Source organism: Coregonus lavaretus, assembly GCF_964263955.1.
Source record: "Coregonus lavaretus genome assembly, chromosome: 32".
Classification (NCBI taxonomy): Eukaryota; Metazoa; Chordata; class Actinopteri; order Salmoniformes; family Salmonidae; genus Coregonus; species Coregonus lavaretus.
Window position 1 is genome coordinate 13,870,525 of NC_140019.1, and position 144,179 is coordinate 14,014,703.

General features: G+C 44.1%; 1 protein-coding gene and 1 pseudogene across 2 annotated transcripts in view; both read right to left on the reverse strand.

The window, feature by feature from the left end:
* LOC311107402 (proto-oncogene DBL-like) overlaps nt 1-8,617 on the reverse strand; it is a 19,004-nt pseudogene extending 10,387 nt beyond the window's left edge. The window contains exons 1-13 of the transcript XR_014615878.1: nt 8,079-8,617; nt 5,559-5,627; nt 5,225-5,339; nt 4,654-4,744; nt 2,639-2,758; nt 2,402-2,518; nt 2,039-2,188; nt 1,670-1,785; nt 1,466-1,580; nt 1,188-1,307; nt 766-957; nt 407-598; nt 1-114 (exon numbers count right to left, since the gene is read on the reverse strand). The exon at nt 1-114 is cut by the window's left edge and continues 58 nt beyond it. The product of XR_014615878.1 is annotated as a proto-oncogene DBL-like (transcript). The remainder of the gene's footprint in view (nt 115-406; nt 599-765; nt 958-1,187; nt 1,308-1,465; nt 1,581-1,669; nt 1,786-2,038; nt 2,189-2,401; nt 2,519-2,638; nt 2,759-4,653; nt 4,745-5,224; nt 5,340-5,558; nt 5,628-8,078) is intronic.
* A 14,659-nt stretch (nt 8,618-23,276) lies between these two features.
* LOC311107743 (phospholipid-transporting ATPase IG-like) lies at nt 23,277-89,518 on the reverse strand. Its single transcript, XM_084150262.1, has 29 exons — nt 88,974-89,518; nt 71,421-71,540; nt 69,617-69,706; nt 56,140-56,220; nt 53,990-54,097; nt 53,489-53,617; nt 51,985-52,073; nt 51,073-51,123; nt 50,544-50,608; nt 50,358-50,439; nt 41,345-41,495; nt 40,798-40,995; nt 39,330-39,500; nt 38,645-38,844; nt 38,434-38,505; nt 38,245-38,318; nt 38,036-38,139; nt 37,580-37,761; nt 36,960-37,226; nt 36,554-36,725; nt 36,217-36,319; nt 35,936-36,081; nt 34,460-34,519; nt 30,563-30,690; nt 30,207-30,408; nt 30,020-30,123; nt 29,709-29,865; nt 23,761-23,792; nt 23,277-23,404 (listed from the first exon to the last, which is right to left on the reverse strand). The coding sequence occupies exons 1-29, from the start codon at nt 88,998-89,000 to the stop codon at nt 23,368-23,370; spliced, it is 3,402 nt and encodes a 1,133-aa protein (XP_084006388.1). The 5' UTR covers nt 89,001-89,518; the 3' UTR covers nt 23,277-23,367.
* Nucleotides 89,519-144,179: the final 54,661 nt, after the last annotated feature.

Sequence of the window (144,179 nt, forward strand, 5' to 3'; positions counted from 1 at the left end):
TACTAGTTGGACGGGACGGACGTGTTTATCAGCCAGCTTTCTCAGACAGACCTGCCTGTTGTGGATCATCTCCTGCACTGCTGTGTGCTTGTCAAATGTCTTCCCTATCTGGACCTGTGGAGGATGAGAGAAGGGGGGAGCTTAGGACATTTACATGGAGCCAAAACCTACATGGTGTTAGTGAAACAGGCGTTTATAGCCTTTATGCAGTCTTGAAGGTTGTCTGAAGGTGCCATGATCTGAAATAAATGCTTGTATAAGTCCTGTAATATTAAATATATTATGGGGTGATGGAAAGCACTGAGGATGGATTATACACAGATGGGTCATGAGAAGCATTACAGAGGGTGTTTCTCTTTAAATCATAAGGCTGTTTGTGAATGAGAGACACTGGTTGATGTTGGACCTGCATCTCCGGGGTAAGGACAGACTCAAACTCCATGGCCAGGAGGTCATGTCCTGAGCTGAGGAGAGACGGAGCCCCCTCCAGGAATCTGTCTATGTCCTTCAGAGCAGCCTGGGCCCCCTCCTTAGACTGGAACTTACCCACAAGCTGCTGGGCCAACAGGTAGGCCCCGTCATCACACCAACTCTGGGCCTATGGAGGGGACAAGACAACGACGTCACACTGACCAATCATATTCAGATAAATGGTAGCACTTGACAGAGTATCAGTGTGGTTGTTTGTGTATGATGTTAGTTTGTGTACTCATCTGTGTACATTAGTGTAAACCGTGTGTGTGTGTGTGTGTGTGTGTCCTCTACCTGGCCGAGGCGTAGTAGCAGCCGGTGGGCCTGGGAGAGGTGTGTGTGTTTCACCCTCAGAGCATTACTGAGCGTGTCACAGCGGTGGCGTAGCTCGTTGCAACGCTGCACAATCAGGGCCATGGCATAGTGGTGACTGGCTGCCAGCTGGTGTCCATGGAGGATGATGATCTGGGCACGGCCCATCTCCTCCTAGCAACACAGCCAGGACACCACAGTCAGTTACATACAACAAGACATGGCATACAGGAGGTCTACATACATACAGCATCACAATGGCAAATACATTTCAATCCTAGCTACACAACCAATGCTATTACCAAAAGCACGAGTCCCAGAGAAGACAGCCAACCACAGTATACAGTATGTGTAACCCTGGTCTGTTGATCTGATGAGGTTAGTGTGTCCTAGTAAACACTGACCTGTGCGTGAGCCTCCAGGTTGTCCAGGTCTCTGAGTGTCTGTTCTGTCTGAGTCAGCGTCTCCCCTGACAACGACACCTTTCTCTCCTGGGACGCCAGGCGCTCCAGAGACAACTCCATCTGACCACAACAGGAGAGCGAGCCATTAGTTTCAGACATATACACCTCCCAACTTCAAAACGTCCCATCCGATGTCAAATTGAACTGTACACCCCGTGTCCTCACTGTTCTAAGAGTTGCCTCTTGACAATTAATCAACAAATCGATCAATTACGCACCTCCTGGAAGCTGTGTTCATATCTGAGCAGCTGTAAGTACTGTTTCAGTTTTAGATGATGCTTCTCAAAGAAGCCGTCAAAGGCTGACTCCATGCTCCTCAGCTGGGCTAGTAACCTGAAGACAAGAGAGAGGTTATAATACATGGCCACTCTATAACATTTAGGCAGACTGTAGTATGATTATCCCTCTGAGGTTATATACACCTCTGCACAGTCTCCCAGTCCAGCCTGACATCCCAAAGTGAATCCTCCTCTCTCCCCGAGGCCTCCAGGCTAGCCAGCAGGTGACGACCCTCCTTTGATACTGACCATATCGCATCCTGTACAAGACAGACAATGATCAAGACAGACAAAATGGTTATAACATATCAGGGGGAACATGTAGACTAGCTGTCAGTTAGTCTGCCACTGATATAGAATTGTAACACTTTATGATAGAGTCTAGTGTAAAACATAGAGATAGATAGAGGACTCATCATGGATATAACCCGTTTTAACATGGACATTGCCATTGAGGGCTTCCACCATTGAGTCATCTATCTATCTCTACGGTGTAAAAGGGTTGCAGTATACCTTGAGTTTCCTGTACTTGTCAGTGTGGGTTGAGAGGAGGCGCACAATGGCGGTGCCCTCATCTGGCAGCTCTGTCTCAGCCAGCTCTGTGCCAAACGCCTGCAGCATCTGAGCTATGTCCTTAACTGTCATCGCAAAGCTCTCTATGGCCTGGAGGGGAGCCAGAGAGTACACACACACACACACAACACAGGGAAGTCATCACAGTGTTTCTAAATGTATACTCTGATGTCATCACTCAGAACTAATATAAACCTACAGGCCAAGTTTGAATATGTCTCTCCACATCAGATATGTTGTAATATAAGTGTTGGGGTTCTGAGTGGCTGCATGGTTGGTGGTATGTAAGTTTAAAGTATGTACTGTTCTTAGGACGATCCAGTCACTGTGGCAGTAGTCCAGGGTTCCACCAAACTCTGAGGTCAGTTGGTTCTCATCAATGTATCTCAGTAGGTCTGTCACAGAGTTCAGCATCACCACCTAATAGAGGAGAGCTAGAATAAGCTGCACATAATCGACTGTGTGTAGTACTATGCATGCTTCTTCAAAGATGAGATGCCGTGTGGTGAAGTGTTGGATTTGGCCTCTGATCTGCCTTACTGGCATCTGGAGCATGAAGTCCTCCTGGCTGAAGCGGAAGCACAGGTCTGTGACGGTGCGCTGGAAGAAGCTGGTGGGTCTCAGCACCAGCACCAGGTGGAGATTTCCAGGGAAGGAGGCCTGGAGACGGGGAGGGACACAATCACACCCCCGGGGTTGGACAGTGAGCTCATTTTAACACACATTTTACATTTTAGCAGACGCTCTTATCCAGAGCGACTTACAGTTAGTGAGTGCATACATTATTTTTTTTCACACTGGCCCCCCGTGGGAATCGAACCCACAACCCTGCCGTTGCAAACGCCATGCACTACCAACTAAGCTACACGAAGCTAAAGCTTTGACAATTCCTGGAACATGTCTTTACCCAACATCAGGCCAGAGTATGTTCACTATAAAGGGTATGGACTTCTGGATGCATAGAGTGATAGGCAGTAGCCAGCATCTGTCACTGACAGGACATATTGACAGCACTAACAAGCAATCAGCTGCAGACAGACAAAGCCTCAGGGGCACCCACTGTCAATCAGATAAGGAAAGCTAGACCTATCCTGCTAGTGCCTATCACAGGTGTATTGAAGTTGCAGTCAATATAAAATGGCTTCACTAAACAAGAACAGATAGCAAGTAGGCTGTATTCCATTTAGAGGTGAGGTGATTTTCAGAGTGATTTCCAGCATCAGATCACAAGTAAATCACAATCTGATTAGCTAAATTGGAAAAAATTATGCTCACAACCATTTTTATCACATGACTGTGGTGGTGCAGGTCTAGCCTATTGACTAATAATTGATATGGGTTTGGTTGAATTGAAGTTGCCAGCTGTTAAAACGTGAACATGTGCAGCACAGAACATCGACATAAAACCGTGGGAAATTGATTATTCCAAAAAGACCGATGCATTCGCATATAGAGCTCTTTGACATTCATTTGACCTCGTTATCAAAATCTAGCTTCAGGCTATTGCAAACATAAACTTTGCCCTTCAAGCTCAACATGCTAAATAAATATCGCTGCCCGGTTTGTATTCATATAAGCAAGTGATCTTTCTCGGTCTCACTGCATCAATTGTATGACTAAGCTCAAATCAGGCTCTGCACTGCAGTGCTACGCTTAGCAAGCTGCAGTCAGTGAGCGATGCCGCATTCACCCTGCCCACCCAAACTTGAGCACAACTCTTTTAGCACGTAATCAAACTATTTAAAAATCGCGTTACCGGGCTCTTCCGTATCCTGGGCAATCCCCGGCGCTTGTAACTCTCAGCCATCGTGTTTACAGCCATTTATGCGATAACGTTAAACCTCGCCCGTCCCGTCGCTAACTAATCGGTGCCAAGTTACTTGGTCCCTCTACTCCGCTGCATCAACGCTGCTGCCACGAGGAGGGTGGCAGCGCTGTCTGCAAGCTCTCCCTTCCTCTAGCCTTCTTGACTTCCCGCTCTCCCCTCATCGTCCGCCGAAATATAGCGTCATCAGGGAAATATCCATGTAGCTGAGTGCTGGCTCATGCATTTTGATTACCTCACAACGGGACTTTAGTTTCATACAGTGAATACAGAACAATTTATTTGAAAATTAAGTATGAGCAATAACAAACGGCGACAAAACAACTGCGGTACTTGACAGATATTGGCACAATCTAGTATTTTAATTAACAAAACAGCACAAGAGAAGAGACCATCCCAAAACAGCAGGAACTGAGTAGGGGTAATTCAGCACCATGGACAACACCCCACTGACGTCCACTCTGATAGTACTGATATTCTGTACAGTTTTTTGTTGTGTTTTATTATTATTATTATTATTATTATTATTATTATTATTATTATTATTATTATATTGTTTGACATGTTACTGCATTATTAAGAGCTAGTAACATAAGAATTTCGCTGCACCCTACTATAACATCTGCTAAACTGTGTACGCGACCAATAACGTTTGATTTGATTTCCACATGCACGAAAGTGCACGTATGCACGCACACACGCGAAAGAATGACAAAACTAACTTGCTCACCGCAATTCTGGCAAGTGCTGTTTTGATAGAGGTCCATGTATCCAGTCTTCTGTCTAAAATGATGATGAATTTTACACCTGGCTGTCTTGCTCTGAAAACACAAGCACCAAAAGTATTTGAACAAATGTATACTTTTACTGGTAAAATGTATAGGTATAGTACCGAAAAACTCTGATAATATGCTAAGTGAATTTGACAGTTAAACACAGCCAACAACAAATTATATTTTTTGGGTGCAGAAAGAAAGACTGCAGAGTAAATACAATAGATCTGTTTACAGGGACGTTCATCGACTCTTGTGACCTGTACTCAAACTTCCCTTTTGGCCCACATCCAATGATATGATCCCTCCTCACTAGGTATACCTGCTCTGAGCTGGCACAGAGGACATCCCTAGGGCATCGAAATAGATGAGGGATAGGGAGCATCTAGTGCCATCTGTGCTAAGAATTCTAACTCTGGACTGAAGCAGGCACACACTGCACTGCAGAGAAAGAGAGAGTTGTGAGAAGAGAGAGGGAGGGCTACAGAGATTAATACTTGGCATAGTGTAGTATGGTGGTTCACCCACCGAGGTATGAGGGTGAGGTATTTTAAGACTTTGGCTAAAGATTCCTCTGGAATGTCGCTGAAAGCAGAGTATTCTGGGAGGGTGATGATCACGCTGGAGTCCTCACCACGCCCCCCTGAGAAGAAAAATATTTTAATATGAATAATCACACTCAATAATGTATTAAACAAATGATATGTTCTTTGCTGACGCCTTATTTAAATAATCTATTTCAACATGTCACTACTATTTTTACAGCTCGAAGACACCTCCTGAATCTATACAACCAATGTAAACACAGGTCAGAGGTTATGAACCCTTAGTAGTAGGACAAGACTAAGTAAAGAGCCCCCACCTGACAGGTAGGCCACCTGCTTCTCAATGTAGCCGTCCACCTCCTTCATACTCATAGGGACTGACACCTCTGTGGGAGGAGAGAGTGAGAGAGTGAGAGCGAGAGAGCGAGATTAAGATAATAGGTCCCAAATGAGGCCTCTTTCAACGTCAAACCTTGGTTATCATTCATAACTTGTCCCTTAAGAATGATGAATTAGCAGACAGAAATACTGCCTCCCAGTGGTCATATGTAAAACACCATCAACATTACAGTGGTAAGAAAGGTATCAAACTCTCAGCTGTCTGGTTCAAGTCAGTCAATATTTTTGAGGTGGACCCCTTCTATCCACTGTGACATCCAGGCTAGCAGGAGGCAGTCATTATACCTCTCCACACCCTTCTCCTGTCACCAGGGGAGAGGCAGCATGGGGTCATATACTATGTATACCACAGGAGGTTGGTGGCACCTTCATTGGGGAAGACACGCTCGTGGTAATGGCTGGAGTGGAATAGTATCAAACAGATGGTTTCCATGGTTTCCATGTGTTTGATACCGTTCCATTCACTCTGTTTCGGCCATTAGTATGAGCTGTCCTCCCCTCAGCAGCCTCCTGTGGTGTACGTAAGTCGCTCTGGATAAGAGCGTCTGCTAAATGACTAAAATGTAATGTAAATGTGTACGCCAAGCTGTGGTGGCAGGCAGCACTGTGACTCCCTCCTCTCATAACACTCCTCATTCCATATTCTACAACGTTGACAGGACTCTATACTGCATGTATCATAACTATACAACGTTGACAGGACTCTATACTGCATGTATCATAAATATACAACGTTGACAGGACTCTATACTGCATGTATCATAAATATACAACGTTGACAGGACTCTATACTGCATGTATCATAAATATACAACGTTGACAGGACTCTATACTGCATGTATCATAAATATACAACGATATAGTGGGGTGAGCGAAGTCACACTGAAAACTCAGTTTACCTCCAGTAGCAAGCATTATATAACCCTAAAGTAAAAGTCGTACATAGTCATATATAATGCTCGGCTGTCAACTAGTTTATGCAACCGATCAACAGTCCACTTGATTCACATACACTTAGTCTCCTTGTGAATAATATACAGTACTATTAAATATGAATAGGATTTCATACACGCAGAGAGAGACGCAGTATAGGGAGAGAGAGAGAGATGTCGTGTAGAGAGAGAGGGGAAACAGTGTCGAGAGAGGGAGAGAGAGAGGACGTGAGTGATGGTGTCGTTTTCCACATCGATGTCGTCGGGGATAACAGTGTCTGGCGGGGAGTCAGTGAGTGGAGGGGTAATGAGCTCCGCAGACCTCTGGTCAATATTTCATGAGTGTGACTGACACACACAGACAGATATGGGTTGGGCCGAGCCAGGCTGGGCTGTACTGGGCTTGGCAATTCACACACTGCCATGGAGTATAGGATTACTGTGAGGTACTGGTTAGTGTCAGGTTGAAGATGAATATCCTTGACTGGTTGTGTAATAGTTCATGTTTCCATGGCTTGAGTGTATCAGAGAGCTTGGATAGGCCACATGTAGTATGCATAGGCAGTTCATAAATAGTTAATAGGGGGTAGATAGTGAATGTACTATTGCATACATTGTAAATGTATATCCTGTACAGCCGATATCAACAAATACTACTATGCAGCTTCACAACCAATTATTTTGTCATCTCTTAACGCGGCACAGCATATGACACAAGATACAATTTGTGACTATAATGAAGAGGCAATCTAATGTGAAAAGGTGCAATATCCTTGTCAGGCTACCCATCCATATCGCTCCGGAAAAACGATGAGTCTGGATTTACCCCCCTCCCCAACGTATTTTGGAATGCAAACACATTCTGAACGTTCTAATTGGTCCCAGAAAGCGATAGGTTAGGCCAGAGCCAGCCTACATGATGACGTTATCAACTTTGATACTCTGATTGGTTAGATTGGTTAGAGACGATCCAATCGCTGATTAATTTGTTTTGTACAACGCTCCTAATTTTGACGTCACACAAATTACTTCTAGGATGGCAGATTCAGACAATGTATGTAGCAATCGATAGAGCAGCGGAATTAAATTCAGGATGAGTCGTCAAATCAAATCAAATGTTATTTGTCACATACACGTGTTTAGCAGATGTTATAGCGGGTGTAGCGAAATGCTTGTGCTTCTAGCTCCGACAGTGCAGTAATATCTAACAAGTAATATCTAACAATTTCACAACATATGAAAATATATAGATGGACAAGCAATGACAGAGCGCCATGGACTAAGATACAGTAGAATATTATAGAATGAAGTATATACATATGAGATGAGTAGTGCAAGATAAGTAAACATTATTAAAGTGAGTGTAAACATTAATAAAGTGACTAGTGATTTCAATAGGCAGCAGCAGCCTCTAATGTGCTAGTGATGGCTATTTAACAGTCTGATGGCCTTGAGATAAGCTTTTTTTCATTCTCTCGGTCCCAGCTTTGATGCACCTGTACTGACCTCGCCTTCTGGATGATAGCGGCGTGAACAGGCAGTGGCTCGGGTGGTTAATGTCCTTGATGATCTTTTTGGCCTTCATGTGACATCGGATGCTGTATGTGTCTTGGAGGACGGGTAGTTTGCCCCCGATAATGCGTTCGGCAGACCGCACCACCCTCTGGATAGCCCTGCGGTTGCGGGCGGTGCAGTTGCCGTACCAGGCGGTGATACAGCCCGACAGGATGCTCTCAATTGTGCATCTGTAAAAGTTTGTGAGGGTTTTAGGTGCCAAGCCGAATTTCTTCAGCCTCCTGAGGTTGAAGAGGCTCTGTTGCGCCTTCTTCAACACAGTGTCTGCGTGGGTGGACCATTTCAGTTTGTCGGTGATGTGTATGCCAAGGAACTTGAAGCTTTCCACCTTCTCCACTGCGGTCCCGTCAATGTGGATAGGGGGGTGCACCCTCTGCTGTTTCCTGAAGTCCACGATCATCTCCTTTGTTTTGTTGACGTTGAGTGAGAGGTTATTGTCCTGGCACCACACTCCCAGAGCCCTCACCTCCTCCCTGTAGGCGGTCTCGTCATTGTTGGTAATCAAGCCTACTACTGTTGTGTCGTCTGCAAACTTGATGATTGAGTTGGAGGCGTGCTTGGCCACACAGTCATTGGTGAACAGGGAGTACGGATGTTGAGGATCAGCGAAGTGGAGATGTTGTTTCCTACCTTCACCACCTCGAGGGCGGCCCGTCAGGAAGTCCATGACCCAGTTGCACAGGGCGGGGTTCAGACCCAGGGCCTCAAGCTTAATGATGAGCTTGGAGGGTACTATGGTGTTGAATGCTGAGCTATAGTCAATGAACAGCATTCTTACATAGGTATTCCTCTTGTCCAGATGGGATAGGGCAGTGTGCAGTGTGATGGCGATTGCATCGTCTGTGGATCTATTGGGGCGGTAAGCAAATTGAAGTGGGTCTAGGGTGACAGGTAAGGTAGCGGTGATATGATCCTTGACTAGTCTCTCAAAGCACTTCATGATGACAGAGGTGAGTGCTTCAGGGCGATAGTCATTTAGTTCAGTTACCTTTGCTTTCTTGGGTACAGGAACAATGGTGGCCATCTTGAAGCATATGGGAACAGCAGACTGGGAGAGGGAGAGATTGAATATGTCCATAAACACACCAGCCAGCTGGTCTGCGCATGCTCTGAGGACGCGGCTAGGGATGCCGTCTGGGCCAGCAGCCTTGCGGGGGTTAACATGCTTAAATGTCTTAATCACGTCGGCCATGGAGAAGGAGAGGCCACAGTCCTTGGTAGTGGGCCTCGTCGGTGGCACTGTGTTATCCTCAAAGTGGGCGAAGAAGGTGTTTAGCTTGTCTGGAAGCGAGACGTCGGTGTTAGGCAAGTAATATCCGGCAACTAGATATGATAACAGGCAATCAAAACAATATTGATAGACTGTTAACAGCACACACACTGCAGCCACCTGGCCTACTCCTTACTGCAGACATTATACTATATGGTAGATCAGAGGGAGAATGCTTGTGCTGCAGGCAGGCAGGCTGCAGTGTTTTTAATATGCGTGCTAGTCTGTGATCCCAGGAAGAGACTCCACCACGGCCCCTCTCCAATCAGCACTGCAGCACTCATCACATGGTGTGAACCACTCGGCCTCTGCCTGGCATGCTAAACAAGATGTCTGCACAACACACCCGGCTTCCAAATCATGCCTTCTATTTTGCAGCCACACAGCTAGTAAATCATTATTCCCGCTGACTTGATTAATCAAAGCATCCAAGCACCAAAGCCTAGTCAGGTGACCTCAATGAGTAGTGTTTGCTGCTTAGAAATGCAAATAACCTGTGTTTGTTCTGACCTGGCCCAGAGAATGATATTTCCCACTAAGCATAACTGGGTCCTGAGACAGACTCCCAGACAGCTAGACAGATGAAAGGCCCAGAGTCAAGCAGGGCTGGCCAGGCTAAGGCCAGGCATCCTGTCCCTCCTGACATAGTGGTTAATCTGTGATAGTCCTGTGTCGTTTGCTCAACATTAGCCGACCTGCGGAAGTTGGCTCAACTGCTTGTAGTAGTCCAACAAGATTCTGGTTCTTTTACTACCTCTATTCTTGTGCTCATTTACTCAAGAAAACCCCCCAAATAGATAACCATCAACAGAAGTTAAATAGTTGTTCTCCGCAAAGGGATTGAGTCATTTAGATGTGAACGGGACACATTTTACTAGGTAAGACCCTGACAAGAAGGGTGCCACACAGTCACTACATTTCAGTGACATCACACATGAGTGGCACTGCCCATGCCATGATGCCAGGTTGCGGGCATACTGGGTGGGCTGAGGAGGGCAGAGACTTCTTCCTTCAGCTAACAGTCACTGATGTCTCATAGAGGCTACATTGTGTGAAGAGAGACAGTAATATACTGCACACACTGTCCACATCTCTTGAGACATAGGGAGACAGGCACACACATGCAGTCCCTCAGGTTTACACACACCACACACAACCACATATTACAAGGGCCATGGTTCAGACTGTTTTGAGGTCAGTAGATATGTTTTACCAAACAGGGCTTTCAGCGCTAAGTGGATTATAGTGGTGGACTATGGAGGGAAAGTGTTGGAGGAAATTCCTCAGTTACACAATAAAACTATATTTTATTAGTTTCACTGACGGAACGGTCTGTTTGGCATTTCTCCAAACACACCCAGATGTGGAGTGTACTTACAAATATCTCCTCTACATATGATCAATATGGATAAAAAACTGTCCCCCCAGGGTTTAGGAATAGCACATTAATCCCTGCATGGCTACGTCGTGACCCACTGCTGGAGTGTATCAGTAACCATCCAATCAATAGCAAACAATATAGACCTTAAACTGTCATTATGCGTTTAAATAGGTTCTATTATGATGCTGTTATATCTCCATATACCATACTTAACTTTGCATGATATATCCCTATATACCCCATATATGTATGCCAGTGAGAGGGGGTGATGTAAGGGCAGTACAGGAGAGGTTCTCACGCTGCAGTGTGTTCTCCAGCTGAGTGCCAGCCTGCAGAAGGCTGTGGTAGGACTCCATTTCTCCCTCTGGCTCCTGCTCCTGTTCAGTCTCCTGCAGTGAAACCGGGCCCATTCCCTTCCCCTCCACAGGGCTGGACAGGACACTAGCAAACCTGGTAGTGGATAATGGCTGCTGTCAAGGCCTCACATCCTCCTGACTATCCTACGGTCCTCTCCGCAGTCAAACTCCACTTCCAGGGGGGTAGAGAGGAAGCTTCAGCCCACTTGTCCCTGGAGATCTAGGGATCCAGTCCGGATGCTCCCTGGGGCTGGCTCCAGGTCCTGAGTCGCCTTGAGCTGCATAGAGTGCATCCACAGAACCGCACAGAGGAGGAAGAAGTGGGGCAGTCCACACAGAAAAATCAATGGTATGTTTTCCGGCTGCTGTGTACAAGGCAGAGTCCTGCTGCAACAATGCACTTCTCCCTCACATACACACACACAGAGAAATGCACACTCACTTACATCCAGAGTCCAGTGGGGGAGTGTCTTGTTCTAAACTGCAGCCACTAACCCTTAATGAACTCCAGTCTTCCACTTGAAAACAAACACTGCCCCCTCCATATGGCCACTGGAGTCTCTCCCCCCCCTCTTTCTCTCTGTGCCCTCCCCTTATCCCTCTCCGTCTGGGCTTTAGTGCGTCAGCTCTGGCGCTGCTGAGGCACAGCGGCTCCAGTCCTGACACTGCCAACTCCCTCCCAACTTTCTCGCTCACTTAAGACTCCTCCTTTCTGTTTTCCTCGCATTAGTGGCCATTAGATTCCTGTAGGAGATAGTGGGCTGATGCCGTACAATACTGCCTGGCTGACCTGATTCATACAGTAGGATGCTGGGCTATCGGACACTAGGGTCATTTCACAAGTCATGACACCCACCATCTCATATTGTTCTGAAATTGTTTCTATAGTTAGTAACAGATACCATTAGCATACCTGCAACATTATTTTGTTGAAATATAATTTGATGAAATTAAGCTAACTGATTGCACCCAAATTGGCCATTTAAAATATATAGGATTCATATAATATTTAATAAATATAGTACCTTAGAAAAAAGTTAGGTTTAAATCAGATCTAACGATGAATAAGACATGAATCCAAAACAAATGGTCAAACACCACCCACGGACCCCCCACACCAAACCCAACAACGAGTATACAGTATCAGTTCTCTATGTCTGACAAGTAGTATGTATTGTATGAGTATTGTTTCTTCATCCTATGAAATGTATTCTCAGTGAATTTGGTGATATTAATTTATTTCCCTGTTCAGAGAAATGTGTAATTGAAGTTAAGTTTAAGTCCCATTCTGCATCCTGATCATACCAGGTTCTGACAACTAGGTGGTGATGTTCCTGCTATTAGCTGATGCATTTTAAGAATCCCCCCTCAATTTTAAAGAGATAGGTGACCCAAATTACTAAATGACATACAGTGAGGGAAAAAAGTATTTGATCCCCTGCTGATTTTGTACGTTTGCCCACTGACAAAGACATGATCAGTCTATAATTTTAATGGTAGGTTTATTTGAACAGTGTGAGACAGAATAACAACAAAAAATTGTCAGAAAAACACATGTCAAAAATGTCATAAATTGATTTGCATTTTAATGAGGGAAATAAGTATTTGACCCCTCTGCAAAACATGACTTAGTACTTGGTGGCAAAACCCTTGTTGGCAATCACAGAGGTCAGACATTTCTTGTAGTTGGCCACCAGGTTTGCACACATCTCAGGAGGGATTTTGTCCCACTCCTCTTTGCAGATCTTCTCCAAGTCATTAAGGTTTCGTGCCTGATGTTTGGCAACTCGAACCTTCAGCTCCCTCCACATATTTTCTATGGGATTAAGGTCTGGAGACTGGCTAGGCCACTCCAGGACCTTAATGTGCTTCTTCTTGAGCCACTCCTTTGTTGCCTTGGCCGTGTGTTTTGGGTCATTGTCATGCTGGAATACCCATCCACGACCCATTTTCAATGCCCTGGCTGAGGGAAGGAGGTTCTCACCCAAGATTTGACGGTACATGGCCCCGTCTATCGTCCCTTTGATGCGGTGAAGTTGTCCTGTCCCCTTAGCAGAAAAACACCCCCAAAGCATAATGTTTCCACCTCCATTTTTGATGGTGGGGATGGTGTTCTTGGGGTCATATGCAGCATTCCTCCTCCTCCAAACCCGGCAAGTTGAGTTGATGCCAAAGAGCTTGATTTTGGTCTCATCTGACCACAACACTTTCACCCAGTTCTCCTCTGAATCATTCAGATGTTCATTGGCAAACTTCAGACGGCCCTGTATATGTGCTTTCTTGAGCAGGGGGACCTTGCGGGCGCTGCAGGATTTCAGTCCTTCACGGCGTAGTGTGTTACCAATAGTTTTCTTGGTGACTATGGTCCCAGCTGCCTTGAGATCATTGACAAGATCCTCCCGTGTAGTTCTGGGCTGATTCCTCACTGTTCTCATGATAATTGCAGCTCCACGAGGTGAGCTCTTGCATGGAGCCCCAGGTCGAGGGAGATTGACAGTTCCTTTGTGTTTCTTCCATTTGCGAATAATCGCACCAACTGTTGTCACCTTCTCACCAAGCAGCTTGGCGATGGTCTTGTAGCCCATTCCAGCCTTGTGTAGGTCTACAATCTTGTCCCTGACATCCTTGGAGAGCTCTTTGGTCTTGGCCATGGTGGAGAGTTTGGAATCTGATTGATTGATTGCTTCTGTGGACAGGTGTCTTTTATACAGGTAACAAACTGAGATTAGGAGCACTCCCTTTAAGAGTGTGCTCCTAATCTCAGCTTGTTACCTGTATAAAAAACACCTGGTAGCCAGAAATCTTTCTGTTTGAGAGGGGGTCAAATACTTATTTACCTCATTAAATTGCAAATTAATTTATAACATTTTTGACATGCGTTTTTCTGGATTATTTTGTTGTTATTCTGTCTCTCACTGTTGAAATAAACCTACCATTAAAATTATAGACTGATCATTTCTTTGTCAGTGGGCAAACGTACAAAATCAGCAGGGGATCAAATACTTTTTTCCCTCACTGTAGTAAAATTGACTAGCGACAGGTGTCCCTCATTCAGGGCTAGCGCTTGCTCGCTGTCCTTGTCATGGTCCGAATCATATATAGGACTATTGCCAAATTATGAACTTCTTCCTAATCATTAGTGTTTACCTATTACATTTAAATGTCACCCAGATGTTTCTAGGCTCTCTAGTGAGGGTGATCAGGCCTCCCCAGAAAGTCAGAACAGAGGTCAGAGGTCATTCAAATCCTTCAAATAAGTGTTTCATTCTATAGTAGACTATTCACCAAAAATATTCAACCATTTCATACATTTCGTATCCCAGGTGTACAGTAAGTCCTCAGTACAGTTCTTTTCAAAAGAAATCACGTGTTTAATTAGAACTCACTCATAAAATAAAACGTCAAAAAATTCCTTTGTGTGTGCCTTTAAGATTTAACCCACAGACTCGGGAATCTTTCCACAGAGAGAGATAATTAAACCACCATTCTCCTGGAACAGAAAGTTGACATGTTGTTAACATTCAGTTATAATCAGCAATCCAAAAGAAAGTAATTACACACAAAACATGATGCAGATAATTCCACTGTACTACCTCACATCAATAATTGTTTGTTTCAATCTAATTCCTCATGACTACTCCCGAATAAGATTACCTAAAATCTCTCACGAGAGAGATTCTCTGAGTTTGCAAAGAGCATCCCTAATTGATTACCCTTTAGACTTAATTTTCTTCAATTCTCACAAAGATTATTCAACCCCAAAATCGGCTCCATTTGCTCCCATGTCAAATTATTGTGGTATCGTTACTGTTTCAACGACATAGGAAATAACTGTTTCGCCTTAGATTGTTCCTGTCACCCCTCTAAATGTCATATTTTATTCAATCGCCAATATAATCAATTACTCCTCGTAAGGAATCAGTGATATTTGATCCCAGGCGCCTATTAAAAATGGTTTGATACGTTGTCTCCTACAGCTCCCTTAACATACATACTTTAGTCCTGGAAGAGAGAATCCCACTCAAGCCACGTCAGATAATACCGTGTTCCATTAAGTGGAATATACACCTTCTAAACTAACAAACCCATAACCCCTTTCCGGTAATCTAATCATCACCACCTGTTGCACTGATTTAGTAAAACTATAAACCTGTTGATTAACGAATCTAGAACCTTCAAAAAGTTGGTGCTGCCCTACCAGCGTAATAGTCAAAACTACCTGCACTCCACTGTTCCACGTAACGGAAACAGCTTATCATCTTTAGAATTCCGTAACTGCTTGCATAAATCACTGGTGTTACTCCACTATAGAATTGAGTAATAATAATTTGAAATTATCAAAAAATGTTCCCGATTCAACTATTCAGATCTCTGCTTCAAATTTCTCACTATGTGCTTTATATCTCGATATAGCCCAGCGAGCACGACTCTTTTACACCCGCGGAGTAAAACATGGCATTAGTAAAGCCTATCCACCAATAACTAATACCATATTTGCATTCACCTTGTTAGTAAACATTATTGTCATTCCAGTCTACCCAAACAATTCAATTCTACATTCGCATTTCCCAATTACATTAGCTCCGTAATGATAATTAGTTTGATGGAAACCCTAAATTGGCTTTGTACTATATTATAAGTTACATCTTTAATTTCCAAACCTTAGGGGCAGTTTTTTCATACATGTTGTACCCGGACGGAGAAAATCCCTTAAGCCTTAATAGTTACATCATTAGGTTAAGTCAATTCCCCATGTTTTCCAAAAAGTGGACATATGCCAATTCGTTTCTAAGACTATTACCCCTAGTTTGCTTAACCTTATCTTTATCAAATTATCCATAAACGGCACCAACCCTCACATACGTTTGGGTGCGCAAGTTATCGTATATTAATATTATTCCAATTATTACTTTTTCAAATCTCTAGTAATTGATTACACACACAAAATTCATCATATTTTCATATATTCACATAATCCATATAGAAGGTTAGAAATTCTGAGGTACTCACATCAAACAATCCCTTCGTGTTTTTTTAACGATTCTCAATCGACACAAATCAGCTTCTTCAAACATACTCCCAGCGGAATCAAAAACAGACTTTAGTTTCCTGGACACTGCCCTGTCTGTCATGGGATCCTCCCAGAAAATACAGACTTTCCACTACTTTGTAAAATAACATTCCGCTCTAAATACCACTCCTTGATATTCTATGACCTAATTCTGTTATATATCTAAGCTTATTATCCAAGCTTACATCAAATTATTATACACATTTCTATAATTTATTATGCACACTTCAGATTAAAATTAATTTCTGCTCTTTGTTCTTAAAATGCCCTATGTTGTTCCATTCAATTACTTAACTTCTTAACTGACTTTTTCTCCTTACTAATTATATTTCCAGGCCATTGTGCTCTCATTAAATCCCATGCTTTATCCGCCTCTTTCATGTAATCTAAATCCCATTTCGGGTTGCTTACGGCGATATTGTCAATGATATATTTTCCGCTATCTGTAACTTATCCCTTTTAAAAATACCTTCTTGAGGATACTCATTATCTGTCCATGCTGATAAATCACTGAGATATGATTCCACATAGAAAAAACCCAATTTACTTAACATCCATTCGCACTGTGTCTGATTTTCGATACTTTTGAAAGAGACCTGTTTTAAATGCGGATTTGTCTGTAATAATTTCTCTCTCTTCAAGTCAAATGAATATTCTTAATTGTGATTGTCTTGCCAGATACCGGTCTACTGAGTTGGCTCCCCATTGTTTTTATATTAGTTCATGCAATGTTAGTAATTCAATATTTGATTCAAATCCCCACCTTGATCTTTCTTAAAATGTTGTTTGTCTATTTAGTCATCGTTGCCATGATCCAATATGATTGTTTTGAGTAATTCACAAAGGACTAATTCTGTACCTAACAACTTTATGATGATTCAACACACCAAAGGACTCAAACCTAACACTTTATGATGATTCAACACACCAAAGGACTCAAACCTACATTCTTTTTAATGCCTTACACATTAAGGGATCCTGCGCCCAATCTTTTTACAATGCCTTGAAACATTAAGGGACTAAAACCCACTCTCTTTATAATGCCCTACACATTAAGGGATGCCTGCGCCGACTCTTTGTCCTCTGTTGTTTTTACTCATTAATTTGAACGCATCCTATTTTGAATCATAGCACCATGTCATTGTCTAATTCAATATTCCTCTTACATATTTTTTACATACTTGACTACCACTCATCTTCCCCCCTCTAAAAATATTGAATTTTAAACGTTATTTACAGCTCAGCTTTACCACAGATAAGCAGATTTCAACACAATCCGAAATAAATTAAAATCTGCTTACATGTTGCTTCGGACGTAAACTGTATCCTGTTTATAGACGCCAAATTGTTATGAGTTTCTTGGGTATCAAGTAATTCAGGATGCAAGAATATATTTAAACAATTAATGGAGAGTTGATACAAAGTATTTAATAGATACGGTACCGGATTCGTATAACAACGGCATGTGCGTTGCCTCTTGTCATCTGAACTACTAGACAAATGAAATCTCTCAGTTTACATAGCCTCTTTACACGTCTTCAACTACACCTTGTAAACATCAGTTGGCACTCCCCACCCTGATGTTATCCCCTTGTACCCCAGGCAGGATATTCCATCTATCAATAATTCTAAGATAAACACCAGTAAGCTCCCTCGACATACTGGAATCCTTGGGACCAACAGTTATCTATCTAATGGATTAAACCTCATTCCTACAACCCTGTGAAAACACGTCATATCAATATCAAAATATTCTATAAGGAATATCATTGAGTTACACAGTCAATGTTTAGATACTTTAGGGTGATTTAAACATTAAGCGTGAAATGCTTATATAGGTACCATTGACTTGCATTGGAATTGTGCCACAAATGCATTTGAAAGCATTTGAAACTGTGACCAACAAAACTAAAGCATGGGTTGCTGTCATATCTTGTCAAACTGCTTACAGGATAAAGAAACCAATGTAATTTTGTAATTTGGGTGAACTATCCCTTTAACATGGGGGGGAATCTTCTAACTTGTTTCACCCAATAGCAGGAACAGCACCATCTAGTGGTCAGAATCTCGTAATATCAGGAAGTAGGATGGGACATAACTTAAGTTCAAGTTCTAATTTATCTGAACAGAAAAAATAAAAATCACCTGGAATACATTACGTAGGATTTAGAAAAAATACTGAGCCGCACCTCCATACTACTTGTCAGGCACAGAGAACTGATACTATATACTTGTTGTTGGGGTGGGATGTTGGGGGTTCGTGGGTGGCTTTTGACCATTCCTTTGAATTCCTCATGCCTAACTCATTGTTAGTAAAAAGTTTGGTCCATATCTGATGTTAGGTAGTATATTTATTGAATATTAAACGAATCCTACAAATTAAAATGGCCAATTTGGATGCAATCAATTAGCTTACTTTTCATATATGAAATTCTACTGTATTTCAACAAAATAATGTTGCAGGAATGCTAATCTTATCTGTTTCCAACAATCGACTTCAGAACAATCCGAGATGGCGGATGTCGTATCCTCTCATGCTTTTTGAGGTTGAACGACCTACTAGTGTTAATGTGCCCTCCTACTTTACCGTCAAAGACAAACGCGCGCGCTACACGTTAATGTGTCAATAGAGGCATTGTAAATAGCACATTATTCTCCCTTGCTCTGAGCCAACAAATTGTTCTGCCCATGCAAGTGCACACACACACATTAACACACAATGGACACATTCAAATTCAAACAAAGGAACATGAACAGGTGTATTCAGACCGCTTGACTTTTCCCACATTTTGTTACGTTACAGTCTTATTCTAAAATTGATTACATTGTTTTTCTCTTCAGTCTACACACAATACCCCATAATGACAAAGCAAAAACAGGTTTTTAGAAATGTTTGCCAATGTATTAAAAATAAAAAACTGAAATATCACATTTACATACAGTACCAGTCAAAAGTTTGGACAAACCTACTCATTACAGGGTTTTTCTTTATTTTTACTATTTTCTACATTTTAAACTGTGAAATAACACATATGGAATCATGTAGTGTTTAACAAATGAAAATATATTTTATATTTGAGATTCTTCAAAGTAGCAAACCTTTGCCTTGATGACAGCTTTGCCTTGATGACAGGTCTCTCCAGAGATGTCCGATCGTGTTCAAGTCCGGCCTCTGGCTGGGCCACTCAAGGACATTCAGAGACTTGTCCCGAAGCCACTCCTGTGTTGTCTTGGCTGTGTGCTTAAGGTCGTTGTCCTGTTGGAAGGTGAACCTTCGTCGCAGTCTAAGGTCCTGAGCACTCTGGAGCAGGTTTTCATTAAGGATCTCTGTACTTTGCTCCGTTCATCTTTCCCTCGATCCTGACTAGTCTCCCAGTCCCTGCCACTTAAAAACATTCCCACAGCATGATGCTGCAATCACCTTGCTTCACCGTAGGGATGGTGCCAGGTTTCCTCCAGACGTGGCATTTGGCATTCAGGCCAAAGAGTTCAATCTTGGTTTCATCAGATCAGAGAATCTGTTCTGAGAGTCCTTTAGGTGCTTTTTGGCAAACTCCAAGCAGGCTGTCATGTGCATTTTACTGAGGAGTGGCTTCCATCTGGCCACTCTACCATAAAAGGCCTGATTGGTGGAGTGCTGCAGAGATGGGAGAACATTCCAGAAGGACAACCATCTCCACAGAGGAACTCTGGAGCTCTGTCAGAGTGACCATCAGGTTCTTGGTCACCTCCCTGACCAAGGCCCTTCTCCCCCGATTGCTCAGTTTGGTCGGGCGGCCAGCTCTAGGAAGTGGTGGCTTCAAACTTCTTCCATTTAAGAATGATAGAGGCCACGTGTTCTTGGGGACCTTCAAGGCTGCAGAAATGTTTTGGTACCCTTCCCCAGATCTGTGCCTCGTCACAATCCTGTCTCGAAGCTCTACGGACAATTCCTTCGACCTCATGGCTTGGTTTTTGCTCTGACATGCAGTGTCAACTGTTGGACCTTACATAGACAGGTGTGTGCCTTTCCAAATCATGTCCAATCAATTGAATTTACCACAGGTGGACTCCAATCAAGTTGTAGAAACATCTCAAGGATGATCAATGTTAACAGGATGCACCTGAGCTCAATTTCAAGTCTCATTGCAAAGGTTCTGAATACTTATGTAAATAAGGTATTTCTTTTATATTTGTTATAAATGTGTAAAAAAAAACGATAACCTGTTTTCACTTTGTGCTTAGTATGCTTTCTTGCTGATACACAAGCTCACTCCATCATACCACAAATTCATTAATAAAAACAGAACAAGTTATTTTCTTCAAAACATTGTTTTACTACAGAAAAACTGTGTTGAACATACTGGTCTTAAAGTGGTACATTCAGATCGGAGGTTCAGAGTGCCGAGGCTGGAGACTGAGGGGCCAGATGTGGGGTGGTCCTGGCGCCGGGGTGAGGTGCCCACTTTGTACCCATCAGATCCTACGGCACCCCACCACAGCAGTCACCCATGGACAGGGTCATTCTCCACATTCACCCAGCCTCTCATGCTTTTTTTGGACGTTTAGATTATTCTTACAAAAGTGGCTGGAAAAAGGTTGCATTTAAAATACAATCAATTATTTTTGTTTTTTTGTCAGGCAAAACAAGAGTTTTCAATACTTTAAAGCTTTTCAAAATAGCATCTCTGATGTAATGTTAAAGGTTTTTTTTTTTTAAACGATGCAGGCAGCCCCCCCTTCCTATACAGAAAGTCCTCCTCCTACCCCATGACCTAGGTCACAGAGCCCAGGCAGGTGAAAGTCCAGCGGTGTCTTCACGCTCGTCTAAAAAGTCCATACTCCTCATCCTCATAGCTTTAGTGTTTCAAAAGGAAACATTCCAAAAGAGTTCCCTGTATTACAGCCATCTGGTGAACACAACCCTCTGGAAACTCTAGACCCTTGAAGTCAAGGAAAATATGATTTTCTTCTCCACAAGATGGTACAGTACGTGATATGTGGTTGATGGAAGTATGGTAAATCACATTTGGCATGGGAGCCGTGTCCTGAATTCTGCCAAGTGTGACAGAGGGGAGGGGCACCAGGCTGCACATGCTCAGTATATCACAGGTCATGTACAGCCATTACGTAGCTACTACAGTCTCTCCAACCACTAAGGAGCTGGAATGGAGCACATCTGGACTAAGGATCCTCAACTTATGAACTACAACCATCAGTGATGGTAATCATCATATTTGATAGTTATGGCATTTTTACCTGCAGGTGTGTGTGAGATACAGATGATATGGGTTGGCACTGGGCACACATCTGGTCTGAAGTAACACAGGCATACTGAAGATGCACAAAGCTGATCATTCTGTACAATTAAAAAAGATTCATGTAATAAAAATATAAAATGTGTGAGTCAAATTACACAGAACAATAAATATGTCAAATAGATTTTTACATGTTCCAAAAAATCTTCCCATATAGCGTCTAAAAGTGATTAAAATCATGGCATGTAGAAATGGAATGTATGAAGCACTAACGCTAGAAGTCAGAACAGTCTTTCAGTAAGAAACCCATTTCAGATATCGTAAATGGAGATAGATGTTCAGGTTTGGTAGCAGGTGGGTAGAAAGCCTCACAGTGGCATTACCTATGGTGACAAGAAAGAGGAAGTCTGGAGTTGGGATCTTTACCCACCAACGTCAGCCCACCTTTGACAAACAACACTAACTGGTAATTTTAGGCTTTTAGTGCATGTGTGCATTTGTGGATGCATAGGTGTGTGTGCATTTGTGTGTGTGTGTGTATGCGCATATAACAATGTGCCTTTGTGACCACCTGCCCAAAGGAAAATCCACAGAACTCCTGAAGTCCTTTAGAGGACAGGTCATGACAACCACATACTAAATCTACAAGGTAGCGACAGGTATTCTGGTTAAACGCTGTAAGTGTCTCAATGTAACACACAGGTTGATTTGAGGCCATCATTCCCATCCAGTACAATTGTGCTGCTGGGCGCAGATACATAACAAACACACACACACACACACACATTCTCAGCGACATAGTTCGCAATCATTTGGACAGTGCTGGGCATGACACTTGCATCACCCCAGCTCAGACACATTTTTGGCATCAAGCATTAGATATTCTAACAGGTTAAGCTATATACACAGCACATATATTAATTTTCTATACAATTGGGATTTTCTTAAAATGATCACTGGCCTTAAGGTCGGAAGATTAAAGTCATGCTACAAACACCAAACCAGGTAGAAATGTTGGCAAGCACAACTCATCACCAGTCATTTTGATTCATCACACACTTTGGGGAGATGGGAAAATGGAGACTTAACCCAGATGGAGTTGTGCTCTAAACCTTCCCATCTCAGTATTCAAGGCAAAAACATTTTGAAGATATCCAGTAACCTGTGTGCAGTGTAGTCTGCACTGAGTGAACATGCTCTCTTAGCGTTGGACTTGACTGGATTGGAATCATGTAACTTATAAACTAATGATTTGGACCTGGAACAGTGGAATTTCTGTTTCAGAAAGTTAAGTGACATTTGTAAAAAAAAAATATATATATATATATATATATATATATATATATATATATATATATATATATACACACCTTGCAGAAAAATACAAATAACAAGTGGAATGTGGCATTCATGGAGCCTCCTTAGTTTCATGCAGATGAATCATTCTGGGACAGTGGAGGCGTGGCTGCATGTTAGAACACAGCAGACTGTACGAGTACTTCTGACAAGGCAGCCGTGTACGCATTTACTTACATTTCCCCCCCGCTACTGTACTATTCAAAAACGGAAAGCAAAGAAAAATAAACTGCGGAAACTCATGCCTCATGTTTGAGCAGTCCAGTAAAAATGTGGTAAAAATGGCCTGTGCTGCGTGTGCCAGTGGTGCAGCAATCTGCTGACAAGGGGAGGGAAACAGGAAGAAGGGAAGGACGGAGGCAGCAGTGGAACAGAGGTACTCAGAACACTGCTGGAGTCATCCCTGGGTCTTTTGTCATTTCTATTACGTTGTTTTACATTTTCTTTTTAGATCAGGCAAAAGCCCAGGCATCCAGAGTGCCATGGGCTCCTGAAAGACGCAGGCCGCAGGGTAGTTGATCCTCCTTTGTGCCCTTCACTCCTGCTCCTTCATGTGCTTGTAGGACAAGGGCATGACAGCAGCGTTCTGGAGAGGACATACAAAAACAATACAAAAACACACACAGAAGTCAGTCCACCTCTATAGACAGAAACCTGCTCCTGCCAATTGCCAACCACTGGACGGTGGCAAGACCCAGCCACACCATGACACAGACAGCATTAAATGATGACCCCCAGAATCAGGTAGAATTGACAACATACCCCCAGATAAAATCGATTGGACACACCTCCCCTGAAAACAGATCAGCTGGAATCAAATCATAGAATGTCTATTGCTCGGATTGAACGTGATCATCAACCAGGGTTCTAAATGTCTATGGAACCCAAGACCATGAGCAATAACCGAGGCGTTAGACATGCGAGATTAGCCCCTTGTTTTACCTGGATGTCTGTAGGAGGGAGTCCTCTGAAGGCTGGGAAGAACAGATAAACAGGTTAAATGAAGATGAGGGATGTGAGCGTAAAGCCTGGTGTTAACACATTACTGCCATTCCAATAAATGGAACCCAACCACTCAGTTGACGGTCAGTTCATTGACGTAGTAAGCTCAATATTCTATATATCAGGCAAAGGGATGGCATAACATGCAGTCAGCTAAGCTCGATAGTCGTACTTGCAAATGAAAAACATGACACCAGTGACACACAAGCATGTTATTGCACATTCAACCCCCAAAAATTATAATAACCACAACCACCACATAAATGACAATGCCATAAAGGGAGAAATAGAAATGGCAGATTCCGAGGTCTGCAATGTTGAATTACATATAGAGATGAAAGAAACACCAAAACAGACTTACTCACATTCACCCCTTTAACACGCATACAAACTGATGACACAGATGAATCCCCATCCACAGGAGAGTTGATACTTTTTTTCAAAAAGGTAACATGAAATCATTAAAAAGAGCACATGCAAGGACACAATGAGCAGGTTGTCTACTGGAGGCTGAAAGGAGCAATCATCATTGTCCTGGCTTAAGGCTTACGCATGCTTCCGACCTTCGCTTGAAAAATGAGAAAAAGCGGCAATAGTACCGTTTGTCCATCTTGAGACACCGTAGCCACTTCTTCAAAATAATCAGAATTAATCTAAGAAAACTCAAAAAATCTGTCATTGACGTTTTTGCAGAGGAGATCCTAGTCGCTCAATTTTACATCTAACTAAGATGTTTGTTGCAGTATTTCTCAATTGAAAAAAAGTGCATTGAAACTTGTCATCCATCATTGATCGACAAACACTTCAATGAAGAATACCTACTGTTGACCAATGACCGACGAAGGTCATAAAACCGCAGAGAAAACCCTTGCCGAAGACCAAACAAACAAAAACGTAAGAATGTCATAATATATGCACAAACTGTTCTGAAGCATGCAGACGCCTTTAGTGGGTCAATATTGAAAAGGCGCCCACTTCTGACACCAATTTCAACATTGTCAGTTGAATGTTTATCTAAATCTTTTGAGTTAACTTTGTCCATACGGATATGTCCTTATGTATGTACACATGTACAGGTAACTGCCAAAATAAAGGAAACACCAACACCAACATAAAGTGTCTTTATAGGGCATTGGGCCACCACGAGCCATCAGAACAGCTTCAATGTGCCTTGGCATAGATCAGGGATGGGCAACTTTGATGGGGTGGGGGCCACAAAAAATCTGAACTCATCATGAGGGGTCACAGTTGCTCGTGGGTCTGTGTGACCAAATCCACCCCCCCCCCCCCCCCCCCCACCCCACCCCCCACATTATGAGCAAAACATTTTAGTGGCCCTCTTGACAGTGCAATTCTACACATTTTGCCATGGGGCGGAGAGAAATGTTTGCAGTTTTTAATATTATATCTGAGTGAGACTGACTAATAAAATCAATGGGGGCCACCCAGCAGGTAATTCGGCCATGATAACAAGTTTAGATAGCTGGCCGCAAAACTAACTTAGCAATCCCCCAGAAAATTGCTGACATGGGCTAATTGACTGACTATCAGGGATTTACTGCTGATGCACAACCAAATTTTGAAATTGCACCTTGTGTATTCTACTATTATAACTCGCAACAGTAAGTTGAGACCCCGACTGAGTTCCATCCCTTGCATAGATTCTACAAGTGTCTGGAACTCTATTGGAGGGATGGGACACCATTCTTCAATGAGAAATTCCATAATTTTATGTTTTGTTGATGGTGGTGGAAAACACCGTCTCTGGCACCGCTCCTGAATCTTCCATAAGTGTTAAACTGGGTTGAGATATGGTGACAGACGCACACACGCTGAGCGATTCACTGAAATGTTAGTTAATTTGTTTAAAACAAAAAATAACCAACGTCGGTTCAATTATTTGAATTCCATTTTGTTCGTTTTTTTTCTGAGTTCAATGCCCAGATTTCACAGTTTCTCTAGAGATAAAACAGATCAAGCCCAAATTGTGCGATATAGTAGGGAGTTGTAGTTTCCAACAGGCCAATATTCTAAATGGTTTCGAGCAGAAAATGTGATAATTAACTACAATGACCACAATCCATTGTGCCTACTTGTCCAGTATGTGTTTCTTTTACGCGTGCTACATTAGATTAGTGTGGGGCAGACATGGAGAGGGAGAGAAGAGAGAGAAGAATGCGTGATTGAGAGGGATAGAGAGCAGTTGCTTTGTGAGGCATCTCTACCTGAAAATACATGATCTAAGTGATTGATAGTTGGTATTCAGCAGTCATAAAAGTATGCCTTATTTACTTTGAAGAATTACAAAATACTGATTTTGTCAGACAGCATAGGCAGCAGCTTTGGAGATAAGATGACTTGGAATGAAATAATAAAGTCATCAAATAAAACAAATGTAATAAAATATTTTGGTTGTATATATTAAAGTACAGTGAATAAATTATGGTTAAAGCAGTAATGTGCAGCACTACCATCATGGGACTTTAATTAATTGTTTTATTCTGTGTTAGAGCATTCAACCCACATAATGCATAGTGCATTTAATGTAAAAAATCAAATGATTGAAACCGAAAACCGTGATTATTTAATAATCTAACCGAAACGAGCTAAAAAAGCACTAATCACTCAGCACACTATGCTCCTCGAGACCCATCTTTTTTTTTTAAATCACTGAGATCTCTTCTAGCCATGGTAGCCAAACTAATGGAAAACTGGGCATTTTTATACATGACCCTAAGCATGATGGGATGTTAATTGCTTAATTAACTCAGGAACCACATCTGTGTGGAAGCACCTGCTTTCAATATACTTTGTATCCCTCATTTATCCAAGTGTTTCCTTTATTTTGGCAGTAATCTGTATGTACACATATCACAAGAAAAAATATGAAGCAGACATTATGACAAACACACTTTTCAGCCAACCAATAAGAGCTCACCACACAGGAAGTACGGGTTAAGGTAAGTGATAGAGGGCTGAAGCGAGTTCTTAAAAAAAGGATCTTCCTTCTTGAAGGCACGGAAAGAAGGATTTGGAGTAGAATACTGGATTCTGGTTCCAGCTAAGGGGTAATGGGCCCCGGCAGATATAGGCTGCTAAAGGGTTTGTTTTGGGAGGTATTTGATTGGTTAAACTAGGGGGCAGAGTTGGGGCTGGTACCTGTTCATAGGATAGTATTGGACTCGTCTGAAAAGGTTCGCATTAGCAGGGGCCTGGCTGAAGACCGGGGAGACTGGGTTTCCCACTCGCCCGACTGAACCACTGGCTTCTTCTGGAAGGGTCAGGCAAGAGACACTAATGACACCTCAGTGCTGACAGAGACACTTACAAGACAGCAAGTGGACAATGTAATGTAGTTTAAACACACACTCTCCCTGGCGAATATTCTCTCCTCAACCCAATGATTGTCAGGAGGGACAAGTCAATGTTTAGAAAGATCTCGTTGTTTAAGTGTTGTTAATCTCTATTCTTTAAGGCAAAACAAAGCTGTCTTAATGGACTAATACACATTATTGGTACAGCCCTCCAAATATTTCTGACTTCAGACACGCATTCAGAGCAACACAAACACACACATCGCTGTAGTGGCCCACTGTGGTTGTGGTGGGGGGTCCAGGGTATGGGGTTGGCTGGAGTCTGGGGCACATTGGCATGCAGATTAACCTCATGTGTTTGCGTGCTGCATTCACCTGGACAGGCATGCAGAGACCGCAGGCACAGGGGCAACACAGGCAGCTAAGACACAATGACTGATGCACTCAGACATACTTAAGAAGACATAGCACCAACGCTCCATGGTTTCAGCACCAAACCAAAAACCACTATTGCTGGGTAAGTGACAGAGAAGGCAGGGCACTGGGCAATCCAGCATTTACATAAACATTCTCAAATTGTCATGGCATAACAAAAATGTACCACCCAGTCTGGACAGTGGTTAGAACCTTCAAAGGGTCACTATCATCACTATGACCTGAACTGGGAATCTCTAGAATGGGCAACAGTGTGAGGATCAGGCCTAACCTGTCAAGTCAAGGGAGGGAGGATGCTGGATGTTATTGGACACCACCTGAGTAATGTTAAAGGCAGGAGGAGGGAGGGGGAGGAATCTGACAAGCAGGACAGGAGGAGGTTAAGGGAAAAAGCAGAGAGAGAGAGACCTCAGTCACTCCAGGAGAAGCTGTGAGTACTGGCGGTCTGCGACAGCATGAAGATAGTGGACGTTCCCGACGAAGGAAGTCGTTGCTTGATCTTTGGCAAAGCAGGCAGGATAGAAAGAGAGAAACAGAAGAGGCAATAAGAGGGAGTGAGACAGAGGGAGAAAAAGAGTAGAACAAATGTATTAAACCAGAGCATTAGAGTTAAAGACAGCATTTAGTTAGAGTGGGGCAAGAGGGTTGGCCTTTGCTGCTGAGGCCCTAGAACTTTCAACGATGTTCATCAATGGTATCAGGTTAGACTCCTTGCCGTTAGAAGTGTATTGGTGTTGTGGGTTAAATGTAACCTTTATTGGTCTGAATTAAATGTAATAAATGTGTTGTTGTTGTTACTTGAGAGCAAAAACAACATACAAATAAATGACATTGTATTGCATTTCTTTGAACCATAGAAGTGATAGAGCTCCATGATGCACAAATAACAGCCCATCCAGCATACGTGTGTGTGTGTGTGTGTGTGTTTGGCCTACGCCTTTATCTACACTGAACAAAAATATAAAACGCAACATGTAAAAGTGTTGGTCCCATGTTTCATGAGCTGAAAAGATCCCAGAAAATGTCCATACGCACAAAAAGCTTATTTCTCAAAAATCTTGGGCACAAATTTCTTTACATCCCTGTTAGTGAGCATTTTATCCTTTGCCAAGATAATCCATCCACCTGACAGGTGTGGCATATCAGGAAGCTGATTAAACAGCATGATCATTACACAGGTGCACCTTGTGCTGGGGACAATAAAAGGCCACTCTAAAATGTGCAGTTGTGTCACACAACACAATGCCACAGATGACTGAAGTTTTGAGGAAGCATGCAATTGGCATGCTGACTGCAGGAATATCTACCAGAGCTGTTGCCAGATAATTTAAATGTTAATTTCTCTACCATAAGCTGTCTCGAACGTCGTTTTAGAGAATTTGGCAGTACGTCAAACCGGCCTCACAACCGCAGGGGGCGGGGGATGCCACTTTCTGTCTGTAATAAAGCCCTTTTGTGGGGAAAAACTCATTCTGATTGGCTGGGCCTGGCTCCCAAGTGGATGGGCATGTTGCATGTTGAGTTTATATTTTTGTTCGTACAGTTAAAATCATCAAAATCATTACGAGGTTGTCAAACATTTACATTTATCGGGCGTACAAAAAAGGATAAGGTATGAGGATATGTTGGTTGAAAAATCAATCGAGTGATAATATCATATAACTTGTAAAATGAATAACCAAATTATGCGTCATCACACCATTACTAATACTTTGAAGAAAAACTAATTTGCCTCATGGGGAGTTAAGTGACAGACTATACCAGAAGATACTGGCCTAAGAGGGGAGAAGGGGGGGGGGAAATTACATTATTCCTCTGATCTCCATCCATGTCAACAACACAAATCAGACCGCTATGGAGGAGCTCTTTAATGTATGTTTAGAGCAATGGGCTCCGTCAAGCATGACCGAATCGTCAAGGAGACACCAATGGCTACTTGCAAGGACAAAACGTAAATTATGAGACTGTTATGATGCATAAACAGAAATACAGGGATATCTAAGCATCTCCTCAGTGCATAAAGATGCATAAAGGACAAGTCATAGCTGTAGAAAACTACTATGAAGTGTTTTGAACAGTTGTTTTCCCCTTTAACATTAAAACAATATAGAGATAGATGTGTGTGTGTGTGTACAGTACCTGTCGTGAGTGGGGCCACCGGGGCTTGCGGAGGACCAGCAGCAGGATCTCAGGCAGCAAGCTGAGCAGGACGAGGAGGATGATGACCAGCCAGGTCGACACAGAGCTCAGCATGTTAGCAAACACAAAGTAGAGACGCTGCTGCCGAAGGAATGGCCTGACGGGAGGGAGAGCGTTTACAACATTCACACAGGTCAGTGCAAATACAACGGTCACCAACCACGGTTCAGGAGAACTACAAGGCGAGTAGGCTTTTGCTCCAGCCCACCACTACATTGATTGACGTATGTGTCAGATGATCCGGTCCTCACCATATGATCCCACCCCAGAAGAAGCTGAAGAACATGTAGAAGGCCAGCGAGCCCCAGATGACAAAGTGATTGATCCACGTCCAATGGCGCGTGTCCATAGCCAGCTATAACCATAAACAGAAGACAAGTGGTATCACTGGTCTGAAAACGTATTTCAACAACACTGTTATGTTCATATGTGCTTTACCTTTAGCGTAACGGTGAAGACGAGGACAGTAAAAACAATCGTTCCGTACGACCAATTCCCAAACACCTGGCCATTGTCCTGCAGGGCGGGGTTACTAAAGAGAAAGCGGACCCCAAAGAAGAACAGGAGGCCCTGGTAGACCCCCAGTAGGGTCCAGTACAGGAAGGGGCCCCAACGCAACATGGCGTTCTTTGCTACGTCCCTAAGGAGAGAAAAGGGGGCAGGAAGGGAGGTACACAACAATACAAAGACGGAGGATTGAAACCACTTGCTTGTCTCGTCATTATCACACTAGAAGCATAGCTAGTGCATTTTCTATGTAGGCACAAAATGAATAGTGTCGTTCCCGGCCCTACCTGTAGAGGGTGGCGTTGTCCATCAGGACTTCCATACAGATGTGCTGCTCCAAGAGGCTGTAGGCCAGGATAGGCATTGAGGTGAAACAGATGTTGTACATCGTCAGATAGGCTGCATCGTAGAGGGGCTGGGGAGGACGCGGGAAGGAAGGGGGGTAGGGACAGGACGGATTGGGAACCCAGGGGTTAATTACACAGAGAGGAGAGAGCACTCACATACACACACTGACAAACACACAACCACTACCTAACACAGGAAGATGGCTCTATAGCCTGGAGCCTGTTGCTGTGTGGCCACATGCAGAAGATATCCGTTGATATATACACACAGATGGATCTGAGAGAGCAGGTCTGAGCTGGGGGGCATCTTTTAAACTGAGCTACTTAGAGACCGAGTTTACATATGTTAGCTGTGTATACTGAGAGATGTGTACCCTCTCCTGCGAGAGCTAAACATGTGCCAAAGGAATGAATACATTGCCTAAGATGGCGAAGACTTACTTGATGTAACCAAGGGACGTACTAGTCATATTGTATACATAACGTGCATATAATATGAATGTCACATACATACATATATACATACATACAGTTGATGTCGGAAGTTTACATACACCTTAGCCAAATACATTTAAACTCAGTTTTTCACAATTCCTGACATATAATCCTAGTAAAAATTCCTTGTTTTAGGATCACCACTTTATTTTAAGAATGTGAAATGTCAGAATAATAGTAGAGAGAATGATTTATTTCAGCTTTTCTTTCTTTCATCACATTCCCAGTGGGTCAGAAGTTTACATACACTCAATTAGTATTTGGTAGCATTGCCTTTAAATTGTTTCACTTGGGTCAAACGTTTCAGGTAGCCTTCCACAAGCTTCCCACAATAAGTTGGGTGAATTTTGGCCCATTCCTCCTGACAGAGCTGGTGTAACTGAGTCAGGTTTGTAGGCCTCCTTGCTCGAACACGCTTTTTCAGTTCTGCCCCCAAATGTTCTATAGGATTAAGGTCAGGGCTTTGTGATGGCCACTCTGTCTCCTAGAGATTAACGTACTTTGGTGCGAAATGTGCAAATCAATCCCAGAACAACAGCAAAGGACCTTGCGAAGATTATGGAAGAAACAGGTACGAAATAATCTACAGTGGGGAGAACAAGTATTTGATACACTGCCGATTTTGCAGGTTTTCATACATACAAAGCATGTAGAGGTCTGTAATTTGTATCATAGGTACACTTCAACTGTGAGACGGAATCTAAACCAAAAATCCAGAAAATCACATTGTATGATTTTTAAGTAATTCGTTTGCATTTTATTGCATGACATAAGTATTTGATACATCAGAAAAGCAGAACTTAATATTTGGTACAGAAACCTTTGTAATTGCAAACAGAGATCATACGTTTCCTGTAGGTCTTGACCAGGTTTGCACACACTGCAGCAGGGATTTTGGCCCACTCCTCCATACAGACCTTCTCCAGATCCTTCAGGTTTTCGGGGCTGTCGCTGGGCAATATGGACTTTCAGCTCCCTCCAAAGATTTTCTATTGGGTTCAGGTCTGGAGACTGGCTAGGCCACTCCAGGACCTTGATATGCTTCTTACAGAGCCACTCCTTAGTTGCCCTGGCTGTGTGTTTCGGGTCGTTGTCATGCTGGAAGACCCAGCCACGACCCATCTTCAATGCTCTTACTGAGGGAAGGAGGTTGTTGGCCAAGATCTCGCGATACATGGCCCCATCTATCCTCCCCTCAATACGGTGCAGTCGTCCTGTCCCCTTTGCAGAAAAGCATCCCCAAAGAATGATGTTTCCACCTCAATGCTTCACGGTTGGGATGGTGTTCTTGGGGTTGTACTCATCCTTCTTCTTCCTCCAAACACGGCGAGTGGAGTTTAGACCAAAAAGCTATATTTTTGTCTCATCAGACCACATGACCTTCTCCCATTCCTCCTCTGGATCATCCAGATGGTCATTGGCAAACTTCAGACGGGCCTGGACATGCGCTGGCTTGCGTGCGCTGCAGGATTTTAATCAATGACGGCGTAGTGTGTTACTAATGGTTTTCTTTGAGACTGTGGTCCCAGCTCTCTTCAGCTCATTGACCAGGTCCTGCCGTGTAGTTCTGGGCTGATCCCTCACCTTCCTCATGATCATTGATGCCCCACAAGGTGAGATCTTGCATGGAGCCCCAGACCGAGGGTGATTGACCGTCATCTTGAACTTCTTCCATTTTCTAATAATTGCGCCAACAGTCATTGCCTTCTCACCAAGCTGCTTGCCTATTGTCCTGTAGCCCATCCCAGCCTTGTGCAGGTCTACAATTTTATCCCTGATGTCCTTACACAGCTCTCTGGTCTTGGCCATTGTGGAGAGGTTGGAGTCTGTTTGATTGAGTGTGAGGACAGGTGTCTTTTATACAGGTAACGAGTTCAAACAGGTGCAGTTAATACAGGTAATGAGTGGAGAACAGGAGGGCTTCTTAAAGAAAAACTAACAGGTCTGTGAGAGCCGGAATTCTTACTGGTTGGTAGGTGATCAAATACTTATGTCATGCAATAAAAATTAAAATTAATTACTTAAAAATCATACAATGTGATTTTCTGGATTTTTGTTTTAGATTCCGTCTCTCACAGTTGAAGTGTACCCTATGGTATAAATTACAGACCTCTACAGGCTTTGTAAGTAGGAAAACCTGCAAAATCGGCAGTGTATCAAATAGTTGTTCTCCCCACTGTATATCCACAGTAAAACAAGTCCTACATCGTCATAACCTGAAAGGCTGCTCAGCAAGGAAGAAGCCACTGCTCCAAAACCGGCATAAAAAAGCCAGACTACGGTTTGCAACTGCACATGGGGACAAAGATCGTACTTTTTGGAGAAATGTCCTCTGGTCTGATGAAACAAAAATAGAACTGTTTGGCCATAATGACCACCGTTATGTTTGGAGGAAAAAGGGGGTAGCTTGCAAGCTGAAGAACACCATCCCAACCGTGAAGCACGGGGTGGCAGCATCATGCTGTGGGGGTGCTTTGCTGCAGGAGGGACTGGTGCACTTCACAAAATAGAAGGCATCATGAGGCAGGATAATTATGTGGCTATATTGAAGCAACATATCAAGACATCAGTCAGGAAGTTAAAGCTTGGTCGCAAATGGGTCTTCCAAATGGACAATGACCCCAAGCGTACTTACAAAGTTGTGGCAAAATGGCTTAAGGACAACAAAGTCAAGGTATTGGAGTTGCCATCACAAAGCCCTGACCTCAACCCAATAGAAAATGTGTGGGCAGAACTGAAAAAGCGTTTGCGAGCAAGGAGGCCTACAAACCTGACTCAGTTACACCAGCTCTGTCCGGAGGAATGGGCCAAAATTCACCCAACTTATTGTGGGAAGCTTGTGGAAGGCTACCTGAAACAAAATTTGACCCAAGTTAAACAATTTAAAGGCAATGCTACCAAATACTAATTGAGTGTATGTAAATTTCTGACCCACTGGGAATGTGATGAAAGAAATAAAAAGCTGAAATAAATCACTCTACTATTATTCTGACATTTCACATTCTTAAAATAAAGTGGTGATCCTAAGACAGGACATTTTTACTAGGATTAAATGTCAGGAATTGCGAAAAACTGAGTTTAAATGTATAAGGTGTATGTAAACTTCCGACTTCAACTGTACATACATACATACATATACACACACGTATAAATATATAAGACTGCAGCCACTCCAGGAGATCGAGGAGAGAGGGAGTGTCAGGTCAACCAGAGGGAAAGAGTATGGGTGTAGACTGGAGAAGGTGCTGGGGTTCAATGGGATACTCTGCTATTTCATGTTTAGTGCATCTTTGAATCTCAGAGAGGGGAGGGGGCCCCAGCAGGACCCGGAGCAGTACTCACTTGCTGGGAAGATCCACAGAAAAACTGGTACAAGAACTGTGGTAAGATGAAGCATAGGTTCTGTTAGCAAGAGAGGGAGAAGGAGCCTGAGGTTAGACGCATCAAAAGATAATGGACATGTCCTTTGGTGGTGGAGAACTTTGGTGTCTGGGTGTCATCTAAATCACATGGGCTTGAGCAGTGTCCTTTATCAACATCAGAACACTTACTGTGTAAATCTGTGGCTCTGTTGCGCTCACATTTTACAGTTGATAGACACCTCTTTGTTTTTTTGCAATCGCCTACATAAAGATCTAAACGTCTCCGGTGCTACTGCTGGGCTTATTCATTGTCTTGCTATCAATTACACAGGCCGTGTGATCTATTTCTCGGTCGACTCATATCAACATCTCTGGGCATTAGGTGGTGGGGTAGCTAAATGAATACAACAGAATATGCCTAATTAAAAGAACAGTGATGAAGGAAATGAAAAATGCTCGGCAGGGCATGCCCAGATCTCGTGGCACCATAGTAAAATTGGAGCGAGAAAGATGGCCGACGCGCCAACATTTCACAAATCCGCTCCATGCTCCAGCCAAATTACGCACACTCCGCTCCTCGCTCCACTCACATCCTCTGTTCAGCGCAGCTGACTTTAAGATAACCTTATAGAGGCCCCCCATCTTGGTGGGGTAGATAAATTAGCATTTTTAAGCCAATTTCCTGTAGTTCTACACAGTTCTCCATGGAGCTGTTGTAAAGCTAATTTCCTGCATTGCCATGCATTTTGCCATGGCTAATTCTGTGTTATTTTGCTCAAAGATTATAACAAAATCAGTACTGCTAAATTAATTGTTTATGGAATTTTCAATTTACCCTGACTGTCTAGCTTTTATTTTGGTGAATGTTAGTTCTCAAAGATTATATTATTTTAAAATATATAGGTCCACTATCTTTTCAACATACTTTATATCTGGTTTTAGTAGTTTAATTTGATACAGAAAGCGTTTTTCCATTCCGAAAATTAAAACACACGTTTTTATATTTTTTACACTGTTTGGACATAGGCTTCCCGCTTAGGTGGGCCGCCTAAGGATTTAAATGGCAGAAAAATCCCTGCATCACTCCCACATAATCCTCATATTTACATTTACGTCATTTAGCAGACGCTCTTATCCAGAGCGACTTACAAATTGGTGCATTCACCCTATAGCCAGTGGGATAACCACTTTACAATTATTATTATTATTTTTTTTTTTTTAGGGGGGGTAGAAGGATTACTTTATCCTATCCCAGGTATTCCTTAAAGAGGTGGGGTTTCAAATGTCAAATGTCTCTCTCATATCTAATGCGCTTTCTTTTGGCAGCAACAGGCTTATGTCTTATAGCTCCAAACAATGACCCACCCTTGACCTCATCTGATGTGACCAATACTCATGATCCTCAGTTACCATAAGCACAGTAAGTTATGGTGCCTACATTTGTGCTGCCCCCTACCTTGTAGAAGAAGTATTGCACCAGGTGGGCGATGCGAACGTAGTAGAGGTGCCCATGTCCCAGTAACAGTTTCTTCAGGTGCTTGAGCTTAGGGATGGCATAGTCACTGTTCCTCACCGCCTGGCGACCCTCTTTACCTTTTATACCTGAGACAGGGAAGACCAGGGCAAATACACACTTTTAAATCTAATTTTTACATTTTACTGAATTTAATTTGAAACATAATTTCAAATATTAAACATTTCATAATTTGGGTCTACAGTGATATCACAGTGTCTTACCGATGCCAATGTGTGCCTCCAGGATCATACTGACATCGTTGGCTCCATCTCCGATGGAGAGGGTGATAGGGCTGCCTTTAGAGTTCTTCACCATGTTCACAATCTATATAGGAACGAGAGAGCGGAAAGAGAGAAAAAAAGTGTATTAAATCCCACTTGGTTCTGCAATCAAAACAAGACGCCTAGATGCAAACGTATTCAGGCATTTGTAATATCATTACCAGGTGTAATATGGGTAAATATAGATATTTATTTTGCCGTGAGACCTCACCTGGTTTGCTTTTAACTTCTGTAGATACACTTAATCTATCAGCAAGCTCCTATGACATCACCTCACCTGGGCCTTCTGTAGGGGAGCCATGCGGCAGCACAGAACAGTGGTACAGTTCTGACAGATCTGGAGGAACAGACTCTTGTAGTGGCTGGAGTCTGGAGAGGAGTTGAACACTAAGGACAGAGTGGCTCCGTCTATGATGAAGCCGTAGTCCTGCTTAGCTGAAGACCAGCTCCTGGGAGGGGAAGAGAATGCAGAGCTTTCTTGAGACAAATCGAAATCAAACTAGAGGAAAACTGTCTAATAGTTCAAGACATTATAATTTGCTACCAATTGTTATCATTTTACGACAAATTATCATCAATTTACTACCAATGATTATCAATTTACTACCAATAAAATGATCAATAAGTAACTCCAACGACCCTCCTCCTTCCTTCAAACCTCCAACCCTAGACTCGGCACTGACCTGCTGATCCCAGCTTTGCCCGGTGGAGCGTCCTGCACTGCCCTCTTGTGGTAGTCTAACAGCACCTCATGCAGTCGCTCTTCTCTCCTCCTCCCTCCACCCTCCAGGGTTCGCACCGTCAGCTCCAGCAGCTCTGTGCCCTTCTGGAACAGCCGGCAGGCGTAGCACGTGGACTTGGCCGTCTCCATCTTGTCCCCCGTCAGCACCCACACCTTCATGCCGGCTCGCTGCAGGGCCTCCATGGTCTCCGCTGCCTCCTCCTGCAACCTGGGGACAGAGGGAGGAAGAGAGAGGGAGAGAAAGAGGGAGAGTGAGTGATGAGTGGCAGTTTGCAGTGAAAAGGTGATATGAAAAGGGGTGTGTCAGAGAATGAGTGATGGGAGGACAGGGATGGCTAAGTGAGAGAGAAAGATGAGATGGCTGAGAAGCAGAGTGTGATTGAGTGTGTGTGACAGTCAGTGAACACGTTCACATGTGTGCGCCTGTCTGACAGAATGACTGAATACATATTGTAAAGGAGGAAAAAAAAATATGCATATAACTCCCACCGCACCCATAGGGAATAGGGTGCCATTTGGGACGCAGCCTGAGAGTTAACCCTGAGCTGACTGTCCACCCACCTGTCCTCCACGGCGGTAGCTCCGATCAGGCTCATCCCAGTCTCCACCTGGTTGTAGACAGCTATGAGTTTCTCCTCTCGGTCCTGTAGGGCCAGCCTAGCCTCCCTCAACCCTGCGTCTGCCTGGGCATACTCTTCAGAGCTCAGCAGCTTGTAGGCCACACACAGCGTCCGGTAGCCCTCCTGAAATATGGCACAACCACACATCGTAAGTTACCAATCAACACAAGCACACAAACACATTCTCGCTGTGTGTTTTATAAATGTGCAAAATCTAGACTTTCAATGTACCTATTGCATATGGGAAATAAACTAGAAATGTAAACTTGAATCGTAAATCAATGTACACACAAACAAAAATGGTAGCCTCCCTGGGAGACCTTTGACATAAAGGCACAGACGTACAAAGACATTGTATAAACATGAAGTTAGTGAAGCGGATGGGGCAGTGACACACCGTAGCGTTGCGCTCCACGTGCATGTGTATCCTGTCCACTTCCTCCTGCCTGACACGGGGAAAGATGGAGGAGTCGGCCCCCTTACAGAACAGCATGGTGTCCCCTGAGCAACCAACACAGCCAGGACATGTCAGGACTGGGGTTACAACAAACAAAACTAAAAGCTAATAGACGAAAAGCTGTCGGTCAATCTCAATCCCTGACTCACCGCATTTGGATCTGACTATTACGCTCATACGCCTTCTCACGGGGTCAAAGTTCAACACGTGAAGCAGCTCGTACCTGCAAGGGGAAATCAGATGGCCGTGTCAATCAAAAGGATAATTTTGAATGGGGAAAGACGGCTAAATGAAATCCATTAATAACATTAATCAAAACTCTTCACATGTTGACTTACGTTTCAACATCGTTATTTCTGTTCATTACTCTCATGTTCTTGCTCTCCATACCTAGGAATGTGAAACCATACCTATAGATGGCAACAAAGACAAGTGAGCAGTACTGATTCCACAACACCCTAATCAAACCAAGTCCACATTGAAGTTAATTTGTGTGATGGATTGATTGATTAATAACAGTTGATTGATTGCCCAGGCACTGTCCCTTACTTCATGGCTCCCTTGACCAGTGCCACCTCGTCGGGTGAGGAGGCGATGAAGCCCCTGAGCTCTGCAGGGTGGACCATCTCGCCGTCCAGCCCCAGGACACCGTCCACCTGGTCCTCAACCCCGTCCTCCTGACCCGTAGACTCCTTGACCTGCACCGTGTGGCACAGACACAGAGCTCGCAGGAACAGCTCCTCCTTCTCCTGAAAACACAATACAGGCGCACACACACGCATGTTACTTATTTTACGGTGTGCCATTTACCAGAGGTGTATTCATTAAGAACCAAATGCAAACGGGCTGAACTTGTCCAATAAGAAACTCTTGTTTTTGTTGCAAAACGTTTTTCTACAGTGTGCAATGAATGTTAGAATGAATACACCACTGGTATGTACTTTTATATGGCATAGTAACAGCTTACATTATTAAACTACCTAACAACCTCTGTCTCTATGGGATTCAATGACACAGGTTCATTAATAGAGGAAAACAGCCATTGAGTACAAACTGCTGGCCCCATTAATCACACTGGATCTGTCACAGGTTGTTAGAAGGTCACGTGTGATGCTTGTTATTCTGTCAGGTGACCTCTGATTCCACCATCACACTGGGCCTTCTGATGCCCATATGTTGGCATGCCTAACTGGCACAGTGATGAGGGGGGGCAGATAACCAGTCATTCACCCACCCTGCCAGCCTTCTCCTGCAGCATGCTCACGGTTCCATCTGTGACACAGAAGCCGTCCAGCTCGGTACTCAAGTCACGGTACTTGTACTGGAAGCCGTCGATGCAGCACTCGATGAACTCCATGCTGTTCTGGGTGAGAGTGCCCGTCTTGTCCGTGAAGACATACTCCACCTAAAGGACACGGTGAAACTGCAGGGTCAGACAAATATCCTTTTCACACAATCAAATGTATTTATAAAGTCCTTTTTACATCAGCAGATGTCACAAAGTGCTTATACAGAAACCCAGCCTAAAACCCCAAACAGCAAGCAATGCAGATGTAGAAGCACTGTGGCTAGGAAAAACTTCCTAGAAAGGCTGGAACCTAGGAAGAAACCTAGAGCGGAACCAGGCTCAGGGGTGGCCAGTCCTCTTCTGGCTGTGCCGGGTGGAGATAAGAGTACATGGCCATTAAGGCCAGATCGTTCTTCAAGATGTTCATAGATGACCAGCAGGGTCAAATAATAATCACAGTGGTTGTAGAGGGTGCAACAGGTCATCTCAGGAGTAAATGTCAGCTAGCTTTTCATAGAACCACACTACAGAGCCAAACCAAGCCAAGCCAATCTGTACTGGGCTGACCTGGATGGGCATCTACCATAGTTCCTGGAACCATGCTGGAGAGGACAATGTGAATAGAAAATATCTGCGCCAGCACAGTACTATTCAGGTTCGGACCTATAGTGTGAATCGGGGTGTACTCATTAGTCCAAACAGTTGCAAAACAGAACGTTTTGTAAATAAAACAAGTTTCAGTTGGAAGAAATTGGCGTAATGGAAAGGAAGGGTCGTAAAAAAAAAAACACTTCGCGCAATTAACGGCTGTAAACAATAAGAATGGGCAATTAATCCCTGACAGAGTTACACCGCATAAATCTAGTTTACCAAGCGTCATCTTTAATTGAAGTAATCATCTGGCAAACCAACCGTGACTGATCTACGACGCCACTGTTTGAGATGGAGGTTGGAGTCGGGAAGGCACAGCCAATCAAGGAATATTAAGACCAGTTAGACCATTTCATATTCTGAAATTTGAGGAGTTGTTCATGTGGGTTTAGGGTCATCACTCCACCAAAGACTGGGGCTGAGGGCAAAGAGGCCCTAGACCTCTAATAAACCTACGGCCTCGTTTGAATACTAAAATGAATCTCCAATTACCCTCTTCCCTTTGAGGTAATCACTGATCTAACATGACTGGGTAACTGAGAGTTCCATTGCAGTACATAAATCCAGTCATTTAAGATAAGTGATTACTTAAAGAAAAGGAGAAAGGAATGATGCATCAAGTATTCAAACAGGGTGGATATCTGGCCAACTATCTTCAGCAATTTGGTGGGAATATGCGATGACCGAAGAATACTAGCTCCTTTGGGAGAGTGGTTATGGGGCTTATCAACGTTAGGTTGGTTCCATATTTTTAACCCCTGACCTGTCCTAGCTCCTCGTTGAGGTCAGAGGTGTTGACCAGAGCCCCTTCCTGGATCTCAGGGTCGAAGAAGTCCTTGTCCCAGGAGATGAAGAAGGAGCCCAGGAACTTCTGCATCTCCACCGTCACGTACATGGACACGGGGATGATGAAGTTGAACAGCACCATGAACGACAGGAAGTCAGTAAACATATTCAGGTACTGGGGGAGAGAGGAGGGAACAAAAAGGAAATGTGGTTAAAATACACAGATCAAACAGGAAGTCAGTAAACATCTTTAGGTACTGGGGGAGAGAGAGGGGTGAACACAGGGAACAGTGTTAAAACACACTTCCACAAACTGGAGTGTCCTTGGAGAAAAAACACACTTGTATAATGCAGTGTTAGAAGCCATTGGGGTAATGTAACTCTGGGTCAATGAACTGTGCCTAAAAGGCTCAACATAAGGCATTAAGTTGCATTTGAGACTGACTGCGGTCAGCAGAGAGCATTATACGGTGCTAAACTGTATTTCTCTGTGTAAAGTATTTTTAGCTGAGTGAAGGCCTCACCAGGTTGGCATCTTTCTCCTTCTGCGTCTTCTGGTTGTACCAGGGCTCTTCCTGGCCTGGTCGGCTCTGCCACACGTACTTGAGCGTGGTGCACACCAGGGCCTTGCTCACCAGGATGCACAGGTACACCAGCAGGAAGGCATTGATAGACCTGAAACACGAGTATTAACAACCCAACTTCCATTAGCAACACTGAAAATATACACTACCAGTCAAAAGTTTGGACACACCTACTCATTCAAGGGGTTTTCTTTATTTGTACTATTTTTTACATTGGAGAATAACAGTGATGACATCAAAACTATGAAATAACCAAAAAAAGTGTTAAACAAAATCTAAATATATTTGAGATTTGAGATTCTTCAAATAGCCACCCTTTGCCTTGATGAAAGTTTTGCACACTCTTGGCATTCTCAACCAGCTTTATTAGGTAGTCACCTGGAATGCATTTCAATTAACAGGTGTTCCTTGAAAGTTCATTTGTGGAATTTCTTTCCCTCTTAATGAGTTTGAGCCAATCAGTTGTGTTGTGACAAGGTAGGGGGGGTATACAGAAAATAGCCCTATTTGGTAAAAGACCAAGTCCATATTATGGCAAGAACAGCTCAAATAAGCAAAGAGAAACTACAGTCCATCATTACTTTAAGACATGAAGGTCAGTCAATACGGAACATTTCAGCTTCATTAAATAGTACCCGCAAAACACCAGTCTCAACGTCAACAGTGAAGAGTCGACTCCGGGATGCTGACCTTCTAGGCAGAGTTGCAAAGAAAATGTCCAGTGTTCTTTTGCCCATCTTAATCTTTTCTTTTTATTGTCCAGTCTGAGATATGGCTTTTTCTTTGCAACTCTGCCTAGAAGGTCAGCATCCCGGAGTCGCCTCTTCACTGTTGACGTTGAGACTGGTGTTTTGTGGGTACTATTTAATGAAGCTGCCAGTTGAGGACCTGTGAGGCGCCAGTTTCTCAAACTAGACAATGTATTTGTCCTCTTGCTCAGTTGCGCACCGGGGCCTCCCACTCCTCTTTCTATTCTGGTTAGAGACAGTTTGCGCTGTTCTGTGAAGGGAGTAGTACACAGCGTTGTACGAGATCTTCAGTTTCTTGGCAATTTCTTGCATGGAATAGCCTTAATTTCTCAGAACAAGAATAGACTGACGAGTTTCAGAAGAAAGTTATTTGTTTCTGTCCATTTTGAGCCTGTAATCGAACCCACAATTGCTGATGCTCCAGATACTCAACTAGTCTCAAGAAGGCCAGTTTTATTGCTTCTTTAAATCAGCACAACAGTTTTCAGCTGTGCTAACATAATTGCAAAAGGGTTTTCTAATGATCAATTAGCCTTTTAAAATGATAAACTTGGATTAGCAAACACAACATGCCATTGGAACACAGGACTGATGGTTGTTGATAATGGGCCTCTGTACGCCTATGTAGATATTCCATTAAAAATCAGCCGTTTCCAGCTACAATAGCCATTTACAACATTAACAATGTCTACACTGTATTTCTGATCAATTTGATGTTATTGTAATGGACCAAAAAATTGCTTTTCTTTCGAAAACAAGGACATTTCTAAGTGACCCCAAACTTTTGAACGTTAGTGTACACCCCCAGGAAGAATGACAAGCGACCACTTACTGTTGATATGGTCATTTTCATAAATTCTTAGAATGTTTGGGAATTACGTATACTAAGGGATTTGTGAAAATTCTATAGCAATATAGAGTGGGAAAGTGGCCGTGCGTTTGGACAATTAATAGACACTGCTGTAAATAAAACTGAATGAAAACATTGTCTTGTCCAGGACCGGAGTCTACACAGACCGGTGCGCTATAGCCAATCAGAGCTACAGTAGGCCTTTATACAAACAAGCCACACGGGCCTGCCATCATTCACTTTGAACAGGACTGTGTGTTTACAGGCAGTCACAACAGCGCGACTTTGGATCATTAGAACGCAGTCGACAAAAGCCACAAAAAACATCAACGGATTTTTGCAAATATGTAAACACCATGGGAGTCCGCTTACATTTGGGAACTTTACAGTCCTATTGATCAAACAAACATGAAAAGGTAGGCTCTCTCTCCCTCAGTTACGCACATCAACAACAAGATCAACTAATGCTACCCAGAGCAAGATGAGAGAAACTCTTAACGAAGGAACATAAGATAACCCTCTCAATCTTTTTCAGCTAGTTGGTCATCAAAATTGAACTGATAAACAATGGGGAATTGTACACTCCTCGTCCTTCTGCAGCTTGCCTGCTAACTGGCTAATGTTGGCTAGCTTGCTACTTCCAGACACAAATGAGAGAACACCTCACTGACCATTTTACTCACCTAGAGCATTCTTGACTAACTATAACTTTTTTGTCTACGTTTACTGACATATTCAGCGGGTGTTGCGCGTTCGTAAATGTATAACTTGTTCTGCACTCTGGTACACTCAGACGAGAGTGCTCTGAAATCGGAGTAGATAGCCAGAGTGAATTTGCGACTGTAAGAGATATGCTAACTGGATAACAGTTGTTCAAGTTCTTTCTAGCTAACCAAATGACACCTGCATCTCTAGCTGTGTATAGCCATCCACTCCTCCAATGGCATGACATCCTCCTAGCTAGCTAACGTTAGGCTACGTGTTTTTAGCTTTCTACATAAATAGATACACTAGCCTATTAGCCATGTTATGACTGACTTGTGATCATTGCCCTTGCTAGTTTGATTGTATTGACATTACCAGCCTTAGTTACATTTATCTGTTTTTGTCCAGAATATTGAGTCATTGAAACTGAAACAGTGCATCCTGAACGGAGGCAGCAAACAATGTACCAGGCCAGCTGTGATTTACAACCTGATAGCAATATTTTTTGCACTACGAAGAAATGTATTGGTGAATTATATTAATCATGCATTGAACTGCATCCATCTATTCTGCCAACAATGTGTACGTTATTGAACTTTGAGTCAAATAGAACATACTTTTAAAACCTCTTATAAAGTTGCTTTTGTAGCATAAACTGGGAATTTTATATTTTTTACTGATATTGATTGTATGTTTGTTTCATATCTGCAAAGTAGTTAAAACGCTGTTTAACCTTTAGGTCACCGGTTACTTTCTGTGCTTAACGTGAAACGTTTTTTGCAATGGGAAGTAATAGTTGTAAAATTCCATTTGGAAATGCCTAATGGTTGTGTTTTTGTATTCTTATGATTGGGACCTACTTGCTTATTATGTCCGAGTTTATGGACTGCTTATCCTTTAACACAGGGGTGTCAAACGTACGGCCCGCGGGCCGGATCAGGCCCGCAAACGGGTTTAATCCGGCCCGCGAGATGATTTTGAAAAAATAAAAATAAGAAAAATTAAATATATATTATTTTTTTTAAGTATAAAAATGCGCTGCAATTTTTCAATAAAATAAACTGCTGTTCCAATTGCGTCCACTGGATGGCGCAATAGCAATTGTGTTAAGCAAGCAAACTGTTTATACCGGGGCAGAGCAAGTAGGTCAAGCACGTGCAGCCAATGAGCTACTTTGTTTTGCCCGCGATATTTATTACGGCTTCTACTTTTAACATTATGTGCTTTGGCACCCTCATTGCCCCAATATGTCTCTGTCAAAAAAGAGAAAAGTGGACGCAGAGTGCAGAGTGTTCCAAGATAAATGGTCATCCTATTTAATCACGGAATTGAATGGGAAAGCTGTATGTTTGGTGTGTTCAGAGCATGTTGCAGTGCTGAAAGAATATAACCTTCGTCGCCACTATGTGAGTCTTCATGCTGACAAATATGACAACTTTCAAGGACAGCGGAGATGAGAGAAGGTGAATGAACTGTTGGCGGGTCTGAAGAAACAGCAGTCTGTGTTTACTCACAGCCGAGACATCAGTGACGCTGCAGTGAAAGCTAGCTACCTCATTGCTAATGAAATCGCAGTGGCTTCAAAACCATTTAGTGAGGGTGAATTTGTAAAAACATGCATGATGAAGGCAGCGGAGATTGTGTGCCCTGAAAAGCGGCAGGCTTTTGCAAATATCAGCCTGACAAGAAACACAGTTGCAGACAGGATTTCCGATCTTTCAGTGGATTTGGACAGCCAGTTGAAGCAAAAAGTAAAGTCATTTATTGCGTTTTCGGTTGCAATTGATGAAAGCACGGACATTACAGATGTTGCACAACTGGCCATTTTTTCATCCGCGGAGTTGATGACACATTGACCGTCACCGAGGAGTTCGTGGAGTTGGTGCCGATGACAGATACAACGACAGCAGCTTATATTTTTACCGCACTCGTCGGCGCGCTGGACAGGGTCGGAGTGGACTGGTCCCGCACTGTCAGCCTGGCTACAGATGGTGCGCCCTCAATGATCGGGAAAAAAGCAGGCGTTGTGACAAAGTTCAGAGAGAAAGTGCAATCTGCAAATGGAGGACATGATTTTTTGACTTTTCACTGTATTTTGCACCAGGAGGATTTGTGTTGCAAGTCATTAAAGATGGATAAAGTCATTAAGGTGGTCATCCAAACTGTTAATTTCATCCGATCCAGAAGCCTGAATCACCGTCAGTTTGACAGCCTTCTCAGAGAGAAAGACCACATCTATGGCCTGCCATACCACACTGAGGTAAGATGGTTAAGCCAAGGTGCTGTGCTGAGGCGTTTCTTTGATTTACGAGAATAAATTGAACAGTTCATGGAAGAAAAGGGCAAACCAGTGTTAGAATTTCATTCCGCAGAATGGATGCCGGACCTTGCATTTATGGTGGATGTTACAGAGCACCTGAATAACTTGAACAAACAGCTGCAAGGGCGCAACAAAGTTGTCACGCAGTATTATGACAGCATACGTTCTTTCAAGTTGAAGCTGTCATTGTGGGAGACGCAACTTGCCGGTGGTGATGCAGCTCACTTCCCCTGTCTGAAAAATGTGTGCGCGACCCAACATGTGGCAGACATGAAGCGGTTCAAAGATAAAATAACTGGACTGTTACGGGAGTTTGAGCAATGCTTTCAGATGTATGTTTATATGTTTTTATGTTGATGTGCTATTGTTTTTAATTGATTTTATTTGTATATTTAACCTATTCTTGACTCTGTGGTTCTTGCACTTGTTTGGGGAACAGGATTTCATTATTTTTATCTACATTTCTGCCTGAGAAATGACACCCTGATATAGTTCTGTGATATACTTCTGTGAATCACTGAGGCATTGTGTGTTTGTGTGTTCTTTGTCCTCAGAACTTTCAAATAACTTGAGGTGTTTTATGATTAATAGTGATGTTGTGCTTTTGGACACTGTCCTCAGGCTCCAGCTTTATGTTTATATGTTTTTATGTTGATGTGCTATTGTTTTTAATTGATTTTATTTGTATATTTAACCTATTCTTGACTCTGTGGTTCTTGCACTTGTTTGGGGAACAGGATTTCATTATTTTTATCTACATTTCTGCCTGAGAAATGACACCCTGATATAGTTCTGTGATCTGTGAAACAGTTCTGTTAATCACTGAGGCATTGTGTGTTTGTGTGTTCTTTTTCTTTAGAATTTTCTAATAAACTTGACGTGTTTTATGATTAATAGTGATGTTGTGCTTGTACTATTTTGGACACACTGTCCTCAGGCTCCAGCTTTATGTTGTATGTTGATCGTATTAAAACAAAGAAAACAATCTGAAGTTGTTGTTTTTAAGTTATATATACCATGATTTTTCCGGTCCGGCCCACTTGGGAATAGATTTTCCTCCATGTGGCCCCTGAGCTAAAATGAGTTTGACACCCCTGCTTTAACATCATGCTGTATGTGACTGCTCGCGTTCCATCGACCCTATGCAGTGGTGTAGTGGTGCCTGGTTTACTCAAATCTTGCCAAAAAGTTCCCAAGGGCCCACTTAATGAAGGAAAGGCACCCTGTTTGAAAAATCCTGTTTTCCTATGTTTGTTATGAGTTTTCCTATAGATCTTCACTCTCAATCACACTTTTATTGTAATAAAACAAATACAAAACTGAATTGATGGTCTAAATTCACAACAATGCTTAAACCAAATCAATCTGATTGGGTGGGCCTGGCAGGGCCTGGCTCCCCAATGGGTGGGCCTCTGTCCACCCAGGCCCATCCATGTCTACGCCCCTGATGCAAACAGTGCATGATGACAATTGCGCATCACAAATAACCTACTAATCAACACTTCGGACTAAACTTTTTGAATACCTGGTTTGCATACCCATTGTTGCCTTAATTAGCATTTGCTGGTAGATACGTCTTCCCTACTCTACCGGCGTCATTCTTCTGTGAGCTGCTCCATGCCAAAACCAGTTGAGAGCTGCACATTTGCTGCCTGCAGATGATATGGGGCGTGCATGTGAATATATTTCACATGCTTTGCGATTGTGTAGGCTAATTTGTGCATGATTTCTCTATTGTACTACATAATTGATAAGCCGTATACCTCCACTACACTACTTTGATACGCATCAGTAAGGATTAAGAAGTGAGTATACGCAATGCCCACTGAAAAAGTGGGTATACGGCTTACACCTGCGTATACCCTCCACTACACCACTGGCCCTTTGTGTTTTACAAAAAGTGTACTCCTACATGAGTGCGCTAGTATTACGGTTGTTGTCCGTTCAGAATCACGAACCTGTCACACACTGAAGGCCTATAGGTTCGCCACTACGCAAACATTTACATTTTAGTCGTCATTTAGCAGACACTCTTATCCAGAGCGACTTACAGTTAGTGAGTGCATACATTTTCATACTGGCCCCCCCGTGGGAAACAAACATGTCTATAATAGATATAAAAGCTGTTAAGATACTCTATTAATGTTTCAAAAAAGGAGTGTATATATATATATATATATATACACATACAGTATCTCACAAAAGTGAGTACACCCCCTCACATTTTTGTAAATATTTGAGTACATCTTTTCATGTGACAACACTGAAGAAATGACACTTTGCTACAATGTAAAGTAGTGAGTGTACAGCTTGTATAACAGTGTACATTTGCTGTCCCCTCAAAATAACGCAACACACAGCCATTAATGTCTAAACCGCTGGCAACAAAGTGCACACTTGCTGCCTGCAGATGATAGTGAAAATGTCCAAATTGGTGAAAATGTCCAAATTGGGCCCAAAGTGTCAATATTTTGTGTGGCCACCATCATTTTCCAGCACTGCCTTAACCCTCTTGGGCATGGAGTTCACCAGAGCTTCACAGGTTGCCACTGGAGTCCTCTTCCACTCCTCCATGACGACATCACGGAGCTGGTGGATGTTAGATACCTTGTACTCCTCCACCTTCCGTTTGAGGATGCCCCACAGATGCTCAATAGGGTTTAGGTCTGGAGACATGCTTGGCCAGTCCATCACCTTTACCCTCAGCTTCTTTAGCAAGGCAGTGGTCGTCTTGGAGGTGTGTTTTGGGTCATTATCATGTTGGAATACTGCCCTGCGGCCCAGTCTCTGAAGGGAGGGGATCATGCTCTGCTTCAGTATGTCACAGTACATGTTGGCATTCATGGTTCCCTCAATGAACTGTAGCTCCCCAGTGCCGGCAGCACTCATGCAGCCCCAGACCATGACACTCCCACCACCATGCTTGACTGTAGGCAAGACACACTTGTCTTTGTACTCCTCACCTGGTTGTTGCCACACACGCTTGACACCATCTGAACCAAATAAGTTTATCTTGGTCTCATCAGACCACAGGACATGGTTCCAGTAATCCATGTCCTTAGTCTGCTTGTCTTCAGCAAACTGTTTGCGGGCTTTCTTGTGCATCATCTTTAGAAGAGGCTTCCTTCTGGGACGACAGCCATGCAGACCAATTTGATGCGGTGTATGGTCTAAGCAATGCTGGCAGCACTCATACGTCTATTTCCCAAAGACAACCTCTGGATATGATGCTGAGCACGTGCACTCAACTTCTTTGGTCGACCATGGCGAGGCCTGTTCTGAGTGGAACCTGTCCTGTTAAACCGCTGTATGGTCTTGGCCACCGTGCTGCAGCTCAGTTTCAGGGTCTTGGCAATCTTCTTATAGCCCAGGCCATCTTTATGTATAGCAACAATTATTTTTTTCAATCCTCAGAGAGTTCTTTGCCATGAGGTTCCATGTTGAACTTCCAGTGACCAGTATGAGGGAGTGTGAGAGCGATGACACCAAATGTAACACACCTACTCCCCATTCACACCTGAGACCTTGTAACACTAACGAGTCACATGACACCGGGGAGGGAAAATGACTAATTGGGCCCAATTTGGACATTTTCACTTAGGGGTGTACTCACTTTTGTTGCCAGCGGTTTAGACATTAATGGCTGTGTGTTGAGTTATTTTGAGGGGACAGCAAATTTACACTGTAATACAAGCTGTACACTCACTACTTTGAAAGGTCGCTGGTTCTAATCTCCGAGCCGACTAGGTGAAAAATCTGTCGATGTGCCCTTGAGCAAGGCACTTAACCCTAATTGCTCCTGTAAGTCGCTCTGGATAAGAGCGTCTGCTAAATGATTAATTAATTAATTAATTAATTAATTAAATACTTTACATTGTAGCAAAGTGTCATTTCTTCAGAGTTGTCACATGAAAAGATATACTCATATTTACAAAAATGTGAGGGGTGTACTCACTTGTGAGATACTAACTATATATATATATATATATATATATATATATATATATATATATATATATATATATATATATATATATATATATATATATATATATTTGGCCTGGCAAAGCGGTTTTATGCACTGACAATTATCAGTTTTTTTACTCAGCTGGTCTCGGGAAGAAATTACAAGTCCTCACTGTTCGAGACCCAGTCAAGACAGAGTACAAATGTATCCGACACCGAGACAAGACCGAGACGCTATGTGGTCTTGAGACCGGTCTCGAGTACTACAACACTGCTTTGTTCCCCTGTGGCTAAACCCCAATTATAGCCCCTCATTTACACATCGGATTGTCCTTTTCTCTAATTCTCTTTGCCCGCCCTTACTTCTCCACCACAGAGCGCTTCTGGGACTTCCCCTGGTAGTTCAGAGCCATTTTGGTTTCCATGCCAGAGTACACTGCCACTCCTAGAAGAAGAAGGAGAGAGAGAGCGAGCGTTGGTCAGGATCACACACTGACACCAGCACTGGGAATCATTCAGACCCTCATTTGCATTAAACAATTGCATCACCATAAATCTTCTGAGTATTCTTCAAGGTAGCGCCTTTCAGGAGGAGATTCTCTGGACCCAAAGATCTGAGGAACACCAAACAAAGATCAAATAAAGTCACAAACATTCTCTAAAACACCAAGACAGTACCCCTTCCTTTTCTTATAGCGGACACTAGCACTTGCTCTTAACTGCCTAATACTATCAATGGATAACTGCAGTCTGAGTTAAAGTCTACTCTGCCCCAAATGTTCTTGTGAAGGACACAGAACGACATCTTTTATAAGACGATTACAAAGCGAGCCTGTGACAAATGCTTCAGAGAGCACTTTCGAAGCGCTGCCCTGAGTCTGTGCCAGGTCCAGCTTTACTTTAATGCTTGTTTGGAGTTATGGATCAATTAAATAATGTTTTGATGGTTGTACAAAGAAAAAGACATGAGTGCTTAAACGACTGTGCTTTTTTTTTTGGGGGGGGGGGGGACTGAGGTACGGGAGGAGGGGTAACTAGGGCTGAGAGGAACTGATAGGGGACTGGCGAGCACGCTTACCTCACAGCAGGCTCCTGGTCATTCCTGTAGATGTGCATACGCCCCACAAACCTGTAGAAACACAAACCCTCATGAATGCACTACCCAATAGCAGTTTTTCTATTTGACCTCTCCTGATTCATCTCACGATGGACCTGAATTGAATCAATTGTGTAATGGGCAAGAAATGGTCAATCTGAATATTTTCTGATATTAGACAGAAACACACACACTGATGACTAATACTATCTGCAGCACAGGAACTAGTCAGATGTAAAACTATCACAACGCCATATGCTGATCACCAGGACTTTGCATAGACTGCACCAATTAAGAGCGAGCTAATGACTGGTGGTTTGTCCGACAGCACGCTGGCACTACAACTCTGTTTTATTGATTGTGAAAAGGAGCAGCATCTGGATGTCTTCAGTTCCTTAGGCTGTCTGAAACATCACTCTGATGTATGGCGCCCAACTGTACTGTAATGGATGCTCCTTGGCCATAGGTGGCGCCAAACCACTAGGTCTCACGAGCCAAATTGAACTGAACTTTTCCCTTCAAATCCTTGCCAGTCTCTTCCACAAATCAGGTTTCCTAACAGTCCAACATCACTAATACGAACCTGTCAGAGAGCTAGAAAGCTTATAGCCTGCCAACACTCTACTTAATGACACTGTTGCTAATAAAATGTCATCAGGGCATTCCCGATTGACAGTTGATTAAAATGACAAAACCCTACACCTAACAAATCAGTGTGCACATGTTTTTACAGTCAAGGGACCGTATTCATAAAGCCTCTCGGAGTAGAAGTGCTGATCTATGATCAGTATTAGCTTTTAGATCATCATTGTATAGACTGGGGGAGACCTGATCCTAGATCAGCACTGCTACTATCAGATCTCTGGGTGAGGAACATGTGAGGACAGAGCCTACTTGTAGAGGTCAGGCTGCGGCTGCTCGCACTCCATGGTGGCGCTGAGAGACTCCAGGTCCTGCTCTGTGGCTAGCACTGTGTAGTGGGTCTGAGAGAGAAAGCGAGAGAGAGAGAGGAGTGAGTGCTGACTATTTCAGGTCATCGCCGCAACACATACACACACACACACACACACAAACACACACACACACAGTTGAAGTCGGAAGTTTACATACACCTTAGCCAAATACATTTAAACTCAGTTTTTCACAATTCCTGACATTTAATCCTAGTAACAATTCCCTGTCTTAGGTCAGTTAGGATCACCACTTTATTTTAAGAATGTGAAATGTCAGAATAATAGTAGAGAGAATGATTTTATTTCAACTTTCTTTCTTTCATCACATTCCCAGTGGGTCAGAAGTTTACATATTAAAGTATTTGGTAGCAATGCCTTTAAATTGTTTCACTTGGGTCAAATGTTGTTTCGGGTAGCCTTCCACAAGCTTCCCACAATAAGTTGGGTGAATTTTGGCCCATTCCTCCTGACAGAGCTGGTATAACTGAGTCAGGTTTGTAGGCCTCCTTGATCGCACACGCTTTTTCAGTTCTGCCTACCAAATTTCTATAGGTTTGAGGTCAGGGCTTTGTGATGGCCACTCCAATTCCTTGACTTTGTTGTCCTTAAGCCATTTTGCTACAACATTGGAAGTATGCTTGGGATCATTGTCCATTTGGAAGACCCATTTGCGACCAAGCTTTAACTTCCTGACTGATGTCTTGAGATGTTGCTTCAATATATCCACATAATTTTCCTTCTTCATGATGCCATCTATTTTGTGAATTGCACCAGACCCTCCTGCAGCAAAGCACCCCCACAGCATGATGCTGCCACCCCCGTGCTTCATGATTGGGATGGTGATCTTGGGCTTGCAAGCGTCCCTCTTTTTCCTCCAAACATAACGATGGTCATTATGGCCAAACAGTTCTATTTTTGTTTCATCAGACCAGAGTACATTTCTCCAAAAAGTACGATCTTTGTCCCCATGTGCAGTTGCAAACCGTAGTCTGGCTTTTTTATGACGGTTTTGGAGCAGTGGCTTCTTCCTTGCTGAGCGGCCTTTCATGTTATGTGGATATAGATACTTTTGTACCCGTTTCCTCCAGCATCTTCACAAGGTCCTTTGCTGTTGCTCTGGGATTGATTTGCACTTTTCACACCAAAGTACGTTCATCTCTAGGAGACCGATCGCGTCTCCTTCCTGAGAGGTATGACGGCTTCGTGGCCCCATGTCTATAATCTTTTTTACTCTGCATTGCTGGAAATGTACCCATAAGTAAGAATTTCACTGTTAGTCTACACCGGTTGTTTACAAAGCATGTGCCAAACTGATGGATTTAGAAGAGGAGAGGAAGGGAGTGATGGCAGATTGAAAGCGATGCCATACCCCCACAGACCACACGTCTGCCATGATGATACGTCTTAATGACACCATGAGCCACGTTACTGTAGCAGCACTCCACCTTGTGGTTGGACTCCCCGTCCAGACTGGCCGTGGTGACAAAGCAGGTCTCGTCATCCCGGCTGGACTGCAGCAGGATGAGGTCACAGGGAAATGTCTCATCCTCCACCACCTCCACCACATCACCAACCTAGAGGAACAACATAGTTGGTATAAGCAATGGTGAAACTTCCACCGTCCTAGCCTATCAGAGGGAAAGGTGGAGCAGTTACCAAATTGCTTATACCTGTCAAATCCGCTCAGTTCTCCACAGTTGCAATGTGCATAGGGAGGTCTAGAGGTCAATTTGGGATTGGGCCATAAAAGCATTGTAACTCTATACATGACTGAAATAACATCAACTTCCTTCATTCCGCATTTCCTACTTTGGATTACCATACGGTACAGTGCAGCAACACCATCAAAAACACTTGAACATGCCAAGATGCCAACTACCTCTCCGTCCCCAAGGGGATATTTATTTACGGGGAACTTGGCCGAGGCGCAGCTTGCTGAACGGTACCTTGATCTTCTCGCTCTCCTTGCGTGCGCTCCGGCCGTCCTCCAGCACCGTCACCAGGTACTTATTCACCTCATTGTCTGCCTTGTGCCGCAGCCAGTCCTCATAGCCCTGAGAGAGATGGAGGAGGGGAGGGAGAGACACACACACGTGTCCTTTTAGTAAGGGACTGACTGCATGGCTGTGCTCACCTCGCCCAGTCTACAGAGAGCCACCCCTGTTGTCCCACTTCAAAGCCTGGATAAAGGCAGCAGCATCGCTAGCTGCTATCAATGTGTCCCATATATTTTTGGAAGGAAGTACACCCTCCATTGTGCATTTCAAAAAGCCCTAGCAGCAGGCCACCAGAAAAGCCAATCCCTAAAACAATACATCTAAAAGCTTGGACACAGCTGCAGCAGAAAAAGAGACAATATACCAGAGACTATCACACCATTCGGTCATGTTCTCCAGACAACCATTTTTTTCGGCATTGACCCGCACAGCCAGCGTTACTTTGGCTGTGACAAAAAAATTATAAAGCATTTTAAATGATTCAATATTTCACCCCCCAAAATATACACTTTTAAAGGAAAGGTAGTTAATTAAAAACGTGGAAGAAGAGAGGTGGTGGAGAGATGCATAGAGAGGCTTTGAGGGGACCATAGAAATTGAATTTGTAGAATGTGAAAAGCCCCTTTAGAATGGGTATGTCCATTCTAGTAATCATTATATTTATATCATTATATTATACACCCAGGTTTCAAGACTGGTCATTCAACTGAGACTGCTCTTCTCTGTGTCATGGAGGCTCTCCGCACTGCTAAAGCTAACTCGCTCTCCTCTGCTCTCGTCCTTCTAGACCTATCTGCTGCCTTTGATACTGTGAACCATCAGATCCTCCTCTCCACCCTCTCCAAGTAGGGCATCTCCGGCGCGGCTCACTCTTGGATTGCGTCCTACCTGACAGGTCGCTCCTACCAGGTGTCGTGGCGAGAATCTGTCTCCGCACCACGTGCTCTCACCACTGGTGTCCCCCAGGGCTCAGTTCTAGGCCCTCTCCTATTCTCGCTATACACCAAGTCACTTGGCTCGGTCATATCCTCACATGGCCTCTCCTATCATTGCTACGCAGACGACACACAATTAATATTCTCCTTTCCCCCTTCTGATAACCAGGTGGCGAATCGCATCTCTGCATGTCTGGCAGACATATCAGTGTGGATGACGGATCACCACCTCAAGCTGAACCTCGGCAAGACGGACCTGCTCTTCCTCCCGTTCCATGATCTCGCCATCACGGTTGACAACTCCGTTGTGTCCTCTTCCCAGAGTGCGAAGAGCCTTGGCGTGACCCTGGACAACACCCTGTCGTTCTCCGCTAACATCAAGGCGGTGAACCGATCCTGTAGGTTCATGCTCTACAACATTCGCAGAGTACGACCCTGCCTTACACAGGAAGCGTCACAGGTCCTAATCCAGGCACTTGTCATCTCCCGTCTGGATTACTGCAACTCGCTGTTGGCTGGGCTCCCTGCCTGTGCCATTAAACCCCTACAACTCATCCAGAACGCCGCAGCCCGTCTGGTGTTCAACCTTCCCAAGTTCTCTCACGTCACCCCGCTCACTCCACTGGCTTCCAGTTGAAGCTCGCATCTGCTACAAGACCATGGTGCTTGCCTACGGAGCTGTGAGGGGAACAGCACCTCCGTACCTTCAGGCTCTGATCAGTCCCTACACCCAAACGAGGGCATTGCGTTCATCCACCTCTGGCCTGCTGGCCCCCCTACCTCTGCGGAAGCACAGTTCCCGCTCAGCCCAGACAGAACTGTTCGCTGCTCTGGCACCCCAATGGTGGAACAATCTCCCTCACGAAGCCAGGACAGCAGAGTCACTGACCACCTTCCGGAGACACTTGAAACCCCACCTCTTTAAGGAATACCTAGAATAGGATAAAGTAATCCTTCTACCCCCCCTTACCCCACCCCAAAGAGAAAAAAATGAAATAAAACGTATTGTAAAGTGGTTGTCCCACTGGCTATCATAAGGTGAATGCACCAATTTGTAAGTCGCTCTGGATAAGAGCGTCTGCTAAATGACGAAAATGTAAATGTAATGTATATTTCTATGGGGGGGGACAGTGAATTCAAAATGGAGACAGTATCATGTCTTACCTGTTTGATGGCTGTGACTGTGATGACGAAGAACAATGGCAGGCCACTAGTGACTGGGCTGGTGGGGGTGTCTACTATCACCTGTAGGAGAGAACACTAGACACTTTATGGACTATATGCTTTGTTGTTTAACAAAAAACAACAACTAAATGCAAAACATACAATAATCACATCCCCACCCTCCCCTCTGATTGGAGGACCTCAAACATGTATACTGTGCATGTGTGTTTTCCAACCTTCAGACAGCCACAGATCAACCCATCTTTCCCAGTAAATCATCATCATTCTACCATTTCCTCCACTAATAACTCATATTGACTAATTGCAATAGTAGCCTATCTACTCATATTATTAATGATTATCTAATGGACTACCATTCCAAGATGGCGTAGCAGTGCAGTCGTGTATTCTGTAGTGTCCTTGTGTAAATAGCCTGTTTTTTATTTGTTTTATTGTCTTTTTCGTATTTTTTTTCCTCAATCTCACTTTCCATCCTTTAACTAAATATACTTTCCTGCAACCCGCCTCACCCAATGCGGAACGGATTCTATTATTTCTTTATACCTTTTTATCTAGAACCTCCGGCTGAAACTAGCCAGCTAACTAGCTACTTGCTATTAGCCACCGTTAGCGGTCTTCACCATTGTCCGTGGCCTGCACTACCTACCAGCCAGCTCTAGCCTGGACAATTATCGGCCAGTCTGCACAGCGCGCTATCGACCCAGAGCATATTGGATTTTCTGCCGGGATCACTGAATCACTGGACCTTAACACTGGATCATCGCAACTAGCTAGCTGCAACCAAATAGCTGTTGTTGTTGTTGTTGTTGTTGGGTAATCACCACTGTCCCGAAGCAAGCACCAGTTAGCCTTGAGCTAGCCTCGAGCCAAGCCCATCTCCCAGCTATCCACCTCTCTGTCAACCGGACGAGACCTCCTAGTGTTGACACGGAGCCCCGCCATCCGTCACGACTGGTCTGCCGACGTAATCGTCTGATGTGGTTTCAACGGGCTTCCCGTTGCGACGACCGCGAGGATCCATCTGCTAGCCCCGGCCCGCTTGCACACGCAATCAACAGCCGTGCCTCCTGCTTGCCTGTGCCGTAGCAGCCACCGAATTGTTCCCGGACTCACCTATTGCTGTTCCCTGGACCTGATCACTCAGCTACACAGCTGATGCCTGCTGGACTGTTCCTTTATACGGTACCCCATCCTGTTTATCTGTTTAGCCTCAGCCCAAACTTTTGTCGCCATTACCAGCTGTTGTCTTAGCTCTCTCGAATAACATCTGTGATTGCTTTATGCCTCTCTCCCATGTCAATATGCCTTGCCTATTGCTGTTTCGGTTAGTTCTTATTGTACTATTTCACTGTAGAGCCCCCAGTCCCGATCAACCTGCCTCAGATAGCTCCTTTGTCCCAGCCCCCATACACGCGGAGACCGGCTCAATTCGTGCCTCCAGTGATGCTCTCTCTTTCATCGTTACCCAACGCTTAGGTTTACCTCCACTGTACTCATATCCTTCCATATCCTTGTCTGTACATAATGCCCTGAATCTATTCTACAACGGCCAGACATCTGCCCCTTTTATTCTCTAACCATCGCACTAGAAGACCAGTTCTTAAAGCCTTTAGCCGTATCCTTATTCTATTCCTCCTCTGTTCCTCTGGTGATGTAGAGGTTAACCCAGGCCCTGTAGCCCCCAGTTTCACTCCTACTCCCCAGGCGCTATCATTTGTTGACTTCTGTAACCATAAAAGCCTTGGTTTCTTGCATGTTAACATCAGAAGCCTCCTCCCTAAGTTTGAGTTATTCACTGCGTTAGCACACTCCGCCAACCCTGATGTTCTAGCAGTGTCTGAATCCTGGCTTAGGAAGGCCAACAAAAATTCAGACATTTCCATCCCCAACTACAACATTTTCAGTCTAGATAGAACTGCCAAAGGGGGTGGAGTTGCAATCTACTGTAGAGATAGCCTGCAGAGCTCTATCATACTATCCAGGTCTGTGCCCAAACAGTTTGAGCTTCTACTTCTAAAAATCCACCTTTCCAGAAATAAGTCTCTAACTGTTGCCGCTTGCTACAGACCCCCCCTCAGCCCCCAGCTGTGACCTGGACACCAAATGTGAATTGATTGCACCCCATCTATCCTCAGAGTTCGTACTGCTTGGTGACCTAAACTGGAATATGCTTAACACCCCGGCCGTCCTACAATCTAAACTAGATGCCCTCAATCTCACACAAATTATCAAGGAACCTACCAGGTACAACCCTAAATCCGTAAAAACATGGGCACCCTCATAGATATCATCCTAACTAATTTACACTCTAAATACACCTCCGCTGTCTTCAACCAGTATCTCAGCAATCACTGCCTCATTGCCTGCGTCCGTAATGGGTCCGCGGTCAAACAACCACCCCTCATCACTGTCAAACGCTCCCTAAAACACTTCAGCGAGCAGGCCTTTCTAATTGACCTGGCCCGGGTATCCTGTATGGATATTGACCTCATTCCGTCAGTAGAGGATGCCTGGATGTTCTTTAAAAGTGCTTTCCTCTCCATCTTAAATTTGCATTCCCCATTCAAAAAATTCAGAACTAAGAACAGATATAGTTTGGTTCACCCCAGACTTGACTAACCTTGACCAGCACAAAAACATACTGGCGTACTGCATTAGCATCGAACAGCCCCCGCGATATGCAACTATTCAGGGAAGTCAGGAACCAATATACACAATCAGTTAGGAAAGCAAAGGCTAGCTTTTTCAAACAGAAATTTGCATCCTGTAGCACTAACTCCAAAAGGTTTTGGGACACTAAAGTCCATGGAGAATAAGAGCACCTCCTCCCAGCTGCCCACTGCACTGAGGCTAGGAAACACTATCACCACCGATAAATCCACGATAATCGAGAATTTCAACAAGCATTTTGCTACGGCTGGCCATGCTTTCCACCTGGCTACCCCTACCCCGGCCACCAGCTCTGCACCCTCCGCTGCAACTTGCCCATGCCCCCCCCACTTTTCCTTCACCCAAATTCAGATAGCTGATGTTCAGAAAGAGCTGCAAAATCTGGAACCATACAAATCAGCAGGGTTAGACAATCTGGACCCTTTCTTTCTAAAATTAGCTGCCGAAATTGTTGCAACCCCTATTACTAGCCTGTTCAACCTCAATTTCGTATCGTCTGAGATCCCCAGAGATTGGAAAGCTGCCATGGTCATCCCCCTCTTCAAAGGGGGTGACACTCTAGATCCAAACTGTTACAGACCTATATCCATCCTGCACTGCCTTCCGAAAGTATTTGAAAGCCAAGTTCACAAAACAGATCACCGACCATTTCGAATCCCACCGTACCTTCTCCTCTATGCAATCTGGTTTCCGAGCTGGTCATGGGTACCCCTCAAGGTCCTAAACAATATTATAACCGCAATCGATAAAAAGACAGTACTGTGCAGCAGTCTTCATCGACCTGGCCAAGGCTTTCGACTCTGTCAATCACCACATTCTTATTGGCAGACTAAATAGCCTTTCTCAAATGACTGCCTCGTCTGGTTCACCAACTACTTCTCAGATAGAGTTCAATGTGTCAAATCGGAGGGCCGGTTGTCTGGACCTCTGGCAGTCTATGGGGGTGCCCCAGAGTTCAATTCTCTGGCCGACTCTATTCTCTGTGTATATCAATGATGTCGCTCTCGCTGCTGGTGACTCTCAGATCCACCTCTACGCAGACGACACCATTTTGTATACATCTGGCCCTTCATTGGACACTGTTAACAAACCTCCAAAACGAGCTTCAATGCCATACAACTCCTTCCGTAGCCTCCAATTGCTCTTAAACGCTAGTAAAACTAAATGCATGCTCTTCAATCGAACGCTGCTTGCACCAGCCCGCCCGACTAGAATCACTACTCTCGGGCGGGTCTGACTTAGAATATGTGGACAACTACAAATACCTAGGTGTCTGGTTACACCATAAACTCTCCTTCCAGAGTCACATTAAGCATCTCCAATCCAAAGTTAAATCTAGAATTGGCTTCTTATTATGCAACAAAGCCTCCTTCACTCATGCTGCCAAACATGCCCTCGTAAAACTGACTATCCTACCGATCCTTGACTTCGGCGATGTCATTTACAAAATAGCCTCCAACACTCTACTGAGCAAATTGGATGTAGTCTATCACAGTGCCATCCGTTTTGTCACCAAAGCCCCACATACTACCCACCATTGTGACTTGTACACTCTCGTTGGCTGGCACTCACTACATATTCGTTGCCAAACTCACTGGCTCCAGGTCATCTATAAATCACTGCTCGGCAAATCCCCGCCTTATCTTAGCTCATTGGTCACCATAGCAACACCCATCCGTAGTATGCGCTCCAGCAGGTATATCTCACTGGTCATCCCCAAAGCCAACACCTCCTTTGGCCGCCATTCCTTCCAGTTCTCTGCTGCCAATGACTGGAACGAACTGCAAAAATCTCTGAAGCTGGAGACTCTTATCTCCCTCACTAACTTTAAGCATCAGTTGTCAGAGCACCTTACCGATCACTGCACAAGTACACAGCCCATCTGTAATTAGCCCACCCAACTACCTCATCCACATATTATTTATTTTGCTAATTTGCACCCCAGTATCTCTATTTGCACATCATCTATCACTCCAGTGTTAATACTAAATTGTAATTATTTTGCACTATGGCCTATTTATTGCCTTACCTCCATAACTTACTACATTTGCACACTGTATATAGATTTTCTATTTTTCTATTGTGTTATTGACTGTACGTTTTTGTTTATCCCATATGTAACTCTGTGTTGTTGTTTTTAATCGCACTGCTTTGCTTTATCTTTATCTAGGTCGCAGTTGTAAATGAGAACTTGTCCTCAACTGGCCTACCTGGTTAAATAATGTATTTATTTTTTAAATCCTGCCTACAACGTAGTTAGTGCAGACTGTCTCAGGAGTGGTGCAGTGAAAGAGTCATTTCCAAGGCCATTTCTTAGACGAGAATTCATTGTATGGAAAAAGAATAACATTGGACAGGTTACAACAGATTCTTCGAGCACATGATGTGGTAGAAGATCAGCGGGCGGGGCACTCCCACATAAATACAGGTTGTAGTGTGTGTCTGCCTGAGTGTACGCATGCGTGTGTGTGTGTGGCAGTCCCGGCTCCAAAGCGCCTAATCTCTCTCCTCTCTCCGTCCAACAGAGAGACATGAGACATTTTGTACCGAGACAGAGTAGGAGGAGAATCCAAGGATCTTGGACCTGCAGGACACCTAATTAAGTGGGCCAGGGCCACAGTGGTATTTAATCTGAACCCACACAGGGCTGGTTCCTGCTGCCTGCCTAGTGTTGATGCCAACAGACAACTGAGCAGGCCCTCCTCTCCTGCTGGGAGCCGTGCTGGACCGCAGGCCAGGGGCAGTCTTGTGTGTGGTGTGTGTGTGCGCGCACAGGAATCTGGACCACTAACGAGCCTAGAGAGACAGATTTCCTGCACAGGGCCAGTCAGGTAATCCCAAACAACCAGTGGCTCCGGAGCACAGAGACAAAAGCTTGACCTGCAAAAACAGCCCCCAACAACACGCAGCCATTGTGTAATTGTGCGTGTACCCTCTTAATGCGGTCACGAGGCGGATTTAACCCCGCTCCCCTGATCCTGCAGCACGCCAGAGGCTTTCAGCACACGCCAGAGGCTCCCACTGAGAAAGTGGCGCTTGTTACGGAACACACACACAGAGTTGTGCACCCACACGCGTAGAGTGGCTCTTATTTGGCATTCAGAGCATGAGCTGTACAAGCTGTCAGATTGGCATCAGCTGAGGCAGGAGATTTGTTGTGAGCCCTCTCTCTGGTGTTTCCCTGCTCACCTGTGAGAGGACTGACAATGAGGAAGTGAAAGAGGAACTTGCTGCTCCCTTAGCAACACATACATACATACATACATACATACATACATACATACATACATACAGTGAGGGGAAAAAAGTATTTGATCCCCTGCTGATTTTGTACGTTTGCCCACTGACAAAGAAATGATCAGTCTATAATTTTAATGGTAGGTTTATTTGAACAGTGAGAGACAGAATAACAACAAAAAAATCCAGAAAAACGTATGTCAAAAATGTTATTAATTGATTTGCATTTTAATGAGGGAAATAAGTATTTGACCTCTCTGCAAAACATGACTTGGTACTTGGTGGCAAAACCCTTGTTGGCAATCACAGAGGTCAGGCGTTTCTTGTAGTTGGCCACCAGGTTTGCAAACATCTCAGGAGGGATATTGTTCCACTCCTCTTTGCAGATCTTCTCCAAGTCATTAAGGTTTCGAGCCTGACGTTTGGCAACTCGAACCTTCAGCTCCCTCCACAGATTTTCTATGGGATTAAGGTCTGGAGACTGGCTAGGCCACTCCAGGACCTTAATGTGCTTCTTCTTGAGCCACTCCTTTGTTGCCTTGGCCATGTGATTTGGGTCATTGTCATGCTGGAATACCCATCCACAACCCATTTTCAATGCCCTGGCTGAGGGAAGGAGGTTCTCACCCAAGATTTGACGGTACATGGCCCCGTCCATCGTCCCTTTGATGCGGTGAAGTTGTCCTGTCCCCTTAAAAGAAAAACACCCCCAAAGCATAATGTTTCCACCTCCATGTTTGACGGTGGGGTTGGTGTTCTTGGCGTCATAGGCAGCATTCCTCCTCCTCCAAACACGGCGAGTTGAGTTGATGCCAAAGAGCTCGATTTTGGTCTCATCTGACCACAACACTTTCACCCAGTTCTCCTCTGAATCATTCAGATGTTCATTGGCAAACTTCAGACAGCCCTGTATATGTGCTTTCTTGAGCAGGGGGACCTTGCGGGCGCTGCAGGATTTCAGTCCTTCACGGCGTAGTGTGTTACCAATTGTTTTCTTGGTGACTATGGTCCCAGCTGCCTTGAGATCATTGACAAGATCCTCCCGTGTAGTTCTGGGCTGATTCCTCACCGTTCTCATGATCATTGCAACTCCACGAGGTGAGATCTTGCATGGAGCCCCAGGCCGAGGGAGATTGACAGTTATTTTGTGTTTCTTCCATTTGCGAATAATCGCACCAACTGTTGTCACCTTCTCACCAAGCTGCTTGGCGATGGTCTTGTAGCCATTCCAGCCTTGTGTAGGTCTACAATCTTGTCCCTGACATCCTTGGAGAGCTCTTTGGTCTTGGCCATGGTGGAGAGTTTGGAATCTGATTGATTGATTGCTTCTGTGGACAAGTGTCTTTTATACTTGTAACAAGCTGAGATTAGGAGCACTCCCTTTAAGAGTGTGCTCCTAATCTCAGCTCGTTACCTGTATAAAAGACACCTGGGAGCCAGAAATCTTTCTGATTGAGAGGGGGTCAAATACTTATTTCCCTCATTTAAAATGCAAATCAATTTATAACATTTTTGACATGCGTTTTTCTGGATTTTTTTGTTCTTATTCTGTCTCTCACTGTTCAAATAAACCTACCATAAAAATTATAGACTGATAATTTCTTTGTCAGTGGGCAAACGTACAAAATCAGCAGGGGATCAAATACTTTTTTCCCTCACTGTACATGCATCACCTACACACACCAGCAGGCAGTGTGCTGAGCACTAAAGCTTTGACTGGGACTCAGTCAAAGAGAGGGAGAATGTGAGAGTGAAACCGTCCTCTCCTCCTCTTCTTCTGTAGCTCCAGGTGTTCCCAGCCAGAAATAGAGGCTGTGAGAAGACTTTAATAGAATTTGTGGAGCTGGGTCGACCCAGGTGGCAGGTCTCAATGTTAAAGACTCCTCAGTGGACCCTCGGGTGATTCCGGAGCAGGAGTTTTATTGAATACATCTCCCCTCTCCTGGCCCAGCCCGGACCCTCTTCACATTCAGTAAGTCTATTCAGCAGAAAGAGCTGTAACTAATGCTGCCCCTCGGCCCCATAGGTGATAGATGTTGGTGGGAGCGGGCGAAGGCACATATCGTTTTTCGATCTTATAAATTGATAAAAGCCCTTCTGGAGGTAGGGAGTGGGGCTAGATGTGGCCAGTCCAGGCCGATTAAAGATATTAAAAAAGAGTGACTGGCTGTATTGCGGCTGAAAGTGCTGAGGACAGTATGTCCCCGACACGGTCAGTCCCACCCGACTACAAGGCATGATTTAGTTCACATCACACTACTGCAGAGAGTGGCCATTACAGAGTGCACTATAATCACACAAACACTCCACACCCATTGGCCACGCCCACTACCCCCCCACTCCCCACCAGCTAATCTTGCCACCGCTGCTGGAGAAAAAAAAACACTGGACACCCCAATGTTCCCATAGCGTTACCTAGGGGGGCAGGCTATTTCTCCTGAGTGTTGTTCCATCTCCTTCCCTCGTACATTTTATACATTCCACCAATCTGTAATCTCACACAGTAATCACACAACTACAGACCATACCCCCGCAAATAACAGGCCCATTCCTCAAACTTTGATACACCCTTGTCTCCTTCTGAACAGGGAGGAAGTGTGTCAGAGTGAGCGACAGACTGCCTGTCCCTCAGGTCCCAGGGCAGGGGAGGCATGGGCCCTCATCTTCCCTCCCTCCATCTCTCCAACCCCGCTCCCATTCGATCAGGAGGCAGGCAGCAAAGGCATACAGAGCTATTTATAGGAGAGTGGTGCTTTTTTATCAGGCAGCCAGAGTCTATTTGAGGCTCTCATAAGTACAGAGGGCTTCCTGGCTGCTGACGTCAGCAGCGCAGAGAGAGATAGTGATTGTCTAACAGAGAGAGACTAACTAACAGAGCAAGATAGACAATCACTAATGGAGAAACATGGTATAAAGGAGAGGGACCCATTGGTTGCCCTCTAGGTTACAGAGAGCTGATAGTCCCATCCACCAAACTACCAGGTCTGAAACAGGGAAGAGACTCAGAGGGTATGCTAATTTGGTATAGAGCAGACCTAACCCTCTCTATTAAATTAGTCAAAACAGGACCATTTTACATCTGGCTAGAAATTAATAAAGAAATTATCTCAACAGAGAAAAATGTCCTCATGTGTGCTACCTATATCCCCCCAATAGTATCCCCATACTTTAACGATGACAGCTTCTCCATCCTAGAGGGGGAGATCAACAATTTCCAGGCCCAGGACATGTACTAGTCTGTGGCGACCTAAATGCCAGAACTTGACAAGAACCTGACACCCTCAGCACACAAGGGGACAAACACCTAGCTGGAGGTGACACAAATTCCAATTGGCTAAAACTTAAACTTCATCCTCAGCTCTGGCATATTCTCCAATATTTGGAACCAAGGACTGATCACCCCAATCCACAAAAGTGGAGACAAATTTGACCCCAATAACTACCGTGGGATATGCATCAACAGCAATCTTGGGAAAATCCTCTGCATTATCATTAACAGCAGACTCGTACAATGTACTGAGCAAATGTCAAATTGGCTTTTTACTAAATTACCGTACGACAGACCATGTATTCACCATGCACACCCTAATTGACAAACAAACAAAGGCAAAGTCTTCTCATGATTTGTTAATTTCAAAAAAGCTTGACTCAATTTGGCATGAGGGCCTGCTATACAAATTGATGGAAAGTGGTGTTGGAAGAAAAACATACATTATAAAATCCATGTACACAAACAACAAGTGTGCGGTTAAAATTGGCAAAAAACACACATTTCTTTCCAAAGGGCCGGGGGGTGAGACAGGGATGCAGCTTAAGCCCCACCCTCTTTAACATATATATCAACGAATTGGCGAGGGCACCAGAACAGTCTGCAGCACCCGGCCTCACCCTACTAGAATCTGAAGTCAAATGTCTACTGTTTGCTGATGATCTGGTGCTTCTGCCCCAACCAAGGAGGGCCTACAGCAGCACCTAGATCTTCTGCACAGATTCTGTCATACCTGGGCCCTGACAGTAAATCTCAGTAAGACAAAAATAATGGTGTTCCAAAAAAGGTCCAGTTGCCAGGACCACGAATACAAATTCCATCTAGACACCGTTGCCCTAGAGCACACAAAAAATTATTCATACCTCGGCCTAAACATCAGTGCCACAGGTAACTTCCACAAAGCTGTGAACTATCTGAGAGACGAGGCAAGAAGGGCCTTCTATGCCATCAAAAGGAACATAAAATTCGACATACCAATTAGAATCTGGCTACAAATACTTGAATCAATTATAGAACCCATTGCCCTTTATGGTTGTGAGGTCTGGGGTCCACTCACCAACCAAGAATTCACAAAATGGGACAAAGACCAAATTGAGACTGCATGCATAATTCTGCAAAAATATCCTCTGTGTACAATGTAGAACACCAAATAATGCATGCAGAGCAGAATTAGGCCGACACCCGCTAATTATCAAAATCCAGAAAAGAGCCGTTCAATTCTACAACCACCTAAAAGGAGGCGATTACCAAACCTACCATAACAAAGCCATCACCTACAGAGAGATTAACCTGGAGAAGAGCCCCCCTAAGCAAGCTGGTCCTGGGGCTCTGTTCACAAACAGACCCCACAGAGCCCCAGAACAGCAACAAATTAGACCCAACCAAATCATGAGAAAACAAAAAGATCATTAGCGGACACATTGTATTTTGTATTTTTATTTTTTTAAACAGAGCAAACTAGAATGCTATTTGGCCCTAAACAGAGAGTACACAGTGGCAGAATACCTGACCACTGTGACTGACACAAAATTAAGGATATCTTTGACTATGTACAGCCTCAGTGAGCATAGCCTTGCTATTGAGAAAGGCCGCCAAAGGCAGACCTGGCTCTCAAGAGAAGACATGCTTAGTGCACACTGCCCACAAAATGAGGTGGAAACTGAGCTGCACTTCCTAACCTCCTGCCAAATGTATGACCATATTAGAGACACACATACTTCCCTCAGATTACACAGACCCACAAAGAATTCAAAAACAAATCCAATTTTGATAAACCTCTATTGGGTGAAACGCCAAAGTGTGCAATCACAGCAGCAAGATTGTGCTTTGAAAGCCATGAAGTGCTTTGAAAGGCTGGTCATGGCTCACATCAACACCAACATGCCGGAAACCCTAGACCCACTCCAATTCGCTTACCGCCCCAACAAATCCACAGATGACGCAATCTCAATCGCACTCCACACTGCCCTCTCCCACCTGGACAAAAGGAACACCTATGTGAGAATGCTGTTCATTGACTACAGCTCAGCGTTCAACACCATAGTACCCACAAAGCTCATCACTAAGCTAAGGACCCTGGGACTAAACACCTCCCTCTGCAAATGGATCCTGGACTTCCTGACGGGCCGCCCCCAGGTGGTAAGGGTAGGCAACAACACATCTGCCACGCTGATCCTCAACATTGGGGCCCCTCAGGGGTGCGTGCTTAATCCCCTCCTGTACTCCCTGTTCACCCACGACAGCATGGCCAAGCACGACTCCAACACCATCATCAAGTTTGCTGACGACACAACAGTGGTAAGCCTGATCACCGACACGACAGCCTATAGGGAGGAGGTCAGAGACCTTACAGTGTGGTGCCAGGACAACAACCTCTCCCTCAATGTGAGCAAGACAAAAGGAGTTGATCGTGGACTACAGGAAAAAGAGGGCCGAACAGGCCCCCATTAACATTGACGGGGCTGAAGTGGAGCGGGTCAAGAGTTTCAAGCTCTTTGGTGCCCACATCAAACAAACTATCATGGTCCAAACACACCAAGACAGTTGTGAAGAGGGCACGACAACACCTTTTCCCCCTCAGGAGACTGAGAAGATTTGGCATGGATCCCCAGATCCTCAAAAGGTTCTACAGCTGCACCATCGAGAGCATCCTGACCGGTTGAATCACCGCCTGGTATGGCAACTACTTGGCATTTGACCGTAAGGCGCTACAGAGGGTAGTATGTACGGCCCAGTACATCCAGAGAGACTTGCCGAGGGTGAGGGAGAGAGAGACTTGCCAATGGGGAGAGAGGGGGAGAGACTTGCCAATGGGGAGAGAGGGGGAGAGTCTTGCCAACGGGGAGAGACTTGCCAACGGAGAGGGGGAGAGAGCGAAAGAGACTTGCTAACAGAGGGAGACTCGCTAACACACACAGAGAGAGGAGCGACTCACTAAGAGACAGAGAGAGGTAAAAGGAGAAAGGGGGTTGTGTGTTTGGATTCTGTTGGTCCATTTGCATGAAGCCACTGGGGAATTGAAAGGTGCAGGTGTGCAAGGGTGTGTGTGTGTGTGCATGTATCGTATGTGTGCGTCTCCCTTTTTCCCCAAGCGACAATGGTAGGCTGTGTGGGGGGAACTGGACGGTAAGGATAAGGCTGGATTAGTGGAGGACAGCCACATATCAGTCTGGGTGCGCGCACACACACACACACACACGCAGACGCCCACTTACACACGCAAACAACTTCTTACAAAATCATGACTCACACGTTTGCACATTTACGCTGCAAATGTTCCTTCAATCTAACTCATACACACTATGCTGATTTACCACGCACTCCAGCACATCTACTGTACACACACACACACACAGTACACAGAGATGAACCCACTGATACAGTACTCAAACAGGTAAAGGTCACAGTGAATAAAAGAACAGAAGGCGGCTGATTGTGCCGCTAAATACAGCAAAGAGGCGATGAACTGTTGTCAATTTACTAACAAGCTCAGAGTTCAGGACTACAGCATCTCTCTCCAACCCTGTGACTGCTTCTCCTTAGCTCTCATTAGTCCTAGTTCCTTCCAGTGGAATTGAGCCGTAACAGTCCCCGTGGAATTGTCATACCAATTGTCTGACAGGAGCATCAGTGACTACTGGTAGGCTACTGTATTTATGCCAGCCAGCCCTCCGTATGCTGAGCCTGTTTACACTGGGGATGGGCTGTTTAGACCTTTAGTTTATGGTTGCTAGAGAGAGAGGTGGTTAGTTTCCTCCTCGGGTGGGGGGGGGGGGGGGGGGGGGGGGGAGCGAGAGCGAGCGAGAGAGAAACATCGCTGGGCAGATCTATGGACCTGATAGAGGAGAGGAGAGGTAGAGGAACAGAGCGGTACTGCTGTGAGCACAGAGCTGAGGGATAAACATGTCACCCAGTGCTTTGGCTCTGGCTTAGCCCTCACCCCCTCACACTTTCCACTCAGCAGTTGAGCAGAGGAGCGCTAGCCACACAAAACCATGTACAGCTCTGGCCACAGACACACGCAGTCCCCGTTCACAACTCCCCAAATAGGTTACACTCGCAAACACATACAGAGGCTCACACTCAAACACATCCAGTCATACACACAGGCCTGACCACAGGGATTCACACACCAACTGTTTCCCACGTGCCATAATAGTCAGTTACACCCAGCCCTGATAACAGGCACACATTGTCACCATTTCACACACAGAGACCCTCACAGTCAATTCACACTAACACATATTGAACATACTCACAAGTCCCAGGCATACAACTCACCTGCACCAAAAAGATGATTAGGAAGTAGAAATTGGCGATTCTTCTGAACTGTTCAAACAGATTCTTTGGCAGAAAGTTCCACACCGTGTACTGGAAAGACAAAATGGGAGCAAGAGAGGGCACCAATGAAATTACATGAGAATTAAAAGCACAATTCTAAAACACAATAGGCCTACCCAGTGAATCCTTGGTCTCTGCAAACCACTATTTTTCTGTTCTTTGACATCAACCTCTTTTCAGGGTAGAGGACTAGTAGGATATAGGAAGAAAGGCTAAGCTAGGAAAAGGATTAGTGGCATTCAATATTCATCAGTTCCTTCCTTCCCTCCTTTCTCTCTCTCTGTGTGTGTGTGTGTGTGTGTGTGTGTGTGTGTGTGTGTGTGTGTGTGTGTGTGTTCGCTCAGTGAGATGGCGCTGGTGCTGCCTTTCTAAACTGCCTGTGACCCAGGGAGCCAGTCCTCCTCTCAGCCCTCGGGGGCCTGCAGGTATTCCATTGATTCGGATTACAGACTTATCTCCTAATTCGCCCAGCCATGAATGGAGAGCAGATTACCTTATCAAGTTGGCTGCAGATTTTTTGCCGGCATATTTTTTAAAAATAAGCGGGCATAACTGTTGATACTCAACACAGAAGCTGACGTGACACTCATCTTGCCAAATCCCTGTGAGACGGCATAACAATGCCCCGGTGGTAACTTACACCACTCAACAACACGCCGGACTAAAGCGTATGGACACGGACACACACCCACACCCACCACTGCTGAGAGGGGAGGGTAGAGGAATGTCTTTGAGTGGAGGCAGAATGCTGAAATGCAGCGGTAGCAGAAAGGGACCATCTCATTTTGCCAGAGAGAAAAGAGTGTGAGGGAAAGTAATAAGAGGGGGAGCGTGAGGGAGGAGGGAGAGAGATGGTGCAGAGTGAGTAGAGGAGGGGAAGGAGAAAGAGAAGGAACAGGGTGATGGAAGGCAGGCGCATGGTAGAAGTGTAAACACTACAGCCAGGGTAACACTGGAGGACGAGAGACATTGATTGGCCCATTCCCAGTGGGACCCTCTGCACTACTATAAATCCCCACTCTCTCTCTCTCTCCCCCCATCCTTCCTCCCCCTCTCTCTCTTCCATCCTCACCACTCACACACACACACACACATACATATATACATATATATATATATATATATATACACACACATATACATATATATATATATACATATATATATACACATATATATATATACATATACATATATATATATATATATACATATACATATATATACACACACACACACACACACACACACACACACACACACACACACACACACATATATATATATATATATATATGATTCTAAACCCCCAGCCAGCCCTCCTCAGACCCACACCCCTAGCCCTGAAGGGGGGGATATAGGGGGGCTCATCAGAGAGCCAGAGGGGGACAGATTGAATCGCCCACCATGCCTGCTGGTACATTAAATAGTAGCAGTGTATTTCAGTGCCACAGACAGAGCTCTCCTGACAGACAAATAATGGCCTTCCATTTGGGGAGGAAGATGAGCACGTGGACAGGCAGTGGGAGGAGAGGGGGAAAGAGAAAGAGCTAGAGAAGACTGCCAGTGGACTCCATGAAGTGGAGGGAGAGTCAGTGGTGTTTAGGTGAGAGTGGGACAGGTGAAACTATTCAAGCATGTGCCGAAACGGAAAAACATGTCCACTTGCCTGTTTTACGGTGTTGTGCAGACCCCAGGTCGATTGGTGTAAAAACATGGCAGTATATATATATATATATCTTACCTTGGAAGAGACAATCCTGTTGTCACAGAATTTGGGGGGGATGAAAGCGTCGGTGGCAGGACAGGGCCGGTGGCCTACGTAGATGGTCCTGCTGTCCACCCTCCTCTCGTCCCTACCAAACTGTACAGAGAGATGGAGATACAGCATTAGAATACAAATTCAGAGCCATTTACATGTATACAATATGTAAATATATTGCTTTAGCAGACATTTAGGTTCAACACTGGAACACAGAGGCTAGAAATGTATATTGTATATAGTCTCCTAATACAATGAACCAGCAGACTAAACACTTGGGGAAATGTACATCAAGTTCACTGCAAAGATGTCTTGTGCATAACTTCCAAGGTTAGTAAATGAAGATGTAGTCCACATCTAACGCATGGGGAGTAAAACAAATCAATGAAAACAGTGATACTGCTCTCACCTCCACGATACAACAAAATCAGGAATAATTTTTATTCTAGGTTGTCGAAAACCATTTTCCTTTCCTTAACTTTCAAGTCTTGGTAATAAGTCTTTAATATAAATTCAAATCAAGGCCATGAACCAAAATATAATGTCATCCAGACGGAGGTGCAGAAATAATTAAAGGCTTTTTCCAAACTTCAAAACCAGCGGAAAACCAAAAAGCTGTTGAACACAAGCCAAGGTTCCACAGGGACAAAGGCAAGCATGACATGGGTCAAAGGGCCAAAATGGAGGGTGCACTAGTCCTGTAATGAGTTTCATTTCTTCCCTCCAAGGTGGAGAGTCATTGATGATTAGCCAGTTATAAAGCGCTGCCCCTGGGGAGAGGCGGCTGCTCTCACCAGATTTATGGGCCCAGTTATCTCCTGTACAGATATAGACTGTGGAGGAGGCGGCGGCGGTGCCTCATTTCAAATCAAAGTTTATTGGTCGCATACACATTTCAGCAGATGTTATAGCGGGTGCAGCGAAATGCTCATGTTACTACCTCCTAACAATGCAGTAAAACGTCAAACAGTACACAAATAATCAAAAGTTTCATTTAAAATACTAAAATCAGAGAACGCGTTTCCACTGCTCTAGAGTCCAATGGCGGCAAGCTTTACACCACTTCACCCAACGCTTGGCATTGCGCATGGTGATCTTAGGCTCATGAAGTTCCCGACGAACAGTTCTTGTGCGGACGTTGCTTTCAGAGGCAGTTTGGAACTCTGTATTGAGTGTTGCAACCGAGGACAAACCATTTTTACATGCTAGACTGACTGACTTGTTGGAAAGGTGGCATCCTATGACAGTGCCACGTTGAAAGTCAATGAGCTCTTTAGTAAGGCCATTCTACTGCCAATGTTTGTCTATGGAGATTGCATAGCTGTGTGCTCGATTTTAAACACCTGTCAGCCACGGGTGTGGCTGAAATAGCCAAATCCACTAATTTAAAGGGGTGTCCACATACTTTTGTATATTAGAGTGAGCTATGCCAAGAATCCAGTATATAAATATATGTGGTGTGGATAAACAGTAACTGAAATGTGATGTACAGTTGTATAAATATTAGAATGAGATATGTGGAGAATACAGTATTTAAATACACAGTACAAAACCATGACAAAATGTAAAGAATTGTGGGAAATTAGCTTCTGGACCAGAATTCGGAATATCAATATATATGAATGGGGTACTGTAGACAGTATGTTAATAGAAAAGGTGTACAGCAGTAGTTATGTAGGATGAGCCATGACACCAATACACTGTGCTCTGCTGACCAAGGCCTCATGACTGCTCACATGTCAGAGAGAAGACAGAGTCAGGGTGGGAGACCTCAGTACACAGGGTCAGCAGGCAGGTCACTGGTACCCTGGACATTTATCTTCCTTAATTGACAGCCTGGGTGAAACACAGGGCAGGAGCTGGAGAGTAAGGAAGACTATTTTTCCCCCCACAGCCTAGGCCTATCTCTAGGTTCAGGAAGAACACTGTTAGACTGAGGACTGGGTCAATATCCTTCCTGTATCCTGACTACAGCACACAGCCAACCAGGGACTGTACAGGCAGGTAGGCAGTCAGGCCGACCACGTGCGAGAACCAACTTATCAAGGGCATTCGCACTCTCTTTCCAGTGGGCTTGGGCTGAGCAGCCACCTCCTCCTCAGGAGAACAGATGAGACAGGGAGTGAAGGCGGGCTAATACTCCACTATAAACCCTCCTTTCTCCACTTAACTGGAGACGACACCCTGCCTTTACCTCTGGCCCATGACTTCTGAACCACTCTGACTCTTCTAGCACCTCCACTCAACAACAGCCCCAGACCCTACATTGTGGTATTCCTGCCTGGCTAAAAGCACAAGCTCCACAGCTATTACGAAGGAAGTGAATTATTAAGGCTATTCAGCTCCAGGATCTCTAATGCACTGGAGCCAGAGCCATGTGTGCTGTTCACAGCCGCCACTGACAGGCAGCTGATCTCATCCTGGACCAGTGCCACGGTACCTTGGAAGTGTGAACAAAGGCCATCTGGACACTGCGCTGTCCACCGACTGTACAGGGGGCAGGTTAGATCAAAGCACAGACTTGAGTCCGGGTAGCCTCATTAGCTTTGCATATGAAGAAAAACATAGCCTACCTAAAGACAGACGCTTACGCAATCACTTGCTTCTCATTAAAAGGTTGAGTGAAATTCCCAAAGCAATTGTCTCCCTCTGGAGAACTTCAGATGCAGACATTCCTTTTGCCTCCCAGTCCGGGAAGAGCAAAGAGATTGCATAATGCTCCGTCAGGCATGAGAGAGAGGCAGTGTTGTTCACACCTCAGTTCAAACCTGTAATCCACTGCCCACCAGGCATAGCATACCGCTCCTCCAACAGTCACCAGGACAGACCGGATGGACCCAAGTGCCAGGGAGAGGAGGGGAGAGAGGAAGCACAACCGGATCCAAGGACAAAAACACATCCAGGTTTTTTAGCAAACAGGAAATAGGCCGAGTAACTCAAACCTTATGTAGCCCACACTATGGATTGGAAGCCAAAGAAGCTAATCTTATTCTTAACAGTTCTACCTCTGAGGGACTCTCGTTACTCATTGAAGTACACTTCAAAATGGCTTCTTCCATCCTAATAACACCATTAAAGATTGACGACACAGGTAAACAAGACAATGCATCCCTAAAGATAGAACATCGGGTAAAGAAGGGCAGCACAGAAACTAAATCACACACAACCTACCCTCCCTGGATAATGCAAATTTCACACTGCAAATAAAGGAACAATTTACAAAACAAATTAGCCTTGAAGCAGAGAATCCTGGTGTGCTCAGCTTCGACTTTAGAGCCGCTGAGCCAGTCAGCCAGAGACCTCTGTGGGTTAGTTACCCATATCCTATTTTGTATCTGCATCCGACTCGCTCTTTGAGAGTCATTAAACGCGAGAGCAACGTTGTTGCAATGCTGCCCCAAGGTTACAGCCACAGTCTGTAAACACAGACTGGGGATTTAATTTAAATCAAGAAGTTACTGAACAACCAGCCACAAACTGGATTTCCTGGATGCAGACCAACGAGACGTTTTTCGACAGAAACATAAGACACTTTGGAGAATACAAATCATGTCTTAAATGAAATGGCATATTAAAAGAGGTAGCGGTCCAATGAGAACCCCCTGGAGTCCACTAGATAAAAACAGCTGGTTTGAATGGTCATTGATTGAATTTCAGTTAAACATGAGGGCCAAATTCATTTTTGCATTGTTACAGGACGTCAACGTTCGACAGTAGATTCCTGCTTGATGAAAATGCATTAGCTACAATAAGGGGATGGGGATCAATAAAACCAACATGGAACACTCAATTGAGCCGAGACCCAATTGCTGGGAAAGAAACACATTGTAAAACAGGTACGAATTGGTACCGGGAAGAAAAACACACGCTATTCAAAGCGGAGGCAACAGAATGCTGTATTTAGCCGTTGCCAAACCCCGGATGATGACTTCACAGTCTGATGACACCGTGCCCTGTCACAACATCTCACCAGTAACTGACCAGTGAAATCACAATGTTCATCACAAACACAATGTTCCTGTTACGGACAAAAATACATATAGGCCTTTTCCCCATACCTAGAATATGTCAAATGTCTGAATGGACTAGTATAGAAGTTTTGTTAATTCATTTCTCAATACATGAACCGGTGAGATAGTGTACAAGTGCAGCTTCAGTTGTTTTTGATGCATCACTCACCTACATATGAGTTTAGTCACCCGTGACAGACTTACTATTTATTACATGTGAGATTTGGTTCTGGCCTGGGTTCCGAGACTCTGCTGTTATTACATGCAGTGTGGTTATGGTGCTGCCACCAAGACAAATACAAGTATAGCCTAATGGCTTGCATCATGCGTTTAGTCTGAATTTCTTTGACCTTTATATAGTGCTGCTTAGCCTATAGATATATAATGTAGTACATTGTCTGCACTAAAGATAAGCCTCTACTGATTAGGCTACTGGCTGTGTAGTGCGCATGGTTTAACTTCGAACAGGGCTCTCCTCCCCTTCCTGAAAACCCATCTCTGCTTGGCAGTCGGCCACCACGATGCAAAACACACAGCAGCTAGCTACTCCTGGAGACCAGCAGATGACAACGGCATGGTGCTTTTATCACAGCCATACTGCAATCCACACTGCCAACACTAACCTGGGTCTCCTCAGCGAAGGAGAAGACAAGCACTCTTCAAGCCCAACTGACAACACACACAAAAACACAGGCACACATAGTTACCCTCACAAAAACAAACAAGCACGCGAGGACACACTTTAAAATGATATATCAGCTGCCCAGAGGAATAGATGGGCTTGCTGCTTCTGAGGCCTGAATCTCCAAGTGAAATTGACAGACAAGGCTGGCTGGGGGGTGCTGAGTTGCTCAAGTCAAGTAGGGAAATAGAGGCAGCAGCAGCAATGAGCTCCTGAACACAATCCTAAAGTTGATACTGGCTGTTGTCACTTGGTATCTGTGAGTGAGTGAACATGACAAGTGGCTTGTGGAGCCCTGGGCAGAGTGGGCCCTGATATCATGATGTACGCTAACAGAATAAAAGCCTGTGACTGCAGGTGCTATTGAGGTCAGAAAAAGCATATTCTGTAGAACAGAGAGAGGGCGTCTCTGAATTTGTTTCGCATATCATTTGCCTGGATATGGTGAATATGATTTTAATGGTCAAACGAGCAAAGCAGCTGTTTGCTACAGAAAATGAAAACATTTAAACGAATTCAAAATAAAGTCACTTTAAACATGATTTAAAAAGTAATCAATGACAATGTTTAAGGTTAAAAAAAGATCTGTAATGTAGGCTGGGCTGTATTCTTTGTTGGTTGGGGAAACTAAATACAGGAAACAGGAGAACAAAACATAAAATGGTCAGTCCCCTCAAAGTCCTCTATTGTAAAATGCAGTTGTAAGCTTGTTGCTGTATATAAGCCTCATAAGGAATGCCACAATCTCCTACTTCCTTGTTTAATGAGGTTTGAAGTGCAGGGCATGGAGAGAGGGAACACTGGAGACCAACTACAGTACTTCTTCATGCACTGCACTTGCCCCAACGACACCTGCTTTTGACTACTCAGAGGGCAAAGGCAGCAGCGCTGTGCAAAAGCCATGTTAATATAAAAAAAAATCAGAGCATCGGTTTCAAATAGCTCTCCAGACGGAAACAACTTCCTCATACAGGGGAATTGGAGGACAGCCTACGTAAGTGCCAGTACAGTTGCTTTATTGTTAACCCCACAGGAAACAACAAACATGTAGGCCTGTGTGTGTGTGTGTGTGTGTAGGGCGTCACCAGGTCTCAATTAATGATGAACTTGTTTAGGCCTGGTCTGACTAAACAGCCACTTATCTAGACAAGGTTTACTACTCTATAATACGGCGGTTCCTTCAAAGGGAGTAGGAGACTGGGTGACTACAAGGCTAGCTCACCTGCCATTTAGCCTAGTACACAACTTGCCCTCAGCCACAGGAGCACACAGGGAAATGGGAGGGGAAACCCCGGAACAAGGAAGCAGATGGAAATGGTTCAATGAGTACACATGGATCACATGAAGGGACAAACCAAACAGCCTAGAATATACAAACTGACTGAACTGTTTTAGTTAACAATAGTTTTTTGTGAACAATAGATAGATTGTCAAAACACAAGTAGCCTATTTCAATGCGGCGGATGTAATGCAAACAGATCTTGATCCTAAAATCTTGGAATTCATCAAGAGATGGGGATGATAAGTCGCTCTGGATAAGAGCGTCTGCTAAATGACGTAAATGTAATGTAAATGGATGACTATGTGCGAAAACTGCTAAATTATAAAGCAAATCTGCTAGGTAACAGTGAGTGCATAATGTTTGAACACAGGCAACACACAGGGCACCAATGCTGTTATTCACTGCAGTACTTGTGCTGGCACTCCTCTCTCGCGCACTCTACCACTCTCACCATCTTACTCTACCACTCTCACCATCTTACTCTACCACTCTCACCATCTTACTCTACCACTCTCACCATCTTACTCTACCACTCTCACCATCTTACTCTACCACTCTCACCATCTTACTCTACCACTCTCACCATCTTACTCTACCACTCTCACCATCTTACTCTACCACTCTCACCATCTTACTCTACCACTCTCACCATCTTACTCTACCACTCTCACCATCTTACTCTACCACTCTCACCATCTTACTCTACCACTCTCACCATCTTACTCTACCACTCTCACCATCTTACTCTACCACTCTCACCATCTTACTCCTCCTCGTCTGACTACCTCTTGCCTTCTCTTACTCTCATTCACTCAGTTTCAAATCACGCATTCAACTAGTCATGATTAACTTACAGGCTCCAGCCAATGGTTTCCACCAGACTTCAAACCTTGCATCTACGATTAGCCTACAGTTCAGACTATGTGGCTTAGAGACATCGTACCATCATGAAACTATGGTGTCACCTCCATCACTGGTTCACCCACAAAGGCCCATTGTAGTTCTTATGCCTCTCCTGACTGCCATTCGCAGACAGTGCTGAGTAGCACCATAGTTTATTATTAGGACAATGGCAACTTGAATTGAGGACCGGTTCGTCCTAAAGAGCTGCTGTTGAATGGAAAAGGCCCACTGTTTCAGTAGCATCTCTGCAGCTGCAGCTGGCGGACACTGTACTGTACCATCCTTGTACTGTGGACTGGCCTGCATTACACCGGGGAGGAAAGAAACTATGCTAGACCTCACTTCGGGATCCATCTAGAGCTGAATAGAGTAGTGTACTAAAGTAAGCTAGTGATAGATATTGTGCTGCTGACTATTGTGGGAATGTTTTTTCAAGACCTCAGACATCCGTGTTGTGAGAGGATATGCCTAACTGGTGGCCATAAGCAAGAAATGCTTTTTCTTGAAAAGGGAGATTGCACATCCTGTATTACAAGTGAATCATACTAGGGATGTAAAGATTAACAGATATGCATAGGTCCCCAGTTCAAATGTTTAAGATATGAGTGCATCCAAATGTAGCATGCATCGTCAGGAAATCGATTCAAATGTTACGAATCGCCAGTTCCGAAAATACCTAATATTTTGTGAAAACAGCGTCCTCTCCGTTAGTGTTTAACTAAGCATGTAATGGTGTTGACAGTCATTGATCTACAAGTCATTTTGCATGCTGAACAATCCTAGGCAATCAGTAGCCTAGTCAAACTCCGCTATGCGCAGCTTCAAGTGCTGACCAACAAGAGGTAGGCCTATTCCTGATCTGGCAGATCTGTGAGTCACCTTCAGCATTCAAATGTTTGTAAAATGGCTTGCGCAATATTAGGCTTTATTAGTTGAGTGATAACCAATGTAATTTGCTAGGTTATTTTGATAACATGTGCTGTTGAAAATTGTGTTTTACCGGAATAAAAGTAGTCTGAGCTACCGCCGGAGACAACTCATCTGGCTATACATGCTGATCAGGGATTAGCCTACACAACAATTTAGGTAACATGGATCTTGATCCAGGAGGGGATTAATTGTCCCTTTTGTAACCAAGAAGCTTGATCTTGCCACCTAGCTAGCATGTTAGCAAACCAAATGCTGGATATAATTTAATTTGGCACATCTTAGATAGTTAACATAGTTATAAGCAGTGGCGTAGCACACAACTCCGCAAGGTGGGGTGGCCCCCAACCCAAAACTGTTGGTATACATTTACATTTTAGTCATTTAGCAGACGCTCTTATCCAGAGCGACTTACATGAGCAATTAGGGTTAAGTGCCTTGCTCAAGGGCACATCGACAGATTTTTCACCTAGTCGGCTCGGGGATTAGAACCAGCGACCTTTCGGTTACTGGCACAACGCTCTTAACCACTAAACTACCTGCCGCCCATGTGGTCTAAGTACCCCTGTATACGGTGTATAGCCCAAGCCTAGTATGCAGCACAGATTACATATAGCCAACACACTCAGACACTCAGCGGATGGGCTCCATTTTGGCTCAGAACGGGTTGGCTCCAAGCCTGGCTATTCTAGTTCAAAGATTGTGTCACATTAGGCGTGTTTGTTCAGCTGTTCACAGTTTCAATTTTGAGCGTCAAGTTATTCTGTAACTAGGCCTAGTTTACGGACCTCCACACTGTTTTTAACAAGGCCGTCCTGTTTAAAGGAGGAGGAAAATGACTCAACCTTTATACAGCTTGAGCCTGAGTCCAGAACCTTCTGGCCCTCCAGCCCTGCTGTAGCCTGACTCAGTCAGTACTGGAAGGGGTGACATTAATGAATTGTTCTCCAGGGTCTTAGGAGGAAATTCTCTGCACCTCATATTTAAAGACCGGGAAAAGTGAAGTATATTTCAAGCAGCACCAGAGTCACACTTTAATCTATAATTAAAGAGTGAATTTAGAGTAGCACCGCCATTACTGGAATATGGTTTTCCTGAACCAAGTGCGTACACAGAGAGTGGGTGGGAGGATGGAAGGAGCAGCAGACATTCCGCCTGGTTCAGGTGCCTGCGATGCTGCTGCAGTAAGCGTATTGTATAGGCTGACTACAGAGTGCGCTGCGCGGTGGCTTTCATCCCGTCGCCACGTCAGGCGCAGGAAGCCTTCCGATACGGCGGGAGATATTTTCATCTTAATGTCATTATCTTTTATAATGCACCAAGCGCAATTGTCCTAAGTTGCATTTTTTTTTTGGGGGGGGGGGGGGGTCATACTGTATCTAGGGTAGAAAGTATTACAGTTTTCACATACTCTTGATGGAATGAAGGAGGGAATAAAATAAAAACTCTCCAGAATGAAAGCATAGAATTCTCCATAATAAAAAGCACTTCATTTCATAATTGCTAGAAATGCGTTTAATGAAAAGAAACTGAAACAGAGGGCACGAAGGATAATGGCTTCTGAATGCACCATTGTGACAAAAGTTTGATCTTAAACCTACACATTATCCTGAATTCACTTCTACTGTGCTGTCCTTTGAAATGCTGGTACAAATAAACAGCAAAACAAATGTCCTTATGTAAGCTATGTACTTGAACTGAGTGGGGTCAGCTTTCTTTATCATGCAGCCACAAAAAACAAACATCTATGTGGCTCCTTCCTTCCTCTGTGCCGCAGGCTACGCTTTGTTTGAGTGGGGCCGCTCCTTCTACTCCTTCCCAGTCAGTCATGACCAGAGACTCATTTTTCTCCCCGTGGCTGAGTGATGCCGGCTGCGTCGGCATGAGAGTTTGCTCTGAAGGTAAATCATTGTGCTGTTGTATAACTGGGGGCTGCGCACGCATTTGCAAGAGTATGTGTCAACCAACACTTGTTAAACCCTTGTAAGGAGGTTGCGGTTTCGCTCTCCTGTGTCAACAATTATCGTTTCAGGTGGCAAAAAGTGTATGTGGACACCCCCTTCAAATTAGTGGATTTGGCTATTTCAGCCACACCCGTTGCTGACAGGTGTATAAAATTGAGCACACAGCCATGCAATCTCCATAGACAAACATTGGCAGTAGAATGGCCCGTATTGAAGAGCTCAGTGATTTTCAATGTAGCACAGTCATAGGATGCCACCTTTCCAACAAATCAGTTAGTCAAATTTCTGCCCTGCTAGAGCTGCCCCGATCAACTGTAAGTGGTGTTATTGTGAAGTAGAAATGTCTAGGAGCAACAACGGCTCAGCCGCGAAGTGGTAGGCCACATAAGCTCACAGAACGGGACAACCGAGTGCTGTAGAGTGTAAAAATCGTCTGTCTTCGGTTGCAACACTCACTACCAAGTTCCAAACTGCCTCTGGAAGCAACGTCAGCACAATAACTGTTCGTCGGGAGCATCATGAAATGGGTTTCCATGGCCGAGCAGCTGCACACAAGCCTAAGATCACCATGCGCAATGCCAAGTGTTGGGTGGAGTGGTGTAAAGCTCTGGAGCAGTAGAAATGCGTTCTCTGGAGTGATGAATCACGCTTCGCCATCTGGCAGTCCGATGGACGAATCTGGTTTTGGCGGATGCCAGGAGAGCACTACTTGCCCGAATGCATAGTGCCAACTGTAAAGTTTGGTGGAGGAGGAATAAATGGTCTGGGGCTGTTTTTCATGGTTCGGGCTAGAACGCTTAGTTCCAGTGAAAGGAAATCTTAACGCTACAGCATACCACATTCTAGATGATTCTGTGCTTCCAACTTTGTGGCAACAGTTTGGGAAGGCCCTTTCCCGTTTCATTATGACAATGCCCCCGTGCACAAAGTGAGGTCCATACAGAACTGTTTTGTCGAGATCGATGTGGAAGAACTTGACTGGCCTGCACAGAGCCCTGACCTCGACCCCATCGAACACCTTTGGGATGAATTGGAACGCCAACTGCGAGCCAGGCCTAATCGCCCAACATCAGTGCCCGACCTCACTAATGCTCTTGTGGCTGAATGGAAGCAAGTCCCCGCAGCAATGTTCCAACATCTAGTGGAAATCCTTCCTCATGTTCTATTGGTTTCCAAAATCAACTTTATTTCTTTGTCCTGCAGCCAAAGGCACAATCCTAGTCATATTAGTAACCCATGCTAGTTGATGCATCTTTAGATCTCCTATTTTTCTTAATTTCTAACTGATATTTTCATCGGTCACATGAAACCACTCACAATGGTGTTGCATTATAGAAAGAACGTTCGCGCGTAGTCTACTGCCTGCGCTTATAATGTGAAGAAATCGTTTATCAACATTTTATGCTAAATGTTCTGATCTGTTGCATGAGCCTCATAGCTTTAAATATTTATTTTTATGTAGCCTAGGCCAACTGGTTGTATGAATTTGGGAGCTATCCCACAACGGTCCCAGAGTTTGTTTGGAATAGGCAATATTTTTCTCGCACAGAACAACAAGCTGACCAATAGAATAGGTCAACTTTTCTACTATGGGGGATAGTAGATTGACATAGACTAGTGATTTTGCTGTTTGTTACTCGTGTTATTGGCTGAGGAAAATTAAATGTTGGCAGATATTCTAAAATAGGCAGCACGTGGGTTTCAAGTTTGGGGAAGCAACTTTTTACCATAAAAATGCAACTTCATAATAAATCATTCCATGCTTCCTTGCATTTGCAGACTTACGTAAGATAGCCTACTATTCCTAATGTGATGATTTGATAGTCATAATTAGGCTAATATAACACAATAACTCTTCAATGCAGGGTGTAGGCTATATTTATTTATTTGCTGAGGAAAATGTTGGCCTTTTATAAGCACATTTCATGCAATTATACTACACTTTATATGATGAGACATTAGCAGAATCTTTCTTAATACGACAAAAATTACAGGGTAGCCTACTCTGCTGACATTGACAAACAGATCAATAAAAACGACGTTGTCTGATCCATATATTAGACCTACGAGAAGGGGAGACACAAATAAAATATGACGTCCATCTAACCTGGAGGAGGAAATTATTGACCCAATGATAAAGACAGTGACTATGCACACACACACTGAGATATGGCTGATGTTCGCCACTGGTGCCAAAAAGATGGCCTACTTTTCTCTCAATTAAGTTGAGAATTTGTATAACTAAAAGAGTGAATGAAGTCTTTCAATTGTCATTTCTTTACAGCAATAGCCAACTTTTTCCACAATTGTGTTTTTAAATATAGTGATATTTCTGGCTGGGTCTCTGCTTTTCACTGAGTCGGAACTCAAATCATCTATTTGGTCTTTGCCACGCACTCTGCCCAAATTGCATTTGTTTTTTATGAAGCTAATAATCCTCTGTGGCCATATCATTCTTTCTGGTGTAGTAGCCCATTTTGAATGATTTTATTTATTTCTGTATATACATGAGTAAGCTAAATTAGGCTATATAATTTTGGCAATTTAATAAAATGTACTTTAGGGAAACCTTAGCTTCCCCTAGCCTTATGGACGTGCTGCCAATGTATTCTAACATCTTCAAAATCGATAACAATGACGCACGCCGTTGCTTCCGAGTTGCATGTTCTGTTAAGATGAATTACCAGATTTGTCATTCTAAAAGCAATGGGTGGTCGTCCTAATCACATTACGGTACATTTCTTTAAATGTCCGGTAAATTAAAATGCTGCCGGTCAAATGTCCAGAAACCCTGCCCCACACACATTTCAGAATTTTCTTCACATTGCACTGCAAACGCTCTCTGGGTAATGCTGGCGCTGGAGCACGACAGACGGATTCTCTGGATGAGCCTTTATAAATATATGGATGACGAGAATGGATTTTAAGTGTCGCTACCCCGGCGAGGATACGCCGGTTCAGGAGAGGAGCAGCGTTGTGAGGAGAATTTAAAATAAATGAAGATGAGTGAATTATTTAAAGGTACAAACTGAGAATTGAACCTTGCTTTTAGACTGCAGATGGAAAACCACCACAAAAGCAACGGTGCCCCCGTAGCTCCCTTATCTCCCCCAGACCACCTCTCCCCGTCGCCCCCAGCCCCCGAAAGCCTGTCCATTAGGTGCAGTGAGACAGGGAGTGCGGGGGTTACAACAGGAAAACCCACTGTATTCCCCTCCATTTCCTCAGGTTCAGTCAAATCAGGGCCAGGCTCTCTGTGCTCCATCAGCCTGTCCCCACCAGCCCGCTACCGTTCTATCCTGCTGTGTGGTGCAGATGAGCTCCAGTGGCTGGGTTTTCCTTATTGGGTGGAGAGCGGAGCAGGGAGAAGAGAAAAATAAGTCTGGAGTAAGCACTTCTGTCCGCCAGCCAGTACGGGGCCCAAGACTGATGGCGGCAAAACAAAGCACAGCTCTAATCAATACACAGCTCTCCTGGTGAAAACAGGCCAAATAAATCACACACTGCGGCTGCCCAGGCCTTTGGCCTCTCTGTGCACTCTTACCCTCCCAGAGCACTCCCTCCATTACTCCCCAAAACTCCTCCCAAGGCTGCCGCCAGTCTTGACAGCCAGTTCGCACTCATCACTTGACAAACTACCCCCCTCTTTCCCAACAAGTGGTGTGGTCCTCTGTAGCTCAGTTGGTAGAGCATGGCGCTTGCAACGCCAGGGTAGTGGATTTGATTCCCGGAACCATCCATGCGTAAAATGTATGCACGCATGACTGCAAGGCGCTTTGGATAAAAGCTTTTGCTAAATGGCATACACTGTGTGGACCATAAGCGATGATGTCTAAATACCACAATACAGTCTAATGGAAGATTTGGAAAAGAGACTGCTAAATAGTGTAGTGAACAGTAAACATTGAGTTGGCTGGCTATGCCAGAAATGGACATCTGGAACCATCCAAAGTCAGGCGCCTCCTCAGCAGAGAAACTGCATCAGTGAGGGACATGTGCAGCTTCTAACTGGCTGTTTAAAATGTATACCGGTAGCCCCAGGGCCTCTATGGTTACGTCAAGACAACCAGTGAACGCTCCGCCTGAAACGAAACACCATTGCTCTCAGAAGAATCATAACTGAGAAGGTCTTCTAACACAAGAGACTGGCTGTCAGGTCACAGCAGTGAACAATGTTTGTGTAGAAGGAGGGGAATTGGATCACGGGACAATCCTTGTGAGTGGTGGCTGTGGACTGCTGCAGAGGGGAGGCTCTTCTCCCTGGGTCGACCTGAGAAGCAGGTGCATAGTGCCCAGCAGCTCCCACATTCTGTTTGACATGCACGCTTGGAAAGCACTGATACGAGACAACATTCCCTGCCAGGCAAGGGCCTGCTTATTAGCGCTTGGATCACAGCAGCATGGAGGCAGCAGGGCCGAGATGGGCTGTGCTCCAGAACAGTCAATGTGTCCACCTGCAGCAGGATGTGCAGCCAAGCCTGCTGAAAAAACCTGAGACTACAGCAGCCCATCTGTTAGATGGACCTCACACCACAACAGAGAGAGGAGGCAGTGGGAACAAAACTGCCGAAATGCTCTGGCCCTCGCACATCAAACTTTTGCAGTCTTTTTTTGGTCAAAGCCACTGTTGGTTAACACAACCAAGCGGTGAACCCCACCATCTCTACCCTTAGATCTCGGAGGTCTGCGTCACCATCATGCTTCCTTAGAGAATGTCAAAGCGCAAGCTAAAGTCCATTTTCTATTTTGACTAAACTAAATATATATTGAACTATTTGGGGGGGGTTGGAAAATGTCATACTGTATCTAGGGTAGAAAGTTTTTACATAATCTGGATGGAATGGAGGGAATTTAAAAACTGTCCAGCATGAAAGCTCCAGAATAACAAGCACTTCATTTCATAATTGCTAGAAATGTGTGTTTAATGAATAGAAACTGAAATCAGACAGTGAGGGCACGAAGGATAATGGCTTTTGAATGCACCATTGTGACAAAAGTTTGATCTTAAGCCTGCATATTATCCTGAATGCACTTCTGCTGTGCTGTCCTTTGAAGTGCTTGTACAAATAAACAGCAAAACAAATGTCCTTATGTAAGCTATGCACTTGAATTGAGAGACCTGACTGCATAGACAGTATGCAAAAAGACAGCTCCAGTTACGCATGGAATGTGAATGTTTATCCTTTTATGCCTGGAAAAGAGACCCTTAAACCCAGACTTTGACCACACACCCACTCCACTGAATAGCAGGCTAGTGATTGCTTTGCAACACTTGCAGTTAGCCACTGATTCCTTCCAAACCACTCATTGTTGAATTTGCAATTTCCAACTTCTTGTGTAATGTTAATGTCCAATGGCCGATGAGCACCGATATGTTTTATCTATAATTTATCTTCATATGAAAAGGATTGAAAAGGATTTGCCAGTAGATTGTCTACGTGATGCATAATGAGGACTGCTTGTCTAGCTTGCTAGCTAAGATTTTGAAAGTGTGATGTTGACATGATCAGTCCAATCAAAGCTATCTATGGTAGATAACTTGATTTGACGTCATTTTATCTGTGGCAAATGACCTTGAGCCTTCTTGGATGGGCACTTCTAATGTAACTCTATGGCAGCACCCAAGGGGCTTGAATTTGAGCTCTCCCCGTATATTTTGCGTTGACGTAGTGTCCCCATGAGTGACAGAACACTGAGCCAATCACAGCGCAACTAGAGAACAATACCAACCCCTATGCTCCGTATTTTCTGCTGGCTACCCCACCACTATAGAAAGCACTGAGCTAGGCTGAAACACCTGCATTTTGGAGCTGCCTTACTCAAGAAAGCAAAAAAGAGACCTTGTTTGTTTGCTGCTTTATTAACTCAATGATTATTTAATTTTTTTGACATTGTTTGCAAACTGATATGTGACATATATTAATGCCAAAATAACACGCAACACAGGCTCTGCCCCACCTGCCCTGAAGGACGGGTCGCCACTGCTTGATGTGTCTGTGCTCTTCCCTCAGAGTCAAGGAAGGGGTTTCCAAATGGAATACTATCGCATTTCCGCCAGGCTCCACCTCTTCACAGATCTAGCTGCTGCCTTCAAGGGCTTGAGAGAACATGATTCTGCATTCCCGTCAGAGCATTACAACCTCTGGAGCTTCCCGACGTAAAGCCCAGCACCACTCGTTCTGTTTCCACAGCCATCATTAAAGACTTTGTGAAGACACTCAGGGCTTTAGCGGCACAGTGCATCATAGGGGGAAGACAAGTGATGCTCACGATTCCTCTTCAGAACTCCTTTGGATTGAGTCTCTCTTCCTCTCCCTCTCTCTCTCTCCTCCTGTAATGTACCATCATGTATACCCCCCCTCCCCCTGAGCGAATGGGATGGTGGCGTGAATTAGGAGGCAGAAAACCAGAGCTTGAGATAACGGCACAATGCGCATCAATGACAGCGTGGCTGGCAGCTCCACACAAAATTTTATTTGCAGCTCACACAAAAATGAAATTACAGGAGCACACAGCTCAGGAGGCAGAAAAATATGCTGACCTGGCAACACATAAAGAGGCTGGGAAGAGGGTCAGGCTGCATAATTCTTATATTGCTTTTCTTCCTTCACTGCCAGTTTCTATACTGCTCACATTGACTCTGGAGGATAAAACCTAATAGTGACAACAGGTTATTGGAGGGTAGGACTATAAAAAGGCAGTAAAAATGTGTTCATTGACAGAAGCTTGTGACTGTGCCTGTGGATAAGAACTTGATCCATGCTTCATCTATGATGAGGACAATCAACCACCGATGATTTAAGGACTAAAACCCGTAATGCGCAGAATCAAACTTATGGTTGAAATTCACTGACAATTGTGAAATTCAACCAAGACAGAAACAACTTTTAGTTAAACAGAAACCAATTATGATTGGCTACTTTAAATACAGGACCATAATAAACAGGGTAACCATAATTTAATTACTATAAATTAACATCACATTCAAGTGGAAAGGCAATGACAACCTGTTCTCTAAGATCAGTTGTTTTTAACTGACCATCTGAGAAGACTTACCTACCAGAAAGTAGATAGCTTGTACCCACCCCCTTGGGATAAACTACTGTTCACTCTGGGTGAGAAAGGTCTATGTAAAGAGGGAAACTTTGCTGATCAATTTCCACTAAATGGCAAAATTGCTCAAATCAGGCAATGTTTTACTTAAATTGACAACCTGTGACTCATAACTACAAATGCTGTATGCTACAAATAATGTTTGTGTTGTTCAGATAACACACGTTCATTTTGATACAATGATATATTTACAACATAATGATAGTGTCAAAGCCATGATAGTAATATTGTAGCCAATAAGCTACTGTCCCTTTAACAGTATAGTTACAAAAATTATAGCCGTTGGTAATACTACTAGTAAACATGCTTTCGTGGGTAGCAAGTGGCATCACTCATAGCTGAGAGGACATTAGCCATCTTGATAATTGCTTGACAGATCAGCAAAATGAAACTGGCTAAATACTCAACTAGTTAACCCGCCAACGTTGGAAGGGGTGTAATCATTAGTCCAAAACGTTTTGCTACGGAAACAGTTTACTCCAAAAGGAAAACGTTTAGCAACGAGTTTCTACTGGACAAATTCAGGTAGGTCCCTCACTGTTTCGTTCCGTTCTGTTTGGGTCCTAGTGAATACACCCCTGGCTATAGATACCAAATATGCAGCTTAAACTTGAGTGCCGGGTGGCAGGCTAGCGATGTGTGTTGCATACATACCAAACGGTTCAGTCTTCTCCGTAGCATATTTGAGTTTTTTTTCTTCTGTCTTCTTTGGTAGCAGGGGACACCAACGAACTATTTGTTTCAACCAGCTTTCTACAGACTGTTTGAGCTTTTCTGATAAGTAACGTTGCGTGTATATTTGTTAACTAGCGCTCTATTTTCTACTCTAGTAGTCCTTCTAGCTATATGGAATGCCGCAGCGATGCTACATTGTTTCAATTTTATTTGAATTCGATCTCTTCTAACCATTCGCATTCTCCCTTTTAAATATTTTCCGCGTTGCGTTTCACTGTGCTAATCGTGCATCCCCATCCAAAAAGCTGAAACTGTCCGCGACATCCTATAGTTCTATGCCCTGTTGCTGTGTCTTTCCGAATGAATCGTCGCATACGATACAACACGCGGCAGCGGTCACAAAAAAACTAACCGACATACAAAAAGTAAGTTCAATTTAGATTCATACACAGGTCTTTCTCGCCTACTACCGCCCCCTTATCTCTCTTCAGTCAACCCCCCGTGAAATATATATTTTTTACTGTAAACCCCCCACCCCCCCATTAGCGTCATCAGCGTCTCCAGCGTCTCGTCCATTGAGCTATAAAATGAACGTCTCATCAGCAACACAAAAAAAGTACTTCCGGGTCATGGAAATTCGGACATTTTTTAAAATAAAAGCTCCCTACGTAATATTGTCAACAACCTGTATTTATTAATGATATATGAAAAACAATTGTCTAAACATATTTAAGTGACATTTGCATTATATTTGGGTTTTAAAATATGTTCCAACTTCAAATAAATGCCCCCAATGCAAATCACTATATATTTAATACCTATTGGCAAAAACTATTCTAGGTTCCGCAGTAAAAGTATTGTAGAATACTCAGTAGGGTCTGTAGAATGTATATATGGTGTCATTTCATGGGGCTCTGAATAATATGGAGTGTTGCTAGCCTTTTACTACACCAATTCCATTGGCAACAATGTGAATCATTGTATATGGGAATACATATTGGCTTATAGAGCAAAACTATTCTAGCTGCCTCAGTAAAAGTGTTGTAGGGAATACTCAGTAGGGTCTGTAGAATGTATATATTTTACATTTACATTTTAGTCATTTAGCAGACGCTCTTATCCAGAGTGACAGCATACATTTATTTTTTTATATACTGGCCCCCCATGGGAATCGAACCCACAACCCTGGCATTGATCCATTATGGCGTAGCAGTGCGGTCGTGTACTCTGTGTGTCCGTGTAAATAGCCTGTTTTTTGTTTTTCTTTTTTGTACATATTTCCCTATCACACTTTTCATCCTTCTACTAAATATACTTTCCTGCAACCCGCCTCACTCAAAGTGGAACGGATTCTATTATTGACTTACCTTTTATCTAGAATCTCCAGTTGAAACTAGCTAGCTACTTGCTATTAGCCACTATTTTCTGCCGGAATAACTGGACATTAACACCAGATCGCAACTATCGCAAATGGATGTTGCTGTTGGCTAATCACCACTGCCCCCAAAGCAAGCACCAGTTAGCCTTGAGCTAGCCTCAAGCCAGGCCCATATCCAGGCTATTTTACATTTTAGTCATTTAGCAGACGCTCTTATCCAAAGCGACTTATGTGTGAGTGCATACATTATTAATTGGCCCCCCGTGGGAATTACATTTACATTTACGTCATTTAGCAGACGCTCTTATCCAGAGCGACTTACATTATTATAATTTTTTATACCCCCGTGGGAATCGAACCCACAACCCTGGCATTGCAAACACCATGCTCTACCAACTGAGCTACATCCCTGCCGGCCATTCCCTCCCCTTCCCTGGATGACGCTGGGCCAATTGTGCGCCGCCCCATGGGTCTCCCGGTCGCGGCCGCCTACGACAGAGCCTGGATTCGAACCAGGATCTCTAGTGGCACAGCTAGCACTGCGATGAAGTGCCTTAGACCACTGCGCCACTCGGGAGACCTCTCTGTCTCCCGGACGGGAGTAGCCAGGTAACTAGCAACTTGCTATTAGCCACCGTTAGCGGTTTTTCACCCTTGTCCGTGGTCTGCACTACCTACCAGCCAGCTCTAGCCTGGACTATTATCGGCCAGTCTGCACTGTCTGCACAGCGAGTTATCGACCCAGAACATATCGTTTTTTCTGTCGGAATCACTGAATCACTGGACCTTTAACACCGGATCATCGCAACTAGCTAGCTGCAACCAAATGGATATTGTTGTTGGCTAATCAGCCTTGAGCTAGCCTCGAGTCAGGCCCATCTCCCGGCTATCTACCTCTCTGTCAAGCGGACGGGACCTCCTAGAGTCGACACGGAGCCCCGCCGATCCATCACAACTGGTCTGCCGACGTAATCGTCTGTGGTTTCAACAGGCTTCCCGTTGCGATGACCACGAAGATCCATCTGCTAGCCCCAGCCCGCTAGCACATGCAAACAACAGCCGTGCTTCCTGCTCGCTGTGCTGTAGCACCAATTCGAACTGCCCTCGGACTCACATATTGCTGTTCTCTGGACCTTATGATCACTCAGCTACACAGCTGATGCCTGCTGGACTGTTCCTTTACACGGTACCCTGTCCTGTTTATCTGTTTAGCCTCAGCCCCAACTTTCATCGCCATTACCAGTTGTTGTCTTAGCTCTCTCGAATAACACCTGTGATTGCTTTATGCCTCTCTCCCATTTCAATATGCCTTGCCTATTGCTGTTCCAGTTAGTTCTTATTATACAATTTCACTTTAGAGCCCCAAGTCCCTCTCAAACTGCCTCAAATAGTTCCTTTGTTCCACCCCCCATACACGCGGAGACCGGCTCAATCGGTGCCTCCAGTGATGCTATCTTTTTTATTATTTTTTTTATTTCACCTTTATTTAACCAGGTAAGCCAGTTGAGAACAGGTTCTCATTTACAACTGCGACCTGGCCAAGATAAAGCAAAGTAGTGCAATAAAAACAACAGAGTTACATATGGGGTAAAAAAAAAAAAAAAAAAAAAAACATAAAGTCAGAAATACAACAGAAAATATATATACAGTGTGTGCAAATGTAGCAAGTTATGGAGGTAAGGCAATAAATAGGCTATAGTGCATAATAATTACAATAGTATTAACACTGGAATGCTAGATGTGCAAGAGATTATGTGCAAATAGAGATACTGGGGTGCAAAAGAGCAAAATAAATAACAATATAGGGATGAGGTAGTTGGGTGGGCTAATTTCGGATGGGCTGTGTACAGGTGCAGTGATCGGTAAGGTGCTCTGACAACTGATGCTTAAAGTTATTGAGGGAGATAAGAGTCTCCAGCTTCAGAGATTTTTGCAATTCGTTCCAGTCATTGGCAGCAGAGAACTGGAAGGAATGGCGGCCAAAGGAGGTGTTGGCTTTGGGAATGACCAGTGAGATATACCTGCTGGAGCGCAGACTACGAGTGGGTGCTGCTATGGTGACCAATGAGCTAAGATAAGGCGGGGATTTGCCTAGCAGTGATTTATAGATGGCCTGGAGCCAGTGGGTTTGACGACGAACATGTAGTGAGGACCAGCCAACAAGAGCGTACAGGTCACAGTGGTGGGTAGTGTATGGGGCTTTGGAGACAAAACGGATGGCACTGTGATAGACTACATCCAATTTGCTGAGTAGAGTGTTGGAGGCTATTTTGTAAATTACATCGCCGAAGTCAAGGATCGGTAGGATAGTCAGTTTTACGAGGGCATGTTTGGCAGCATGAGTGAAGGAGGCTTTATTGCGAAATAGGAAGCCGATTCTAGATTTAACTTTGGATTGGAGATTCTTTATGTGAGTCTGGAAGTTGAGTTTACAGTCTAACCAGACACCTAGGTATTTGTAGTTGTCCACATACTCTAGGTCAGACCCGTCGAGAGTGGTGATTCTAGTCGGGTGGGCGGGTGCCAGCAGCGTTCGATTGAAAAGCATGCATTTAGTTTTACTAGTGTTTAAGAGCAGTTGGAGGCTACTGAAGGATTGTTGTATGGCATTGAAGCTCGTTTGGAGGTTTGTTAACACAGTGTCCAATGAAGGGCCAGATGTATACAAAATGGTGTCGTCTGCGTAGAGGTGAATCTGAGAGTCACCAGCAGCAAGAGCGACATCATTGATATACACAGAGAAAAGTGTCGGCCCAAGAATTGAACCCTGTGGCACCCCCATAGAGACTGCCATAGGTCCAGACAACAGGCCCTCCGATTTTACACACTGAACTCTATCTGAGAAGTAGTTGGTGAACCAGGCGAGGCAGTCATTTGAGAAACCAAGGCTATTTAGTCTGCCAATAAGAATGCGGTGGTTGACAGAGTCGAAAGCTTTGGCCAGGTCGATGAAGACGGCTGCACAGTACTGTCTATTATCAATCGCGGTTATAATATCGTTTAGGACCTTGAGCGTGGCTGAAGTGCACCCGTGACCAGCTCGGAAACCGGATTGCATAGCGGAGAAGGTACGGTGGTATTCGAAATGGTCGATGATCTGTTTGTTAACTTGGCTTTCGAATACTTTCGAAAGGCAGGGCAGGATGGATATAGGTCTGTAGCAGTTTGGATCTAGAGTGTCACCCCCTTTGAAGAGGGGGATGACCGCGGCAGCTTTCCAATCTCTGGGGATCTCAGACGTTATGAAAGAGAGGTTAAACAGACTAGTAATAGGGGTAGCGACAATTTCAGCGGCTAATTTTAGAAAGAAAGGGTCCAGATTGTCTAGCCCAGCTGATTTGTAGGGGTCCAGATTTTGCAGCGCTTTCAAAACATCAGCTGTCTGAATTTGTGTGAAGGAGAAGCGGGGGGGGCATGGGCAAGTTGCAGCAGAGGGTGCAGAGTTGGTGGCCGGGTTAGTGGTAGCCAGATGGAAAGCATGGCCAGCTGTAGCAAAATGCTTGTTGAAATTCTCAATTATTGTAGATTTATCGGTGGTGATAGTGTTTCCTAGCCTCAGTGCAGTGGGCAGCTGGGAGGAAGTGCTCTTATTCTCCATGGACTTTACAGTGTCCCAAAACTTTTTGGAGTTAGTGCTACAGGATGCAAATTTCTGTTTGAAAAAGTTAGCCTTTGCTTTCCTGACTGCTTGTGTATATTGGTTCCTAACTTCCCTGAAAAGTTGCATATCGCGGGGGCTATTTGATGCTAATGCTGTACGCCACAGGATGTTTTTGTGCTGGTCAAGGGCAGTCAAGTCTGAGGAGAACCAGGGGCTATATCGGTTCTTAGTTCTGTATTTTTTGAATGGGGCATGTTTATTTAAGATTGAGAGGAAATTACTTTTAAGGAACAACCAGGCATCCTCTACTGACGGAATGAGATCTATATCCATCCAGGATACCTGGGCCAGGTCAATTAGGAAGGCCTCCTCGCTAAAGTGTTTTAGGGAGCGTTTGACAGTGATGAGGGGTGGTCGTTTGACCGCGGACCCGTTACGGACGCAGGCAATAAGGCAGTGATCGCTGAGATCCTGGTTGAAGACAGCTGAGGTGTATTTAGAGGGTATGTTAGTCAGGATGATATCTATGAGGGTACCCATGTTTACGGATTTAGGGTTGTACCTGGTAGGTTCGTTGATAATTTGCGTGAGGTTGAGGGCATCTAGCTTGGATTGTAGGATGGCTGGGGTATTAAGCATATCCCAATTTAGGTCACCAAGCAGTACAAACTCTGAGGATAAATGGGGGGCAATCAATTCACATATGGTATCCAGGGCACAGCTGGGGGCTGAGGGGGGTCTGTAGCAAGCGGCAACAGTGAGAGACTTATTTCTGGAAAGGTGGATTTTTAGAAGTAGAAGCTCAAACTGTTTGGGCACAGACCTGGATAGTATGATAGAGCTCTTTCATTGTTACCCAACGCTTAGGTTTACCTCCACTGTACTCATATCCTTCCATATCCTTGTCTGTACATAATGCCCTGAATCTATTCTACAACGCCCGGAAATCTGCCCCCTTTATTCTCTGTACCCAACGCACTAGAATACCAATTCTTAAAGCCTTTAGCCGTATCCTTATTCTAGTCCTCCTCTGTTCCTCTGGTGATGTAGAGGTTAACCCAGGCCCTGTAGCCCCCAGTTTCACTCCTACTCCCCAGGAGCTATCATTTGTTGACTTCTGTAACCGTAAAAGCATTGTTTTTTTGCATGTTAACATCACTTCGCCAACCCTGATGTTCTAGCAGTGTCTGAATCCTGGCTTAGGAAGGCCACCAAAAATTCATAAATGTCCATCCCCAACTACAACATTTTCCGTTTAGATAGAACTGCCAAAGGGGGTGGGGTTGCAATCTACTGTAGAGATAGCCTGCAGAGCTCTATCATACTATCCAGGTCGTGCCCAAACAGTTTGAGCTCCTACTTCTAAAAATCCACCTTTCCAGAAATAAGTCTCTAACTGTTGCCGCTTGCTACAGACCCCTCAGCCCCCAGCTGTGCCCTGGACACCATATGTGAATTGATTGCCCCCCATCTATCCTCAGAGTTCGTACTGCTTGGTGACCTAAACTGGGATATGCTTAACACCCTGGCCATCCTTCAATCCAAACTAGATGCCCTCAATCTCACACAAATTATCAAGGAACCTACCAGGTACAACCCTAAATCCGTAAACATGGTCACCCTTATAGATATCATCCTTACTAATTTACCCTCTAAATACACCTCCGCTGTCTTCAACCAGGATCTCAGCGATCACTGCCTTATTGCCTGGGTCCATAACGGGTCCGCGGTCAAACGACCACCCCTCATCACTGTCAAACGCTCCCTAAAACACTTTAGCGAGCAGGCCTTCCTAACTGACCTGGCCCACGTATCCTGGATGGATATCCATCTCATTCCGTCAGTAGAGGATGCCTGGTTGTTCTTTAAAAGTGCTTTCCTCTCAATCTTAAATAAGCATGCCCCATTCAAAAAATACAGAACTAAGAACAGATATAGCCCCTGGTTCTCCTCAGACTTGACTGCCCTTGACCAGCACAAAAACATCCCGTGACGTACTACATTAGCATCAAATAGCCCCCGCGATATGCAACTTTTCAGGGAAGTTAGGAACCAATATACACAAGCAGTTAGGAAAGCAAAGGCTAGCTTTTTCAAACAGAAATTTGCATCCTGTAGCACTGACTCCAAAATGTTTTGGGACACTGTAAAGTCCATGGAGAATGAGAGCACCTCCTCCCAGCTGCCCACTGCACTGAGGCTAGGAAACACTATCACCACCGATAAATCTACAATAATCGAGAATTTCAACAAGCATTTTGCTACGGCTGGCCATTTTATCCACCTGGCTACCACTACCCCGGTCACCAGCTCTGCACCCTCCACTGCAACTTTCCCATGCCCCCCCCCACTTCTCCTTCACACAAATTCAGACAGCTGATGTTCTGAAAGAGCTGCAAAATCTGGACCCCTACAAATCATCTGGGCTAGACAATCTGGACCCTTTCTTTCTAAAATTATCCGCCAAAATTGTCGCAACCCCTATTACTAGCCTGTTCAACCTCTCTTTCGTAACGTCTGAGATCCCCAGAGATTGGAAAGCTGCCGCGGTCATCCCCCTCTTCAAAGGGAGTGACACTCTAGATCCAAACTGTTACAGACCTATATCCATCCTGCCCTGCCTTTCGAACGTTTTTGAAAGCCAAGTTTACAAACAGATCACTGACCATTTCGAATCACACCGTACCTTCTCCGCTATGCAATCCGGTTTCCGAGCTGGTCATGGGTGCACCTCAGCCACGCTCAAGGTCCTAAACGATATTATAACTGCGATCGATAATAGACAGTACTGTGCAGCCGTCTTCATCGACCTGGCCAAGGCTTTCGACTCTGTCAACCACCGCATTCTTATTGGCAGACTAAATAGCCTTGGTTTCTCAAATGACTGCCTCGCCTGGTTCACCAACTACTTCTCAGATAGAGTTCAATGTGTCAAATCGGAGGGCCTGTTGTCTGGACCTATGGCAGTCTCTATGGGGGTGCCACAGGGTTCAATTCTTGGGCCGACACTTTTCTCCGTGTATATCAATGATGTCGCTCTTGCTGCTGGTGATTCTCAGATCCACCTCTACGCAGACGACACCATTTTGTATACATCTGGCCCTTCATTGGACACTGTGTTAACAAACCTCCAAACAAGCTTCAATGCCATACAACACTCCTTCCGTAGCCTCCAACTGCTCTTAAACACAAGTAAAACAAAATGCATGCTCTTCAATCGAACGCTGCTGGCACCTGCCCACCCGACTAGAATCACTACTCTCGACAGGTCTGACCTAGAGTATGTGGACAACTACAAATACCTAGGTGTCTGGTTAGACTGTAAACTCTCCTTCCAGACTCACATTAAGCATCTCCAATCTAAAGTTAAATCTAGAATTGGCTTCCTATTTCGCAACAAAGCCTCCTTCACTCATGCTGCCAAACATGCCCTCGTAAAACTGACTATCCTACCGATCCTTGACTTCGGTGATGTCATTTGCAAAATAGCCTCCACACTCTACTCAGCAAATTGGATGTAGTCTATCACAGTGCCATATACTACCCACCACTGTGACCTGTACGCTCTTGTTGGCTGGTCCTCACTACATATTCGTCGCCAAACCCACTGGCTCCAGGCCATCTATAAATCACTGCTAGGCAAATCCCTGCCTTATCTTAGCTCATTGGTCACCATAGCAACACCCACCCATAGTATGCGCTCCAGCAGGTATCTCTCACTGGTCTTCCCCAAAGCTAACACCTCCTTTGGCCGCCATTCCTTCCAGTTCTCTGCTGCCAATGACTGGAACGAACTGCAAAAATCTCTGAAGCTAGAGACTCTTATCTCCCTCACTAACTTTAAGCATCACTGCACCTGTACAATGCCCATCTGAAATTAGCCCACACAACTACCTCATCCCCATATTGTTATTTATTTTGCTCATTTGCACCCCAGTATCTCTATTTGCACATCATCTCTTGCACATCTATCATTCCAGTGTTAATACTAATTGTAATTATTTTGCACTATGGCCTATTTATTGCCTCACCTCCATAACTTGCTACATTTTAACACACTGTGTATATATATTTTCTGTTGTATTTTTGACTTTATGTTTGTTTTACCCCATATGTAAATCTGTGTTGTTGTTTTTATCGCACTGTTTTGCTTTATCTTGGCCAGGTCGCAGTTGTAAATGAGAACTTGTTCTCAACTGGCTTACCTGGTTAAATAAAGGTGAAATAAAAAAAATAAAAAAAAGTTGCAAGCGCCATGCTCTACCAACTGAGCTACACGGGGCCATATATGGTGTCAATTCATGGGGCTCTGAATAATACAGACTGTTGCTGGACTTTTAGTCCGCCCATTACATTGGCCACAATTCAAATCATAGTATATGCATTACATATTGGTTTAAAGAGAGAAAACGATTATTTTAATTGTAAATTAATACATTTTAATTGTATACTTTTTAGAAGTAGGCATTTATTATGTTCTTGACATTAATTAACTTAAGCTCCAACCATTTCTCAATGTGCTCCATCTTATAATATTATTTATCTTATATAAAGTATTAATTCTCTTTAGTTTAGATTTACATAATTAAAACATTATGCACTTGCAAAGCTGCAAAAAATATTGATTTTGTATCATAGTTTTATTGCAGACTTTTATTTTGAAGGCAAAATCTGAAAACCGGATGTCTTAATGTGGATATGATCCAGTTAGTGTTGCTGCCACGAAGCTAATCTCAACCCCCTCAACGCTCCAAACTCCGCCAGTTAAAGGTGCAGTGACTATTGCCGCGTTCCAAACAACTGGGAACTGGGAACTCAGAAATCTCCGATTTCCGACTTCAATGCGTTCAAAACAACTGGGAACTCGAGCTCCGACTGGGGAAAAAACGATTTGAATAGTCATCTAACTCTGATTTCTAACTCAGGAACTCGGCCTCTTTCTAGAGCTCCGACTATCCGACCGGAAGATCACTGATGTCATGATTTGACTTCGTATTTTCCGAGTTCCCAGTTGTCTTGAATGTGGCATATGAGGTGTTGCGCTAGGATTTGTTGTCATCATATGCCTATTTGGGGAACTACATTAGCTATTTCAGTCTGGTCTATCCTATACCAGTGTCAACAGTAAAGATGGGGCACATTTTATATATTAAAAATGACATTATTACATACAGTGCATTTGGAAAGTATTCAGACTCCTTCACTTTTTCCACATTTTGTTAAGTTACAGCCTTATTCTAAAATGGATTAAAAATAAAAAAAACTATCCTCATCAATCTACACACAATACCCCATAATGACAAAGCAAAAACAGGTTTTTATATATTTTTACAAATTTATTTAAAATAAAAAACAGAAATACCTTATTTACGTAAGTATTCTGATTCTTTGCTATGAGACTCGAAATTGAGCTCAGGTGCATCCTGTTGCCATTGATCATCCTTGAGATGTTTCTACAACTTGATTGGAATCCACTTGTGGTAAATTCAATTGATTGGACATGATTTGGAAAGGCACACACCTGTCTATATAGAATCCCACAGTTGACAGTGCATGACAGAGCAAAAACCAAGCCATGAGGTCGAAGGAATTGTCTGTAGAGCTCAGAGACAGGATTGTGTTGAGGCACAGATCTGGGGAAGGGTACCAAAACATTTCAGCAGCATTGAAGGTCCCCAAGGACACAGTGGCCTCCATCATTCTTAAATGGAAGAAGTTTGGAACCACCATGACTCTTCCTAGAGCTGGCTGCCCAGCCAAACTGAGCAATCGGGGGAGAAGGGCCTTGGTCAGAGAGGTGACCAAGAACCCGATGGTCACTCTGACAGAGCTCCAGAGTTCCTCTGTGGAGATGGGAGAACCTTCCAGAAGGAAGTGGCCAGACGGAAGCCACTCCTCAGTAAAAGGCACATGACAGCCCACTTGGAGTTTGCCAAAAGGCACCTAAAGGACTCTGACCATGAGAAACAAGATTATCTGGTCTGATGAAACCAAGATTGAACTCTTTGGCCTGAATGCCAAGTGTTACATCTGGAGGAAACCTTGCACCATCCCTACGGTGAAGCATGGTGGTGGCAGCATCATGCTGTGGGGATGTTTTTCAGCGGCAGGGCCTGGGAGACTAGTCAGGACCAAGGGAAAGATGAACGGAGTAAAGTACAGTCCTCCATGAAAACCTGCTCAGGACATCAGACCGGGGAGAAGGTTCGCCTTGTAACAGGACAACGACCCTAAGCACACAGCCAAGACAATGCAGGAGTGGCTTCGGGACAAGTCTCTGAATGTCCTTGAGTGGCCCAGTCAGAGCCCAGACTTGAATCCGATCGAACATCTCTGGAGAGACCTGAAAATAGCTGTGCAGTGACGCTCCCCATCCAACCTGACAGAGCTTGAGAGGATCTACAGAGAAGAATGGGAGAAACTCCCCAAATACAGGTGTGCCAAGCTTGGAGCGTCATTCCCAAGAAGACTCGAGGCTGTAATCGCTGCCAAATGTGCTTCAACAAAGTACTGAGTAAAGGGTCTGAATACTTATGTAAATGTCATATTTCAGTTTAAATGTCTAAACCTGTTTTTGCTTTGTCATTATTGGGTATTGTGTGTAGATTATTTATTTTTTAAACATTTCAACCATTTTAGAATAAGGCTGTAACATAACAAAATGTGGAAAAGGTCAAGGGGTCTGAATACTTTCCGAATGCACTGTATATTACTATCAATCCAGGATTCCCAGCACCACACAAAAAGTTTAGTTAAAGATGTAGCTATAGAGCCCCACAGTGGAGGTGTCATAATACCCATAAAACCTAGTGGTCAAACAGGGAAATGGTTCCATTCATTTTTTTCAACATTCATTTTTCACATAGGGAATTTTAGAAACACTTAAAATAAGGGCTGTGTTTCGTGTATCCTTACCCTGGCGTGACGTTTTGATAACCATGTAAATCTCTCTCGGACAAGGTGACTTATCAATATTTGCGGCTCTATTTACTCTGAGTCTAAAATGCTAATTAGCATCAAAGTAGATATCATGCAAGTCCCTGCACATCATCTCTCGTTGACACCTTTGCTAACAGGTATTGTGTTAATTTAAAACTTGCACAAGACAGTTCACAGAATTGTCCATTTTAAAAAATGTAGCCAATTTATGAATTACTACATTTCGCTAACATTAGATAGTTAATCTAGAGATTCTTACCTTTGCCTCGATTCGGCAGTCTCGTCCAGATCATCATGGCATTTGTAGTTCTTTATGATAGCAACATTAGCATTTGATTTTTATTGGGGTAAATACATACAAGATATTGATAAAAGTCACCTTGTCCTAGAGAGATTTACACAGTCAGCAAAACATCACGCCAGGGTAAGCCTATGCGAAACACAGCCCTTATTTTAAATGTTTCTAAAATCCGCTATGGGAAAAATTTATGGTGGAAAAAAACGATTGGAACCATTTCCCTGTTTGACAGCTAGAATTTATGGGTATTATGACTCATACTGTGGTACTCTATGAGCTATTGAAGACTAAATCAAATAGTAAAGGATAAGGTAGCCCATGATCATGACTCTCAGTTCCATTACATTATACATACGAGTCCTTGGACGAAGGCGTCTTCTATACGAAGGAGTTTTGTTAAGAGCCCCGAAAAAAACAAAACACAAAAAAAAAATAGATAAAAAATATAAAATTTAAATTTTAAAAAAGAGCCCCGACGCTTGGTCTAAACATTAACACGCACTACTTGCGGTACGGTTTTGGAAGCATAAGGTTAAATTGATACACACCTTTTATAGGGTTAGGTTAGTGTTCCCACATGGCTATATCTCTATGTTACAGAGCGTGTTTACAGAAAACAGACGGAAGACAGAGTCGACTACCTGTGCTAATTAGCCAAATGTGTCTCCTGACACCTGTGTGTAAACCGAAGGCAGACACCACAAACGTGTTGTCACTGAAAAATACTGTCGGCTGCAACTGTGTTAAAACTGGTTAGAACAGTGTACAGTATGTGTGTATTTTGCATTAGTGAAATTATTTTGATGTGATATGAATGTAGAGGGATTTATGTTTCTAGAACCGTACTGCAATTGAGAATCGATTCACCCTTAGATGAACTATTTGGCTATTTTGGCTTCCAGAACAAATGTGCCTTTAAACAGAACATGTAAGGTCCTTGGACTATAAGGAGTAAAGTTAGGCTCCTTTAGTCCATTATTGAGCTAAGGATAAGGGTGAACACAAAACTAACTCTCAGCAATAATTTAATACACTGATTCAAATCAAATTGTATTGGTTGTGTACACAGATTTGCAGATGTTGTCGCAGATGCAGCGAAATGCTTGTTTTTCTAGATCCAACAGTGCAGTACACTCTAAAAAGAAAAGGTTCCTGGAGTATCCTTTAGGGGTTCTTCAAATTGAAACTGTTGGGGAACCCCTATAAATTCTTTGAAGAACCCCTTTTAATGGATCCTCAAATAACCTTTTGGGGTACAATTTTGAACGACCCCCCCTATTATTATTATTATTTATAATAATAATACACATAACAACAATATTTTATATTTTAGTTGTCAGTGTTTATTATGAGTTTGGTGGTAAAGCAGAATTTAAAAAATATCCTATGGGGTGTTGATGTCAATGTGTTGATGTTCTCCGTATCCATAGCCAGAATTATTTTGCAGTGCATGGTGATCCAACAGGTTTTCTGTTATATTCAGAGGTGTAGGGAGGGTGAAGTCTGTGAATCCAAAAAATTGTAATTATATAGATGATTAACAATACATGCACACAACAGTATTCATACCTTGGTTTTTGTGGTAAATGTGAATGAAAAAAACTGTTTTGATAATGGTTTTCATACACATACCTTGTCGATAATGTAGAGGCCTATGGGATTTTCATTGAAGAGGTAAGGGAGGAGGATGGTACATGTGATCTGCATAAAATACCAATACCAATTGACATACAGTTGAAGTCGGACGTTTACATACACCTTAGCCAAATACATTTAAAGTCATATTTTCACAATTCCTGACATTTAATCCTAGTAAAAATTCCCTGTCTTAGGTCAGTTAGGATCACCACTTTATTTTTAGAATGTGAAATGTCAGAATAATAGTAGAGAGAATGATTTATTTCAGCTTTTATTTCTTTCATCACATTCCCAGTGGGTCAGAAGTTTACATACACTCAATTAGTATTTGGTAGCATTGCCTTTAAATTGTTTAACTTGGGTCAAATGTTGTTTCGGGTAGCCTTCCACAAGCTTCCCACAATAAGTTGGGTGAATTTTGGCACATTCCTCCTGACAGAGCTGGTGTAACTGAGTCAGGTTTGTAGGCCTCCTTGCTCGCACACGCTTTTTCAGTTCTGCCCACAAATGTTCTATAGGATTGAGGTCAGGGCTTTGTGATGGCCACTCCAATACCTTGACTTTGTTGTCCTTAAGCCATTTTGCCACAACTTTGGAAGTATGCTTGTGGTCATTGTCCATTTGGAAGACCCATTTGCGACCAAGCTTTAACTTCTGTTGTCCATAATGTAGAGGCCTATGGGATTTTCATTTAAGAGGTAAGGGAGGAGGATGGTACATGTGATCTGCATAACATACCAATACCAATTGACATACCTTTGTATGCCTCCTCGTCTGTATACCTGCAGACACAGACACAAAAGTTCAGTCATCTGCAACCAATACAGCTAGCCTTCAACATATTCTTATAGCATAAATATTCTTACCTCTTTGTTGATTGATATCCATTGAATTGTGTCCATTTAATGTTTTTAGAAAGATTTGCACAACTATGAAAAGATAGATGGTATCATCATAAAACAATATACATTTAGATCATACAAGGGACAAACCTTGCGTTCAATTGAGGAGATCTTTACATTTTTCAGTTAAGTGCCTGCACCTGCTGTCCTTTCAAATTCAAATCCAAATGTTTCAGTTGGGCAGGTAGGTTCCTGCAAGAACTCCACCAACTAAGGAGGTTCCTCAATGAACCCCACCTCCTATGGCGTTCTTGGAATAACCTTTTTGGGGCGATTTTCAGTGCCAAGAACCTTAAGGTTCTTCGAAGAAGTTTGAGGATCTTAGAAGAACCCTTGTTGAACCCCTAATTTTTTGAGTGTAATACCTAGCAATAAACAATGTCAAATACACACATAATCCAGAAAAAAATTGAAATATCAGAATGAGCAATGTTCAGAGACCAGAATATAAATATACACAGAGTGTACAAAACATTATGAACATTGCTCCTTCCATGACATAGACTGACCAGGTGAAAGTTATGATCCCTTATCGATGTCACCTGTTAAATCTAGAGATCCTGGTTCGAATCCAGGCTCTGTCGTAGCTGGCCGCGACCGGGAGACCCATGGGGCGGCACACAATTGGCCCAGCGTCGTCCAGGGTAGGGGAGGGAAATGGCTGGCAGAGATGTAGCTCAGTTGGTAGAGCATGGTGTTTGCAACGCCAGGGTTGTGGGTTCGATTCCCATGGGGGGTGTGAAAAATATAAAAAAATATGTATGCACTCACTAACTGTAAGTCGCTTTGGATAAGAGCGTCTGCTAAATGACTAAAATGTAAATGTAATCCACTTCAATCAGTGTAGATGAAGGGGAGGAGACAGGTTCAATAATCATTTTTAAGCCTTGAGACAATTGAGACATGGATTGTGTATGTGTGCCATTCAGAGCATTCCACAGGGATGCTGGCCCATGTTGACTCCAATGGTTCCCACAGTTGTTTCAAGTTGTCTGGATGTCCTTTGGGTGGTGGACCATTCTTGATACACACAGGAAACTGCTGAGTGTGGAAAAACCCAGCAGTGTTGCAGTTCTTGACACTCTCAAACCGGTATGCATGGCACCTACTACCATACCCTGTTCAAAGGCACTTACATATTTTGTCTTGCCCATTCACCCTCTGAATGGCACACATATTGTACACAATCCATGTCTCAAGGCTTGAAAATTATTCTTTAACCTCTCTCCTCACCATCATCTACACTGGTTTAAATGGATTTAACAGGTGACATCAATAAGGGATCATAGCTTTCACCTGTATTCACCTGGTCAGTCTATGTCATGGAAGGAGCAGGTGTTCATAATGTTTTGTACATCCAGTGTATATTTCATATTATAAACTGGGTGGTTCAAGCCCTGAATGCTGATTGGCTGGCAGCTGTGGTATAACAGACCATATCCCACAGGTATGACAAAACAGTTATTTTTACTGCTCTAATTACGTTGGTAAACAGTTAATAATAGCAATAAGTCACCTCTGGGGTTTGTGATATATGCCCAATATACCACGGCTAAGGGCTATGTCCAGGCACTCCGAGTTGCGTCGTGCGTAAGAACAGCCCTTAGGTGTGGTATATTGGCCATATACCACACCCCCTCAGGCCTTATTGCTTAATTCAATCAAAGTGATCATGATGAAAAGAATAACTCACAGAGGCTTAGAGATCCTATTAAATTCTAGATCCTATTACATTCCAATTCCTAATTATATGCTTAGGACCCCTGCAGCCCTCATTAAGCGGGAAGGTCTTTCCGAGCTCTAGGGACCTCTGCTGGCCTCACACCCTAACATTAACAAAATAAAGTACAACCAGTAGGAGACAAATATACATCACAATAAATCCAAATAAACAATGAGGAGAGTCTAAGCATCTTATTAAACGTGTAGAAACTCTAAAAAACGTACAACGAAGGTATTGCTAGTTTAGCCTGGTTGCTGTCTCTGTTCAGCTATTTCATTCCACTCCTTGTACTCCGTGTCATTTGGCAAATGACAAGAGTGGCAAGGAGTGGAATGTTAGCTAAAACGACTGGTACCCAGACTATTGCTAGCTAGATAGCTATTTAGAGAAAATCGACGTGTGTTGTCAGCTTTTGTTGTCAACTTTTAAGCGCGGAGTGATTGCAGTCTGCACGTCACTGGGTATCACCAACACCAAATTCAGCAGGAGAAGTCAACGTGGCCGTACAGAGAAATGTGCGGGGGATTGTGGGAAGGTGAGTGGCAGAACTCTGCTAGTGGAGCGGTAGAAAAAGTTGAGCTCTGCTCTTCTTTATGCAAAGCGAAGCATTGACGCAAAGCGTTGTCAAAACCCACTGTTAGAAGAGTTAGCTAACTATAGTTATTTGGCATTTCTTGATGCTTGTTTGCTATTCTGTTGACAGTTTGACAAGATAGTGCGCTCACTAGCTTGTTAGATAGTTTTTTACAAACTAATTAGTGAGTGTGCAATGTGCAGAATACGAACAGTGTAGCTACTCACTCCGCAAGGCAATTCAACTGGCAAAACATCAGTATAGAGACAAAGTGGAGTCGCAATTCAACGGCTCAGACACGAGACGTATGTGGAAGGGTCTACAGACAATCACAGACTACAAAAAGAAAACCAGCCACGTCGCCGACACCGACGTCTCGCTTCAAGACAAGCTAAACACCTTCTTCGCCCGCTTTGAGGATAACACAGTGCCACTGACAAGGCCCACTACCAAGGACTGTGGCCTCTCCTTCTCCATGGCCGACGTGATTAAGACATTTAAGCATGTTAACCCCCGCAAGGCTGCCGGCCCAGACGGCATCCCTAGCCGCATCCTCAGAGCATGCGCAGACCAGCTGGCTGGTGTGTTTATGGACATATTCAATCTCTCCGTTTCCCAGTCTGCGGTTCCCACATCCCAAATGGCCACCATTGTTCCTGTACCCAAGAAAGCAAAGGAAACTGAACTAAATGACTATCGCCCTGTAGCACTCACCTCTGTCATCATGAAGTGCTTTGAGAGACTAGTCAAGGATCATATCACCTCTACCTTACCTGTCACCCTAGACCCACTTCAATTTGCTTACCGCCCCAATAGATCCACAGACGATGCAATCGCCATCACACTGCACACTGCCCTATCCCATCTGTACAAGAGGAATACCTATGTAAGAATGCTGTTCATTGACTATAGCTCAGCATTCAACACCATAGTACCCTCCAAGCTCATCATTAAGCTTGAGGCCCTGGGTCTGAACCCCGCCCTGTGCAACTTCCTGACGGGCCGCCCCCAGGTGGTGAAGGTAAGAAACAACATCTCAACTTCGCTGATCCTCAACACTGGGGCCCCACAAGGGTGCGTGCTCAGCCCCCTCCTGTACTCCCTGTTCACCCATGACTGCGTGGCCAAGCACGCCTCCAACTCAATCATCAAGTTTGCAGACGACACAACAGTAGTAGGCTTGATTACCAACAATGACGAGCCCGGCTACAGGGGCAAGGTGAGGGCTCTGGGAGCATGGTGCCAGGAAAATAACCTCTCACTCAACATCAACAAAACAAAGGAGATGGTCGTGGACTTCAGGAAACAGCAGAGGGTGCACCCCCCCGCATTGCCCTCCAAGACACATACAGAACCCGATGCCACGGGAAGGCCAAAAAGATAATCAAGGACATCAACCACCCGAACCACTGCCTGTTAACCCCGCTATCATCCAGAAGGTGAGGTCAGTACAGGTGCATCAAAGCTGGGGCCGAGAGAATGAAAAACAGCTTATATCTCAAGGCCATCAGACTGTTAAATAGCCATCACATTAGAGGCTGCTGCTGCTGCCTATTGAAATCACTGGCCACTTTACGAAACGGAACACTAGTCACTATAATAATGTTTACATACCTTGCACTACTCATCTCATATGTATAAACTGTATTCTATTCTATAATATTCTACTGTATCTTAGTCCATGCCGCTCTGTCATTGCTTGTCCATACATGTATATATTCTTAAATCCCATTCCTTACTAGTTTTGTGTGTATCGGGTAAATGTTGTGAAATTGTTAGATATTACTTGTTAGATATTACTGCACTCTGTCACGAGTTGCTGTAGGTAGGTGTGGTGTGGAATCAGGCGCAGGACGCAGAAGTAAAGTCCAACAAAATACTTTAGTAGATCACACAAAATAATCCAACAAACCAGCCCGGAGGCGAGAAAAGCGCGCATAGGCGTACACAAACGGGCGCACTAAACAAGTGCGTAATCTTCTCCAAAAAACAAACAAGGAGGTAAGCTACAAAATAGCGCACCAAAATACAGGTAGCGCAGCAACACGACAAGGAACAATTACACACAACACCTAACTAACAACAAGGAACTAAATAGGGTGCTTAATGAGACATAACACAAAACAGGTGTGACAAACAGACAAAACCAATCAAACAAGAAACATAGAACGGTGGCAGCTAGTACTCCGGAGACGACGACCGCCGAAACCTGCCCGAACAAGGAGGAGGGGCCGCCTCGGCCGACACCGTGACAGTACCCCCCCCTTGACGCGCGGCTCCAGCCGTGCGCCGCCCCCGGCCTCGGGGACGACCAGGAGGACGCGGAGCAGGGCGCGCAGGATAACCACGATGGAATTCGGTCAGTAGGGACGGATCCAGAATGTCCCTCCTCGGCACCCAGCACCGCTCCTCCGGACCGTACCCCTCCCACTCCACGAGATATTGGAGACCCCCCATCCGGCGTCTCGAATCCAGGATGGTCCGAACAGTGTACGCCGGAGCCCCCTCGATGTCCAACGGGGGCAGAGGAGTCTCCACAATCTCAAAGTCCTGGAGTGGACCAGCTACCACCGGCCTGAGGAGAGACACATGGAACGAGGGGTTAATATTCTTGTAATCAATGGGCAGTTGTAACCTGTAACACACCTCGTTCAATCTCCTCAGGACTTTAAAAGGCCCCACAAACCGCCGACCCAGCTTCCGGCAGGGCAGGCGGAGGGGCAGGTTTCTGGTTGAGAGCCAGACTCGATCTCCAGGTGCGTACACTGGCCCCTCACTGCGGTGTAGGTCGGCGCTCGTCTTCTGTCGACGGATGGCTCGCTGCAGATGGACGTGTGCAGCGTTCCACGTCTCCTCCGAGCGCCGCACCCACTCATCCACAGCAGGGGCCTCGATCTGGCTCTCATGCCAAGGTGCCAGAACCGGCTGGTACCCTAACACACACTGGAAAGGGGTTAGTCTAGTGGAGGAGTGGCGGAGAGAGTTCTGTGCCATCTCGGCCCAGGGCACATATCTCGCCCACTCCTCCGGCCGGCCCTGACAATATGACCTCAGAAACCTACCCACATCCTGGTTGACTCGTTCGACCTGCCCATTACTCTCCGGGTGGTAACCCGAGGTAAGGCTCACCGAGACCCCCAACCGTTCCATAAAGGCTCTCCAGACTCTGGAGGTAAACTGGGGGCCTCGATCGGACACTATATCCTCGGGTACCCCGTAATGCCGGAAGACGTGAGTAAATAGAGCCTCAGCGGTCTGTAGGGCAGTAGGAAGACCCGGCATGGGAAGGAGACGACAGGCCTTCGAGAACGGATCCACAACGACCAGGATGGTGGTATTCCCTTGTGAGGAGGGAAGGTCGGTAACAAAATCCACCGAGAGGTGAGACCAGGGTCGTTGTGGAACGGGCAGGGGCTGTAATTTACCCCTGGGCAAGTGTCTGGGCGCCTTACACTGGGCACACACTGAGCAGGAGGAGACATAAACCCTCACATCCCTGGCTAACGTTGGCCACCAGTACTTCGTACTAAGGCAGTGCACTGTCCGGCCAATACCTGGATGTCCAGAGGAGGGTGACGTGTGAGCCCAATAAATCAGCCGATCCCGGACCTCGAGCGGGACGTACGTCCGACCCCCCGGACACTGTGGAGGGCTAGGGTCGGTGCGTAATGCCCGCTCGATCTCCGCATCGACCTCCCACACCACCGGTGCCACCAGACAAGACTCCGGTAGTATGGGAATGGGCTCCACGCACCTCTCCTCCGTGTCATACCTCCGGGACAGGGCATCTGCCTTCCCGTTCTGGGACCCAGGGATGTAAGTGATCTTGAACACAAACCGGGCGAGAAACATAGTCCATCGAGCCTGGCGAGGATTCAGTCTCCTAGCTGCCCGAATGTATTCCAGGTTACGGTGGTCGGTCAGAATGAGGAAAGGGTGTTGAGCCCCCTCAAGCCAATGCCTCCACACCTTTAGGGCCTGTACTACGGCTAACAGCTCCCTGTCCCCTACGTCATAATTCCGCTCCGCCGGACTGAGCTTCTTAGAATAAAAAGCACAGGGGCGGAGCTTAGGTGGTGTGCCGGACCGTTGTGAAAGAACTGCCCCGATACCGGCCTCAGACGCGTCCACCTCTACTTGGAAGGGTAAAGCGGGATCCGGGTGCGCCAGCACCGGAGCCGAGGTAAACAGGTCCTTCAGTCTCCCAAAGGCCCTGTCCGCCTCAGCCGACCACTGCAAGCGCACCGGACCACCCTTCAGAAGAGACGTTATGGGAGCTGCCACCTGTCCAAAACCTCGGATAAACCTCCGGTAGTAATTCGCAAAACCCAAGAACCGCTGCACCTCTTTAACCGTAGTTGGGGTTTGCCAATTACGCACGGCAGACACTCGGTCCACCTCCATTCTCACCCCTGACGCAGACAACTGGTAACCCAAAAAGGAGACTGACTCCTGAAAGAACAGACATTTCTCGGCTTTGACATACAGGTCATGCTCCAACAGTCTCCTCAATACCCTGCGCACCAGGGCTACATGCTCGGCCCGAGTAGAACTGTACACAAGAATATCATCTATGTACACCACTACTCCCTGCGCCTGCATGTCCCGGAAAATCTCATCTACAAACGATTGGAAGACTGATGGAGCATTCATTAACCCATATGGCATGACGAGATACTCGTAATGGCCGGAGGTAGTACTAAATGCTGTCTTCCACTCATCGCCCTCCCTAATGCGCACCAAGTTATATGCGCTCCTGAGGTCCAATTTTGTGAAGAACCGTTCCCCGTGTAATGACTCCGTCATGGTCGCAATCAGCGGGAGTGGATAACTATATTTCACAGTCACCTGATTGAGACCGCGGTAATCAATACACGGACGCAAACCTCCATCCTTTTTCTTCACAAAAAAGAAGCTCGAGGACGCGGGAGAAGTGGAGGGCTGTATGTATCCCTGTCTCAGAGACTCGGCAATGTAAGTCTCCATTGCCCTTTTCTCCTCCTGTGACAAAGGATACACATGGCTCCGCGGGAGCGCAGCTCCTGTCTGGAGGTCTATCGCACAATCCCCCTGTCTATGAGGCGGCAACCGTGCCGCTCTGGTCTTACTAAACACGAGTGCCAAATCCTCATACTCAGGCGGAATGTGCAGTGCTGGCATCTGGTTCGGGCTCTCCACCGAGGTCGCCCCTACGGAAACACCCAGACATAGCCCCTCACACTGAGCAGACCACCCTTTAAGAGCCTTCTCTCGCCACGAAATCGTAGGATCATGGGTAATCAACCAGGGAAGCCCCAGTACCACCGGATACGCAGGAGAGTCGATCAGATAGAGTTGAATCGTCTCCTCATGACCCCCCTGCGTCATCATCCTAAGTGGCGCCGTGACCTCCCTAATCAACCCAGATCCTAACGGACGACTATCTAAGGCATGTACAGGGAAGGGCTTATCGACTGGAAGGAGGGGAATCCCTAACTCAACACAGAATTTACGATCTACAAAATTCCCAGCTGCGCCTGAATCGACTAGCGCCTTATGCTGGGAACGAGGTGCAACCTGTGGGAAAAAAACAGGTAATGTAATGTGTACGACAGAAAGCTCTGGGTAAGTAGGGCGCCTACTCACCTGGGAGGACTCCCCAATGTGTGACCTGCCATCTCCCTCACCAGGGGACCCTCCCCAGCACCTAGCCGCGGTGTGCCCTCCGCGGCCACAGTTGGTGCAGGAGACTGCCCCCCTCGGGCTCCTTCCTCTCCTCCCTCTAGCGCCAGCACCTCCAAGCTCCATCGGGCTCGGCTCGGAGGCGCTGGAGGGTGGAATGGGAGGCCCCCACCTGGGACGTCCGCGGGTCGCGAGCAGGGTGTCCAGCCGAATGGCCATGTCCACCAACTGGTCAAATGTTAGTGTAGTATCCCTGCACGCTAACTCTCTACGGACGTCCTCCCGAAGGCTACATCTAAAGTGGTCTATGAGGGCCATCTCATTCCACCCTGCATCTGCCGCTAGAGTCCGGAACTCCAGCGCAAACTCTTGAGCGCTCCTCATCCCCTGTCGGAGGTAGAATAGACGCTCCCCCGCCGCCTTCCCCTCTGGTGGATGGTCGAAGACAGCACGGAAGCGGCGGGAGAACTCCGCATAGGTGACTGTGGCGGCGTCTATTCCCCTCCATTCGGCGTTGGCCCACTCCAACGCTTTGCCGGTGAGACAGGAGATGAGGGCGGAAACGCTCTCGTATCCCGAGGGTGCCGGGTGTATGGTGGCAAGGTAGAGCTCCACTTGTAATAGGAACCCCTGACACCCGGCAGCGGTGCCGTCGTACGCCCTCGGGAGCGAGAGCCGAATCCCACTGGGTTCCGGTAGTTGGACGGGCGGGCTGTCCGATGGTGATGGTGCGATGGGTGGGGGTGTGGGTACCCCGCTGGTCTCCCATCGATGGAGGGTGTTCATGACGCGGTCCAAGGCGTGCCCGATCTGGTTGATACGATCCTCTTGACCACGAAGACGCTCCTCCATGATGTCGGTGGGTGCTCCTGCTGATTCCATATGTGGTGTGTAATTCTGTCACGAGTTGCTGTAGGTAGGTGTGGTGTGGAATCAGGCGCAGGACGCAGAAGTAAAGTCCAACAAAATACTTTAGTAGATCACACAAAATAATCCAACAAACCAGCCCGGAGGCGAGAAAAGCGCGCATAGGCGTACACAAACGGGCGCACTAAACAAGTGCGTAATCTTCTCCAAAAAACAAACAAGGAGGTAAGCTACAAAATAGCGCACCAAAATACAGGTAGCGCAGCAACACGGCAAGGAACAATTACACACAACACCTAACTAACAACAAGGAACTAAATAGGGTGCTTAATGAGACATAACACAAAACAGGTGTGACAAACAGACAAAACCAATCAAACAAGAAACATAGAACGGTGGCAGCTAGTACTCCGGAGACGACGACCGCCGAAACCTGCCCGAACAAGGAGGAGGGGCCGCCTCGGCCGACACCGTGACACACTCTCGGAGCTAGAAGCACAAGCATTTCGCTACACCCGCTATAACATCTGCTAAACACGTGTATGTGACAAATAAAATTTGATTTGATTTGCAAGAAACAGCTAGCTAGCCAAAAATGACTTCTTTTTTTCCCAAGTTGGATTATTTTATCATTTGAGGCTTTAAAACTGTACTTAAACTGTGATTTCAACATACGGTTTAGCTAGAAAACATGTTCTAGTGAATTAGCTATGTTTTTATCCCAAAACAGCCTCCCTCTGTTTATGTAGCTGTAGACTGACGTTCCTGTGGGCTGCTGTCGAAGGGCTGATCATGAAGGTGAGATCCATACACTTGACTCTTCTTTTTCTTCTTCTTTGGTATCATGGTGTTTGTGCATGCCGCCACCTACTGTGCAGTAGTGTGTGGTCGATCACGTTACATTTTGTGATACAACAAATAGAAAGGAAGGGGAAAAGGAAAAATTGCACCACCAACTAACCCTATGCCTATATACCACTATTTCATAAAAATAAAAAACACTACCCCATTCCACTACTTTGACCCTAACTGATCCTACACCAGGCCAATGGCTTGGGAGTGCCGGACTCTTTCGTTCAACATACCTTGTAACTTTTCTGCAGTAAAACATTGTACACCCAAGTACTTCTCTGCAGCTGCCACCACTACATCTATTTTCTGTGATTTACGTTCCATTTCTGCAGTACAGTTGATAACCATGGCAATGAATGCTAATTAGCCAACCTTACCGAAGCAAAAATGCGTATCACTCTGTATTGGCCTAGGCCTACCACACACCAACATCCTCAACTTTCTTCACTGCCTCAGCATATGACACCATCTGTTCTACTCTGACCCTGGCAACCTCAACCTGTCTCTCTCGCACTGGGCACTTCTGATCCACAGCAACATGGACACCCCAACAATTGACACAGTTTTTTCCACCGAAACTACACACTCCTTTGTCCCATGCCCTCCTGCACACAGAATCTCCCTTCCACACACTACTGCAACATGACCATAAGTTTGGCATCTGAAACACCTTAGAGGGTTTGGCACAAAAGCTCTCCCGGGATAACTGACATATCCTAACATGACTTTGTCAGGTAATGACTCTGCTTCAAAACTCAAAAGGACAGACAGTGTCTTCTCAGTTTCACCATGCTCGCCACTGGGTCTGCGTTGCACCAAACAGCGGGCATCACAGACACAGGGAATCTTCCATTTCAGTTGCTCCACCTCAACGCCACCCCAGTAATCACTCCTTTCAAAGGTGCCCTGCTCCAGAGAGCAAAGCAAGTCACAGGTCTTGTCCCAAGGCACGTGATGCGAAGTGCCCGCTCCCTCTGAGGGGAAGAAACACAGGAAATCATCACAAGTCCACTTTGAGCTACCTTCACTGATTTAACAGTACCTAACTTATTTTCTACCCAGCCTGAGACTACATCTGGGTCAGCCAAAAGCCAGTGATCCACTTTCTCTAAAAACGTCACTCCCACTGGGACAGAATCATCCTTTGCATGACCATCGGGGCAAGTTTCGGACTCTGAGGTCTTCACCACACCTGCCACTGCAGGTAATTCATCCTCACTCTCGTCAGGTTCAGTTTCTGAGCCATCAGAGACAGCAGAGGATGGTTTGTACTTGGCGCCATTCTTCCTCAACACACATCTTCCCTCTGCACTCTGCTCTTTTTCTTCCTCTCTGTCCATAACCACATCTATCCGTTCACCAGGCTCATGCCACGCCTTCATCCGCTGTATTGTTTACAGAACACGCACCGATGGCCTTTCTCCAATACCCAACTTCTGTTCCTCAGCCCATTTTACTAGTCTGGCTATCTCTGACCTCTCCATGCTTGCAAAACCTATGCTTGATTCTATCTCCCTGTGTGGCTTTATAGTGAACTGCAATTGAATACACTGCCTATAATTCTCGCTTCTGATCGTGTTGCAGTTTTTCTCAATAGCTTGAAAGTGTTTCTTGAAACAATGTTGTTGATTTCCAAAACAGCTGATGCATGACACTGAACACTGTTGCATTTTGCTAAACTGATTTTCAAAATGTAACCTTTTACAGTCTGATCTTACTACCAGTGTCAACATAGTAATGACGCTGTAAACGTATGTAATTATCATCAAATATTATAATTTCATACATTGATACAATGGAATTGTACATATACAATGAAAGAGAAATGTATTCATATTCAATCTCAAGTAATTATAATGAAACAAGGATAATTCAGTATGTAGCTTCAATACATTTGATGTTCATTTTCAATCTAAGCATATAGGCCTAAATCTATGAGCTGGGCCTAAACAAGAGGTTCCTTCTGAAAGGGAGCTATCCTGGCATCTCACAGATCTGAAATCCCTGGTCCTCTTCCTGAAAACCTTGAGGGGTGAGCCACAGGTCAGGTACTCTGGGCCATCCAGGAACAGCATTTCCAGGCCTCAGGTAGTCCTCACACTGCTCTGGGTCCACCTCCCTTATTAAAACAGCTTGCCACCACAGTGACAGTTGTATTATTTCCTCTCGTCTCGTTCCCATTGCATCCACCTTCTGCTTTAGCTATGCCACTTCCTGTGCTTACTTCTGGCTCTCACCCGGTGTGCGTCTCTCCCAACGTTTCATATAATAAGCCAAAGTCTCTAGCTATCTCTTCTACTTTCTTCATCTTAGCTTTTGTCGTCAGTCCGTTTAGAACTGCAACATTCGGTACCCATTCCTGACACTCCTCCTTAGCCTGCGCCAGTTCATTTACCAGTGCATGTACCACTTTCTGCCAGTCAGCCAGTTCCTGTGCCTTATTGCGAAGATCAGTCATTTGAAGTGCTATGTCCTCTTCTTGAGCCTGAGCATCGGCTAGTTGCTTAACCTGTAGCTTAACTGATCTCTTAGCCAGTCTCCATTTTATTATATTTGCGAGTTCTCAGTCTGAATCTGTGCCTGGTTTTGGGCTTGGGAATTGGTTCCTGGGATTGGCGTGGGGAAGAATAAGCGGCCTGGACACAAACTACAACATGGCTCATCACTCTCTCCCTGACCTCTCTTCTGGCACTGACCTGAGAGGATGTCACGAATTCCGCCGAGACTGCTCCTCCTCCTTGTTCGGGCAGGCTTCGGCGTTCGTCGTCCCCGGAGTACTAGCTGCTACCGTTTGATGTTCTCTATGTTTGTTTGGTTTTGTCTGATTAGTGCACCTGTTCCATATCACGTATTGATTATGTCACCTATAAGTTTCCTTTGGTTTTGTTTGTAGTTGTGTGTTGTTGTCCGCCTGTCCGTTGGGGTTTTGGATTTTGCTCTGGTGTATTTAAGTGTCTTGACGCACTGTTTGCGCATCGCTTATATTTCGTGTTTTACGCACTGTTTGCGTATCGCTCGCCTCCGTTGCTTGAGGCCCGTTCTTTTGTATTGTCATATTTCTGACTAGTAAAGTCTGTTGGACTAAGCTTCTGTGTCCTGCATCTGACTCCAACACCACATCCACTTCAAACACTGACAGAGGATATAAAAAAAATAGTTTATTTACATGAGTGGTACTCTTCTTTAAACTCACAACCCCCCTTTTTTTAATCCATTTTTAAATCCTCCACTTATAATTTTGTACACTAACAAAAGCAGTACTTACCAGGTTGATCAACTTGATGATTAGTTCCTTGAGGCCCTTGAGGGTTAGGTAACATACTCTATTCATGTTGAATTTCAAAGTCACCCACAGTTGGTCTAGAAGTTTATATCTGAAGTAGTTTCTTCAAGGTGTAGAAGATTCTCACAGGGGCTTTCTGTATTTAGAGGGTTGAGGATTGATTATAATGTTGATGCCATCATGTTAGTTTATGACACCACAATTAGTGTTTAATAGAATCCTCTTCCTGGTACAAATTCCCCTGCTACCATGCCAACAAGGTCACATGATGACAGAGCCATATATTTAGACAATAGTGTTCTAATTCTAGACATAGGCTACAGTTAAATAGCATTATTTAAAAATCCCCCATGTAATGTTAAATGGTCGCTAACATGGCTGCTATAGAATGTTGTAGTGCATCATAATGCATCATAATGCAGAAACCGCATTGGCGCAACTCTAAATAAACTGAACATAAATGTAAACGCAACATGGAAAGTGTCGGTCCCATGTTTCATTAGCTGAAATTAAAGATTTCCATACACACAAAAAGCTTATTTCTCTCAAATTATGTGCACAAATTGGTTTACATCCCTGTTAGTGAGCATTTCTCCTTTGCAAAGATAATCCATCCACCTAACAGGTGTGGCATATCAAGAAGCTGATTAAACAGCATGAACATTACACAGGTGCACCTTGTGCTGGGGACAAATGTGTAGTTTTGTCCCACAACACAATGCTGCCACAGATGTCTCAAGTTTTGAGGAAGTGTGCAATTGTCATGCGAACTGCAGGAATGTCCACCAGAACTGTTGCCAAAGAATGTAAATGTTAATTTCTTTACTATTGAGGAAGTCGACTAAACCATTCCAACGTTTCTGCAACTACCTCCCCCTAACAAGCAACGTTTGAAATGTTCTACCATCTTGTGGCTTTGAGTCAGTGACTGTTCACAGAGTGAAATTTTTACCAACTTCGTTTTAGAGAATTCCTCCAACTGGCCTCACAACCACAGACTACGTATATGGCGTTGTGGTGGGTGAGCGGTTTGCTGATGTCAACGGTGTGAACAGAGTGCCCCATGATGGCGGAGGGGTTATGGCATGGGCAGGCATAAGCTACGGACAACGAACACAATTGCATTTTATCAATGGCAATTTGAATGCACAGAGATACTGTGACGAGATCCCGAGGCCCATTGTTGTGCCATTCATCCGCCGTAATCACCTCAGGTTTCAGCATGATAATGCAAGGCCCCATGTCGCAAGGATCTGTACAAAATTCCTGGAAGCTGAAAATGGCCCAGTTCTTCCATGGCCTGCGTACTCACCAGACATATCACCCATTAAACTTGTTTGGGATGTTCTGGATCGATGTGTACGACAGCCTGTTCCAGTTCCCACCAATATCCAGCAACTTCGCACAGCCATTGAAGAGGAGTGGGTCAACATTCCACAGGCTACAATCAACAGCCTGATCAGCTCTACGTGAAGGACATGTGTTGCGCTGCATGAGGCAAATGGTGGTCACACCAGATACTGACTGGTTTTATGATCCACACCCTTACCTTTTTTTAAGGGATCTGTGATGCATATCTGTATTCCCAATCATGTGAAATCCATAGATTAGGGCATTATTTATTTATTTCAATTGACTGATTTCCTTATATGAACTGTAACTCAGTAAAATTTTTGAAATTGGTGCATGTTGTTGCGTTTATATTTTTGTTCAGTATACATGGCTCTGCATCAACTGTTGAAAAGTCGGAATATATTTTTTTACAGGAACACTTCCTTTCACCATGGCTGTAATGAATTCATTAGTATAATCTGTCATCTAACCCAGGAGTTAATTATTTTAGAACACTGACCGTTATAGAACTGCTGCCCCTGCTGCTGCCTATCTAGATATGTCACCAAATCGAATTATGTCAGATCTGACAACTTCTCTTCTACTGAGGCACAGATGTCAATTTGTGATTTCCACATTATATAAATAAATAATACATTGTCATAGCCATGGACATGTAATTCAAATTCTGGTCACAAAACCGTTGGCTGTTCATAATGGTGAGATCTGTCTGCTTGACTCTATCGCCCCCGTGTGGATCTGTACTCATAGTCTGATCCAGGTCTGTAACCTTAGTTGTAGAGTAGGCTAAAACATTCATTCATGTGTTTGCAAAGGAACATTTCTGTAAAATTACTGAAGCTCATCAATAAAGTGTATTGTCAATTAATCAATTGACAAATATTGTGTTTTCAAAAAGAATGGACCAATTAAATTAACCAAATATGCCATTATGCGTCACATGAATTCAACAATTTATATATTTTTCTTTAGATAAATGTATCCAATATTGGTCAAATTAATACAAAGGATTTTGCAATCTCATATTCCCTGCATCTCTAGACGTGTTGCAGCACAATCTCACTCTCAATTCGTGCAAATATGTACGAAACGTATTTCAGCAGATTTCGTGCGTTTTTGTGTGGCTTAATTCGTGTGAAAAGACACATTTCTGTGCGACTTAATTCGTAGGAAAATAAAGACATTTTTGTGCGACTTCTTTCATAGGAAAATACATTTTTGGGGGCCAAACTTTGGAACAATCTTTTGAAAGTTATTAGAGCAATGCATGATGCACAATGGTGTTCTACACTGCTTTTTTGTGTGTCCCACATTTATTTATATACAAAACAAACATGTTAACAACCCAATATTGTTAATCAACCATATTGTCAGCGAAATAATTATAATATAATAGTAGTCTTACGATGTTGTTGTTTTTATTAATTCCAATATTGTTTTCTATGCTTGTTTTCACTTAATACTTTGGGATACTGGTGCACTTGTAGTCAGAAAGGCCTTTTTTTCGTGTAGGCAACAGTAGGCCTACACAATTTTCTTCATAACGCATTTCATATTTCGTGGAGCCTACATGACACAATTTTCTTCATAATGCATTTAATACAAGGCTCCACTTTTTCGTGTACATTACACCATTTCTTTCATAATGCATTTTATATAAGGCTCTGTCGAATTTGATGAGGATTGCTAGATTTGTGGTATCGATGAAGGTATTTGATTGGGGCATGGGGATACATTTTTATGATGGGAAATTACAATACACACCATAATACCCACACTCCCACACAAACACTTACAAACATATACACACACTCACTTTGTTTGTACTCATGTTATAGCCAACTCTTGACTTTTGTATGAATTATTTTTAATAAAATATCTATATCTAGTTGTCATGTATTCATTATCTTTAACAAGTTAAATGTTTGTAGTTTGCATGTTTCAGTAATGATTAACATGGTTAAATAGTCGTAAATCTCTGCTTGATTTAGCTTTTGGTATATTTGGCATTTTTATACATAATCTGTATATCCATTGAAGAAAGCAATTATTAATCAACACACTACTGTAAATAAATGGACACTACCTGTTATAAAACGGAAATCACGTTCCGTAAATAAATGGTGAGAAATGCTCAGTCTGAAGCCATTCGGCTATGGGTTTCACAGCCCTATAATAATGATACAAGTTATATCAACTTAAAAATTGTTCATTTACAACCTATGTGGTATAAGATGTTGGGAATACTGGTATAGGAGAGTCTGAAAGGAATGAAATACCCTAACCCTAAGCTATGTTCAATGTCAGCAGCAATTTCCAGTGAGAAATGCTCAGTGTGAAGCCATTTGGCTATGGGTTTCACAGCCCTATAATAATGATACAAGTTAAATCACCTTAAAAAGGGCATATTTACAACCTCTGGGGTATAACATGTTGGGCAAAGTGGTATAGGAGAGTCTGACATATAACCCCTAACTTGAGTTCAGTCTTCACCAATGAGAACCAACAGGGGCCTTGATTCTAGGCTGTAGAAAATCCTACATCCATCTCATTAGATCAGAACAGAATGCATCAACAGTGATTCATATTACTGGTTTGCATCCTAAAAAAAAGGATAGTTGTGTTTTGCTGCATAACACACTTACATTTGTGTCTACCCATATGATGTGGATCATCATATTTGATATGTAAGCTTCAGTAACAAAATAACACCATGGTTGTAATAACACTTTAAACAGGTAGTTTGTAAATGTGTAGAATGTGTTTGTTTTGGTTCCACACTGGTAAGTTAACTTATGTAAATTAGACATTCACAGAGGATTGTCTTCTGAATAACTGGTCAGGCCATAGCACTTTCCATTCAGCTTCAGGCAACTTTGATGTAAGGCTTGATCACACCTGTAGTGACTACTTCTATCCGTCATGCCCATTGTTGCTTATCCATTGTTCACTAGATATATCAATGTAATTACACCCAACACAATGTTGAAAAACAGAATGCTTCCCACCACTAGATCACATAACTAGACTTGAGCTGGATGTGATCCCAATGCTGCCACAAATGTAGCACAAGAAAGTGAAAGCTGCAACAGGGACTCTAACCAGGGCTCATACGTCTAATGGCCATTGCCATGAAACCTTAGTAGGCCTCTGGGCAGAGGCAGTAGGCCTACAATAGGCCTACAATGCTGGCATATGCCTTGTTACAATAGCCTAAGTATATAACATGATTGACACGACCGTAATAATCATCATGAAACGGCCTTGGAAGTGCCATAAGCGTAAACCAACATAATTCATTATTTTACATTCACCTGTTTAACTGCATTGATATGGCTTAATTGATTATAGTCCAAATACCATGCAGTTGCACCAGGGGAATTTAAACCAAACATATTTGTTTTGCAGGTCTTCTGTTTCCCCAAATTTATTGATGAATTAATTTCCCATCATGAAAATGTAGCACCAGTATCCCAAAGTATTAAGCGAAAACAAGCATAGAAAACAGCATTGGCATTAATAAAAAATAAAATAAAAACCGTAAGGCTATTATTATATTATAAGTATTTCGTTGACAACCTGGTTGATTAACAATATTGGGTTGTTAACACGTTTATTTTTTTATATAAATAAATGTGGGACACAAAAGGCAGTGTAGATTGCCCAAAATGCATTGCTCCAATAACTTTCAAAAGATTGTTCCTAAGTTTGCCTCCCCAAATATTATTTCCCTATGAATGAAGTCGCAATTTTTGGGGGGTCTTTTCCTACGAATTAAGTCGCACAAAAATGTGTGTATTTTCACACGAAAAACGCACGAAATCTGCTGAAATACTTTTTGTACGAATTGAGTGTGAGATTGTGTTTCAACACTAGACCAAACACTACAACATTTGGTAAATCTAATGAACCCATAAACCCAACCGTTTGAGAGCACACAAATCAAAATGTTTGGACTGTGTCGACATCATTTTGTATGCTGGGCGCATATTCGAGGAGCCTAAAAATGAACGAACTAAAATTGAGTTTCGGTCGTTCAAAAGATTTCCACACGATGGCAGCCCAATGAAGGCAATGGAACGGCTATTGGGTAGAGGCACGCACGGCTATCGCACGGCTATCACAGAGGTAAAGTGGCCTCACGTAATTGACTCCATGGAGCTGAATGAGTAGGCTAACTAATAATGTATGCAGCTATCAAACAAGCTGTCAAACAAGCTATCAAACTAGAAGAGCTTGAGAAAAAATGTTTTCTCTCTTCTCATTGTGTTCCATATGATGTAGGCATGTAGCCTAGATTAAGTGTGTTCTCAGTTGACACATCAATTGATTGTTTGTGTGTAGTGTATCAATTTGCATATAAAAAACCTAACCCAGAGGCATGCATCAGTTAGCCTATTCCTCTACAAATGTTACTTACAAGGCTATTGTTTATTCTGTTTTTATAACATTACTTTTGATTTGACAATATTTCCACATGGTTTTGAATACTTTACTTGAATAATCCTGTAACAATACAGAGGGGGTGCTAATGTTCTTATTTTATTTTCAACATATGTGTCCATTTGTAATAGTGTGACTAGGCTTGTTTTGGGACAGAGTAGTACTTCTAGAAAAACGTTAATAGCATTTTTAAAGCAATGTCTGTTTCTCTGTATCCATTTTATCATGACCTGTGGGCTATTTGTGTATACATTGTATGGATCCAAATAACCCTTTTGTAATGTTGATCAACATTTTGGGGAAGAATCGTATGGGGATGATATTGCAGTAATGATATTAGTTATAAAATAGTAGGAGTGGCTGTTGTGATATTTAAAGCACTGCCCTACTCCTCATATGTAATCCCTAGAGGGAAGTGTGTACAGTAGTGATTATAGTGCCCCCCTTCCCTCCATTCCTCCACTGGTTCTTTCCCTGTGTGTGTCAGTCCTACTTGTGAATCCAAACTGACAGTCCCCATGGAGGAGCCTTGGCTTGGTGGAGTTGGGAAACTTCCCCAGCCATCTGTCCTAGAGCAGCCCCCCTCCCTCCACGCATCCCTCATTCCCACACTGGGCCTTTGTCAGCATTTCCTGTCCCTGGACTAGGCGTGGCATGCGCGGAGGCTGGGGTGACCGTGGGTGCTTTCACAGGCACCTGCAGATGGGACAAAGGGCCAAGGGTGCTGGGCCTGAAGACAGATTGATGCTTTGTGCGTTGAGGCAAGAGTGTGTGTGTGTTAGTGTGCGTTTGTGTGTCTGTGTGTGTTGGGGGGGGGGGGGGGGGGGGCGTGTAGTTTAGTTAGCTAGCTGAGAAGTTTGGGGGAGAGGGTTAGGGGTAGCAGGTGGGGGTGGTGGGGGGGGGGGGGGGGGTGTCTGTCACTCCAGTCTGTGTGAGTTCAAGCTTTGGTGGGCCCCGCGAGATTGACAGCTTTTGTGGTCTGCGTCTCCACACAATGGTGGTGCTTTAATGGGCGGTAAAGCTAGAGTAGAGCTTTGGGGAAGGGTTGAGGAGAGGTGGTGGTTGGTCGTGGTGGTGGTTGTGATGGGGTAGATTGATGGATGGAGGGCGGGGTGGCGTGGGGAGCAGGGTTACTGCTTTGCTTAAAGGGGACCAATTCATAGGCATTCAGTCCAGGTCTCGTTATTCACTGAATGCATCCAGTGCAGGAATGCAGCAGCATCAATTAGAATGTGTTAGCAGATAGCGTAGAAGGAAAACCCTTTCTCTCCCTTTTGGTCCCAGGACAACACAGTCCCACTATAGGAGGTGTCAGAGCCACAAAGCCTTTTTTGTGGCTCTCTCTCCATTACATTACCAGTGCAATATGTAAGGTGGGGACTCTTTTGATTTAAATTAAGTGGAAAAACCACTCAATCCTATTTTTATTCAGCAGGGATAATGGTGTTATAGTCTATAAAGGTCTTTAACTACTAATCTGTGGCTTAAAATCTCCCCCTGGCTCCCTTTCTCTCCTCTCTGTGTCTTACTCTCATTCGGAGCATTATATTTATTCAATGGTGGAGGGTCAAAGACAGACTGTTCAACAGAGTTGCTTGTAGCCTTAACTGCCGCATCACTTCTAATTGTGTATCAGTGGGTCAACGGTGTGTTGTGTTGTCCCTCTTTTAAGAAAGGGAGAACATATATGAGTTAAAACAGTATCTTGTAAGCTATTGTTTGTTGTGGGCACAGGCCGCCACTTCAGACACTGAGGGGCTGGTAGATAATGAGTTGTTCTTTCCAGGGTAAAGGAAATAAAAGAAAGGAAGGAGTGGGAAATAGTTTGACCATGATCAAATGTCAGGGAGACACAACACTTTGTTTTGTTTTACATACAAAGATAATGGGGCCACATTTGAACTTATTAGGCTGCATTTAATTGAACGTTTTTCAAGGTTTAACAACACTAAATGTCCACAAAATGAAATATTTAAAAATATACGATTTTTAATTCATCTTTGAAATAGTCATATATTAATATACTATTCAAACGATTTAATAAAAAATCTGTTTTAAAGCATGAAGTCTTAGTATCTGTAAAGCTATAGGCCTACCGTATAGTGAGAGCAAGTTAAAGTGTGTATGGCCTTCAAATAACAGTGTTATCCTACAGTGCCATTACCCAGACTTGAGTGGTTGTTATACAGTCAGAGTGTTCAGCATCCATTTCATCACCCATTTCCTTGCTCTTACCACCAAATGATACAGCTGCCACGTGTGCAAATGGAATTGGAGATTTTTGTTCTCCTAAGATTTAATGTGCGCTAACTGGCAGGAACCTCTCATGGAAAGGTGTACGCTTCACTATGAGCAATTATGCTTCATTTGGAGCTGAGTGAGGCAAATTTGCATCGTATGAAAAGGAAACTAGAGGTAAACTGCAGGAACAGTGCAGTAAATTGGGACAAACAGAGTAACATGCAGAAATGCATCTTGGCTATAATTGTATAATTGTAGAATAGCTGTCTAAATGCATCTCCCAATTAAACTTGCTTCTTCTGAAAGGCAAAGAATTGGCAGGGAATTATGGCAAAAAGTATTGCCACGATTTAAATGCGGCCTCCTTCAGAGTTAAGGGGTAATGGGATCATTTGCACCAAAATGGAAAATGTGATATAAATATGGACAGATGTCTTCATACAGTACATGTGATGCGGGGGGTTATGGAGAGTGTGTGATGGAGATGGAAGGATAGAGCCCTTCTCTAGGAGATGGTACTTCCTGAGTGGTGAGAGGGCACAGGAAGGAGATGATGGTGAGAGAGGAGAGGAGAGTAGAGAAAAGAACAGAAGAGAAAAGAGGAGAAAGAAAAGCAGAGAGGTGGAAGGTTTAGACTGTCAGTGAGGGGAGATTTGGCCCTTAACGAGATTTGGTTGACGGCAGAGAGAAACATTGGCGCTTTAAAGATAATTTCCTGCAATTCTACATATTTTGCCATGGGGAGTAGAGAAAATGTTGCCGTTTTAAAGCAAGCTTTCTGCAATTCTACACGTTTTGCCATTGGGAGGAGAGAATTTAAGCAATTCTATAACAAATTCCATGCAATTCTACCCATTTTCCCATGGGGTGTAGAGAAATCTGTTCAGTTTTAAAGCACATTTCCTGCAATTCTACACATTTTGCCGTGTTAATGATATCTGAGTGAGAGTGATCAATGTGGCCCCCTGGAGGTCAGGGCCCCTGGGCACATGCCCTGCATGCCTGGTTGATATTCAACCATGATGACTACAAGTTTAGATAGCTGGCTAGACTAACTTACCAATCTAAAAAGTGTTAGCTGACATGGCTAATTGAGTGACTGTTAGTGACTGACATAGCAAGAGAAAAACTACTGATGCACAACCAAATTTAGAAATTGCACGTTGTGTATTCTACTATTCTAACTCTCAACAGTAAGAGTTCCTAAAAACATGTTATGTCACTTATGCCTTGAGCCGGCCATCTCTCTCCCACAGTGGGTGGAGTGGTGCTGTCTGGATTAGACCCTGCCTGGCTGCAGCACACAAAGGAGAGCTCAAGTAAACGGTTTATGAATGCTGATTAATTGATGCCATTTCTCTGCAGTGTGCCATGGAGATTTAGAGGGACGTTGTGCATGGGGACTGGGGAGGGTGTGTGGGAGGGAGAGAGTTCTGACATTGGTTCAGGGTGTTTGGTTGTTGTTAATGTTGTTGTTGTGTTTACAACGGTAAACCTTGAATGCTCACTCTCTAGGATTATCCAAATGTTCCAAGTCTGACAAATCCTTTACCTGCAAAGAACTGGAAGTACTACATCTGTGCAAAAAACAACAACCTCAACTTCAAAAATCACACTGCTATACACAACCCACTGTGCTTAACTTAATTAACAGTTAGCATTGCCAAATTTAACCAGTACTGTCTTCTAGTCCAAGCTCAGGTGGAACCGGCTAAGATGGAGGTTCCCACGAGGCGGTTGAGGTGTACAGGTGTTCTGGGAGAGCTAGGGTGGCCCGGGGCATGGAGGGGCAAACCACTGTCCCATAGCCCACCTCAATGGAGGGATCCCAGGGGCCAACTCAATAGGCCGGGTTCCACTTGATGGAGAGAGAAAGGGCCGTTTCAGCCGCTGCCCAGCAGGAAGGATCTGGTTGTGGAAGACCTCTTTCAGGACTCTCTGTTTGTCTGAAAGCTGTCACAGCAGATGAGTACTCAGCAAACAGCGTGAACAAGGATTTGAACCAGAAAACCAACAGAGCCTTGACAATATTGTGATTGGGCCTTGTCTCTTTATTGGGGGCTGAAAGGCGAATTGAGAGCAGGAACAAGTGCGCATTCAGAGCTGGACGTGGAAGCCTTTGGGTTGTTTTTTATGGATTCTGGCGGATAAATCACAGTCTGTATGTGTTGGATAAAGGTAAATCATGTTAATCTCCTCTTTCTCTCATTTACGGGTAGAATGGGTATGAACCTGATCCACCTCCAATGTCTCATAAAGTCATAGGGTAATCTTATGTCCACTTTGTTCAGTTGTGAATTAGAGCTGTCCTGTCTGGAAACATTTTGTTTTCCTTGTCAAGTCGACATGTTGGCACTGACCACTATCCCTCTGAAAATGTATTGTAATGTATTGAAATCGACATCACTCACTGGATGAATCGATATATAATAATCTGGGTTTTCCATTTCCTAGATAAGACAGAATATTGTGTGTTCTCAAAGTTTGTCCCTGTCCCAGCCCTCCTGGCAGGATAATGCTGCATGGCAACACACAGAGCTGCCCCTGTGTGGAGCTCAGAGGAACCTTAGAATGTGATTAAACCACGGTTTCCTGTGATACATTTAATCTTCTCCCAACACTAACCCCACTATGTCAGGGTCTGTCTGGGGTTAGGATTCAGCTTTCCCTGTTGCTTTAGGCGCCATACATACACATACATGAGGACGTAAACACACACACAGACATGCACATACAGACATGCACATACACACACACACAGACATGAACATACAGACATGCACATACACACACAGAGACATGCACATACACATTCACAGACATACACACACACACACACACAGACATGCACATACACACACAGACATGCACATACACACACATAGACATGCACATACATACACACGCATACTTGCACAAATATGCTCATGTCCATACACTTACACACACACCATACACACCTGTGTGCTGTCACCTGGGCACTCTACCGAGGGATTAGAGGTAAAGCCTCAGATTATTACACTAAAGGAGAAGATTGAGCCTAGATTAACCTCCATCCCACACAGGGAGTCTGTCTAACAGAAGCTCAAATTAGACATTACATTTTCAGGTCAAATAGTGTTTTATAAAGTTAACCTCATTTGATGCTATTGCATTGATTTTAGTTAACATCAATATAATCACGTTTTTTGTATTTTTTTTCTGAATACAATTTCCACACTAAGTGTGAGAATAACACCTTCCACCCTGCCTTGCTCTTGAAAACCAACAGAAAGAGCAGGCTGAATCGGGGAGAGTAGATTACACATAAAAACGAACCGATTATATGCTTCTATTTTGTTTCCTTTCTGACTTTGTGTACATTAATCAACCTATTTATTCATTTGATGGTGGGGGTAGAGAGGCTAAGAAAGAGCAATGTTGTCTGTTGGACAAGTAGCGCTAACTTTGAGGGTTTGTGAAGAAAGAACGCTTGTGATGGAATGGGCCGGGAAGGACTGTGACTTCTCCATTGAGAGTGGAGGGGCACGCTGAATTAGCTTGATTTGCCTGTGAATGGGAGCTTTCCATTATTCTTGTTAGGGAGCTGTCAGATCGAATAGAGAAAATGAAAACCTCCTTTTATCAACCTTTTCCAAGTGAAACTGAACAGACAATCAATAACTGAATTCAGGCCCTGGGGAAAGTCAAGCAGAATGATATGGGGGTGTTATAAAGGGGGTATTTGTCAAATTGCTAATGGCGAAAAAAGCAGATGACATTTTGGCACAGTTTGGGGGTGAGAATAACATCAAATTAAAAATAAAGCATCAATGAAGTAATCCCAGCAAAGGTAATTAATAGGTCTGGGCTGTAATTACCAAATACTAATGGCAAATATAAAATGATGAACTTCATAAACATTTTAGGTTGTGGTGTTATGTAAGAATATTTTTTCACATTATTTATGTTAAATCTGCAAACATTAATTTGCAAACTTCAGGGTACATGTTCACATTCATATAAATTCTGATTCAATTTAAACTGTTCTAACAAATATGTAGATTCATTGGCAAATACTCATAATGAGTAAGCAGGTAGCTTAGTGGTTAAGAGCCTTGTGCCAGTAACCAAAAGGTCGCTGGTTCTAATCCCCGAGCCAACTAGGTGAAAAATCTGTCGATGTGCCCATGAGCAAGGCACTTAACCCTAATTGCTCATGTAAGTCGCTCTGGATAAGAGCGTCTGCTAAATGACTTTAAAAATAAATAAATAAAATAAACATTTCTGCAAAAATCGCCTTCACTCATAGCATGTGATAGACTGTTAGCAATAGTTACTGTTTATAAATACTTTTTGAAAGACACTCCATATATCGCCGCCTCTGTAATAAGACAGAAGAATTGGGAGTGTCTCACTTTTTTATTAAAGGAATGACACCATATTGTTTTGGGGTTTCATTATATTGACCTTATTGTGCTATTGTCCCGGCCCTGACACCATGATAATGCCTGAATACAGACGGAATTATGCTAAGTATAAAAATATCCTATAGTAGCAGGCCGGTTCAATTATCCCTCTACACACTGACAACATGGAGCAAATAAAACACAAGCCTTAGTCCAAGCTGCTGCTCAATACTTCTCTTCTACATTGTTCTCACCATTGTTACAGAACTGAGTAACATGAATGCAGATGAGAATTTGAGCTGCTTACTTTTTCAGTTAATTATAGGCGTGATTATAGTAGGCTCAGGTTGAAGCTCAACGTTAAATGCAAATCTTCCTACCATTACATCTAAGCCAATATGACACCAATGTCGATGAAACGTCGCAAATCAACTTGATTGGAGGTAAACAACACACATTCCCCGCCTCTCGTCATGATCCATTCAGCCGTTACTGAGAACCACATGCCGGATTTCTAACAGGGTCGTTAGCGTTAGGAAAAAATACAATTTCTTGCCCCGACCTAGCTCAATATCTAGGCGTTAGATAAGAACAAGACTACAGCGTCCATAAAGTGACCATTAGACGTGCCACCTTTCGGACTGAAAACGTTTGTAGGTGCAACAATTTTGATTAAATTGATAATTTATCTCTCTCACGTGCTAATAGAGAACCAACGATGTCCTTCCTTTTTGTAGCATTTCTCATAACGCTAACATATTTTTCTGCTGAATCTCAGAGTTCTATCTAAAACCTGGCCCAGTAACTCGGTTGCTCAGCAACTCAATAACACAGTTTGCCACCTGCACCAAGCATTAGAAGTGGTTGAGAACAAACCTAGGCTACTGTAGTCAAGCTGAGGTTACTCAATAGATGCATACAGATTATTGTCCGACATGAAAACATGGGTTGGTTGTTATTAGTGAGCTGTTTCCGATTTGATAAGCCAATGAATGTGGTTTTGTTTTGATTAGCTAGGTAGCTAACTGACCTAGACACTTGCGTGTAATCAGATCACAAACAAATATGCACAAATAAGCTAGTAAACATCATTGGCTACTACGATTGTCAGGAAACGTTAGCTAGCTAGGTAACGTTAGCCAATTTAAGACTGCACAGTTAGCTAAAGTTAGATAATGTTAGCTTGCTTATACAAAGTCCAGCAACTAGCCTCTGTAGCTAGCTAACGAACAGGCAAAGAAAAGTAGCTACCTATATTTGGTAATGGAAGTATTTTACGCAAATTACATCCGCCATTAGCTAGCTAGAGCCAGACAACAACAGCTGACCTTGACACAGAAGCTAGCTAATGTTAGCTAGCTCATGTCCCGTCCCACAAAACATAGCTAGCTAGCTACATCAGTTCAAAACCAACACCAAACTTTGGTGAAATTGTCACGCTGCTACGTTACAATGCATGCAGACAGGACACAATTCAAACTGTAGCTGAGAAAACAAATTGCTAGCTACGTGTAAACAGCGCCTCGGTTGTGCACTGACTGCAGTGTGCAAATCCATGCTTGCTAGAGTGGGGGGAGGGGTCTACTGCCCCCCCAAAAAACCGTATTATATAAATGTATAGGATGCATAACTCTCCAACGCTTTAGGCTAGAAACAAGCTGTAAGAGGCACAAGAAAGGCGTGGCCTAGTGTACATGGGGATATCTTTGTCAATGATTTAAAACGGTTTTCTTTTGCTTTGTTTTCAGTGGGAATTTAGTCATATTTTACAACGTAAGACTGTTGCAATCAATTGAGCTATTCACCTTCTGAAAACTACAGACAATGACCTTTGACTATCCATGATCAATTCTTTACATACTTTAATAGTTAGTTCAAAACGGATTTTAGCTATTACAGGGCAACAGCCAGCAGACCAGGGTTTAAACCAGCAACACTTGCAGTTATGCAAGCACACCACTTGTGCATTAAGTCCCAGACCTTTTGGCAGAGGCTGAATTAAAGGTTACAATAGCACTGCCAATGATAGACTTTTGGTTGCCACAAAAAAATCAGGCTTTGTATGTGGAAATGTTGTATAATGCACTTTTAACAGAAAATCACCTTCCGGTGTAAAAACTATGGGAAATTAAAAACAAAAAACTATGTTTTAAGTGAGAAGTAGGCATTGGTTTGAAGCCAAAAAAGAAAGGAAATTCACATGAGTATCACAATGCCTACTCCACCCATGCTCTACCAAGGTTTTCCAGCACACAGCTTTGACCTACTACAGTAGCTATGTTGGTCTATTGTACTTCAAACAATGTGTATGCAGGTGGCTTAGGATTCAAACCTTCTCAAACAGGTGTGTGCTGGAACACTTTTGTATAATCTAATAAAGCTAGCTGTGCCACTAGAGATCCTGGTTCGAATCCATTGGGTGGCGCACAATTGGCCCAGCGTCGTCCAGGGTAGGGGAGGGAATGGCCGGCAGGGATGTAGCTCAGTTGGTAGAGCATGGTGTTTGCAACGCCAGGGTTGTGGGTTCGATTCCCACGGGGGGCCAGTATGAAAAATAAAAAAATTATGTATGCACTCACTAACTGTAAGTCGCTCTGGATAAGAGTGATAAAAAATGTAAATGTAACTTACTGTGTGTTTGAGAGCTAGAAAATAAATAGGAGGACAAATATACTGAAATTATTTGTGAGTTGTTTTTATCAAGAACTCATTTCCTACAGAACTGTGAGCTGAGAAAATCGAGAGAGAGCCAGTCAGAATACATTACCATTCGCTGGACTCAAAAGGTTTCCATATACTTAAATACATTCATCAACTAATTTCCTCATATTGGTGCTTCCAATTTTTACGCTGGATGGAGAAAATGAAACGGATCATTTGGCCTCATCAATCAATTTAGTAATTTATGTCTTAATTGATGGCAGTGTTCTACAGTTAATTGAGCACCTCTATTGTAGCCTTTCATTGTTCCTGGTGCTCAGATACACTGCCCAGCAACCGGCCTAAGTCTTTGGGTGGGTTTGGACAAAAGATCTGAGTTGTGCTTCCCATTCCCATAAATAACCAAACAAACATTTATATTATGTGCAGAATATATTAGTAATACTATTGAGAATGTCAACGAGGCCATTTTAACTTTTGGAAATAGATTTAGAAATGTGGCTACATGTATAACTCCAAATTATTTTTCCTCAATAACAGCGAATTCAGAAACAATCTATATTTGGGTGTTAGAAATTGTTGATGCAATTTTACACTGTGAAACTGCTCCTTTCCTTCCAATGATAAGGGGATATGAGTTTTTCACCAAAGTAATAGTCAGCCATCCATCTTCTGTGCACTGTGAGGCGATAACACTCTGTGACAAATAAATCATAGGTCTAATGAGTGTCTCCGTCACCTCAGAATAGGAGCCTGGTTCACAGCCCTGCACCACAGAGCAACCATTTCCTTTTATTCCACTTCACTGTCCTCCTCAAACCCCTTATACCTTTACATTCAACCCCTATCCAGTCCAGTTAAACACGTTAGGCCCTGGGCTAGGAGAGTGGCTGGGAAACTAGAGGCGACAGAGGGTATTAAGTCGCCAAGCTCTCCCAGGATGGAGTCACTATCGCTGGGGCTAGGTAGGGCTGTGACTGGGGTTGAGACTGTGGTGCTGAAGGGCAGTGCCCTTAATTGGGTTAGAGAATACTTTAATTATGGCAGTTTCCAACATTCCTGCTCGTGAGCGAGGACGCCTCCAAACACAATACGAGCCTGAGCCTGTGTGGAAAAAAAACACCCGACTCCAGGCCCGGAGTGCAGCTGCGAGGCAATTATCATCAAGCACCCCCACATCTGTGTACAAACAATCCCACAGCTGCTGGCATTGATACTGTAGATGCAGTGCAGGAGATTGAAAGCCCAGGTCGCCCTCCAGGGCCCCAGTATCGCCTGTGAGATGGGTACCATGCCTCTATTCATCACTGTGAGGTATCTGCGACACCTCGGAACACTGAACCTGTTTACAATTTCAAATGAACTGTCACATACTGGCAACAGTGTGCTCATTGTTGACATAGAGTGTTGGGTAAAGGTTTGTTTCATTATGCAAAAAGCCCAGGAGACTTTATTACATGGCTAGGTGCCGAGGGTATACAGCCCTATTTTAGGTGTAGTGACAGTGTAAACTCCCACTTGCCCCAAATCTGCTATTCACTGTTGTAATGGGACACTTCCTTAAGAGATGATAGGCACTGGAGAAGGAAATCTCACATTAATAACAGCAGCATCAGGTAGAGGAGAGGTCCTCTAACAGGAGAGGCCTGGAGTTTTGTTCCCCCAAGATTACAGTATATTGTATTCACACTTTCTCCACTATTTTTGTATTATCTGGAGTAGTAGGGGTGGGAGTCAAGTGGCTGGTAGTACAGTAGGAACCTTAATAAATGTGAGGTTGGGTATTGTGCTCAGTGATTGTTTAATTATTACGTGATTGGCATACTATGAGAATGGGGGAGTGTGAAGCTGTGAGAAAAAAAATCTGTATATGTTTGGGTAGTGTGAGAAAGTGTCAATTTGGGAAATGTGGTGTAGCATTGTAGTAGTAATGTGTTTGGGGGGGGGGGGGGTGGTGTGATAGATTTTGGGAATGGGGTGTATGTGTGTGAAGGGGCTGTGAGTGTCAGTGAGTGGGGTAATGTGAGTGAGTGGGCCTGTTTGTGAGAAGGACTCATCACTACCGTGACAGAGGGGCTGGTGTGGGAGAGGAGAGGGTGGATGAGTGGGGCTTTATGACACAGAGGGGTAGAGGGGAGGGGGGGTAGAGGAGCTGGCATGGTGTGGGAGAGGGGCTGCCCTGACCTGTCAGAGCTGAAGGCTGCTGGAAGACTCAGCGGGAGCCCAGCTTGGCCCCTAGGATGCCCTGTTGCCACGGCAAGGCCCCGGAATGCGACCAGCACACAATGGACTCCCAGGGCTCAGAGGGCACTCCCGATTTGATAACCACATTAAAATCCCAGCAACATCTGTTGGGGTGCAGGAGAAAGGGCCTATCACCAGGCTCTAACCCCCCAGAACAACAATCATTAACCCCAAGCCCTGAGAGAGAAGGGGGACAACGGCCCTCTATTTGTCAGCCGCCCCACACCGGGACTGAGGGGCTAATATTTTACCACCAAACAGCGTGAGAAGAGGAGCTGGCCGGGGCTCCATGGAGAGGAGGGATGATGGAGAGAGGAGAGGAGAGATTTACAATAGTTTACTCACATAATTTGCAGGATGGCATCATTGTTTATGGGACCCACACATAAACACCACCACACCTCCACACAAAGACATCCATCTGGAGAAAATCAAATTAAAAAAGTTTATGCACTTGTCTCTAAAATGTCCATTCAACTGCTAGCAAGCATTAATTCAAGTCAAGTCCTATAATTTAAAAAAGACTCCTTTCATAGGCCACTTTTATATATCTATGGCTTTACACAATGAGGTAAATGAAACTCTGGAACCTTGATATCAGCAACAGTGGTCCACACAAATAAAATGTGATATATTTCCTGTTGGCAATAAGATTTGATCAAGACAACAGGGTAGAGATGGTGAAAGAACAGATGTCTGGTCACAAAGGGGCTTCTCAGGCTCTAGGATGCTTCTGTGTGATTCGTGGGTCAGCAACGAGCCTCATCATCCGCCTCCACAGGTTTCAAACGAAGGCCCTCTCTCTAGGTGAATAATTAGGAAACAAAGGCTCAGGGGGGATGAGAGGAGAGGCAGACCAAGGCAAACAGGCCAGATGCATAAGAGGAGGTAAGCTTTTAGCCCTGTGGTCCATCCATCCATACGCACACACACACACGCACACACACAGCATCCTCCTCATCAATGTATTCCCTGGAGATTAAGGGCCTGCAGGAGGTGCCCCAATGCACAGGCTTCTCAAGTGCTTCCACACAAGTAATCCCATTCACTGCAGCTCATTACATGGGCAATTAAGTGCTGGATGGGGGCGGTGGGGTGGTAGAGGGGTGGTGGTGCATTACGTACATTACGGAGACCCGGTGTGGGGGGGGGGGGGGGGGGGACGACAGCCTGGCGGTCTAAGGACCCCCCCCTCCCCCAATCCACGTACACACACGCCCCCCACCCACGCCTCCCTCCTCCCCAGCCCTCCCTGCTCCTTCTTCACCTGGGCCGGCTTCATGTGGACACCTGCCTCTCCTAATGAAGATCCATGGCTTCATTTCCATTTCTGGAGTCATATCAGAGACAGCGAAGCAACAAAACGGGCCTGTTTCCTCCTCGCCCGAGCCTGAAGGGCCGCATAGAATGACATGGCTAACTGCTTTGGCGGAGTAGGGGAGCAGTGGCAGCTGCGGAGCCTGAAAATGGGATTTGGTCCGGGGGGTTGAGCTGAGCTGAAGTGGGGGGCCTGGAGGATGGAGAGGGATTGGATAAGGCCCCGTGTTTGGGTTGGCTACAATGGCAGCCATGTGCTACCTCAGCAGCTCCTTAACAGTAATGAGGCTTTCTGCAGAGCAGGAGGAGGAGAAGAGGAGTGGAAGAGGGTGGAGAGGAGTGGGGGGTGCCACTACACACCTACCTCACACACTACTTTCATCTCCTTAGCAGAAAACAGTCACGCTACTCTGACACAAAATAACACACAGGCACACCAGCATATAAACCCACACGACGCCTCCAAAAAATCCAGACATAAAGTATACGTTTTTTTTTTACAAAACATTTCACATATGGCATGAGTGTGGGCCTACTTTCATTTCAATCTCAATATCGTAGCAGTTGAAATCTAAGTTTAAAACATATTGCTTTGGACTATGTATTATAATGATGGTGCATAGCAAAATCAATGGTGTACATTCAACTCTGAAAGTGGAAAATGTACACTAATTTCAGTGAACATATGAGTCCAACTTTACTGGTGTTAAAATAACACTTTTGAAAGGTTTAAAGATGTAACTTTGTTGCAGTGTTCCCCATTTTACTCTTAAAGTGTTCAAATGAACTTGATTGTGGTGTTTGCATAGCTCTACTGTAGAGTAATACAGTGTAAAAGATAACACTTGACTGGACTCACTTTGCTTAGTGCTGATGCTGTTACACTTTCTTAGTGTAAGAAATTAACACCTGTAGTGTTACAGTAAATAATCTTTGGGTGTTGTTTTAACACTGTATGGTATAAAGCCTAATTTGCATATTTCCCAGGGTGCCTTTTCTTTTTGAGTAATTTATAGAATCAACACCAATGACTTTATTTGTTAGTGACAGAGATATGGTTGTTGAATTATTTCCTTTTAAAGGCCTGTGGTGTTCATTAAGTGAGTTCCTGGGTGAATGTTATCATTTAAAAATTAAACTCTATTACAATACATTACATATATCATAAGGACTTACTTATTGACCTAGTTGATGGCCTAGTTTTACCCTAACCCAGTGGTGTTAGGAAACTCCTGGTTTACAGGCCACATCAGGCCTGCAAATCACATTATGCTGGCTTGCAAAGTGATGTGTAATTCCTATTGGAATCTAGCCAGAGTTAAGATATCCAATACTTTTTATTCACCCACAACCTGCATTCAGAATGACTGTCAGGGTTGGGAGATTTCATAAAATCCACTACCTAAACCATTTAAACCAGAACAACCATTTCAGTAACGGGTGCAATAAATGTAACTAACTAATTGGATTAGTTTTTAAAAATGTATGTTATTTATCTTTGTGTAGCATGAGATTAATGAATCAATCAATCAATGTACATGCAAAAACACAGATATTAAAAACAACCCAAAACAATCTACCTGCAGTAGAGCGTGCTGGGAAATATGATAATAATGGGTGTGGTTTTGATGGGACTGTTTTACTTTCCACAGTGTAAAACGATAACTCTGGTTATTAGCACCAACCCTGGGGGTTCTTATACACCACTAAGTGTTAATTTAACTCTTACAGAGTGAATGTAACTCCTGAATCAACACAGGGAATGTTACACTGAAAAACCAACACTGGCCAATTTGCTGTGTGTAGTATGAGGTACAACAAGGAAATGTAGTCTAGTTTAGTCCTAGTCAGGTAGAATGGTTTATTATGGGAACCTGAGCTTCCAATCCTGTCACCAAATTCTGCAAAAACAAACACCAGGGTGCCATTATTGTGTGGTTTCCATCAACAACAAAGGACAGGTACACAACATTTAATGGACCATTTGATTACCATTCAACTTCTAAAAGGGCATCCTTATCATTTCTTACACCATGCTTTGTCATAGTGGCCCTTTCCCCCTCCCTGCCCTTTGTGAGTGTATGACTGTCCGTACATTGGTCTAGGCTTCCCTTGTTAACATGTTCTAGCTCATTGACTCCTCTCAGCCCCCTGGGGGGAGGGCCTCAGAGCTGGGCCAGGTGAGGAAGGGGAAGACAGAATCATAACAAACAAATGTTGAGGGACTCCATATCACAGGTGCCTGATCCTATGACACTCCTGCAGGGTGGAAGAATTCATCTTTTATTTCTACTTATTTTATTCAATCGACAGGTTAGACTGTGAATTGTTGAAGTTTTCTCATGCAGTTTTAAAAGGCCAATCCGCAGTTGAAACAATAACAAAGCGGATACCCCACCACTATTTTGGTAAAAGCTGAGGGATGAGGCTGTAGAAATGTAACCACTCTCAAATGCATAGACAGAGCTATTGATACAAGGACTCCATGGTATCAAAATTATCGTTTTAACCATGTTTTTAGGCTATACAGTGTTTGTTTACATTTTCTTTGTTTACAAACATTGGAGTAAAACAAGCTTCTATTTTGGGTTCTGATGGGGTACGACAGTTGAACTAACTCATTAGGCCTTCATAAGTTATATTCTTCAAGAATCAATGGGTATATTGTATATAATTAATTTAGAAGTCCAAAATGAATGTAGCAACAGCGGATTGGCCCTTTAAGCTATCCTACCTTTATTATAGGATATGATGAATTGTCTGGGATATCTTATAAAGATGCAATGCCATTGCATTGCCTTTTTACCATTGCTACAGTATGACATTGTATATCTAAACATGGCTGACTAAACATGAGAAGCATATGTGTATCAGTGAGGGTGTGAATGACTGTGAGAAACCATGCCCAGTGTGTGTTTAATGTTTCTTGGTGAGTGAGAGAACGTGTCAGAGCGTGAGGTGTGCGTCAGAATGTCAAGGAGTGGCGGGATCTGTGTGTGTGTGTGTGTGTGTGTGTGTAGGGGTGGAGTCTGAGAGGTAGGTATAGGTATAGGTTGGGGGTTGGTGGTGTTTGGTGTCATTTTGCAGGACCCTCTGCACTCACCTGGAACGCAGCACTTCCCCTCCATCGGTCTTATCAGCTCCCAGAGGAAATACCTACCACAGGTAAACACGACCCGCGACCCCTTGGCCATCCGCCCAGCCCCGGCCCCAACCCCAACCTTACCCTAGCCTGGATGTGGTTCTTTATGCATCACTGAGGAGCCCCATCCCCCCATCCTTACCCTCCTCCTACACCTCCACCACTCATCCCTCTGTCTTAAATGTAATCTTATCTACATATCACACGTGTAACCGTATATCCTGCTTATCAAGCCGTGGTGTCTTCGGCTCTGTTTTGCATTGTCACCGCAATGAGTTATGGGAGTGGGGTTTCAATACACCTCATACGTCTTATGTGACAGAAATGTTCAAAAACTGGAAGTATTTTTAATAGAGAAGTAGTCCTACACTTAAGTAATGGAATCTAAATCAATTAAAATGTGATTTTTTAAAAAGGATAATGATAATTAAAAAGCACAACTGTTCTGTCTATGTTTGATGGCTTTAGAATGTAATTAATTATTCTATCTATCATATGATTTGGATAATAAATGTGGGGGCGGTCGGTGATTCATATGTGAAATATTTCCTAGAGAGTAGTAAGACAGGAGTTCTCTCTCACTGAAATGAGACACAGTTGATGACCACAGTACATCATCACACAGCCTGATCAGCTGACAAACCTCCTACCCCCATCATGTATGCAGACCCACACAAACACACACACAAACACACTCAGAAACACTACCACTCTGCTCCTTTACATAAGACCTGTTGTCCAGGACGAGGGGAACTGAGTGATGCCATGTCCGTCTCTCGTCTCTGTGAGGGGAGATCGACACCAGTGACACAAGAGTGAGACTTCCCCTTTAGAGGAGATGAGTTGGGGTTTCTCACAACAACAATAACACAATGCATTACGATCATTGTCTCTCCTTTTTGAGTTTCTCATAGGAGGGAAACAAGAACAAAAACACTCCTGATGAGTTCATTGTGATCAACCACAACAGTACTATACACCTGCACATACAAACTGTAGGCAATGGATTTTCCTTTCACTGTCTACACATTCAATTCATTTGGAAAAATCATGCAATAAGAAAGGTTCACTATCACCATGGTTTATTGTGCTCACTGTGTGTCTGTGCGTGTGTGTGTGTGTGTGTGTGTGTGTGTGTGTGTGTGTGTGTGTGTGTACGTGTGTGTACGTGTGTGTGTGTGCATGCACACACATTAATATATAAGTTACATCAACAGACAAATACCTGTGGCCCTATCCCATCCCTGTGATGTAGCGGTCATTCTTGTTGAATTGCGGTGGCATTTGCGTCCCTCGCCATTACAACCACGAACAAATACTGTAGTTACACATTATACGTTTTTGTTTATACTGAACTGTTTATCAATGGTAAAACATAATGCAAGTCCTTCTTAATGCCAAACTTTAGTTGTATGCATTGTTTAAAGTACTTCATGAATTGTAATGACACGTTTTGGAGATTTAAAGTTAGCTATCTATTATTTGTAATGCTAGAAAGGAAATAAAGTATTTAATATATTGTATAGATCAATAAAAACAAAGATGGCTATTAAAATACCTCATTTTTATTTAGTTTTACAAATATAATATGTATCCCTACGTTTTATGTTATTGGAGTGAACACCTTGAAAATCAGTCACAAATATATACAAGGACATTGAGCATTCCCTGCAGTGGAAAACTGTTATTAGCCCATCCAACTACCTCATCCCCATATTGTTATTTATTTTGCTAATTTGCACCCCAGTATCTCTATTTGCACATCATCTTTTGCACATCTATCATTCCAGTGTTAATACAAAATTGTAACTATTTTGCACTATGGCCTATTTATTGCCTTACCTCCATAATTTACTACATTCGCACACACTGTATATATATTTTCTGTTGTATTTTTGACTTTATGTTTTGTTTTACCCCATATGTAACTGTGTGTTGTTTTTATCGCACTGCTTTGCTTTATCTTGGCCAGGTCGCAGTTGTAAATGAGAACTTGTTCTCAACTGGCTTACCTGGTTAAATAAAGGTTAAATAAATAAATAAATAAAATAAAAAATAAATATAAATTGGGGAAGGGGTCTTTAAAGACAATTATTAGCTTTTGACACCCTTTTAGTATGTCATACATTTGAGGATTCCATTGATAATTTGGTGGGTCTGAATAAAAACTGTGTAATTGGTGTTACTCAATTTAAAGGAAGGGAAATACATTTGTGAGCAAAATGATTAATCACATAACTTTTTAAAATTACTTTTAAAGGGTTAATGACCTTAGATTTGAGCGTATGGCCTCCGTTTAAGAAAATCCTCAATTACTAATTTATCATTGGTGTTACAGTCATTGGTGTTACTATACCTACTGGTGGCACTGATGTTATAATAATGGTAAATAATATTTAAAGTAATTAAGCTGTCATATTAGTTCATTTAGAATGGGAAGAAGTAACCAAATATATATATTTTTTTTATTATAGAAAAATGTAATGCCACTGCAATTCAAGAATTACCCGTAGTCAGTGGTGCTTGTGATCTGGATGGTGATTGAACTGGTTCTTCCAGGCCTGTGGTGCCGTGTTGAGGTGAGGAGGGTGGGAGAGCTGCTGCTGGCGCTCCCGGAAGGGGGATTGCTCCCCTGGGACCAGCTGGCCCTGTTAGAGAGGGAACATTCCCACAGTCTCAGTCTGCCTCCAGGACAGAGGGGCTAGGCGGGGGCCAGGCCATGGGGCCGGGGCCTCCCTCCCCCTCCCTCTGCTGGGCTGGCTAACCTCTCTGGTTCCCCCACCCCGCCACTGCAGGGTCAGGGTTACTCTGTCACCCCTGGGCCTCCACCCAACTACCCCCAACCCCTCTCAGTCCCCTCCCCCACTGTCACCTGAGCCACACAGGTAAATGCCTAACTTTATTTGATGGATTTGGAATCACACAGCGACAGTGATGTAGCGCGGGGGTGCAGGCCCCTCTCCCCAACCCCCCCACCAGAGTCTGGAGTGCAGTGGGGTGGGGATTGCAGGCTGATAACCCCCATGGAGCACCTCTCTCCTGACCGCCAGGACGGGGCCAGAGAAACACAAGACAAGACATCCTGTGTCACACACCTGAGTGTACGCCTCATCAGCCTGAGACAGGGGGCTTCATCCCTACAATCCATTTAAGAGCTCCAGCACACAACAAATAACACACGCTTACTGCTTGACATAGATGACACTGACAGGGATCATATTTCGTTGGGTTTTCAGATGGATAAATCCTGTGTTTCATTGAAATCTGAGGTTTTCTCTGCCAAGGCTGGGATATTTGCCAAGTCATGTCTCCATGTTGTTTTTGATGTGTAAAGTAGTGGAACATCCAACGACTGGCTGACTCAGCACAATCCTAGCTTAGCTGACCACTGACCCATACCACCGTGTTCACTACTGGCTGCTGCAGTGTGTGTGTGTCTGTGTGTGTGTGTGTGTGTGTGTGTGTGTGTGTGTGTGTGTGTGTGTGTGTGTGTGTGTGTGTGTGTGTGTGTGTGTGTGTGTGCGTGCGTGCGTGTCCACACTAATCAGGCAAAGTAACCGTAAAACCAAAAGTGGTGTTTCTTCATTATCAGTGGCCATGCTCCAATCTTCCTTCTCCTCCTCCTCCTCCTCCTCCTCCTCCTCCTCCCTCATTCCATTCCCTCCCCAGATAGACAGAGCAGTAGATGAGATTAGGGAAACAATGGACTAGAGGTGAAGACCTGGATCATGCCTGTGTCTTATCTGTCCCCTCATCTCCTCTCTGTCAGAGGATGTTGTATAACCAACTCAAACACAACCAACTCAAACATCCTGCAGCCGCCTGGTGTCATACGCTCCTGCTACAGGGATGCCCCCCCCCCCCCCCCACCCCCACCTTTATGTCTCTTCACACTCAGGGTCTAGGCTATAAGGCCAGGCTGCTATGGACTCGTCTCAGGCCTAGTGCCCAGGGATGTTTGCTGAGGTGAGGTGGGGAGTGTTTCATAAACATTGTTGAGTTTTTTCTAGCCAGACTAAACACACAGACCTGGACTACAACAGTATGAGAGAGAGAGAGGGAGAGAGCGCAATATGTCAACAAACTGACTAAAACATTAACTTCACTATCAAAATCATTGCAAAATCCTTTATTATTTTATTCAGTATGTATCTTCAGTCGTTGCGACTGTAGATAAGCTTTAGTGTGACTCCTGGTGTCCAGCCACACACACACGTGCACATACACACACAACACTTTTCCACAGACACACACACACACACACACACGTCACCAGCAGCAGGAGGAGGAACTGCCAGTAAAGGCAGGTTAATATCAGTAGCACTTGACAACAATAGTGTGTTATGTAAAGATTGGGCTGTAATACAGTCTTTGTTGGGACTTTAGAGCCACGGCCACATCACATCATTACTCATCCTGCTAGCCAGTGTCCCGTCGGCATGGCAACTGGCCCAGGCTGAAGCCAGAAGCAAGACCGGAATCTCAATGCCTGCCTGGTCGGAGAGAGAGAGAACACACACACAGAATGTTCTAGTGGAGAGAAAAGTTCACAAGTGGCCACAGCGACCCTTCACTGTCCAAGCCAAGATCTCAGACATGGGGGTTGAAGTTGGTAAAGTCTGATATTTTCCTGAGTCTAAATGAGTCAGTCTTCATGACAAGAACAAAAACCTGAATTCCATATGTTTTGAACATTCGAGCATTTCCTCATAAGACACCATCTGGATGTAGCCGACCAGTTGCTGCCTGGTGTGACTGTGTATATGTATGCACTGTGGTGGTGGCAGGCAGGCAGGCTGTGACAGTGGAGGTATGCGGTGGTAGTGTGTACTGGCTGGGAGGGCGTGTGTGTGGAGTTATCCTGCAGGTCGCGGAGTGTGTTGTGTCAGTGTGGAGCGGTCAGCAGCTGCTGCCTGGCCTGGGTCCCACGATTCCCAGGCTAGAGGAGGTACTGGAGGGAGGGATGGATGGAGGGAGGGAGTAGGGGATTGACAGGGCCCGTAATAAAATCCTGCGCCCTGGTTGGGCTGTGTGCGGCCCATTGTTCCCTGGACTGAGCCTGAGGCTGCTGTTTACTTTCTCCCATATGCATTATTCAACGGCACAGGAGCTCCCAGAGAAAGGGGCCCCATTCAGGGATCCTCTAGCCCTTGTTTTGTTTTGCTAATTTTCAATTTAAATAAACCATCTCTCGCCAGGGCCAGGCTGAGCTGAGCTGAGCTGAGTGGGAGAGAGGGACAGGGGATGGGGGGACGGCGAGTCCAGACCCTTTAACATTGAGGCGTCTGAGAAGATTAGACTGATGAGGATAAAATACTACTTACCATCTATTATGGCCGAGGCAGTATATGTTTTTTACAGTGGGGTTTAAGGCAGACAATGAGACAGGACGTTGTGTTCGGTTGAGAGCATACGTTGACCTCTTCTTTTCTGTTGTTGTCCCACAAACATGACCCACTTATCATTGTCCAAATGTTTGTTTATCTGCTTGATCCATGTTAACATATTCAAATATGCTCATAATTCTACATACTGTAGATCAACAAGCACATTTTTGCATTGATCCGTTAGGCTACAGATGTTCTGTTTAAATCGTCCTACTGAGTGAGACACACGGTTCCCATATGCCCAGTGAAAGTTTGAACTAATCACAAAGACAAAGTCTTGTCAATAATGAGTC

Excerpts from the sequence above, each read along its gene's own strand:
- LOC311107743 (XM_084150262.1), bottom strand. The coding sequence starts at position 89,000 with ATGCTACGGAGAAGACTGAACCGTTTG. Across the intron at positions 36,320-36,553 it reads CTCCCCTACAGAAGGCCCAG|ATTGTGAACATGGTGAAGAA; the intron begins GTGAGGTGATGT and ends GTTCCTATATAG. Across the intron at positions 30,124-30,206 it reads TCTTCACCGTTACGCTAAAG|CTGGCTATGGACACGCGCCA; the intron begins GTAAAGCACATA and ends TTATGGTTATAG.